We start from the raw sequence: 121896 nt of genomic DNA, 5'->3' as shown, positions 1-121896 counted from the left end.
ATTGGATAACATTTATAGAAGACGAGTTGTATATTCAAAGCAGGAGTGACGCCAGGATATTTTGATATTGTTATTAGAGGGGGGAGGGGCAAGACGTCCGATTTTTCTTTATTCTCTTAATTGAATCACTGTGGAATCATAATAGAGTTACATAACCCATACCTCTATGTTTGTTACTAATTTTTTTCTCTCTCTTCTTTTTCCTAGCTCTAGATCCTTTCCCCCGTTTATTATCCCCTTCTTCTACTTGAAAAAAAATCATGGGGGCGTCCATGCCGCATGTATATAGCACCTCCCATGAACCATGAATTAGATTAGAACGAAGACTTGAGAGGAGATGGCGTAAGAATGGGAAACCTGCGCTCAACGAGATCAAGTGATCTATCTTGTTTCCAGGGCTAAACGGTTTTATCACATCAAACTCGTCGAAGACTGTGGAGCAGACAAAAAGAAGCTCTTCAATGTGGCCAACATACTTTTGAACCGCAAACAAATCTCTCCTTTACCTAAGCAAACTGATGGTAAAGCAATGGCTGAATAAATTATTGGTTATTTTGGTTTGAAAGTTCAGAATATTCTTCATAGTCCTAATATTGTTTACCCGAAACACGAGACTGTCACCACTTCCCCACGCGATGCTTTTGAACATACCTCTGTGGATGAGAACCTTCACCTTCTTCGTAAACTACCTCCAAAATCTTAATTGCCCATTAGATCCATTCCTTCGATTCGCTCCAATTATTTCTGTTATAAAAAAAAAGTTCAGGCCACTGTCCCACTAGCTTTGAAAACGGCCCTTATTCGTCCTTTATTGAAACCAAAAAAATCTTTAGATTGTGAATCACTAAAAAAAAAATACCGATCAGTTAAAAATCTTCTTTTCCTGTTCAAGATTCTTGAGAGGGTTGTCTTATCAAGACTCACATATTATTTGTTAGAACAAATATGACCCGTTCAAGTCTGGCTATAAACCGACCTCATCACAGTGTCGAGACGACACTCATCACTAATGTTTTTAGTTTTATTTTAAAGAAAAGGGAGTAGACCAGTCGCAGAAATGGTACTCCTAGATCTGTCGGCCACGTTTGACACATAAGACCACACCTTACTTATTAACACTTTGACTAGTTTAGGTGTTCAGGGTAAGGCCCTACAATGGCTGAAATCTTATATTTCATTATATTCACAGTTATTCCTCGTAAATGATGTTACCTCTTCATCCAGGCCACTGGTCTGCGGCATCCCCCAGGACTCTGTTGGAGGGCCCACTGTGTTTTCCATTTGTTTAGTAGGGCTGCAAGATATTTTCATACATCACTCTGTTCACTATCATTTTTTTTATGCATGTGATATTAAGATTTTTTTTTATTTTTACCCAATCAAACTGGTGCCACATAAACCCTATATAATCTAGAAAGGTTTGTAATGGACAATGTCACATGGCCTGAAGTCAAACTCGTTAAATTTGAACCATAGTAAATGTGAGTTTTTAGTTTTTGGCTCAACGTGTCTTAGGCAAGGACGCACACCACTAATAGGATCCGGCAATTTTGGGAATCCCCTTTAGACCCGTACCTAAAATGACGTAATGGTTGGAAAAATATTCATATAAAATCAACGGTGCATATCTCAGCAATTTTTTTCATATGGGCATAGAGAGGGATTACTACTGGACCTGTTCAGCAGTAATTTGTCAATGCTGGATTTTATGGGACCTTAATTAGTTGCCCAAGAAACCCTGTGAGCACCGTGACTGCAACCAAGTTTGCATGTAGTCTTGGTTCGAGCCACTGTAGCGCGAAAAAATGTTGAAAAATACCTTTTCATAATTATCTTTAGCGTTTGAAGGATTTGGATGAACTACCAAATGATGAAGGTGTGGATGATGTCGTTATCAAGACTGATTATTTGGCGATTTTTTCAAATCTCATTATTAACACATGAGTCTATCATGTCTATGGGGAAATAATTAGTGGTGTGTGCCCGCAAGGACATCCTCTTGCCACAATTATGTCGCCATCTTAGAGCTATTTTTTTATTCTCACATGTCCATGTCCAACCAAATTACAAGCATTAGTAGATCAGTTTGTTATCAGTTGCTCAACATTGGCTTTATCATGTTTATAAGAAAATATCTCACTTGCTCAGCAACAGAGAAAATGATACATTCCCTAATTTGTTCATGATTCGATTTCGGTAATAGCCTTCTTTACAACTTACCAGATTCTCAACTAGGGAAATTGCAGAACTTGCAAAATGCAGCTGCGCGGATCGTAACCCTATCTAGGGAGCGCAACCACACCACCTCTATATTGAAAACTCTTCAGTGGTTGCCCCTCAGCAAATGCATAGTCTTAATCCTTATTTTGAACTTTCACGCAGTCATTGGAACAATTACCAAACCTCAAGAACCTTACAATCCTCATCATCTATACATCTCTTACAAATTCTAGTTGGAATCTAAGAAATCATGGGGGCGGGCCTTCGCACATGCCGGGCCATACCTGTGGAATTTTCTTCCAGAGAGTTTGAAAACCCAGACTTCAGTGACCACCTTCAGGGACAACCCGAAAACATACCTGTATAAGAGTGTTTTTTTTACAGACCTCGACATTATTGTTCAAACATGTATTATATGTAATTTGTTTTTGTTTTGTTCTGCCCTGAAGCGCCTTGAGCATCTATTCAAGATGGAAAGTGCGCTATACAAGTCCCATGAATTATTATTATTATTATTACTTACCTAATTTAACTAAAACCCCAAACCAATCCTTGAAATTACTTACATTTGTCATAATATATATTGAGGTGAATGTACGTTCGCTCATTTTTTGTATCATAACTAAATGGTGCATTAATGTGTTTTTCGACCCAAATTAATAGACCCTATACTACCAAAATAAAATCCCTTTATCGTAATTTGTCCACTGTGTTGAATAACTTGAATGCTTACAATGATATGTGACAGTCCTAATTTTCATTGTTGCATTAGCGCTCTTTACAAATTTAAGTCGTCACAACTGCGTTATTTCATTATGTACGCAAAGCTACTAATAAATATTTCATGTGACAGGATTATAATCTAGCTTAGCCATTGAAAAGTTAACGCACTGCAAAGGTGAAAACAATTAAATCGAATCTTGTCAATATTTCTTTTATTTCAGTAATTCATCGAGAAAATAATATTTCGAATATGGTTGCAGATACCGTCGTCCTCTTGTTTGGGTGGGTTTGAGGGGGTGCTCGACCCTTGAATATATTGCAATTAACGATTTTATATTACGATGTCAACAAATAACTGTTGTATGGCCTGTGTTCGCTGTTTCTCTTTGCCTTCCTGTGGAGTAGCAACGGGAGTATATATACGACCTTTTTTAATTAATTACTTATTCATTCAGTGTTATTTTACTGAGCAATATGATATTGAAGTGACTTGTGCAAAATTTCAATACATTAACAATTTATGCCGTGCTTACTTTTTTGTTTGATATAAATAATCATCTTGTGCATATTAAGTACAATCATCTGCCCTAATCATGTTAATGGATTAAAGTTTTAGTTCATAATGTTACATCTTTTAATTGTATTGTGTTTTGTATAATTTGAACTGAATGAATTTAATGAACATTATTACACAAACATACTGCAATTCAAATCACACATTTTTAAATAAATTCTCTTATAGTTTTTTCAGCCATTAATAAAAGCGCATCATAATGTGACCAGCCACCCCGAAACCAGCAATAAGTCACTCAAAATGAATTTGAGATTTTTATTGAGTTTTGTACAAGCACATCCTAAGCTTTAAAATGATCTCATGGTCATATTTCGAATCCCGATTTAGAGCTAGCCCAGTTTTGTCGGATTAAAAGAAATGAAAATGTTGGGGCGACTCCTACATCGTGACCAAGATGAATAATACATGCAATACATTTATATACCTTTGCCTGAAGTATGTAAAGAGTTACAAAGTGATGAATAATACAGTAAGCAAATTATAGGATTATAGGTCTATATGGTCGTCTTGTCTGCGCCCATGATACCCTCTATCGCAGAATTGGAATATTATCTTCAAAAGCAGGTGGATTATTGATAGGATATTAATAAAACATGGCCTTGGGATTAACCTTAATCATGCTAGTATAAACAACGAGTTGAAAAATATAGTTGTTAAAGTTCCCACTAAGCGGGAAACGCATGCAAAATGATTACGAAAAATGCGCTATTGATGGAAAGAGTGTTGTTGAATGTACTTGCACATGGATCATTCACCTATTATTACGTCATGTTTTCCGGCTTAATCCTAATTTTAGTCCCATTTTTATATATAATTCATAGTAACATTCATGTTTTCAGCTTATTTTTTATCACCGCTTATACGGTCTCGTCTTTCTTGCACCGTTAATTGCCATTCTATTCCATATATTATACCATATACAGGAACTTTTAATTCAACTCTAATTCTCTCAAATCAATATCGTTTACCAATGGATTTTGAAATACAAGAAATATGCCCTGGGGTTGCGGTGTGCATAAAAGTAAACTTCCTATAGTTCATGAAGTCCTATTCATATCAACGTGACTAATATAACGAATCTTACTTCATGTCCATATTAGCGATCCTTCAGAATTTCACCCGCGCTTGGTTGTCGTCGACCGTTCAGAATTTTCTTTAAGGAATGATGAGTTTGCGAAATACCAAACGTATACTGTATATTTTACCTCATGTTATTGATTTACGAAATAGGCATTATCCTTCATGTACAATTTTTCTTTGGTCCAATCTTACCAGAATCACGATTTAATTGGTTTAAAATTTGTGTCTGTGAGGGTGTGAAGGTGTGTTTTATTATTATCAATTTTATTGAAACTGGTGATGGTGGCGTTAAAAATTTTGAAATATAAAAGGCGTTACACTCTAAAAATTCGAATGTTAAATCAACATTTGAAAGGTTAGAAGAGTAACAACCTTTTCCAAATGTTACATCCAACCTTGTATAAAGCTGAATCCAACATTTTAAGTGTTGGGTAGAACCATTTAAAGTGGTAAATTATGCAACATTTAGAAAATGTTGTCACTCCTCCAACCATTCAAATGTTAAGTTCACATATCTTGTTTTTAGAGTGTACCATAATAATAATAATATATAGCATTTATGAGGCGCCGATCTATCTAGTTGCCTATTCAGTGGCGCACTATAATTACCCCGGCTGTAGCTCCAGCTGCTAAAGGCGCTTGGTGCATTCAAGGAATTAATCCTACCGGGTACCCATTCACCTCACCTGGGTCGAGTGCAGCACAGTGTGGATAAATTTCTTGCTGAAGGAAAACACGCCATGGCTAAGATTCGAACCCACGACCCTCTGTTTGAAAGGCGAGAGTCAGAACCACGAGACCACGACGCGCCATTGTTCATTGCTCTTTCCTTATTATCAAAAACAACAACACGTTTATGCTTGAAATCAATATATTATTCTGAAGGGTCGACAATCTGGCGCGAATGAAATTCAGCTTAATCTATTCGTAGACAAGCCCTTGCAGAGTGTCCATAAATGATAAAGGAGTCAATGAAGATTCAAAACAGTTTGGATATGTACACAATCAAATCAAATCATTGCATTATTATTTTTTATCATTATTATTATTTATATTGCAATGAATCAATTGAAATGATAATTGCTGATTGATCCATGTTACATTTGTTTCATAACATTATATAAATGTAATTTATGTATTTTGAAATGCCGAATAAATAATAATAATAATAATAATGATTCAAACGAAACAATTTGGAATTGATGCAAACATCGCTTGCCTCAGAATGATTTATTGAGGTTTAAGCCCGATTTTCACTTGCTACGATCATCATGCAATTGATTATGCCTACGATTTTAATTTCGCATCGTAAGTGATTTAGACAACGATTTTACCGTTTACGATACTTGTGGCGATCGTACCATTTCTTGTGTTAGGCATTTATAGTTCATAGAGCGCCATAGACAAAGCCACAGGTGATCGTATAAAATATCCAACGATGCACCTGAGCTGATCATATACTGTCTGCATAATGTGATGCCCGTATACTTTATGTTATATTCCTGTACCGATCGCACGATGATTGTATAACTTCGCGAAAATCGTAAACCCCGCGCACAATGATCATGAACCGTCGTTCCATGCACTGACAACAATTTCTTGTAACCAAAACGTGACCTATTTCGCGGACTGACTTAGTCATGTAGAACTGCTTTCTCAGTGCATTGATGTACGTACGTGCAATGGAGACAAGTGCTCCTAGAAAGAGGACAATTTATTCGACTATACGTTGACCTTTCTAACACTAAACCTACTTTTGTCAATAATTATAGGGTTCCATATATACGCGATTCCTAGCATTTCTTTTTGCAATATTGATGAAACGATGACGTGAAAATATGAATAATTGAGAAATCCGTGCCATGAAGGAAAAACGAACAGAGCGGCTTAAAAATTACGATTGCTTGTTCTATATCTCATTGTATAAAGTGAAATAAACGAGAATATTTTGAAAAGAGTCTGTTAATATCTTCAAATCTATTGATCTCTATCACCGGCCCTCATGTCTCCCCTCTTTTCTTATTTACCTAATTACTCTATATGACCCCAATGTGCAATTAAACCGTAGTCTGTTCTGCGATTCGAGTGTAGTTTGTTCTTTTCAATAATAACTAATATGGCTGATAAATTGTTATTTCCTGGAGTACTGATGAATCTAAATACACTTCATTTAATTATTTTGTCTGTGTGAAATATTTCTGTTTTTTAGTCTTGTTTTCTAGACTACAAGTACTGGTGTATAGATCGGGGTTGCGGGGAATGCACTATGTTTTCTGAAAATTTTGTTCATATCTTAAAAAAAATATATTCTTTAAAAGTAAAGATTGTCCCCCTCTCGTCTCACTCGCTCGTAATTTTCATTTCCCCATACACACATGATCGCCTCCCCTTATTTTTTTTTGCCCATTGCGCCACTGTTTCGGTCTCTTCATCACACCGTCAACTTTGTCTTCACAATATGGAAATTAGTAGGCCTAAACTTAAACAAAAAATGAACCCCTCCCGTAAATAAGTGACGATAGCGAATGAGGGAGGAGAGAGGAGAAGAGAAGAGAGCCAACAGCGAAAGATGGGGTGGTAGGTAGAGAGGGGTGAAAGGAGAGAAAGGGAGAGAGGGGAGAGAGAGGGGGAGAGCAGGTCACGTCATCCTACAGTTCGTTGCGCCTGTCGACAGCTCGAGATAATATGGAGGTACATTCCGACAGCGTCCTGCATCTTGCTCGCTATAGATCCTCCACCTCACCGATGAACTTCCCAGCTCCTCACACCATCGCGCGAAAGGTATCCATTGGGAGTGAGAAAAAGGAGGGTCGACTGCCCACCTCTTATGACCTTCGATTCCTCAAATTATTCCCAAAACACAAATAATTCAGCAACAGTGTCAAGAAATCGTTGGAGATGAAAAGCGTTCGGTCTTGAGTATTTTTTTCGTGAAAATCACACCCTATGCGGGGACGGAGTTGGTCTGCATTATTCCATGTTCCATAATTTAAAGGGGGTATCAGGTGCAGAATCTAGTGTTCATTTTGCAGTTTAGAATTGTAGTTATAGGCCTCCAATATAAATCTACAATGAAGTTGCGTTTGTTATCGTGAAAATACCAGTCGTCGATCAGGATTAAGTATTAGGGTGTAGGGACGATTTTTTAAAGAGATAGTGCTGGTTTGAAAAAAACAACAAGTGAAAATAAATAAATACAATAAAATAATTATGATTTTGGTCTAATTTCTATTTTAAGCCTACCATCCTGATCCAGGGAAAGCTACATATGGAGTATAACGCAGCATCTCATTCATTTCTCTTTTTTTTTTGGGGGGGGGGCGCTCCAGCATCCCTCGCACCTCCGCTTCCCAGACCCATGCTATTAAGCTTCCACTTTCGGTCATAATCTTATCAAGTGTCTTGCTCCAAAGAAATCCTGGTCCATGTACTGTTAGAAATTATTGAATTTCCTTAGTTAAAAGTGGGTTGCTGGAAATTGCGTCAAAATAAATCTGTATTTTCCGACAAGTTACAATTTTCTATCTGGAAACCGGGGCGGCTACATGGTATTTTGATTAGGGGTGTGAAACTGTAACAACGACGACTTCGTCATTTTGACTAACATACCGATAATATAGAATTGCCTGACCCAGGCCTGTATGATGCTAATATCTCTTCGTTCTTCCCTGTCGCCCCTCTTTTCTTCTTCTTTTTTAACTTTTACACATTTATATAAACTAAAAAGGGCGGTCGACGACCTGTCCCAATGCAGCACCACCCCTATACATAAAAAACATGATGTGAAAAATTCCAGGAATGTTGCACCAACATTTTTTTACATGTTTTATGTATGTAAATAGATGTTTGTGTTTTGTTTAAAAAAATCGATAAACATACTCCTATCAAATTATTTTATCATTTAATTACCTATTTTATTTATTTTTTGTTGGGGAAGGGTGGGGGATAGCTGCATAACGTACAATTGGATAAAGTTCTACGAAAAAACGTCTCTGTAAATGTGCTCGAAATTTAAATAGACCTTATCACGAATACATGCCCACACTTTGCACTTTATTCGTCATCTAATATCTAACGTAGATCTTAAATCATTACTCTTATTGTACCGCGTGAATCAGTATCAATGTCTTCATTTCTTCTTCCTCTTCTTTTTTTCCTTCTTATTCTTCATCTTGGCCCAACAATAACACGGTTTGGGCGCTAGATCATTTTTTTTCAATCATTTTGATTTCAATGCGTTCACGTATGATGTTTGAACCCATGCTCTTGCCCTTACACCATGGCAGTCGCTTTTATCCGTCACTAGACCAAGCCAACTCGCCCATAACACTAAAATCAGTCGACACACCGGCACGACCCCCTATGTCATTTACCACCTCGTTCAGCGGTCCACAGAGATTGACACGTCGATGATTTCATATCATCACCACCATGGTCGTCGTCGTATACAGGACATTAATTTTTCAGTACGATTTCGGCATCGGAAAGAGCCCCTAGTGAGCTGTTGCATTTATTTTGCAGGAATGGAGCGCGGATGGATATAATGCGAAGAGGTGGAGTGGAAGGGGGTAAATCATCCCAAATGAGGCGACGTTGATAGAGGAATGATGGCAGGCAAATTCTAAGGAAAGAGACAGGCCTCGGTAAAGAAGGGAAGGGAAGGGAAAGACACACATAAATACAGAGGAAGAGAGATCGAGATGGTTTGGCCTCCTATGTTTCATTTTTCACATTTATTTTTATTCCAAAAACTTAAAATGCTGGGCAACATACTGTCCACTCTGTTGGGTAATGTATGATGATAAAAAACATGATTGGCAATCACAGACTGGATTGTACATGTTTACACAAGATCAATATATAAAAAACAATCAAAATTATTAAGATTAACAATAAAATGTACAAATCAAAATTACACATGCGCAGTTAAAAATGGAGTTGAAATATATAGAAAATATGATAGATAAAACAATGTTGCACATTCATTTAATACAATGCAAAATTATTGACCCTAGTACTTATTTAATAATCTTGTCAGACTTGGAAGAGCACTGTTCTGAACTCTTTTACGTGGAATCTCCTTATATTTATTCATATCTTGTTAATAATTATACTTGCTTATATAGCGCTTAATACTTACTTTGTCAGAAGTCTCTAAGCGCTCTACAGTATATGCAGCATAATTACCCTGGCTTTAGCAGTGCAGCTGTTACGCGCGCTGCGTTTCAAGGAATAAATTCCTGCCAGGTACCCATTTACCTCACCTGGGTTTAGTGCAGCACATTGTGGATCAATTTCTTGCTAAAGGAAATTACACCATGGCTGGGATTCGAACCCACCACTTTCTGTTTCAGAATCCGTAGACTAATCCACTGGGCCACAACGCTCCACTTGTTAATATAAAGCATTTGTTTTCAGTGTAGGTTTTTGTACAATTGATAGATTTCTAATTTTAATGCAAACTCGGTAATAAGTTTTTCTCTTCGACTTCAAGGGATGTCGAATTTAAGGTCATATGATAATGCTTTGTTTCTAATATTATCTTGCATGCTCTTTTCTAGTCTAGGTCTGGTCTTACATACCCTATAAAGATACTGGTCTTACAAACCGTATATACACTGTTGACAAATCACATTCTGGTAGATTGCTTTTATAACTTTTCTATTAATACCAAATTGGACAGTTTTTAACCAATAGTTGCGTGGACACTATGTTGCCCAATGATGGTTAAAAATTGAGCTTCTTTTGCCCAACTTTTTAAGAGTGCATTAATGTTTCCATCGTGGTTTCCATCTTTATTCTACTCTTGGTCCCCGACTCCCTCCCCCATCCCCTTTCTTCTTCCCCTGGTTTGACGATTGAAATCTCTCCTCATGTCTTCTTTCTCTTCCGCCTTCGAAAATCTCATCTTGTCTTCATCTCCTACAGGGTATTTTGTACTTCGTACAAACCATCTCGTTATGTTTCATTTTTTTTTAATTATTTTCTTTCTTATCTTAAATATCAATTTCCTGAGCTTTCACGTCAAGTTGGTTCGCGGGCAGAATTGGCGGGGTTGGTGACCTTCAAACCTACCGATGCCTCTACGAAACCAAATACGTTGATCGTTCCACCTTACAACAGTACAACCAATCACCACACTTACATCCAAGTTCTCATTCTCTTTATGATCTTAAGGATACATTTCCCTTTGGAGGATACCATTTCAATTCTTGAGAATTTTCTCCGCCCTACGTCACGGTACAAATCCAATTTATCAATTGTCAAGATTTTCTTCGGTTACACTCAAAGGAGTGGCGAGGCTATCGAACCAGCGTTCCCCTCATCAAGCCCAATCATGACCAATTCTTGCTTTATAGAAACGTTTTATAGCGAGTATATACCCCCCCCCTTCGTTCATTATTGAATCGTTGTTCTCTTGGAATTTGCAATTTTTTTTCAAAATATGCATATTGATAACTACCCAGAACGGAATAAATGTTTAACCAATTGTTGTGTGGACAGTATGCTGCCCAAAGATTTGAGAGTGCAATCAGGTGCAAGTATTTCAATAGCTGATAATAATATTTGCCGGTGGAAATCACATACTGATTGCTTCATGGAATCTCTCTCCAACCCCCCCCCCCCCCAATTTCTCTGCTGCGCCACCTTTGTTTTGCGCTGTTTCGTTTAGTAAGTCATAATCTGTTGAGTTGACATTGCTGGGTTTTCGTGATTTAATCATTTAAATTTTGAAAAAGACCATTATTCTGAAAGTATGAGGAGAGGGGAGTCCGGATAATCATTATACATTAGAGTTGGCATAGTAAATACACATGATGTAGAAACACATGATATAAAACTTTAGCTAGTGTATTGGGATAACGATAAATGTAAACTCGTAGCACAAAAAAATTGTGATGTGTTTTCTTTCTTAAAATTTAGAATGAATATTTACTCGTTTTGTTAAATTATTTTACAGTCGATCACACGTAAAAAAAATGGATGGCAAAGAAACGAAATCGAGAAAGAGAAAAAGAGGAAGAGAGAAAGTAGAAGAAGAAGAAGAAAACAAGAAGAGAAAGAAGAAGAAAAAAAGAAGAAGAAGAAAAGAAAAAGTAGAAGAAGGGGAGGAAGAGGAAGGAGAAGAAGATGATGAGAAAGAAGAGTAATAAGAAGAAGAAAGAAAAAAGAAGAAGAAGACGACAAATAAGGAGAAGAAGAAAATATGAATAAGAAAATAAGAAGACGAAAGAAGAGGAATCTTCTTCTTCTTTAAGGAAACGAAGAAAATAAGGGAAAGAAGAAGAAAAGGGAAAGAGAAATTAAGAAAGAAGAGCGAAGTAAGAACGAGGAGAAGATAAGTGATTAATGATTGACATTTCAACGTTTCTTATAAATTTACATGATAAACGTGTGTTAATTTATCAATAAGGTATGTTATTCGTGCTATTGGAAGGGATTTGCCAAAGGCGTGTGTCAGGAGAGTGCAAAACCAATCTCTTTTTTTATTTTAGAATGGCGTAAAAGATAAGGTCTTAGAACGAAGATAGTGTGTTGCTCTCTGGATCTGATATAGTTAGGAATAAGTTGATGGTAATGGTAATGGTGATGGTGGTGGTGGAAGATGATCGAGATGGTGGTGATGATGGTCATGATGAAGATGGACGATACGGTGATGGAGGATATGGAGGTGTTGGTGATTATGATGATGTGGTTCAAGAAGATGACGATGACGATGCTTGTAGTGGCGGTGATTTTGTTGATACCCTCTTTCGATATATTTTCCCTTCATTACAACATTCGAATTATTTCCCAGGTGCGCTCCACGCTTATCAGCATTCAGAGCCAGAGTTATTTCCTTACTGTTTTTTTTTCTGTTTGTCAGAGTTAATAACCAAGGCAATCATTGACATGGACGTCGTGGCAGAGTGGTGGGCGGGATTATGACAAGCAAAAAAAGAAATATTATTTTAAATGGCCCGCAAGAAAAGTATCTAATCTTGGTGACTCTCCTTGATTTTCATAAAATAAACCTCACCCACTGACACACTGTAAAAAAATGAAGTGCTAATTTAGCACTTACAGTGCCTGTATAGTGACTGCACTACGAGTGCTGATTTTCTAGTTCAAATTTAAACTAGAAAATCAGCACTCGTAGTGCAGTCACTATACAGGCACTGTAAGTGCTAAATTAGCACTTCATTTTTTACAGTGCACATACGAGTACACCCTCCCCCATTCACACCCACAAACACTCCCGCACAATCATCCACTCGTACACACCCTCACAGTATTATATCCCATACATTCCCCTCGTTTCTCCTTCCCCCACATAGGCAAACGCCGCAAAAATTGGCTTATTTTCGCACTGAAATGATACGTAATATTGATATTGGTCCAATTTTAAGACTAGAATACCCCCCCCCCCTCAAAAAGTTGGGAGTATTCTGGTTGGGCCAATATTGAGATTACGTAATATAGGTTTTCCCGCTCAATTTCGCACTTAGTGCATGCAAGAGTATCAATAGTTTATTCAATTTCGCTAAAGAGCAACCCAAAAATCAAACTAGTCATTCAAAATCGCCATAGGGCCGCCAAAAATTCACAATGGGCATTCAGTTTGGCTACAGAGCAATCAAAAATGTAAAAACATCATTCAGATTCGCCACGTGACTGAAGACAGAGCGTTCAATTTCGCTATTGGGTATCCATGTTCAAAACTAGTGCATTCAATTTAGCACTGTATTTACATGACTTGTAATACATATTCAAACATTCTTCGCTTTTTTTCCCAACCTGCAGTATGTGTGCCACCGGTGACTGCACTGGACAATTTACATTATTCTTTACAGATGCTTGTAAAAAATCATGTAAATTAAATAGAAGCAGTGGCCTGCTTATTTTAGAAGTTATATACCATCTGCAATTGCGATATCATATTAAGTATGTACATTTAGTTATATATTATGTTTTTTAAAGAATATAAAAGGTTCAAAAAGAATTATATAAGGGAAGAAAATCGTAGTCAATGTCTTAAGTTTTGATGAAAAAATTATTGTTTTAAATGATTAAAGGCATATGAAAACAGATACAAGATTAAAAGAAAACAAAAGTATGTTATGAAAGAAGAAAATCATGATATTGTATACATGCTAAAGTAATCAATGGCTGAAAAAAGGCCGAGTTTTGTTCTTTGAACTTTAACATGAAAATTTCATACCAAAGATCTGTAAAATATAACCATCTGCAATTACGATATCATATAAAGTATACATTCAGTTATTATGTTTTTTAAAGAATATAAAAGGTTAAAAAATAATTATATAAGGGAAGAAAACCGTAGTCAATGTCTTAAGTTTTGATGAAAAGATTATTGTTTTAAATGATTAAAGTCATATGAAAACAGATGCAAGATAAAAAGAACATTAAACGTAAATATGAAAGAAGAAAATCATGATATTGTATACATGCTATGATTATGTCTCTAGTCAATGCATATATCGAAGAGATGGTGCAAATGACAAGAAAATATACAGTGCGTCCCAGAATAAACGAAACCGAGATTTAGCGATCATTTATCATAACTTAATCATAAATAGAATAGACAAATGACCTACCAATTTAAAGCTTAGAATCTCCTCTTTCATCTGATATTACTTAGGTTATTTCTTATTCACGCATGAGTGAGCAAAAACAATTTGAAGAAAGGATACCAAAACTCATTTGGCGGGGGGTATCTGGGTTTCAAAACGAAAACCACATTTCTGAAAAGTTCAATATCCGCTCTTTAATTTGGTACCTAAATTACAGAAAATGGTCAAGAAATAAAAAAGTTCTGGTCATTTGAAATAAGGCTTGTATTTCCATAATTTTATGAGATAAACGTGTTTTCACTGGTTTCCCACAGAAGCTTTCGCATGGTGAACAACAGATTTAATGCATGGCTGATCGTCAACAAAACAGAGTGTCGAGTGAGTTTGAAAGCCAGCCTGGAGAACCTCTTTATTTTATGAAATTATTGAAATTCAAGCCTTATTTCAAATGACCAGAACTTTGTTATTTCATGACCATTTTCTGTAATTTAGGTATCAAATTAAAGAGGAGATATTGAACTTTTCAAAAATGTGGTTTTCTTTTTGAAACCCAGATACCCCCCGAAAAATGAATTTCTGATATCCTTTCTTCAAATTGTATTTGCTCACTCATGCGTGAATGAAAAATAATCTAAGTAATATCAGATGAAAGAGGAGATTCTAAGCTTTAAATTGGTAGGTTATTTGTCTATTTTATGTATGATTAAGTAATGATAAATGATCGCTAAATCTCGGTTTCGTTTTTTCTGGGACGCACTGTACATGAAGAACAAAAAGAATTACAAAGATAAAAAAAGACATATGAATTAACACAGGAAAATGTCAGGAAATTGTTCCTCTGTTAATTCATATGCCTTTAGCCATCCGATATTTATTTTTTTCGGTGAATTAATATGGACATAGTAAGCCCATGAAATGGAAGAAAATATAAACATGAGAAAGTTTTAAAAAAATAGAAAAAAATTATGTTATTTATTTTTTATTTATTTATTTATTTCAAAATATTTATTCAGGATAAAAACATGTATCAGCACAAAGGCTGTTTTACATCATGGTCCTGAAGGACAAAATACAATCAGTAAAAATAATAACTCAATATTCATAAGATTAATATACAAGCAACAAAATGGATATAAAACAAACAAAATAGCAAAACTTAAGAGTACGGCAAAAAAATTGAATCAAGAGAAATGTGACAAGACAAGATTTGGAAGTAACAACAATTGTTAGAATGTCAGAGAAATAGAAACGACGGAGGATTGAGCAATAGTCGATTCCAGGGATGGAGCGAAAATATAGAGGATGGGAGTCAGAAAGAAATGAAAAAAAAAGAAATTCAGGAATAATGAGAAGAGGAATAGTAAGAAGGAGAATATTGAACCAAATTGCATGCACAAATTGTATAATTGGATGCATAATGGCGAAAAAGAATGCTCTAACATAGCTCGAGGGGGTTGCACGGGCGAACTTGGATGCACTATGTACAAATTCGTATTCCGAGTGGCGGATTTGGTTGCTCTAAAGAAATTATGAATACCAAATGGCTATTTTGTTTACACTATAGCGAATCTGAATGCCGACTGGTGATTTTGGCTGCCCTATCTAATAAATTGAATGACCTATTTATACTTTGTCATGCACTATGTGTGAAATTCAATGACCTATCTTTACTTTTGCATGCACTAAGTGCGAAATTGGACGGGAAAACCTATATTAATATTACCCCCTCCCCCCTAAAAAAAAATTGGGCTCTAAAAAGCTCATGAATACAACGCGCCAGGATTTGAGAATACCATCATAGTTTCGACAATGGGCAGGTTCTTCGTGCTACATACATTGGCGTAATTGACACCATTCGCCAATTAAAGGGATGGTCCGGGCTTGAGATATTTGTATCTCAATAAATAGGGTAAAATTCACAGAGCAAAATGCTGAAAGCTTGATGAAAATCGGATAACAAATAACGAAGTTTTATTGAGTTTCAAATATTTGCATTATTCCGGTGAAACAGTTCTAGGCGCGTCTTCATGAATATTCATTAGATGGGCCAATAATGTCATACCCCCACTTGTTCTTTTGTATTATCAAACTAGGTTTATTCAACATATTTCACCAAGAACTAAAACACTTGGATTGACAACTGATTAAGTGCATTGGTTATTTATTGCCGCAACTTAGCTCATCATAATAGAGACACATCATTTACACATGTATGAAAAATGAAACAATTATGATTTCATGTACTAACATAAGAAAAAGGGAAGTGGGGATATGACATCATCAGCCCTCCAAATGAATATTCATGACTATATGCATATAACTGTTTTCTCAAAATATTGATTCAATTCGTTATTTGTTATCTGATTTTGATGAAATTTTCAGCATTTCGCTTTGTGAATTTTACTCTATTCATTTAGATATAAATAATTTCAGCCCGGACCATCCCTTTAAGGGGGTAGTATGGGGAGGGGTTTTAAATATGTGAATTTTTTTGTTAAATCATCGTTGTTATCTTAAAGCGTGGTATTTCATATCTATTCTTGTAATCATTTATTCAATGTAATTCGCTGATTGTGCTATTATGCTGGAAACAGTCTCTTGCCATCATTTTCTTGTCAACAGGACTCCACCCCCATGATTCGGCTCATTAAACCTCACACAGCCAACAAGGACACATCGTCAAAATGACGTCATTGTCTTTTCAGTTTCACTATAGTATTGTATTGATGCGACAATCGGATAGGCCATCATAATTCAGACTTTAATATATTATTTAAAAAGTTCAAGCGTGAAGGAAGCTATTAATAGATATCCATCTCTACTTTAAGCACGCCAGCATTCTCCCATTCTAATGATGAGCCAAGCTACAAACTGTGATGACTTTTCATTGGGAAGCGTAGTTTCCTAAGTTGTGGGTAGTAATTTGAATGTGGAGATGCTTTTGGTAACACTTTTCCTCTCGCTTGTTTCCTTGTCAAGATCAGCATGTTTTAGAGTGTCAAATGTAAATGTAAAACTTAAATCTCTTTTCTATTGTGCAATGTAAAATTGTTGTTGTTTCGTTTTTATCAAAATTAAGGTACAGTGGTGCTCAAAAGTTATACCCCACCAGAAATTATTTGAAATGTTTACGTTCTGACAATGTTTTAGCTATTTATTGTCAGGTCAGATGATAAAACATCTCAGACTTTGTTTCTCTGGGCTCGCCGAACATTGTATTGCTGTCGTCCACACTCAACACTCAGTACGATGGAGTATATTTTGTGGTGAGGTTCACTAACCTTTAAGCACAATTGTAAATTAATCACACGCTGAAGTTCACTTGTAAAAATTCGAACATAGACGATAAAAAAACACTGCAAAAACATCGATTAATAATATACAGTAATTTATTAATTGTTCCGAGCTCTTTTTATTTGTCTTTGCATTAAAAGGGATAATTTATTGTTGACCAAAATATCAAAGAAAATTCTCAATTGTCATTTTTTTTACAGTAGGCACTCTTATATCATTTTAACTTAACAGCCTCCATCTATTCAATATGCTTCTATCACGCAAAAAATGCTTTATTTGTTTTGATAATGAAATGAAAGTACTGACATATAATAACGTTCGGCGCACTGGCCTATCACAAGACTTATAAATGTTCACAGAGTATGAAAAATAAAACCATGTGTAACATTTGTCAATTTAATCGGTTAACTTCAGGATCCTTAATTTAGGATCTTTCTGTTATAGTTGCATTATTTTATGTTTCATGTTTGATATAACACTGCTATTGATTGAACATCAATTCGATGAGAAAGTAAAGATCTTCAAAAATTTTGTTTTGGTGTATTTATTATTATATTATTGTTATTTCCAAACATAGAACATGAGATTAAGACAAGTGAGGAAAACCTAGAATAGCAACATATTATATCATCATAGCAAATCTGTGTTATTGAAAGGGACCATACCTCTAGCAAAGGTTTATTAGATTTATGTACCAAATTGTCAGACTAATTACACTTTTTTAAACTTCATGTTATATTCACAAATAGCAATCTTTCATATACAGCTTATTTGCATTTGAATATATACATACCATCTAGTACTTATTCATTAATATAAACATTCGGGGTGCCTGCCTCTAGAATAATTATGTATAATTGTGTGAATTCCATACGGTTGTCTAAAATGTCTATAAAAGTAACATGTTTGTCCGAACGAAGCAAACATACCCTTATCTTTCATCGATCTATCCCAGGACGGTATGTATCTGTTAAATATTATTACAATCAGAGTAAGCCAACAGAGATGATGCAGCTTTTATTAAAAATAAAAATCACCTAGATTACAAATATTCTACTTTCTAGTATTCAGTTATTTTGTTTCATTTCATACAATGAAGAAAAAGGACAAAAAAGTATCAAAACTGCAGCTAAATTGTGCACTTAGACTCCTATCAACTGAAGCCGTTGAATATTCAAAAAATATTCTATGAAAACTATAAAAGTATACTTCTACATTATTTTGAGAAATTCAAACATGCTTTGTATCGTGCTATGCTGGAATAATTGATTCAGTCGTAGGCGTTAGCTGCTCACTGTAAGTCATTAGTATGAACATCACCTCTTCCTTATATCCGGATGATTTTTCCACCGTGGATCATTAAATATAATGGATAATGGAATTGGGAGGGAAGAGGAATAATTTCGAAGCCAGGGATCTAATGAAATATGGCAGACGGATCGAACGAAAAGGTCAGGAATGTATTTAGTCTTTGCTGTAAAAAGGTGTCGATGGTGTAGCGATCTGCAAGATATAATGACAAGAAAAGAAACAAAGAGAATGAGGAAATACATCTGAAAAAATGAAAAGGAAAGAAAGGTAAAATTCACAAGCGGAAAGTAAAAAAATAGTAATCAATTGAAAAAAAGATCAAAAGACACATTTCTCTTCAGATTTCTTAGGTATGATAGGAAATAAGTATATTTTGCTGATCCCTATGTTGTTAGAATAAATGACAGTCAATGCGAAAAGTTATATCAGTGGAGCCAGCGAATGAAGGAAAAGTCTTCAGCCTGGGGTCCTTTCGGTCATTGATATTTTTTTTTGTGGGGCGGGCACGGATCCAGGAAGGGGGGAAGATGGGGAAAAAAAGCAAGAACTTTATTTTTTGAAAGGCTCTAGCCACTCATAGCACACTTTCATCAAATTTGAAACACTTTAAAAGCTTTTGTAAGAATCATAAATAGATAGTGGACAATTTTTCACTGCTGACAGAACACTGCTTTCACAGCGGGCCATGAAAAACCAAATGTTATTATTTATCTTCTCCATTCTAAAATGTCAAGCGTCTGACAATTCTTCAGAACAACAATGTCCGGTTGAAATCGGTGGTAAAATAATTTCGATCAAATTATTGACATTATTTTCTCAAAGCGTTATCTCAGGTAATGTTAATGGCATGGAAACTAATTAGCAGATTTTAAACCCCCTCCCCCTTCCCTCTCTCTCGCAGTGTCCTTGTAATTCTTGATAAGCACTGTCTTGTTCAAAGCAGAGACGGTAAAGGGAATGGACAGTAAAGGACGCCCTCTCGGCCATCTTTGATTGGATCAATCCTCAAAGCACCCACCTGCTTTATTAGGACTCCATCTGCTGGTCTGATCGCTTGCCACTGTTCAGGAGATTCCTCAGCCTGTTAACATTCTTCATCATTCTCCAGTTGTCAACATTAGCAAGGCCAAGATGTTTTACTGATCCTCTTTTTGACATAGCTGTAGACAAATGAAATAAACGGGTTCATTTTTAGACATAGTTTACTTTCAAGATCCCAGCTGGTTTTACAAGAATTCTAAGTTTATAACTATTTCTGGAATAATTATAAGGCACTTATAAGAGATCTAAAAAAAACGTGTATCCAGTTCCAATAAATTCATAAAACTAAACTGGAAAAATAAAGTAGAAGGTACATATTTATAGGGGAAATACGAAATGGCGACACCCTCTTGAAATATACACTTCTGATCCTTTGGGGATCAATTCGATTTGTCATCGGTGAAATATTTTAGCACATTGTAAATAATACCTCATCTTATGAGAACCTTAAAGAAAAGTCATTATTTCATACTCCTTTTTCTGTGAATGTCGTCAAAATTGCCAAGAGTGTTTATCCATTCGGTCAACTTTAGTAGTGACAAAGACATGTACATTCTATTTTGCCAGGAGTGTTTATCCATGGCTTTGGTTTATCGAAGTTGTGGTTTGTTATTTTGTCCTTTGGCAGCATCTTTAGATATATCTGGGAATGATTTCTGACAGATTTGAAGTTATTAAACGTGTATCAATGTGAACCATCCCAGCCTGTCAAATACACATTAATGGCCATTTAATCTCTCGCAATTCTAACGGCGTTACGTTAATAATTTGCGTCAATGAAGAATACACAACATAAAGTTGAAGGTGTTTTTTTTTCTCGGGGGTCAGACTTAAAAGTTTGTTAAACGGCTCTTTCTTGGCAACTTAAAGAAAAAATACAAATGTAAGACTATCGAATGCTTGCTTATACCGCCTGAGGGCGAGAGAATAATGAGCTTTTTCTATTTTCTGTCTGAGTTCCCTATCGTAAAGCTTCGCCAATGACCTTAGCGTTGTTTTTTTTATTTATTCAGCTTTTACGATTGATTTCACGTAGTTATTACATGTATTTACAAGCAATCGTGCAAATCACTGAATTTGCTATCAATGGCACCAGTAGCTGACCGTGACCCGGAGGAGACAAAGCATGGGGGCACTGCATTGTCTGTGAACAATGCTGTGCCCCCCCCCCAATGCTTTGTCTCCTCCAGGTAACGGTCCGCCACTGAATGGCACGTTGCAACCTTCTGTTGTAACATTCTAACCCATCATAACGTAATTGGCCGAGGGGTATATGTCCTAGATCTAGACAAGGAGTAGCACCGACTAAAAAATGAAAAAAAAACATGATTTTCATGACTGATTGCAGATTTTGATCTTTATTTTGATCACTTTCGGAAACAAACATAATTATGTTCCTTAAGATAGCTGTATACCACAAACGGATGATTATCATATTTTCATGAATCTATATGACTTGTGAATAACACTTCGTTGTTTTTTTTTCAAAGTTTTTTTCCAAGATTAAACGAGCCTCTCTTCATGCAGTTATTAAATTTGGTCAAACAGCTTCGTTTTTCCTATAACCTTGGAGTTATTACGGCATAATATTTCCATCATGTGCCTCGTGGTTGGAAATCATTATGCATAATGAGGCATTGTGTACAAGATTATTCATCGTATTGTATTGTAGTAGATTATGATAAAGGAATGTTCGGATTTATAATGTGTCGAATCGACCATGGTGATTGGTCAAGTCAGGTCAGGTTTTTCTGCTACTGGTAACCATGTAACCCAGTACTACCTGTTTCATGGCCGGATGGTCCTAAACCTAATAACTGGTGAGTAGGTAAACACCTAAAACAGGATTTGGGACTTACATTTAAACCTGTCAAACTGTGGATGAGTAGCGGGTCAGGCAATGGCTACCCAAGGCAGACAAAAACTGAGAATCGTACTGCTTTGTTCAAGACCAATTTGATCAAAATTTGTCCAGACAGATTTCAGAATTCGATAAACAGTACTGTGAAAAACACTAGAGCGTGGATATGAACGACAGATAGAGTCAGCAAGGTAGTGGCCTAGGTATGGCCAGTTGTGATGCTACAAACGTTGTAATCCATCGGAATCCCCACTTTCATGCTTTGAATGTCAAGAAACACACTGAATACGGAACAATAAGACAATGAACATGACTGGAAGCTGGAGAATCAATGAAGACGGATTGGAAGGTACAATAACGGAAAGCATCGAAATTTTTTCAAACCAACTGGCTTGGGATTGGAGAGATCACTGAACATACCACTTTGAAGACCTATCTATTTTCAGAATAAAGCAGAAAGGGGTAGTATTGGTCCTTTCAATAATGCACACGCAGTAAATGTTGCGACTTCTAGCATTTCTGACAGATTGATTGTGATAAACCTACATGCCTAATCAACAAGAGATACTCTTCCAACTAGCCAATGTCAAGAAGAAGAACACGGAATTCTCTTATACTCGACAGAAAGAATAGAGATGACATATTCCAAAGTGTAAGGAAAAAGTCAAAATGAAAAACAGATCTCCAAAAGATGACCAGCCAATAAACTGACGGCAAATCTGCAAACAGATTGACAGATGTGTCAAACATTGAATCAGATTGGAGAACAAAAGTATCACTTTAATACTGAAATATGCATGGCAAAGATGCATAAGCAGATAATGCAAATAGAATAATGGAGAGATGGCATATCAGCATGAGACGAGCTCACCTTGAAATTCCAGCTCTGAACATTGTAAGGACAATAAGTATAGAAAGAAATCAAGATTAGATGCCTAACCAACAGTACTTCTAAAGAAGTTATAAGGGGAAGGGGAAGTGTAAACCTATTGGTGAGATTATGTGTAAATATGGATTTACGAACTGATGTTAATGATCTCATTACCAAGGAGAATTATGCAACAAACATGACCAAATACTCTTCTAAACTTTAGCATGTTTAGAGAGGATTTGCCATACAAATTTTAGGTAAAATAAAGATGGAGAAAGGTTAAAGTTTACTAGGGTCTGATTAATTTAGATTTGAAGCTAGACCTCTATAGGCCAAGACCGCAGAGTATAGATGAGAAAACGTTTGAACAAGTGAACTCTGTCAAGCTATTTGGGAATGTATAAATATCTTGGAGTAAGTTGGAAGAATAAATGCCCCCGGAATCTGGAGAGGTAAGGACAGAAAATGTAACATCAAACCTGTACGAAAGAAAGGGGTTAGTTAAGGATGTCTACTTGCTCCTATCGTCTTCAATGCATATCGGCAGATGTCATTATACAGGGAACGCTTGGTCTCTGGACGGAATCGTCATCGGGATCAGAATCGGTTCTGAGATTACATCAGTCTAATGTTAGTGACAACATATAAATTCACCAGTGGCTGAGCTGATGCTAATGAGTTGTGGCTGTGGAGAAGAATGAGAAGTATCTTAACGAAGAGTGAGAGACGGGTAGAATTAAAACTGAGATGTATTTGAAAATTAACGCAGCGATAGGTAGATAACTAAAAAGAGATACAAATAGAATAAAAAAAGAATAAACAAGCAGATAAACGTATAGCATTGTCATGATTTTGGATCAGGTTAGGTGAGTCTGCTATGCAAGCCCTAAAGCCATGGTCACACCACCAGAATTTTGTTGGAGCGTTCCGTCAGCGGTGGCCGAGCGTATACAGTGTTGCCTTAACCATGTTAACGGTGGACAACTTTTGTTAAACCAAGGAGATATGAAAAAAATGAAAATGAAAATCCATAATCATCTCCTTGGTTAAACGCTGGTGAACGGTAACGAGCGGTGATTTTTTCACCGCTCCAGGACCGCTCAAGCAATGTTCTGGCGGTGTGACCACAACTTTAACTCAAGTTAAGAGTCTGAATGTGCAGGCTACCCATGCCTCGTGTACTGATATGAAACAGGAAGTTTTGTATGTGCTAGCCTTTGCGTGGAGGCACACTTGTTGATCAAATTTTCAATCAGGGTCTTTACCTGCAGACTAAGTTATGCCTGTTTAAGGCTACAACTCTTCAAAGTCTAATATAAAAATTACAACCTCATTTCAAAATTTGTTTATGATACCTCCCGGACAATGGAAAGTAAATGAAAGATTCATTAAACTGTCAGTCTGTGATTACGCCACCCAGTTCAAGGTTAGGAGGGAGAGAGCGAGAGAGTATAATAATGGAATGCTCCTTCGGTCAGAATTTCAGGGCAAGCACAGCCTAAAGGACGCCCCCGTTCTATTCTTCGACTGAAAAGACTAATATAAACAGCCACTTGAAAGAGAGGGTGCCTTCAGGTCACATGACTTCTGACGTGTCGATATTGGCGCCACGAATACATTTCCTAGCCCATGGCCGTGCCAACTGTATCTTTTTATCAAGTGTTTCGTAATTAAGCTGTGCCGTTATCATATTCCACGTCCATTCGATTGAAGGACACTGACAAACGTTTCCTCAAAAAAGAAATATTAATCAACATGTTCGTCAGAAGAAACCAAGGCGCTGTAAAGATCACTTTTTCTTGAAATACATAAAATATAAAAGACGTATCAACTTTGACCGCGGGAAAACATTGATAAGACAAACCGATATGCCATTTTTTTTCCTGTTGATAGAATTGATTAAAGGGTGATCTCTTGTTGGACACATGGATATGCATGTGTCCATTGGCATAACAGCCAAGTTTTCCCGTTAATAGTTCTCATGTATTTCAAGAAAACGTGATCTATACTGCCCCCTTGTTTCAACTTTTGTCCGAAAGAGTAGGCGTATACATTGAACTGCAAAGATAAATGAAGTGAGACAAAAACAAACTCTAATTCGTAGGAACGTCATTGGAAAAGTGGAAAAAGAATGAGAAACAAACGGCAAGAAAGAAAATCATCGGATCTTCTGAGATGCTAAGAATTGAAAACAGCATTGAAAATGGATTTATGGATTTGACGAGGAGAGACACAAAATATTGATGTTTGCTGGTTAGATCACACAGGCAGGGAGGAGACAGGTATCGTATTTTCGAAAGTTGATGACGCATGACAGTTCACATGATTGGCCAGGGCTCCCCGGGAGACTGGAACTGGTCACCAGCTTTCCCTCGCTGTGACGCAGTTTAAACAATCACAAATCTATTTTCCAAATCATTGTATATTTCAAACTACACACAAATGTAAACTTCGAAAGTTGCAGTAAATAATATGGTCTTATGTTTGCCTTGATCTGAAAATATATATCAAGCCTAGCTTCAGTCCTTTGCTTTAAGGAGGGGGGGGGGTGTGATGTCAAACCGCTTCCTGGTCATTACCCTTTTCGTCAAAAAAAAGAGAAGAAGATTCAACGAAGTTTTCGATGTACTTCATATTCAACAATAATGTCCTGATAGAAATAACAACTGTTTAACCATTTTCATATCATATTGTAAAAAGGAAAAAAGAGAAAATAATATAATATAGACATTTCATTACACACGTACAGTTTATATTGATAGATCCAATGATTCATAACATTTGTAACTCGTAAATCATCATGAACCACTAGCGTAATTGCGGGGAGGGGGGGGGGGCAGGGGGCAATCTGCCCCCCCCCCCCCCGATGAGTCACAACCCATGCAAAGGACGTATCCTTGTCCCCCCTGACGAGCCTGAAAACCTATTTTGCTCCCCCTGACGAGCTTGAAAACCCATTTTGCCCCCCCCCCTGACGAGCTTGAAGACCATTTTTTTTTTTTTTGCTTGTCAAATTTTTCGGCGGACGAATTTGCCCCCCTGTGGAAAATCCTAGGTTGGCTACTGTCATGAACGTGCCTACTTCATCTGATATTTTTTAAAATTATAATCTCTTTTGTAGAGATTGGTTATATTAAAGACAATATTAACATATCATTTTTTAAGATATACACTGTACATGTAATTGATAATTAATTACTAAGTGTACACACTATGCAGCTGCACAAGTGTCACAAACGAGTATACAGGACCTCACGAAAACATAATGGCATTAAAAACATGAAAGCAAAACTAACATTTGCTGTTTTTTATCACTATTATATTCATTCAAAATTGTCTGTGTTTCCAGTTGAGGATATTTTTAGTTTTGCTGAATGTTACATTCATCGGTAAAACATTTCGGCAGTCATCTGTTTTTTTTATATTTCAGTGCCATCATCTTCACCCGTCAAAATTCAAAGTCATAACCATGGTTGATTGCTTCCCCTTCCCGACGCCAATGTTGGATTGTGATCTACCCTTCCCAACAGATCCTCAGGGGGTTTGCCTTTTGTATTAATCCAAACACAAGATCATGCATCAATCTTCTACAATACTCCTGGTATTTATTTTCGCTTAATACTACATCTCCTCGATCTTCTTTCTCTCTCTTTTTTTGATTGCTACGACTATATGGATAACTCGGACGGACTTCGCCCTGAGCGTCCAGAGGAAATTCCAAGTTTTTCCTGTATTCACCTGCGAAAAACTGCATTGTTTCCGTTTTCCCCGTTCCTTTCAAATTTGCATCACCTGGTCTCATAGGAGGCCGATAAATTTAGGTGAAGTCGAGGGTAGTTAGGCTAAACGTCAGAAGTTCAAATATTTCTTTTCTCTATTTCAAACTTTCCTCATCCATTTTGGATGCCTTGAACGTTTCCCCGGGTTGTATCTGTTTTCTTTGCCTGCTTATCAATCACTGTCGCACCATAATTCGCAGGTCTCTTTTTTTTGGTTTCATTTCTCATTTTTATCAGTTTTATTTCTCCCTCCTCATAATTTTGCCTGTTTCATGTCGATCGATATTTTTTATTTCCTACTCAGCATCTGTTCTTGAAGCTAATTCACTTACACAAAGTTTTTTCTTAAATCTTGTGCAAAAACGAATGTAGTAAACAGGCATCATTCATTCATACAATGGTGGAAAAATGTCACTGGGCAGTTAAGTTACCCCCCCCCCCCATTCAGACACCTGGAGATGATTTTTGAAGAGGGGATGCTGGTTTGGGGACCCCCCCCCCCAAAAAAAAAAAAAAAAGAAAAAAGAGAACGTTTTGAGTCCAAAATGAAGGTTCTTTCGTTTCAAATTTCATACATTTCATCATACCAACCGAGTTTTAAGGTTTTGCTGCCTATGGTATATCATACGCAGCCACCCCCCCCAAAAAAAAAAAATATGATATTGTATGACGTAAACACTCATCTGTAATAGTTTATGATATTGTGAGCAAGAGTTGTCAGAGTTTTGATATATATCATTTTGTCAATTTGTTGTTATTCCTCCATGGTTGAAATGTCGTGCGTTGACTTTGTGGTAGTAAATTTGCACTCCTATTGGGTGATCTTTACGCATGAGAATTACCAGAGGTAGACATAAAATAACACAAGTTTCTTAATAAATTCGGACATTGGAGAACGAAGTAATGTTTGAATGATGGAATGTTAAGACGAATTTTGTCGAAATCTTTACAATTTATTTGTTACGAAGATTAGCATTTCGTTTTGTAATCCATAGTACATAAAGCATCCGAAGTTTCTAAGTGGGTAGGTTTCGAATCATGCATTCCACTTTGTTAATTTTGTGTATTCTGCGATCATTTTTTCCAGCTCTTATAGAATTGTTTTCATTTTAGTGTATTTCGTGATTATTCCAAGGTTTCAAATTTGAAATTATGATGAGGGGTTAATGGACGGTGAACAAGAGAATGCCCAAGAGCAAAATATGTTGCAATCAGCAAAGTTTTGGTTTCTAATAGGATATCCATGTGGACGTATTCCGATCATCCAGGCTCGGGACATGATGAGAGCCAATTCCAAATCCTCAGATTACCAGAAGATTCCTATCTTGTTTGTGGTTTATATTTCGACCCTCTTTGGAATTCAAAAGAATATCCAGAAATTAGCATCGATCACAAATCATTTATGGACATAGCAGTGTTCTTGCAGATGTAAGGTAATCAGGGGACGCCAGAGATTGGTGTTGCAACCGTGTAAGAGATGGTTGAACATGTGGTCATTGACTTGGATCTTGTCGTTATTTCTGAGATCACATGCTACTGTATATCTCCCTCCCACCCATGGCCACTATCCCTTTTCTTTCTCTCCTATCCCCCTCCCCTCTCTCTCCCCCTCTCTTTCTTTCTCTCTCTCTCTCTCACTCTAAACAAATATTGGGTAAAAGTGTTCTATGCGGGTAATTGTGTCCAACCAAAATTGGGCATTTCTATTTATCCAGTGTGATGAAAATTTTGCCCATTCTGAAGTAAATGCTGCTTATGTTTTTTAACCTTACTGGACAATATGCTCCCCGCGTTGGGTAAAATACTGCTCCAAATTGGTTGGACGAATGATTACCCTCGTGCTGGTTAAAATTTTACACAATATTTCTTACAGTGTATACTCGATTTCCTTCCTATACCTTCCCTACCTCCCAGCCACTTTCCTTTAATTCTCTCCTCATTTCACTACAATCTACCACTATTGATACGACGGTGAATAATCATTGATCAAAAGAAATTCTTTAAATCGATATTTTGGGGTGGTGTAATTTGTTTTCAAGTTATGTGTATAAAGTATATCTCCGTATCCCCGTTAATTGAATAGTGATATACTAAAGGGCTGTTCCCCCATAATATCATCCAATTTTGTTTAGCATTGCTCTACGGAATGGAAATCAGCAACTTTTTCTCCCATGTCCTATAGGCCTACTTTCTTATTCCAATCATTATACTTTGAAATGAAGTCAAATCTAATGTCAAGGTTTCAAAATGTCCTCCCTGTGGCCTCATCATGCTCATGGGCTGTCTTTCTTACAGGAGGTATTTGATGCTTTAAGGTGCCCTCTGTACGGTGTGTGTATTTGGGTTTTGTCAGACGTGTATCAATCAGATATGATTATTTTTTACGTCTGGGACCGATCTTTAACGTCATCATCCAAAAGACGTGACCAAGGCTCGAACCTCTGCATCAATTTGTAACTTCCCCACAGCTTGGATTACAGGCGCACGCCACAACGCCCAGTACGCGCTCTGTACGGTAACCATGAAGCTTGCCCATAATATACTCCTACAGACATTTTTTTTCTAATTTTGAGAGTGTTCTTGTGCCTGTCTGTTAAAGACGTCTTCCTATCAACACTGGCAGTTTGTTAAATTTAGATGCTAGGATAAGAGGTCTCTGAAGTCAGCCGAGAATATAAATGCACATCAAGAATAATTTTCGACATTAGATTATCAGGATTTGTCATCCTTAATAAATAATTCTTTCCTCGAGGGGGCTCACCCCTGAGGGGCCTACATTTCCTCTTCATCGATGAATACCTTTCCTTACATTAATTTTGGATCAGGGGAGCGTTTCATAAAAAGACTTTACCCGATGAGTCCCATTTTATCCGACATTAAGCGTAGTAACTGTGCTTCTCAGCCATTCAAACTCATGGAAAGATGTCAGATCTGACAACTTGTCGGACAAAAATGTTGATGATTGCTCCCCAGATCATCTAGGAATCTTTGTACGTGTCACATCTGTCAAATACTTCAAAATTCAAATGGCTTATGTGTTTACTGCCGGACAATGGGAAAATACCCTTTTGAGGAAAAAAAATGGTCCGAGTACATCCCCTTGTGGAACTAAAGTTAATAGTGAAGACTTTACGACTGTTTCATTGAAGTTAGTACTGTGCATTGTCCCTTTCCCACTTAACAGTGTCCGTTCATGGATCTACCATTGGGGTGGCAAAATGAGTTGGCATTCTGCAGTAGACCAAAAATTCTAGTGGGATATACCGAATATTTTTTTTTGATCAATGGCATCCGAGAAGATTGCATGAATATATAGCTTGGGATGCATACATATGAAATATACGATAACATTTCACCCCATTTATGGTCAACCCATCTGCCAACAAAATATGCTGAAAGTATCAAAGTGTTCACTTTCGAAGGAAAGTTAATTCCATATTATTAATTCGCAATAATTCAATTCACAGGCATGTAGCTGTAATAACTTTGTATCATAATACTACACATCTGAAACTAAGGCAACAATCTTAAACAGTTTGTGCCGACTTGAACTAAAATTTTGTTAGAAACGAAAAATTAGTATGCATTGAATGGTTTTCATTCCGCAGAGAGGTAATGTTTTAGTGAGAAAACTTATCAATGCCTACTAAACATTTTTAAAGTAGATTTATGACTTCAATAAGAACCTAGTTTCTTCCCAATATGACTCTTAAGTTGAATATGGTTTCAAGATTGGTGAATGATTCAACAGAAAGCTAATAAAGGCATGAAACGTAGATTTTGAGAAAACATAATTAAGACATACGTCCCTTTGGGGATATGTCGGAATTACCGAATTCCGTTAGCTTTGGAATTTCCCCTCAGGTAATAAATACTAAGACGTGCTTTTTTGTAATAGACTGAATGGAATACTGTCTAAGGGATACAAGAACATTTAAAAATGCAATATGGATTGAGTCTATGCTCTATTGTTTCTGTTTCTTTATGTCAACTCCAGAAATTGAGAAGATCGTGACAAAACCAAATAAACCACGATTTCTTTACATTCAAACGATAATATATCATATTCAAATTAAAAATGAAGTATTATATTGTATCATGATTCAAAAGCAAATCAATTCCGTAAATATACATGTAGATCGTTTGAGAGGTTACACAGATCTGTTCGATCGACTGGAATATGGAAGTCAAAGAATATCAAAATACGATTCTCAATTAATTTCAATTTCATTAGCTACCATAGCTCACATTCTTAAAATGTTGGGCATCATACTGTCCACACAACAGATGGTTGAAAATTCATCCAACTCTGGAATTATAAGCACACATTATTGGTTTAAAACTACCCAGCATTGGATATAGTTTTAACCAATTATTGTTGTGTGGACGGTATGTTGCCTAACATTTTTAAGAGTGTAATGCCTGCATCTTACATTGATATCTAAAAAAGTATGTATCAATTTGGATGCATGTTCTTTTATAAATCATCCTTATCCCCAAACCATGACCGGTTATAATATTTACTTATGACCGCTCAGCACCGGTCAGAAACAGTTTTACTAAAACTTCGTTTCGCGCATGATATCCCAGTCTATCGTAAGTCATGCGCAGCTTTACCAACATCATTCCTAATGAGTCCCATGCCAAACAGTACTTACGGTCCCTTGCCAAATAGTTCTGACGTTTATGGGTACAAACATAAAACAAAGTGCAAGCATAATTTTGTTCAGTATTATGGAACTATCGAACTTCCATAATTTCTTATGCAAAAATAACATTACAACCGAAATGCTAAATATATCCTTCAAGATTGTTTTCTCAAATATATACTTTAAATTTATACTGTTCATGATATTAGAGATTATTGTTTTTTTATTTCTAGCTACGTCTTTTTACATAACTGTACAGTTGTGTTTATTTCATTGAATTGCTTAGATCACATTTCCTTACTTTATACTATGACGATAACAGCAATCGAGGTTTGAGTTCCCTAATTCATGCAAATCATGACATTATTTTCCCGTTGGATAATTTTCTTGTCTATTTATGATGAATCGCTGATTAAAAAGAAGAGAAAGATTTGTTTTAAGTCTTGATTGATGACTGGAAAGCATTTTCCATGTTTTCCCCTCGGGTGATCAAAAGAAAAGGCAAACGCAAACAATTTTTCGTATAATGCGAGTTAAAAGAAAACGAATCCTTCAGTTCGTGAACAATAATCGTGCATTTTAAAAGATTAGCTATACTATACTTTCAGATTCACTGAATATTTTAAGAGTGTAATTCGAACTGTTTTATTCTTCCTGAAGTTTGGGTAATGAAACGATGAGAAGATGGATGGATTGGAATTTCAAATTTGGACATGATGCAACTGCATGGAAATAGAGATAAATATAGCAAGAAAGGCATGCAGACGGAGATGTTTATGAGAAGAAAGATCAGTAGAAAAAATGTAGAAGTCGAAGTTCTAAAAGAGATGTTAACCAGGTGAAAGTGAAAAAGAATGCACAAGATTGGTACCGATCCCCTAATCCAAAAGTATTATCTTGTACGATTTTTGTTTGATAATGAAAATTTAATTCTGTGGGAAATGAATAACAACAACGAAAATTAGACCATTTCAAATTACAATTTCCTCTGTAAAGATTTATGGGCTTATCTTCAATTTCTGGCAATCTTTCCGTTCGTTTTATGATTTCATTATTCGTACATTAGTTAGGGGATTATGTGAAGACGTTTCATGCATATGAATTTGATTGTATGATTGAATCAAGAGGTCTATATCATTTGGGAATTGTGAAAGAAGTGATGGTTTAGGAAATAGGGGAACGAAATATGCATGCAGGGGGTGACGTTATGGCGGAGGCACTAGCGGATCCGGGGGGGGGGGGGGCACAGCCGGCCCGTGCCCCCCCCCCCCCCCCCCGCTCCTGGGAAGCAAAATTAAAATTTGTAATGTAAAAATGCCATTAAAACAGGGGTGTGCCCCCTCTTTTGAAAGTGAAGACCTTTGGAAAATCCTGGATCCGCCCCTCGGCGGAGGAGTATAACGGAGCTTGGTTGAGTAGCGCTGTCGTATTCTGTAAGATCTTCTTTGGGAATTATGCAATATTTATCTTGATCATTGTCTGCTTCCTTGAAATACTTTTGATCCATGGAGGAATGCCATCTTCAAGGGATGAGGTAATAGAAAGTATGTTCACTTTCTTTTTTTTATTTCTTCTGATGATATGCCAGACGATCCACATCTTTTCCAGTGCATATTCAACGATAAATGAACAATGTCCCCTTCAAATGCTCAAGGACGGATAATAAAATAATTTTTTTAATACACGTTGCTGCCGTCTTATCTATTTCGCTCCCTTGTGATATACAAAAATGCACATCCCTCCATGCATTCAAAAACACTGTTAATCATTAAAATTCTGACCGCCATACATGTTTTACTCTGAATGATTCCATGATATTTCTTAATTCACTCTACATGTATTATGTTTTACTTAATTATAATTTATGTTACATAGTACATTGAATTGCTGTTGAGTTACTTTGTTAAACTGCAGGGCGCCCTTGGCATGTTTGGAAAGGCTGAACAGGCATACCGTGCAGTATAAAATAAAGCAAACAAATAAATAATAAATAAATGAATGATCGAGAGTTTGAGACCAAATAGAAGTATTAAGCAACCTAAAAAGCGATAAAAGGCTTGGGGTTCGACGTATAATGTGATAGGGTAGCCAATAGGGCATGCGCTTGATGGTCAGAGTAGTAGCGTCAGACACACGAAGAACTGTACCTTCCAGAAAACCTATATAACTGGCACGGTGGTATGAAATATGAATTTCGTATCTTGATATGTTAATCTCATGAAATATCATTCGGCCAAACCTGAATCCTAACAAAATTTATGTTCTTTTCCTATTAAGTATAATTACAGTCGAGTACTCTGTGCTCCATATCTGGGATCAATGATTTCACCACTTTGTATTCAGTGAATTATCCCGTTTTTTCGGATTATTAATACTATAAATGAAGCCTTTTATCAGAAAATATCAAACACGGTATATTATTACTAAATCAGTATTAAAACACCGTTGATTGTTAATACAAAAAAATTACCACCTGCTTGTAAGCGCAGGCAAAACTGCCCACAATTGATTTACTAAACATTGAGTATAAAAAATATAATTCGTAACATGACTTATATAGAGATCTCGTATAGGGAAAATGCCATACCAAGGCTTGGAACATTTTCAATCAATTCCATAAAACTGATTATGCTCATGTACTCCTTTAAATCATACATCCGGAAAATCGCAAACATAAACCTTTACCAGGCTTGAGCCCCGTAATTCGGAGAGAGTAATTTTGTTCTCGCATTCAATTCTCTATACTGGATCTATTTTCAGTAAGCTATGATAGGCATTGTTACTCATGGGGAATCAGACGTATCGCGTGGTATACGCATAGCAAATTATAATACAGAGAAGAATATAGTAATATCATGATTAGAAAAATGAGAATAATGGGCGGAAATTAGAGGCGTTCAAAAGCGATTTTAATTACTACCGCTGCATCACCTATTCACGATAATGTTAACGCATAATCTTGTTGATTATGAACTATACATGAACCAAAGAGATAAAATAGTAATATATCTCTATGACATGAACTGCCTTGCTCTCTCGAATGTTGCTAAATAATCCAATGTCACACCACACATGATGAAAGAGGGGAAAGGGAATACCAAAAGTGCAATCGTTATCGTTAACTTGATTAGGAAAATAATGTTTAACGTTTATGTAGATATTACAACCCCCATTGGTGTTTTTTAATTGAATTCATTTTTACATAGCAAACTGATTTTAGGTGTACATCCTGTTACAATGATAAATAAATATATAAAAAAAAATCTAAAGGCCACCATAAACGATGGTCAACTTTGTTAAATTTTCGATGTTACAATGACAGCCCAATATGATAAATATCATCGAATCTTTACCAAGACTATATATACAGATCATGTGATGATTTATGTTATTCTTTATGATTTCATCAGGTCATTGATGAAAAACAGATTTATACTGATCTTTTGTACCTGATTAAATATGTTCTAATAAATAAATAAATAATAAATAAGCTTAAAAAAGACAATACGATGTTAAATAAAACAGTTTATTGATAAGATTCGTTTGAAATATGTGCAGTGCAAACAGTGTTCAGATTGCATTCAGTAACAAAGGACTTAGACTGGGCAGCGTACTTCCTTTGACCATAGGAATTGACATGCTGCTGCATTCCACCTGATAATCATCATTATTAAAACTAATTCATTGATCATTCCATGAAAAATGTACATCGGATGATTTTTTAACGTAAAATATGGTACCAGTAAACCCAAAGTTATTCTGTTTTTTCATATTTTTTTTATTGAATTAGATCCAGGTTCGCTGCAAGTGACATCATTATTCATCTTGTAGTGACTAACCCAGCAAGATCTTTCAGATGCTTCAATGATGTTTCCAAAATGGAATTGGCTTTCATTAACTCGTATGAAAAAAATAAAAGATAAAAAAATAATAAAACATGATTAATGGCATATACGCTGCCACCCCTATGGCCCGTTTCATAAAGAGTTACAACTGTTGTAACTTTGTCATTACATATAACCTTGGTTTTGATTGGCTGCTGAGCCTGTTGCCATGGCAGTTGACATAATGACAAAGTTACAACAGTTGTAACTCTTTACGAAAAGGGCCCTGGTGGGTGATTCATAAAACTGTTCGTAAGATACCAATAAACTTATGCACGACTGAAGATTCGTTCTTGTGCTGAATGATATATCCATATGTAGCTGACTAATATCTAAGAACAGGTCCCAGTTGTGAGTGAAGTCATGCGTAACTTTAGGAACAGCTTTATGAAACACTCACCCGGGGACCCTAACGCAAACCTTGGGCATTTTCCTACAACATTGATTGCACTGACTACAATGTACATGTGCAATCAATCGTGAAAATCAAGCGTAAGATTAATCACTAACTTTTGTGTTAAGGACCCCTGGGCCCCGTCTTACAAAGGGTTATGATTGATCCAATCAATCATAACTCTATGGAAATCCATCAGTGTCATAATTTTTTTCTACAGGAAATGTGCAAAAGGTCCTTTGTAAAGAAAGGAGCACACACCGAACTGTCAAGAAATCAATGAATTTATGGATATACATTCATATCTAGACAAAAAAAATTGAGCAAACATGCATTTTATATGTTGACTTTGCTGGCTTTCCATAGTTGCGATTGATCGGATCAATCGCAAGTCTTTTTAAGACGGGCCTTGGTCTTCGTAACACAAAGGTTTGCAATCAGTCGCTAAATACCAATGACCAATCAAGATTTTCGTTGCATGCGGCGCACTGACTAAAATATTGACCGGAAACCAATCAGTGCGGTTCTTTCATACTTGCAATTTATCGAAAACCTTTGTGTTACGGACCGGTGGACGTTTTAGCCAGCGCAGGCTGATGATTGTGGCAAGTCGTTTTCTGATTTAATTCCATTTCTTCATTTAAAGAATTGCATTTTGTTAAACAAAATAAATTGATTTAGAAAATGATTCCTTGCTGTCTTGTATATAGAAAATAAATCCTCGACAAAGAATATTTAAAAAAATCATATCAAGAAATCGGATTAAACATGATTGTTGTTAAATGAGAAAGGCTTGCTCTACGCACGTCGGTATAGGCTTCCTGAAACCATGGGTGTATAAGAGACATCCTTGTTTGAGAGCCTCGTTACTTAATGGCCCTATGTTGAAAGAAGGGGAGGGGGAGAAGGATGTTGCATGTGTTTGGATGGTCCGTCTGCACAGTATTCATCTCTTATGGGTTGCTTAACTGATCCAGACATGTTTTTTTAACGACAAACAGTAAAGGCGTTTCACCTCTACGAGTTATTGCCGTGAAAATATTACTTGGCATTACAGTGGCGTAACAAACGGGATGCAGGGGTCGGGAACGTTTTATTTCGAGGAAATGTATTGGAATCTAACCAAAACAATATATTCTTGTACATGGTATTGTATTATTTGGTTAATCATGTCTCGTAATTAAATATCCAGGCTAGCGCTGCCTGGGTCTGGAGACTTTGAGGGGAATGGGTAATTTTAAACAAGAAACAAAAGATTTGAAAAGTCGAAAGATCCATCATGAAGATGGGAAGAAACTGTAATTAACGGGCAAGTTTTCATATGAAATAATGTTTTCGAGGGTAAGTTCCGACCCACTTTAATACCAACCCAGAAAAATCGGGGGTTTTACCCTTAGTCCCCAGCCCTAAGGCGAGCCTCTAGACCTCACTATGGACTTTGCGAAAAGCTACTTGAGGTGTGGGCTTAATCAAGTTAGCACAATGTGGACGAAGTTACATGAATTTTGTAACCTCCCCCCCTTCATCAGAATAACAGGCACCTGTTACGCCCCTGCTTGGTAATTTACTATGTCTATTGCATGACTAAGCTACCAAGAAGCGAAGAAAGATGAAGAGAGATGAACCGTTTCTTCCCACGCTACTTTAAAGAAGTAATGCCAAGAAAATATCACTCTAGTCGTAAAATACCGTTCTAGTCATAAAATCACATCCTACCACGCCTGGCACGAGGTTAGTTGACGATCCGTTCAAACACTCGCCACAATTCATATCATATTTGTTATTGCATTCTTTTATCACTTTGCTATGATTGAATATTTCTTCTGTCGAACTGATGTTTACATTGAAGACGGCATGGGGCTGGAATGTTGTAAAGATGACATCTTTGAGGATTTCTTATGTTTCGTGGTGGTTGTTTTACCCAATTAAGAATGAATGTTTTACCACGATTTAGTAATAGCAAGCAATCATACCATCGATGGCTTTAGATCCTCTCTGAGGGACGAGAGAATAGAAATTCAAGCCCACCTGAAAAGTTTTGGCGCATAGCTGGATTCAAACCCTAACTGGACTCTGTTTAGTCCATAATGCCAACTGAAATTCGTTCATCCAGAATAATTTGTAATTTTCAAGTTTTTGGACTGTACTTCACATAATAGTTACATTCCTGTGCACTATCACGTGTAACGTAACCCCCACCCCCCCCCACACACACACACACATACACACCCTCACACACACACGCGCACGAATGGTTTACCGACATGAAATACGAGGATAAATCTTTAAAAAGTATTTTCATATCTAATGAAGATAGCATCCATGCTTATTCCCTTCACAGGAAGTAACATAATGCCATACAGTGTGTTCTCATAGCAGACTATTTATAGGTGTGATTAACACTGATCAATGTTCAAATCTAACAGTGTGAAGATAATTCCACACTGTGAACACACTGTGGAATGACGTGTTCATTCCAGCCGGGTTTCTTTTACAAGCCTCTTTCAATCGCCATCAGGCTTGGGCAATATAACTTGCATGTTTAAGTGATTGAACAATTGAGTCAGTTCTAGAAGTATTAAAATGCTATTCAGTTGGGAGTGAATCATTGGTGAAAATAGTTAAATTGTAAGAAAGGGTACAATTTAATACAATGTGTTCCTAAGGCATTTTCTCCGGTCTTAATATCTCAGAGGACATAGGGTTAAATATAGGATTGTAATATTTTTTGGGGGTTCTGAATAATTTTAAGATTGGAATTAGGGTTTATTTATTTTTGGAGATTAGGTTTTATGTTTTGCTTAACGTGCGGATTTTCCATCCAGTTACCTGAGCAAATATCATGGAACCGTTTTAAAGTTTATCATCGTTCCATCGAACAAGTTTGAAAGTAAATGTTAAGTGGCTCGGAATTTATAATGGAATGCTGATTTTGCTATAAACCCCATCACACTTATTCCGAATCAAGCAGAATTGGCCGGAATGAAAGGACTATTGTTCGACCACCAGTTGGTCATTTAAATCTACTTCGAACACCTTTCGAAAATACCCCTCGAATGTTTTGAACATGACCAAAACCTTCGGGACGGCCAAAAGAAATGACAAAAATATTTCGAATGCACTCAGAATGCAGTCATAATATTTAGAATGCGCCTAGAATGTCCAAGAATGTAGCACGAATTATCAATCTGACTCCATTGTGGTTCATTTTGACTAGCCATGATTCACCTGGTCAATTTACTGAATTTCAACTCCAATTTGGTGAATCCTCCCAAAAATTTCTAGATTTTTTTAATATTTTTTTTGTTCCAGCTTCTGCTTGATTCCTGCTGATTCCGAATAAGTGTGATGGGGGCTTATAAGGGCAAGATAAGTTAATAGAAAAGTGGTGAAGGACATTGGGTAGGTGGACTCACCATGTTCTAGACTTTCAATGATTTCGTATATCTCCTGTTCATCGAGTGCATTCTGTGCCGCCACGCCTCTCCTGTACTCGTCCTGGTCGAGTCCGTAGGCTTGACACGTCCACGCCACGCATACGAGGACGGCCAGGAAAGCTAACACAGCCTGGTAGATACACTTCATCTTCTTCGATATGTGTTAATCACTGCGATGACGCTGGCGATGGGAGTGTGAGGGATTGGGGAAACTTGCGGCGGAGCTTGTGGCGATGGGACCTGACGTTGGGGGTCAAACGAACTTCTACGTCTGCGGGTGAAAGACTTCAGATGTAGCTAGCGAGCGTAGGTATAAATGACAGCCTCTCGTGATCTTAACCTTCTGTGTTGACGAGAAAGAGAGAGAGAGATATACTTTTTTTTTACTAAAGTAGCAAAGACATTCACAATGTAGTTTAAATATAAATTGCGACGTATAGGAAGCAAGTTATTAGTATCATCTTGTTTTTACCACGTTTACTTCACCCTGGTATCCTATCACACCTTGAAATAACACACCCTCACACCTAATTACACCTCACACCTAATTACACCCCACACATATGCACACACTCACAACAATTCAAACTATACCATGAGTTCTCTCTCCCTTTCCATCTATCTTTCTCACCCTCTTTCTCAATCTTTCTTTCCCCTTAAATACTGAATGTTTCTCACTGGCGCGTGTCTCAAACCTACACTTTTCGCTGTCCAAAGAAGGGCTGTTGAAAACTCGAAAACGAAATCGCCCGGGTATAATGGTATACAACGCACGAACTTCAGAAGGTGGTTCGTCCAAAATCCCATTCGCGAGAAAGAAAATCCTTTAGATTATCCCAGCTCTTTCTCCGATTTCTTCGACAAGTGGCAGCGAGAATCTAAGACATGTGTAAGCCCTCCGTGATGCTGTGAAAAATAATGCCACCATCACCACCTCCTCTGTAACTCTTAAACAATGAATGTTGGATGCCATGGGTATTTGTAAAAGGAGGGGGAGGGGTATGGTTGGGTTAATGACGTGGGCTTGAAGCTAGCTGCTGATTGGTGATAGGATGAATGGCGATGGCTAATGGACCTCGACAGGTTCTGATCAGTCAGATGAACCGTGTAGGAGCGTTGTTAAGTAAGTGTTCTTTAAGGGTGTAGAATAGGATCGACGTAAAGGGCTAAGAGATGGGGGTTATGACGAGAACCTTCATTTAAAGAAACTTTCACTTACTTCCGTAAAAAAGTTTGTCCGTTTTTAGCGTTATTTTTGGCACGTAACACTTGCATTTTTCATTATTGATATTAGTCAAATTGAATACAGGAAAAGTGGCCTTTTGAAAGTAAACAATAACATTTTACGGAAACAGTACTTTTGTACACTTGCTGTAATTTGGATTATCATATCACTCTTTGGTCACATGCGGCTAAAATGCATAAAGTGGTTTCAACACACAGTACAAAGCATGAGTTTATATATTTAGCCCAGGATATGGCGAAAAAAAAATCTTTTACGTTCACCGATTCTCAGGACGTCATCAGAATAGCGTGTAAAATATGACTCATTCCTCGTCAATATGACCATAATATTAGTCAGATTATTACACGACCTCTATAAAGAAAAGGGCCGTATATTTCTCACTGTAAATTACCAGATTCTTATTCTTGCTTGATTTTCTTTTAAAAAAATGATAGTTTGATTTTATCGAAATCAGGAAGGCGAAAGAACAAAAAGGGGGCGGAAATATTGTCATTTTTACTGAAATCTAATTAATTTGTCGTTGCCGCGTGCCTCTGGGAATAAATAATTCAGTCATTTTGTTCCAGCCATCTCCGTGAATTTCATTAATTTGACTTCAAAAACAAGATAAGGGAATAGTTTGTATCATAAAACTTTTCTATCGTGAAATATTAGGAGGGGGCTATTATGAAGGTGGGATGTCAAATTGACAAGCTGAACATTTAAACAAAACAAAAGGAGGTGCGATAGCTCAGTCGGTAGAGCGGGGGTCTCTGATTTCGGTGGCCCGGTTTCGATTCCCACTTGGTGCGCTCGTGCCTTTTGGTTAGGCATTAATCCTCATTACCAGTTCCCTCGTAGAGGACCTTGAGCCGTCGGTCCTCTGGTTGCTTGCTTACAAGCATTCATGCTTTCTCAGCAATCAGGTAAAAAAAAAATCACCACCATAGAAACATCTCCTTGGAACGTGGAAACAAATGATTTGAACATTTCTCATTCATCAAAACCATTACACAATGCCCTAAAATAATCTACAAGTATGAATACATCTAGGCAAGATTGCAACATTATCTTTCACCGAAAGATGAAAATTACTGAACGGGGGAGATTACTCTTTAAATAGAAGGAGTGCACTGTATTCTGAGTCTATATTTAGCGCAGAATAGTTAAAGATTCATGAAAAGAATATTATTCCAGAAAATAATGCAATACCCTTTCCCAGGGGATATAATGGAAATAATCTATAGAAGATCCATGAACGATACAATAACAGGCGTTAAATATGCATATAATATATCAAGCAAATGAATACAATAATTTACTCATAGGCCTAATCCCTAATGCTCTGGTTTTACTTCAACTCGGCGACCATGAATCTGGATTATCCTACATGAGATTCGTGTACGAATTATCGTGCCTAGGAATCGATGCAGCAAGATCTTTTAGAAATCATTGGGGGAAATAGTTCGATATATCGTCTTCATGAGGAAAGTCTACCCATGACGCATGAAGTAACTAATTTCACAAACCAGCAAACATACTTAGGACCTACTGTTACTATAGTGTTATAATTATGATGATGATAATAATAGAGACAATTTATATGCCTCTTTAAGAAATGTTTATTATCTTTAGTAATCAATTATAACAATGATAGTAGTACTACTACCATTAATACTTCTATTACTACTACTTCTACTACTACTACTACTACTATTACTACTACTGCTACTACTACTACTACCACTACTACTATTTCTACTATACTACCACTACTACTACTAATACTTTTACTATACACTGTAAAATGAAGTGCTAATTTAGCACTTACAGTGCTTGTATAGTGACTGCACTACGAGTGCTGATTTTCTGGTTTAAATTTCAACTAAAAATCAGCACTCGGAGTGCAGTCACTATGCAAGCACTGTAAGTGCTAAATTAGCACTTCATTTTTTATAGTGTAGTACTATTTCTTCTTCTACTGCTGCTGCTTCTGATACTGATAGAAATAATGCTACTGCTGCTGATGATGATGATAATGATGGTTATGATGATAATGATAATAATAACAATAATAATAATATAGGATATTTATATTGCGCACATTTCCACCTTGTTAGGTGCTCAAGGCGCTCCTATATTACCCGGCTAAGCTAGGCGTTCATAGCGCACACAGCTATAATGATAATAGTAATAAAAAATAATAACAATTAATAACAATAAGGAATATACGACCTACATGTATAAAGAGCAAAGTCCACTATGTAGAGTGTTCAAGATGCAATGAAAGAAAGAAGAGGAAAGTTTGTATACAACAAGAAATAAAAGACAAGACTTGAGGACAATTAAGACAATTAAAAATAGGAGGCATGAAGTCGAATTCAAATGTGTAGACGGAGTTGCAGTGTCGTATAATTAAAGGGAGTTCATTCCATTCGAAATGGGTAATCTTCTGTAATTGGATTTCTTTTCATTGAATTACTTGAATCTAGTAATTTTTTCATTCTACAGATCAGAAAGTGAAATGTGACTACAATTGTAAGTTTCTGTTGTAGAACTTTAGGCTTATTTGCACACACCCACACGTATGTGTGTGACGCACAGGTTAATTTGTGAAATTCTATCCTGCTTTTAAGGAGCTATCTGTGGCAACGCTGTTGTTTGTTTCACACCTACCGAAATCCCTGATGATTAATGATAACTTACTCAGCTATTGCCATTTCTAATATAGTAAGATTTTGTTTTTATGTTAGCATTGGATCAATAGTGACATTACTTTAGCCGGACTGGGATTACAAGAATGATAAATTGTGAAAACGATGATACCCAATAAATTATGCGCATTATACTCCGATGTTTAACCACATCTTTGATATTCAACAAAGTAATTTCCAACATAAAAAAGAATATGTATGACGGCTCTAGGACATCGATTGGGAATATTTCGAGGAAAAAGGGATGAAATATTTCCTATCTGAAACGAGGTCTGCATAGCAAGTTCAAGTAATACAGTATTAACTGTGGGATTCAAATAGTACAAGGTTTCCAAGAAATATAGAAAACAAATGTATTATCATGCATGAGTATCATTTTAAATTTGAAGGCCTGTGTTTTTCCTTCCATAAAATAGAAGGGAGAAATTTTTACAAGGTTTAAGAAGAACCTAACAATTTTTTCTTCCACAAGAAAAAAGTTTGATTGCATTTATTTTCCATAAATCTATTGAGCATTTTCCATTCGGTTCTTTAGTCCACTTCTCCAACCACATATTTGTCCTCAAAGCTCACAACAAACGTGACAAACCCAGATAAATATGAAATTGCATCTTTTACATCAGCTGATACAGGAAGTTTAATCTTTTGTCGGCCCGGTGGATATCGTTCTACTGTGTACGGATTAACTTTGAAAAGAAATCAAGGTAAAGAGCGGCACGTGTGAAAGTCGAATATTAAGGATAACAGTCCACGAGATTTACAAATAATTAAAACAAACCTAGGGAGATCTCGAAAATTAGATAAATAGGCGTACGTGTGCGTGGGGCGAACCGCGTTACTATAAGCAAAGGGGAATAGATATATACCCATTGCAAACGTTTTGGAAATGTGGTTGCATTTTACAAAAGAAAACAAATCAATGCCTCTCTCTAATAATAATAACAAAATGAATAAATACATGTATAAAAATGATGTATCAAATATTAATAAATTAATTCATTACTGAACAAATGAACGAATAAACAAAGAGTGGAAAAAGAAAAAAAACACAATAAAATTAGATGATAGGGATTACATAAAATTAAGGTAAGTAGATTTTATTCTATGTTTGTGAATCACCCACATAAATTTTGACATGGATAAATACAAACATTAACAAAATAAAAATAACATGAATGAGTTGGTGAGTTCACACAAGAGTAAATGAGAAAACGAATTTATGTGATTGATTATTAAGTGCATAAGTGGATTCAAGGAAAAGAAAAGCAATTGCAAGTAGTGTGGAAAATATATTTTTATTTTGATGATTATCTGTTGCATTTTTCAAACAATATTATCACCTGTCAATTCTTCATCAAAAGCTATTATCAAAATTATTAGAATACACGCTTTAAAGGGTTGGAAAAAAGGACAAACTTTTAACTATTACTGGGCAACATACTGTCTACACAACTATTGGTTAAAATCGGGTAATGAAAAACAATAATTGGGTAATGAATATGCTCAATTGGATAATGATCGCACAGAATATGTATACATATATATACATATATTTTTTTACCAATATGCATTACCCTACGCAGTGGACAGTATGTTTTCCAAAATTTTAAGTGTGTATGATAACGTGGGTGCATAATAACAGAAATGGAACACAGATTTTAAACTCCTCACCGTCCGAAGTTAAACATATTACTTTGATATCGTACATGGATGATTTTTCACAATCCCCGTTTATTGGAAATTCCGCCCCCTCAAAAAGCATAAGAACTGCTAATACCAATGCAACCGATTTCTTCAAGGCATATATCTTTTGTGGTTTCATTCATAATTGCATTTTTTATTTCCCATTCATGAGATTAGTATTATATGCCCCGCGGCCCGAACACGCGAGATGCCATTTAGCAAAGTTATATTTTGACGTTGTTATGAGTAATGAGAGTCGATGAGATGTCACGTGGCCAGGATAATATCATCGTTGAATACGTTTATTTCTCATTTTAATCCCTTACCTACCATACCTACTATAGACTGAATGGAATGAAGCATATATATATATATATATATATATATCTTAAAGTTTCACGTATTGGCTTCTCTAATACTATAGTAACAAAATATGCTGAAGATAAATGGTAATGCTTTCAAAGCCAATATAGTTTTTATTTTATAAAAACTATATTGGCTTTGAAAGCATTACCATTTATCTTCAGCATATTTTGTTACTATATATATATATATATATATATATTTATTTATATACATGGTAGCAGTGAATGTGGTTGGTGCTGGTAGTATTGCGAGAGGAAGAGAGAGAGGAAGTGAGTAGCACAGTCACACACTATTCTTTGTTTGACTGCTCAAGAAAAATCACCATGAATTTAAGAAAATAGAAAAGGATAATTAAATTGGCTATTTTGTGATTAATTTTTAATGTCCGATGACACTTGTTGATAACAGATACTCTTGATACTGATAATTTAATTGACAATTTGTGAGGTTTTTGGAATGGACAATTTATAATTTAATATGAATATTTTGCAATTACTAAATTGACGAAAACAACCAAATGACCATGAACAAAATGCTAAGATCAATTAATTAATTTATGAATTATAGAATTCAACGGGATAATTCATTTTTTCGATGACTTTGTGAATATGGTACATGCAATAAAAGAGCAGCAGTAGCCGTAGCAGCATATATTGAAGTAGTAACATAAGTAGTAAAGGCCTATACTATTATTTCAGGTAGTAGTAGTAGTAGTAGTAGAAGTAGCCGCACCAGTAGTAGAAGTAGTAGTAGTAATAGCAGTAGTAGTAGTAGTAGTAGTAGTAGTAGTAGTAGTAGTAGTAGTAGCACTAGCAGCAGTATAGTAGTAGACTAGTAGTAGTAGTAGTAGTAGTAGTAGTAGTAGTAGTAGTAGTAGTAGTAGTAGTAGTAGTAGTAGTAGTAGCAGTGGTGGTGGTGGTGGTATAGTAGTAGTAGTAGTAGTAGTAGTAGTAGTAGTAGTAGTAGTAGTAGTAGTAGTAGTAGTAGTAGTAATAGTAGTAGTGGTGTAGTTGTAGTAGTAGCAGCAGCAGTGGTGGTGGTGGTAGTATAGCAGTAATAGTAGAAATAGTAGTAGTAGTAGAAGTAGCCGCACCAGTAGTAGAAGTAGTAGTAGTAGTAGTAGTAGTAGTAGTAGTAGTAGTAGTAGTAGTAGTAGTAGTAGTAGTAGTAGTAGTAGTAGTAGTAGTAATAGTAGTAGTAGTAGTAGTAGTAGTAGTAGTAGCACTAGCAGCAGTATAGTAGTAGACTAGTAGTAGTAGTAGTAGTAGTAGTAGAATAGTAGTAGTAGTAGTAGTAGTAGTAGTAGTAGTAGTAGTAGTAGTAGTAGTAGTAGTAGTAGTAGTAGTAGTAGTAGTAGTAGTAGTAGTAGTAGTAGTAGTAGTAGTAGTAGTAGTAGTAGTAGCAGTGGTGGTGGTGGTGGTGGTATAGTAGTAGTAGAAGTAGTAGTAGTAGTAGTAGTAGTAGTAGTAGTAGTAGTAGTAGTAGTAGTAGTAGTAGTAGTAGTAGTAGTAGTAGTAGTAGTAGTTGTAGTAGTAGTAGCAGCAGTGGTGGTGGTGGTAGTATAGCAGTAATAGTAGAAGTAGTAGTAGTAATTAGCTGAGTTTTTTTGTATACACGAGGTATTTTTCATTTTGTTTCTTATTTTTACGTAAGCATAGTGATCTTGACGCACACAAATAAATCACATTCATCAATGTTATTTGCTATAGTTTGATCAATTTTTGAAGCAACCTTAAATCATAAATTCGTAAATGATCTCAGATTGCACGTGGTCAAACCATTACAAATAATTGCATCATTATAAAATCATTGGCGGAAAAGGGCGCGCTCCTGATCTTCAGAAGCCAACTCTCATTACGGGTTCCGATGTCCGGTTCTCTCTTTCCCTTCCTCCTACTATTGGCAAATCAAGCAGACTCGTTCCTTCGAAATGGATGCACACGCCTTCTAAATAGGTCAAGTGTAATAGCTTCCACAATGATCGGTGTTGAAGTAAGGTTTACAAAGCTTCATAATACATCGGTGGATATTATTGTTGAATTAATTCTTACGATAAGCATTTAATCATCTAGACTAAAGTTCATTACAATATGCACTAATATACACTGCGGACGTAAAGTCAATAACGGAATCAACTTCCATTATTTCTATATTTTCCCCCCTACTTTCTAGTTAGCCGTCAAGATCTAAGGGTCAAGTCAATATTGGAGGCAATGCGTGTAGCAAGAAATTAGTACTTAGAATGTGACCTCATTTATTTATTACTTTTCAACTTGAGATCCGTATGTCGTGTCGGTAATGTTATTGGTCATGTAATTCCTTATTTGTATTTAATCTATTCTTTGTGACCTACATGTGACATCAGATGACAAAACTGCATATTTGGACCAGATAAGTGTCGAGATGTAAGAGTACTCTTTAAGCCTGAAATGGCGTGTACCTCTTCAAAGGAAACACGCTCATAGTTTCCGACTCAAAAAGTATAAGAGTATAAGTATATGTATAAGAAGGGCAATTAGACGTTAAGAAAATATATGATTTCTTCGCTTTTCAAGTACTATGTGCAGATTGAAAGTTCTACCTGTCAAGAGTCCCTATCCGCTCAAATCACCCTCTTCCGACCGAAACCAACCTTTTTCTATTAAAAGAATCCGTTATTAAGGTGCTTCGTGGTCTTATAAGATATGATGATTAAAATGATAATGCAATAAAGGTATTAACATAAGGAACATTATTTTAACTTATCAGGTGCACATTATATAATCAATTAAGTGTGAAAGTTGAGGTATCTTTATGTTTCAGTTTTCATTTTTAATATGTTAATACAGTTTTAAAGCTTTAATGATCATGGTTTTGGTCTTGCTTTCTGTCCAACAGTTTTCAAGCAGGTTATACCAATCCCTTTATCTTCGTATTTTGTTCACTTATAAATATGTTTTTGACTTCTAACTGTTTGCATAAATTGCTTTTTATGTCCTCTGGTGTGTTTTTATCATTAATATTACCAGAATATTGTCACCTGGTTTTATATGCAGATCAATCAAATGACCAGGGATATTTTTTTTAACTTGGCAGTCATTAAAGTGTCTCCAGAAGTTGGTTTGATTCATTACGCACGGATGGCAGAAACAATGTTAATGTACAACTTCTTTCAAATTTAGGTGATATAATTAAAGGCCACCGCAAATTTTAAGACTGTTTGCGATCCGATTTTGGAACAAATCGATTTTTGCTCATTTTCTGAAAATGTGAATGGAACATATAATTTCATTTGAGGTTAAAATTAATTGAAAGAATACTAATATACCCATTTTGAAAGATTGTAAGCCTTTATTTTAGAGTAAAGGCCAAATTAGTTTCAAATCGTAGCCAATCTTACGACTGCTATGACGTCATTATGACTAGATATTAACTTTGCTTTTATTCTAAGAAGGATGATATCATAGTCACAAATTTGAACATAGGTATTCGTGGGATGATTTCGAACACTACACAGTGAGATATTCCAAGTCTCAATATTAGCATCACATTCTACTGCGTTTCATTCCAAAATTGAGTCGCAGACGAATCGTAAGGTGTTCGGTCGCCTTAAAATGATCCTTGTTTACCGCATTACAAATGCTGGAAGCACTGTCCATGTTACATTAATCAACCCGGATAATAGTACGAAACGGTTGTAAGGGAAGCCGTCTTTAACTACTTGGGATTTTTTGTTATAGGTATTGGGATGCGAAAAACACCCTTTTAAAATCTCGTAAATTTTGACTGCCTTAACCTCTGCTACTTAAAAAGTAATTCAGCACTTTTCACGCCTTTGCACCGGATTTCCCCCTGGTAATTATTGTCGATCTATAAGACCCGTCATATTCCACTTGATTTGATCGAAATAAGCATGGGTTATTTGAGGGAGCCCAGAAAAAAAGATAAAGTGTTTAAAGTGCTTCGATTATGCTATTATGCTTTCACCCATTCACGGAAAGAACAAAGTGCGCGAACGAAAAATATATTAGCGCAGACACGTCGAGCACCCTTTTCCCCCTCTTCCTTTGAACACTATACTCAAGATAAAGAATAAAGACAGACATATACAGTTACATGATCAGAAGTGCTTCAAAAATAGTATAAATAGCGTCAGAAAGATTTATTTTTTTTTTTCAAAATCGTCAGATCATTATAAATATTGTCCAAAAATTATGAAGGCATTTTTTTTTTCAACACAAGAGAAACACTGAAAAGGGTTATGTTTTGCTGAATGTTTTGTGTTTCTTTAACCGACTTTCCGTCAGGAAATGACTTTGACCGTTTATGTCTTTATCGCAGCGTGTGCATGTATATAAAACAAGGCTATGAAAATTTACCAATGAAAGGACGAGTTTATACGAGAGAATTTACTCGTCGTCTCCCTAGCCGTGACGTAATATGCGGTGATAAATCAAGTCTATTGCTAGTAGCATTTAATAGACCCTAAGCACCTCATGAAGCCTGCGATTAACACACGACAAGTGTGTCGAAATGGTACAGCTTAAGTGCAACCCTTGGAGTACGCCCTTCAAACTATCCATCTGGCTCTTAACGCATCCAACCGGGTTAAACATTAGCCATTCTAGTCATTGATTGGACGTAATGATTGATCACGTGGTTTAAGAAGACCACAGTACGCCAATTTTGCAAGTTGGTATATAGGATAAACGAATGTGGACATCCTATGAAGTATAGCAAAATACTAACGAGAGGATAAGGCAAGAAAAACGGCAATGGAACTTTACAATTCACATAGTACAAAGCAGACACTCTATGATATTAAAGTATGGTTTAAGCTACATATAGGACTTAAAAATGGGGTAATTAATCTATTGAAAACGATAAAACAAATGGATGGTCAAAATTGTAGATATCATGCACAGTTCATTAAGGTTCGACCTTCTTCCACCAAAATGAGGGTAATTAGGGGTTTTGAAAATCAGAAAAGAGGTTGAGAGTATCTGTTATGATAATTTATTAATATTTTTTTCGCATTACCGATTATTATGCTATTGTTATAATTTAGGAAAATATACTTTCAACGTATACTAAAAGGACCGACCATTGAAGGAATCAGAGGGTTGAAATGTTCGAGTGTTATATCATAACTATATGCCATTGAAAGAAAAAAAATGACGAGCTAATGGCCTCTCGATTATTACTTTAGAAAGTTAAGAATATTGAACCTGCCATGAAATCCCCAGCAGAAATAGGTCTCCTACCTTCTTACAGTTATGATATTGAGTCCAATAACACTCAGGGCGAATTGACAGGAAGTTTATTCAGCGATAGATTTTAAAACATCATGAGTTAATTGGATGCATCAACGTACGCAAGGGAACTTACCTGAGTGGCATTTATTCAAAGGTTTCAACTTGCCTTAGTGTCTACAGTCGTGTTAAAGGTTATTTGAGTTTATATGAAGGCGCGAAGCTCTAGAGGAGGTGCGATAGCTCAGTCGGCAGAGCGGGGATTCGTATTCCGCTGACATGGGTTCGATTCCCACTTGGTGCGCTAGTGCCCTTTGGCAAGGCATTAATCCTCAGTACCAGGTCCTTCGGAGAGGACCTTAAGCCGTCGGTCCTCTGGTTGCTTGCTTACAAGCATTCATGCTTTCTTAGCAATCAGGTAAAAAAAATCACCACCAATATCACAAGCTAACTGTGCAGCTTGCCATGTTGACTATCGTTAGCCTTTTAGTGACGGTCATGATGCCTGCATGATATCATAATTAATAAGTCACAGGTCATCATCATCGTCATTAACACTATCATGCAGGTATATCATCACGATGACGACCAGGATAGCGTGATGTTGAAAATGTAAATAACAGATTGATTTTCATGGACATGTCGTTGTTTCATCATGATTTCATGATGACGATGATGGTGGAGATGATGATGATGATGACGACGATGATCATGATGATGATGCTAGCTTTATTTAAATAGCACTTATTTGCCAGAGTATACGAAGTGTAACTTTTATTACCCCGAAAGTGTAACTTGATTTGGTGCATTGCCGAATTTATGTTACAAAACTACAATATGTGTAATAAAGGATAAACTAAAATGAAAGACATGGAATAACATAAATAAATATTCCCACAAAATAATGACACATGTGATATATGGGTTTTCGCAACAATGTAAACAAAATTTCTCTCCAGACGTCGAACATTTATTAGAAAATAATCAGAGCTTTTCAACAGAGAATTAATATAATTCAAACCAGAATGGCGCTATAAAGAGCTGGCGAAAAACGGGGCTGGTCACGGCGGTTTGTTTTCGCGCGCGAAGAGAAAGAGAAAGGGGAACTATTTGCTGATCGTGCCACAAAATGCATAATGATCTTTCTCTTCGCGAGATAAAGGAAGAAGTTGGGATATGGATCCAGGAAAGGACAGGTGGGACAGCAAAAATGCGACGTTCGGTCGAACATTAAACAATTTTAACATTCCGCCGCTCCGCTTCCGTGCAAGAGGATTGCAATTCGGGAGAGATGGGATTAGGATGGGATCGTTCTCTGATATCGATGTCTGACTGGCGATCGTCTGCGGACCGGGGCGCATTTAGCGGTTCCCTCGTCAACTGTCGAAATGTCTTTTAACTAGACAAAGTAGAGCATGAGCGAATATCTTCTTACCAAGAGCGGTGAGGAGCGTTGGGAAGTGAATTTAACGAGAAGTTCGGAACAGGTGTGATATCGAGCAATATTTTCCTCCCCCACCTCGCCTTCAACATTATCTCGCTTGATAGTATCATTGCCATTCAAGTCACGAGGGCGCGATACACGCCAGATGTTGTGCCCCTATTCCATACATTATACCATCCTACATGTTGATTCAGGCATTAGTCGAACAGTAAAGTAGACTTCGGTGACAACCGTCTGAATTTTCCGTTTTGACAAATCGAAATCCCTTGTCATTCCATATCTTTTTAAGTTCTCTGCTGGAAACATAACGAAACGAGGCAAAATGTGCTGCTCAATAAAAGATAATTTCACATCTACCACTGAAATTCAGTAATCAATGGCATGTTCACATCTACCACTGAAAGTAAGTAATCATTGGTATGTTCACATCTACCACTGAAAGTAAGTAATCATTGGCATGTTCTTATCTACCACTGAAAGTAAGTAATCATTGGCATGTTCACATCTACCACTGAAAGTAAGTAATCAATGGCATGTTCACATCTACCACTGAAAGTAAGTAATCATTGGTATGTTCACATCTACCACTGAAAGTAAGGAATGGCATGTTCACATCTACCTCTGAAAATAAGTAAGAAATGGCATGTTTCCATCTACCACGAAAAGAAAGCAAGGAATAGCATGTTCGCTACCCACTGAAAGTAAGTACAGGATGGCATGTTCATATTTGGGGCTGAAAATACGAAATTAATGGCATGTTCACCTCTACAACAGAAAATAGGTAAGCGATGGCATTATCACATCTACCGCAGAAAGTAGGTAAGGAATGGCATGATCATATCTACAACTGAAAGTAAATAATGGATGGCATGTTCACATCTACCTCTGAAAGTAAGAAATGACATGTTCACATCTACAATTGGAAGCAATAATTGATGACATGCTCACATCTACCACTGAAAGTATGTAAATGACACACTTACTTCCCCACTGGAAGTAAACGTGCAAATTCCATGTTTCATATATGAATAAAAGATATTTCCTTAAGAATGGCATATAATTTATCTATCAGCGATAGCAAGTATGGAATCGAGAAAATTCCCTCTACCTTTGAAAGTAAAAAAAATGATTTGAAAATGTACTATCGAGTTAAAAAAAATGGCAATGACATGTTCATATCTAACTTACACCAATAATAGGAACTCGTGTTCATATCTTTCTTGGAAAGGTTTCTGTTCTTTCTCGTAATAATCCAACAGTGAGCAAGTAAATTTACCAAGTGAATATACGGTATAAGAACAAAAGTCACGATGGGACATAGATCATCCCATTTTTTAAGACCTTTCCCATTTTGTTATGTAATGTGAGCAGTGAGTAATGAGCCAAACTTTTGTGGGTGCTAGATAAGGCGACTTACGTTAAATTTATAAAAAGTAAAAAATTCGATTTTTTATTCTCAAAAAAATCCAGTTTTGTGACAGATTTTCACATAGTATTCAAAAAATAATTTCATATTGCAACCTTCTCTCTTTCCTTTTCTCTGTTTTGTTCTTGGTCTTTTTTTTTTGGGTGGGGGACAAGAGCCCCTAAGCGCCCCCTCCCCATCTGTATGTCACTGATGGTGGGAGACATGCGCGTTATCTTATCATGATTATATTATCGGAAATGTAGTTCCCTATCATGATTACAAGTTGACATCTTTCTTAAATGATAATGAAAGAGTAACGAAATTTATCTGAATCGTATGAAGCGATGAAAATACACTTACATGCTTTGATACTTTGCATACTATGCGTGCCACGTAATGATTACAAATGTGTGTTTCGGTAGACGTTAAAAGTGGTAAAGTCTTTAGATTATATCCTCTGACAGCTTATTTTGTATTTACTATAAATCGCTTTTACCAGGATAATATTGAAATATGTTGTAACCAGCTAAACGTGTTTAGAATAAGGTCAGTGGTATTCTGAGGGTATTCTCTGGTGGATTCATCCCATTACTATTGTATAGCTCTTAATTCTGTTTACTCACTCTCGTTTATATGGACTGTCACTAACAATGACATTTCCCGCGGCATTGCACATTACTCGGAAAATCATCCTTTTCTCGTATTATCATCAGGCTTTGGAGTAAAGATTGTGACATGCTCGAATTACTAGAAAATAATTTCCAAACAGTATAGGGCTATTCAATTCGACGCCACTGCAGGGACCTTGCACCGCCGTGCCAAAGCCGTTAGGGACTCTCGACTTTAGCTTGGAAATCCGCAGTTTGTATTAGTACTCCGATTCATCAGTAAGGGTAGTCTACCTTGCATCTCATTTCAACCCTGAAGATTGTTTTTATAGCCGCGCAACTTTATAATCAGTTCAATTTCTCGGATTCCTTTATGCCTGCCTGACTGTCAATAGCCGCACCAAGGTCGTCAATTATTCAGTGGTAACCATCGACCGATCACGGTCAAGAAAATGGCTTAACCTTAAATGCCATGGATATACTTTTATCCATATATATCAAACAAACACACTCTTTGAAATATTCACAAGTGAAATGTGATTTTGATTCCATTGGCTTATCACATTTTGTTAAATGATACCAAGTCATCATCTAATGGTCACAATAATTATAATATTACAGTCTTTCATCCTGAGCGTTACAGCGACAATAGTTCTTTGGGGGCGAAAGAGAATTCATTTATTCTTAAGTAATTACTGCATCTTAAAAAAAAACACGCGTTTTATTATTTGACATAGTCAAAAACATTGCTTTCAACAAATATATACTAACCATTACTATATAGATTTTTTTTTCAAAATGGGCGAAACGGGTGGGTAAATATAAATATTTTGTTTTGCCAAAATAATAGAATGACAACTTTTGCTTTTTGAGGGAGCGGACTTGGGAGTTATGTTATCAAACACTTTTTTTCATAAAATATGATAAATCCAAAAATGTTACATTCCCTCTTAAAATCGACAAAGAGTTAAGTTTATATGAAAAGTATACAAAGTCGTAGATGTATCGATAAAATTATATTGCAGGTGATTTTTTTTTAAATGTAACAAATGTCCTTGAATTTTATGTGCTTTTTTAAGCTCTTCAATTCTTTATAGTTTACCACACTTCACACTTTTCATTTTACCCACTATGTGGCGGATCCAATAGAGGGTATATAGGGGGACATCCAACCCGTGCAAACCCGTTTTTTTAAGCGAGGACGTTTTTCATTTTCTTTTTTTTTAGCTTTTCAAATTTTCCTCGGGAAAATGTGCACCCGTTTTTTTTTCAACCTGGATCCGCCCCTTATCCACTTAAGGAAACCACTTTCTTGTTCGCCATTATTAAATGGAAACATTTGCCCAAGGTCGATGCATACTGTGATTTATCACCCACCTCTGGGGTTGACAAAAATACGCATAGAAAAAAGACTATGACACGATTATATCAACGATGAATCAGGTTAATTAAATGTATACTGATGGAGATATACCCTCGGGCTATTGAGCAGCAGACTGTACCAGATATTAAAGGAATCCCTCCCCTCAGAATCTGATTTTTTTTAACATATGCTGAGCAATGTTTGAGTTTATACAAACTAACTTCTGAAGGTGAATAAGAAGAGTGTGGTGGTTTCACGGTACATCGTTGGTGGGCCTGAAAACCAACATATGCCCGAGAAAGAATATAATGATGTACCATGGAACCTCTTAACTCAATTTATAAAACTTTATGGACCACCCTTTTGATCCAACCTGTTATACAATTTCGTATAATGGCGGAACTTGAACATAATTATCTTCACTTTCATATTTTTAGTTGAATTCATAAGAATCTATCAGTATTTGTTTTTATAAGCCTTCTGATTTATTTTTTATTTGAGCACAAGTGTGGACAAGGATCAGGATCCAATGACTGCGGTAATAATAGTAGTGATATGAAGCGCTGAGTACCATAATCCATGTATAACGTGGATAATGTATTACGGGAGGGTATCATATTTCGTCAAACAACGCAGACAGGAAAAGAAGCATAGTAAATACCCCATATCTATTTTAAAAAAATTACCAAAGTTTCCACGTTATACAATTTCACATTAATGTGTTAATTGAAAGTCAGTAGTTGCCGCCAGCAGCTGGGTCGTTGGGTTTTTTTAGTCTAAAAGGGTGTGGGTGTGTTGAATAGCTCGTGACGTCACTGTTCCCCTGGCTTTCCTTTTGTATGTCTTAAGAACAAGATGATGAAAATGGATCCGGTATACATGTAGGAGTTTCATGAAGCTGTTCGAGCTCCGAGTGACTGTACGAACGACTGGTGATCCTTTCTTTGGCGCTTAATCACCGCCATGAAAATTTGATGTGCGATACATCATTTACAAGAAAGGATCACCATTCGTTCGTAACTTAACCAGAGCAGCTTTATGAAACATCCACTATATAGGACTGAAAAAGCCATGGACACTACTTTTAATAAAGGAGCTATTTATTATCTTGTTAAAGTATGTCCCGGATAAACCCCAATGTTTGATTGCATTAGGCTTCCCTCTTAACCAATATCCTTGTACTTCTTCCGTTCACTTCATGGTAAATATGTGACATAGATTTCGGACATGTATTACAGACATTCATATATACAGAGCAGAGGAAGAGGGATGATCAATACCTACTAACATTTTCGATTCGTCTGTCGGCATCTCTGAGAGTATAGCGGTATACATGAAAATGTATCGGTACATGAACATATTTTCACACTTTCTACGATCACTTCATATTTTTAAAAATAGTAACCAACTTTCCCCCATCTATGATTCATAAGGGGAAAAACATGTTTTTGACACTGAAACATTGAAGGATGTGCCCTTTGAATTGATTAGGTATGATATGACTGAAATTGAAGAAAAATACGCTGATACATAGCTCAACGTCATTTTCATACTGAGGCTAAAATTGAAAAGGTGGGATGCAAAAGCCGGGGTAGAAAGGGGAAATGGGAAGTGAAACGTCAAAATAAAGGATCGTAGACGTGTTATGAGACTGGTAAACGGGGCAGCGGCGGCGGAGGAGGAGGAGGGGGGTATGGGGAGAAGAGATGGCAAAGGAAAATAGTATACGCGTATATAAATATTATTAAAAACAGAAGGCAGTGATAAGACAGAGTGAAAGAGAGTGAGAGCAAGTATGAGACAGAGTGAGGAAAGAGGAAGAGGAGATCAAACAGAAATGAGTGTGGAAAGGTTAATTGAGAAGGATCCACAGAATTAGAATAGCACCATGCGAGCCTATTATAGTGATATCTCTATTCCCAAACTGTACAAATTGATATACGCTCCACCTCCATTTTTATTCATGGTGCCAAGGAGAGATTAAGGATGATAAATAATGGGACTAGGTCTCGAAGGGGGGACGTATGATAAAGACGTATGTGGATAGAATGGAGGGGATATTGGGAAAATAGAGACATTGAGAGACCTACACACGTGAGTGTTTTGTATTATAATAATGAGGGGGGTTTAAAAAGGGAGGAATGATAAACCAAATACGGATAAGTAAAAAGCTGAGAGAGAGGGAGAAATAAATGGATGGTGAAAAAAAGGGAGCCAGAGAGATAGGGTGAGAATATAGTTGTACAGACTGATGCACCCTATGGTTCATAAGCAACTATATATATATATATATATATATATATATATATATATATATATATATATATATATATATATATATTATTATAATTGATATCCTATCAGTTAGCAAATTTTCCGAGGATATACATGCATATAAACATGATCAAATTGGGAAAAAAGTAATGAAGGAAGAGAGTGAGTGACGCAGAGATGCATTATGATCGCGATAATAAATTGGAAAACTATAATTTTGTATACATGGCACTATAATGGCAGCCCATCCTAATGAAAGGCAAGAAAAAACAAGTTTAATAATAATTTCCAAAATCCAAACCAACTAATTAGGCGGGATCAGACATGCATGCAATTTGCCGTAATGCGGGGCTCATCCATCTTCCCATTTGCTAAAGAAATCTGCTATGTCATCATTTCAAGATGCGTAAGGTTTGGTTTTTGTATAAAATTAATTGGTTCCGTTCAACCGTTAAAAAGACAAATATTATTTTTCATATAGCCAACTGTAGACAAATTTGGACGACTGTCCCAAATTCAAAACACATGTAAAGTTACTAAAGTCTCACAAAATCATTTCAATTTTCTTACAGAACCTTTCCTTATTTTTTATGATTTTTTCATAAATTATTATCTTTAACACACCCTAAAACGCACGCTTTCGAAATGAAAAAAAATACTACCTAATGACAGGGCATGAATTCACTTTTCACAACGTCAATGGCTTAGTTGCGAGTATCAACATTGGTTGTAAGTTAATTTGATAAAAACTGGGACTTATCGATGTAATTGGAACGAAACCAAATACAGCCATAATTTTCATCGGTACCTCGTGAAAAATAAATAAGTCGTCATTCAAGTCATTGCATCCTTAAAAATTTTCCTTATTGAAAAAAATAGGCAATAAATTTGATGAAGCGCGGGAGTCATGTAGCCTAAATGATAATTGGAGCATTTTTAATAAAAAAAAAGTTACGAGGAAACTGCGTGTTTGGAAAGATTCATCATGTATCAACCGTGGATATGAATAAGAAATATTCTTAATGACTGGAAGCGATATATTTGCTAACATCATCGACTTGCCATTTATTTTCTGAACCAGAAGTAGTAATTAATAATATTCCTATAATGACAGGAAGTGATGCATTTGCTAACATCTTCGTTTTTTGCGATTCGTTATCTGAACCAGAAGTAGTGATTTGTATTTATTTTATCAGATCATGGCTCCATGTTAAAGACACATACATTGTATCTTCATCTTGCTGTTGAAATCACCCTCTTTTTAAAGCAAATATCGCAGGTTATAGATATCATACATGGGGTACGGAACGGTTTTGAAAGTGGGTTGGGGGTGATCGTGCCCAATAAATCATGTGGTAATTTTACGTTTTTACACGTTTGTAGTAAAAAAAAATGGTGGCTGAAACACCCACCCCTCCGAATTCCCTTGGCCCTTTCATTAACTAACAAGTGTGATAATGGAAGGCAAATTTCATCGCCATCAACACGATCAATAAAACAATTTTGATAAAACGCTGGATAGCCATTTACTAAATGTTCAATCGATCTATTAAATGAAAAATCCGCTCATATTTATCTAAATGCGAGTAAATATTCCAAACTACCTATAGGACCGATTGATCCCTTTGGAATGTTACGAGTAACAACGATTGCTTGTAAGCTAATCAGACACAAACATTTCAGTATATAGCATATTTAAATGAATGAGAAATCGATTCACGAAAGGGCCCCGATGACGAGGGTTAAGGCACTGGGGACCGTTTCATAAAGCTGTTCATATTTTAAGAGCGACTTTAAGAACGACTGTGGTTAATGGTTAACACCAAAAATGTTCATTGGCGAAAGTTTAGCGCGTAAGAAAATTCATCAGTCGTTCTTAAAGTTGCTCTTAACTTACGAACAGCTCTACGAAACACCCGACAGGGATGAATGTCCTGACGAACGGCACAAGTACATTGATTCGGTTTCGTACCGAAGTCATTGGATTACGAAATCATTGCTCTTTAGATTGATCCTTAAGTAGGGGCATATGAGAAGAAGCTTATTCTTTGCTATAGCAAAATCGAACCGAAACTTCGACAGCCAAGAAAGTTTGCTTGGTTCGACCTGTAAACTAAGGATGCCCGTTATCATGGTTATATGGCTGGGGTATCATTTTAAAGCAATCTAGACACATCGACCTATCACGTCTCTCCCCAAGGTGGAATCACTTTCCACTTTGTCAATCAAACAACATTTAATGCTAATACCAAGTTCTAAAGTGGTTTGTTTTTAATTTATCAAAGATACATAATATCATAATGCGAAACTGACTTCCAGTTATGCTGGTGACGACTATAAAATACATCCGTACACAATTATAGAAAATGACCACCCAAATGTTTGAATGGATGAATAAAACACAAATTTACGGAATGATCCTAAAATATGAGAAATCCTCCGGTTATTACCGGAATAGGTGTGACATCCCGATTTCTTAAAAAGTCTTTGCCAAATCAATTATCAATACATGTGCCCACATGTGCTCATTTGTTTTGCGATTTTCAGGAGTCTAGCCTTTCAGCTAGTGTTGCATTAAAAAATGCTTTGTATAATGATGTGGACCGAGAACGAAACCACTACCTAAGAGTTCGCGACCTCTGGCACTTCCTCGATTAAAAACAATTTTACTTTAAGGAGTGCCATCGGTTAATGATTTGCTATTCATGGAATTCTTAAATATGCTTCATCAACTTAAACTAGATTAAATTAGTTTGTAGCAGACGCTTTCTACTTAAAACACCATAAAATTAAAGTACAGGTCAAATTTAATGGGAGAAATTAAGCTCCTGTCAGATAGAATGGAAGTGCAATGTACATCTTCCATTCAAAGACAAATCAATGCAGAACGAAGAGGGAAAAAGGTTCAAGATAAGGTCAAGTCTTTGAAAAAATAAGCATAAAAACAAAGGTGTAAAACAAAATGATCAACATTAACACAAATTATATGAAGAATAAAATGTTTCTGTGTGAGTATATAAGACAGAGATTGCGCGTTTGTGTGGGGGAGGTGTTTGAGCTCGAAAGAGGGGGTGAAATCGAATATGGTACACTTGTAGACAAAATACAAAGAAACTGAACAAAAAAGGAGCGATGAATGTTAAGTAAGTATAAATGAAAGAGAGCGCGAGATGAACTCGAGAAAAAAAGAGACGCAGAGATAAAGGCTAGGAAGAAATTGGTTGTCAGATGCAGAGAGGATGGGCATATAGAAGAGAAGACATGATGAGAAAGTTGGAGAAAGAGAAGGTGAGAGTAAGGGGTGTATCCTAGAGGTAATCGAAGTCGCACCTACTATAGGTGGAGACTAGGAGAAGGTCAAGCCTACTCCAGGACACATCGCCATGGGTGTGATGAATAAAAGAAGATTTCATCCTCGGGGTTAAATGATCTCCATGGCAACACCTTCCCCTTTCATCTCTCAAGATCCACTCAAAACTAACAAGAACCATCTTGATTCTATGTCTTTTTTCCAAAGGAATTTAAAATAAATCTCCCCTATCTATGGTCTACGGACATAGATTCCCACGCATTCGTCCTACGCCTCTTTCTTCCTCGAAGCTATTTCTTTTCTTTTTTACAAAAACAGAAAAAAATCTTTAAATCATATATAGGAATGACAGTCTGTAAACATTATTATGATGATATTTTTACTCTTTTCTCACTTCCTTTATTTTATTTCTTTATACAATTATTTAGTTGTAAATGATTGATTTCATGAATGCCCTTCTACTTTTCTTTAATACTTATAATGAAATATGTGTGTTCTTGAAGTAAAGTGAATGGTTCTTTCGAGTTGACAGTCCATCGATACATTAAGAAAATGTTCTTCCATTACTCTCACATTCAATTGTATTTCTTTTATTTTAAAAATCATTAGTAATAATTGACATATTGATTGGATTAATATTCTTCCATATCCATAATTCTAAGAATGCTATTAATATAATTTTTACTTCCGAAACACATACTTTGTTACGAATTTAAGAAGAAGAATCAATCTATTTTGTACATTTAATTACCTATTCATAAACACATTTATAAGTCTTATTCTTCTTAAAATGTGCATGGTGTTAGCGGTGTTTGAAAATACGGATACTGCTTTGGGGAAAGCATTTCCACCCCGCCCCTCAACTGCTCTTTATTTCCGGCGTCTTGCTCGAGACGATGACGAAAATAATCAATGGAATAATTAATGTATCATTTTCACACATCAGCAGAGGAAAGCAGAGAGGCAAAATAATTACCAAAGGTTAAGACAACAATCTCCTTGCGAATGTTGTTCTTTGGCACCCCTGGCTTGAAAACGATCGAGGGGAAACGTCTCTGAATTATTTTTTCATGGTCTATAAAATAACCGTTCCGCCTGAGATGTGACCACCGCTGCTATGCTATGAAAACGGAATAAGAAAACCCGCGTTCATTCTGCTTCCTGATGCAATCGATATTATTTTAATTTTATACTATACATGTATAATATTTATAGTGAGATTCGGATAAATAAATGACTAGATAAATGACAATTCCTATTACTGCATTCCTTATTATTTTTCTTTTATCAAAAGAACAACTCATTAAGTAGATTAATCACAAATATCAATGTTTATATGTTTAACATACAATCAATTATTTCGATTTTTCAAGTTGTATACATAATTAATCATAAAAGGAGGTTTATTATTATTATTATTTATCAAAATTTTCATCCCAGGCTCGGGACAGTGCCTATAGCAATAATTTTAGACCCCGAATCGGCATGAAATGAATGCCTCAAAACACAATTTTTACGGTTCAAACGAGTAATCGAAGCCGTCTGAGATAACATGGCGACGACGAGTCAATTTCCTTATTATATGCATTAGAAACAATGTGATGAATGCGCTGTAACATAACGTCTCTCACGAAAAGAATCATTAACTCCACTTCAGTTGATAGTTGGTGAAAATATTTCTTTAGGAAATAAGCGTTCGAGTGGCATTACCTCGTGCAAATAGGGATAAAGGAAACACGAGGTGAGATATGGGATGATCAAGGGTATAAGTATTATGGGCACTTAATAGTCTCTATGTGATAGCAGTAGGTTTCAAGTCATGACTGAACATCTAAATTAAAGGATAACCTGTCAGATGTATTCCGTTTCACATATTGACGTGTCTCTGTCTGAGGAGAACTATTCTTTCAAAGAAATACTGCTCCCCATTCATCATTCTACATCAACCTCGATTACTTTGAATGAAGACCACTTACTTGAAATGGACAAAAAACGATGCAGAGAGCCTCATTGAAGAAGAACGGAGAAAAAAATGGACAGTCGATGGTGAAACTTTCAATTTTTTAATGTTAACATAATTTATAATATGGGATTTAAGCTCAACAATATACAAAACTATACTTTAGTTTTAGATATGAGATACATCAAATTGCACCGTCTCCATTCTTTAACAATTAGGAACTCTGTTTGTGAACAAACATTGAAATTATAGTGCACGACCTTGCAGCTTAACTAAGAGAAAGGCAGGTCATATGACGCCGATGAATACCTTTACCTACTCTCAAAAATCCAGAAATGCAATGAATGAAAAAAGTTGTACTCTGGTGAAAAAGTTAGACCAATCACGTTGCTAATGCTTTGACTCCACTCGGTCGGTGCCAGTTCGCGCCAATGCAAAGCGGCTGAGGCGCCTAGTGTCGTCAATGAGGTGCCTATAGTGGCGTGCAGTGGCTCAAAAAAGCCTCCCAACTGACGCGATGTGGCACGTAACGACGCAAAAAAAAAGATTTTGGCGCCAAATTCAGTTGGTAGGCAGTTTGAGTCACTGCTCGCCACTTGACGCCACAGCCACTTTGCATTGGCGCCAACTGGCGCCCACTGAGTGGACTCTTAGCATGTTATGCATTTTTTTTTCTTTAAAAAATCCAAAAATGATGACGAATTTCCTATGCAGTGCAAAATATGGCCCACCGGACAACCTGTCAGTTACACGAGAGTGAAATAATATTACCTATTAACTCGTTTTGGGAGTGATATTCGGCTCTCTTTTCGAGGAATTGGAAATGCTGATATCATGGGTTAAGCCCCCTTCACAATTGACGTACGACCTGTTTACGACCGCCTGTAACAATTTTTTCTTGTTGTTGCACGATCGAATCCCTTGATGTCTTGCGAGCACTCGCAGTCGTTGTAGACGATCGCCCGAACTCGAGGTGGTCGTGACTAGTCGCATCTGAACTTTGAACATGTTCAAAATCCAAACGCGATCAAATACGATTGATTCACTCGCATCAGGTCGTACCATCGGTCGGGCGATCATCGTGTGAGTGTTGTTCAACGTTGTTCGACTTGGTGCGAGAGGTGGCACAACTAAGGATAGTCGCATTTAGTCGACTGGAGGTCGTACAACACTTGCATATGTGCTAGAGACCTACAGAGACAAGTCTTGCGACTGGGTGCGATAATATAAGACTGTTGCAAGACCGATCGATATTACGGCTTACAACATTCCACTACCGTTGCATTCGCACGTATGCGACCGTTCAGCCCCTTTCACAATTGACTTCCGACCAGTTTACGACCGTCTGCAACAGTTTTTTCTTGTTGTTGCACGATCGATCTCTTGGTGTCTTGCAAACACTCGCAGTCGTTGTAGACGGTCGCACGAACTCGAGGTGGTCGTGACTGGTCACATCTGAACTTCGAACATGTTCAAAATCCGAACGCGATCAAATACGATCGATTCATTCGCATCAAGCCGTACCCGGGGTCGTACCATCGGTCGAGCGATCATCGTGCGAGTGTTGTTCAACGTTGTACGACTTGGTGCGAGAGGTGGCACAACTAAGTAGTCGCATTTACTTGACTGGATGTCGCCCAACACTTGCACATGTGCAAGCGACCTACATGTACAGAGACCTGTCTTGCGACTGTTGCAAGACCGATCGCGACGGCTTACAACATTGCACTACCGTTTCATTTGCATGTATGCGACCGTTCCACTCGCAATCCCTCGTTCAACACTCGCACGTGATCGAACGAGCACAATAAGCATATGCGACTAACTCGTGCAACGAGGTTTATTGGTTGTTCTTGTTGTACGACAGCTGGTTCAACTGTGAAAGCTCTAGAAGACTAGCGATTGCTGCCTGTTGCAGCCTGTCGCACGACCAAAAGGTCGCAAATGGTCGTACGTCAATTGTGAAAGGGGCTTTAATTAACATTACAAATCAGTCGTGCGAGCATAGGAAATGTCACGTCATTTCCCATTGCATTACATTATCAACATAATGATAGGCTTGACTTGGATTTTATCGACTAAAGTAACACATCGAGAACGACACAACTTTATCTAAAATGAAGAAGAAATAAGTACCAAATGAGTTTAGTTGAATTTGGATGAACAAAGGTTTATAAGATGCAAATTGTTCTCTTCAAAATGTATGCGCACGTGTACGTACGGCTCAGCTCGTTTTGACGCTTCAATTCCGTCCGTTATACTGACTGTGAAATATATGCGTCTGTGTTAAATCATTTAGACTGTTGTACATTTAACATTGAAAGGATCAACGTTTAGGATCCATTGCGATGTAGTTGATATTCCGCAATTATTTAGTGCAGTGATCATCAGCTCCGCTCTACGATCACGACATGACTTATTCAACGCAAACATACGCACCGAGTCGTCTTGATGAAAAACTTTATGAACATTATTAGAAACATTGCTCACTTTGGCGTTAGCTCGAATCCCTGAGACAAGCGAATGAGGCAATGACGACTGTTGATAGTCGACCAGGAAATAAGGAATTAAGTTTAGGTATTTTCATTCGTTTACATCGGGTTTTATTTTGGTTGATTTGGTTCCTTATCATTATTGCATATCGTCGTGGCGCGGTGGAATAATTCTCTACACGCAAAGAAAGGCGTCAAGAGTGAGGTGTTGTGGCATTGAGTTCGCAGAAAGATGAACCCGCATTAGCATATGAAGACAAGATGACTCCCTGCAACTCTTCCTGGCTGGTGTTTCATAAAACTGTTCGTAAGTTAAGAGCGACTTAAAGAACGACTGGTGATCCTTTCTTGTTGTAAATGGTACATTCATTGGCGATGGTTAAGCGCATAAGAAAGGCTCACCGGTCGTTCTGAAAGTCGGTCTTAACTTACGAACAGGTTTATGAAACGCCCCCACTCCCGATACGGACAAAAAAATACTGTGAGAAAATAGAGAAACGGGAGAAATTACATATCACGGAAGAAAGGGGAAAATCGAAAGAGATGCATTTGTAGAAGAGTTGGGGAGAGAGAGAAAGGGATGCCAATAAAAGTGCAGTATCAACATGCCTCTGACTTTGTACATTATTTCCTTGGGACGCAAAAGTACCTCTGACAAATGGCAAGGATGGTTCCGAGTAGGTAAAACGAGTATGACGGACAGGAAAGAAATGCATTCATGAGAAAGAAAATGGAAATTTTATAATAAATAATTTAAAGGAAAATAAATGATGAAGTATGTGGCATAAAAGTGAACTGCAATGAGCGGTATGATAGTTGTGGGCGACACGAACTGTATAGGAGGCAGATAAAGCGGGGGAGGGGCTGGTAGCTTATCGAAAGAAGGGGTAAATGGACTAAAAGTGCAGGAGACACAATTTCGTCTGTGTTCTTGTTTTGGTCGTGATGGGACGTGACATAGAGAGTCGTTTCAGCAGTAGACGATGATGACAGAATGTTGACGTATCAAAGTTGCAAGGAGTGTAAGGGAAGATCGGCTATAGCCGGAAGAAACATTGTGAGGTATAAATATGATCTGATGTGGTTGATGCTGAATAACTTCCCCTAGGATTCCTACATATCGGTGGATACAAGTCATTGTTATAAGATTCCTGGGAAGAAAAAAAAAGAGTCATGTTGGTTAAGGATAATGTTTTCTTAAGATTGATTCTGGGAATATTATAAAGCTGAATGTTTAGGGATACATTTCCTCTGCGGATGTCATGTCGTTGACCCAAGCAAGCCGTGTGCAATGAGACCCGTACTTTGATATTCAGCTCAGCTGAAACAAAAACCTCTTCGGTCTAAATCAAATTTAATATACTGTAGATAGACAGATTTGACAACTAAAGAGTTCCTTTTCTCAAAAAGTATTTTTTTTAAACAAACTCAATCTAGTTAATTCTTTTAACACCCCCTTTTTCAGGATTCAATGTTAGCGTGTGAATACCGTTGTTAGGACTATTTCTTTGACATGTTTCGTTTTCTTTTCGATGTTTTATAGGGAGGTACCCATTTCAGTTATTCCAGGATGTTCAAGAGCAAGATAAATGATCACATCTCAATTGACCATGATTACATCACAATGTTTCCTTATTGCAAGCTCTCGGGGTTACCATTAATACCAACAGTATCATCACGTCTCTATCAGCGGACAAAATGAAAATTAATTTGAAATTGAAACTCGTTTACCTGCTGCGTGTATATTATGTACGGCGAAATAAAGACGAAATACAAGGTTGTTATTTTTCACACTCTCTGGGTGAAATAGAAGGAACGTTTCTTTCTGAAAGTGGCTGAGATGAAATACCCGTCTGCGAAGGAGAAGTGATGAAAAATATGAAATATGAGGAGGAATGGAGAGATTGAAACGCGTATGAGTTTCGTCTGGCAATATGAAAGTATTGTCTGTAATATTGCTTTGTAATTTTTGTTGTTGACAATGATAGGCAACATGGACAACGTAATTGAAATTAATATATCGAAAAAATCACTAATCTTTCTTAGTTTGTTTGAATAACGAAATAAAAGTGAATGTTAAAGTCTGTGGTAGAAAATTCGGGAACTAGGCGTTTAATTAAACCAAATTAGTGTTTATACCTAGTTGATGCAATTCCACAAATGTCGAGTGGCATCAAGTTTCATTTGAAAACAAAGTGGCACCGAACATGTGCGTTGTTTATCCTTTCATTGTGTTTTTGACATCACGATTTTCATCCAGTCTCCTTTATATATTGTCAACCATGTCAACTACGGGGTTCATTTTATTTTTTTATTTTTTTTTATTTTTTACTGTTCTGTGTATTTCAGAATAGATAATATATTATTGAAAAATGAAGTGAAGATTTGTTTCTCGCTCGGTTCACCTCAATAGGCGTGTTGGCTCAATGATGGAGCACCCGCTTCTTGAACTGCAGGCCATGGATTCGATCCCTGACAAAGTCACACCAAATTAAATACTCTAAAAAATTGAACCTTCTGCAATGTAGCAGTGGGTTCAGCATATAGATTGCAAAAAAAGTAATAATGTCAAGACAATGGGGTCCGCTATTATAGCAGTTTTGTACTAAAGTGGCAACCATGGGAAGCAGACATTTTGAAAGAACATGACTTGTTATTGCCAGATTCAAATAAACAATCTATTCCCAACGGATACAAAGTCACCTTTTGTGAAAACTATGTCTCTGATATTATTACACGTTTTTAAAAGAGTTTGAATAAATAACCTCTTTTTTAGAACAATTATGAAAACAAAACGCACTCTAACATGTCTAATACCACTTTTCCCTAGCGTATTATAACATTTGGTAAACAAAATGTTGTAGCGTTTGGGTGAGTATCCTGAATAATTAGCCTAACTTTTGCGGATTTCCGTTTTCCTTTTGTTTTTTAGAGAAGAAAGTGAATTTGAAATTGAAAACGAATTAGGTAAAATTGTAGCTTCACTATTTCACATAGTTCATGACTTTCATTCTCTAAATGCAAGGCCCTTTGAGGACAGACATACATCAGTATTCTAATTCTCAAGTATACCATCCAATCCCAGTTCTAGATGGACAGTGGCAAATCTAATACTAGTGGCTGAGAAAGTGCTGCCGCAGCGGTAAACATTTGCAAAGTTCTATACTTACATGTAATTATATTTAGTAAAGCAACGATATTCTACACGCATCAATACTTTCATGTTTCCAAACAGACATCAATATCTGGAATAATACCTTATTTTTTGACAGATTATTCCTTAAGATTGGAATTGGACTGGAGATATTCACCAATAATTTGATAAAAATAGTGACAGACTATACTTCCGTTGTCAATGAATACAGTCACTCTGAAGACATGGCAGATAAAAGAAGTCCTTGTAATAGGATATGTAATCGATCGTCTCCACTAGTGTGATTTGCTTGCTTATTGCTCTAAATTGTTTCTTCAAAGACCCGTCACACTACACGAATAAAAATTGAACATTACCGATATTCAGACATTCCACATAGCATAATAGTGGAGCGTTGTGGCCCAGTGGATTAGTCTCCGGACTCTGAAACAGAGGGTCGTGGGTTCGAATCCCAACCATGGCGTAATTTCCTTCAGCAAGAAATTGATCCACAATGTGCTGCACTCCACCCAGGTGAGGTAAATGGGTACCTGGCAGGAATTTATTCCTTGAAACGCAGCGCGTGTAACAGCTGCACTGCTAAAGCCAGGGTAATTATGCTGCATATACTGTAGAGCGCTTAGAGACTTCTGACAAAGTAAGTATTAAGCGCTATATAAGCAAGTATAATTATTATAATCAACTTGTTCGATTTTAGGTTGCCTGAACACTGGGGTATCTGCTTATATACATCCGGACAAATAGTTTAGCAATTATTTCAATCCAGTCAGGTTAGTTCAGATTGTCAAACCTGTCTCTGTTGAGGTAAGGTATCCACTTCAATCTAATTTAAAAGATTTCAATTATGATGCATTCAATACTTTTTTTCTTTTTATAATTTCACTGCCCCTGTACCGAGTACCGCAAACTTTTTTTTCACTGAAGGGATTTCAGTTCTAATGATTTTCGCTTACGTTTCTGAATTACTACCTTTTTTCGGCGATTAGAAAAATACTAATACAAAGTTTTCGAAACTGAAATCTATTTTTTAATTCAGTTCGTGCCAAAAGGTTATGATTTGCGAGATTTGCCTTTTAACCCAACATGTGGTCTTTTATAATCTATTATATTGTTTTCCATCAGGGAGTAATAACAAAAGAATGTTTCTATTAATTCACTCGCCAAAAGGAATTCACGAGGTAAAATTGCTTGACAGATTACACTTTGAATAGGCACTCCATTTCAAGAACATGTATGTGATGAAATTCTTCTATCTCTGTGGATTTTTAAGTGAATTTCTTGTCCCGAGGGTTTGAATATTTTTGAATACATTTGCGTATGGGATGGCTTTATCGTTGTTCTGGTTTCGATGTCGAATGCATCACTGGGAGTTTTCATTTCTCGATCGGGGAAGTATTTGCCCGCGCCCTTTTTCAGTGTTGATTGAGTACACCCAAGACACGGGATCACGGAGCATTGGTTCAGTATACCATTGGCCTGTCTTCAATCCATCGCCTGGTCAGTAATCCGTCAATGTCGGCAAGAACCAAGAGTCTTCATAGACTATCATCCAACCTATATCCTCGAGGTGTAGAGACTAAATGAACGATCACTCTGTAAGCCTTCAGTGGAAATTAGGCATCTTTTCCATCGACTCAGTTCACGGGTTCCCTACGGTCATATTTGCTCAGACGTATGTTTCTTTCTACTTTTTTCAGAGACTTGGGGTTCGTGGTACCAATAACCGATGACTTTGAAGAAGTGAACTACAATGAAAAAGGTCGTCTCAACTGAAAATTGTTTGATGTTAAATCAACTCGACTCTTTGGGAATTAAACGTGTAAACCTTGGGGTACTTTTAACATTATGTTACACGCTGCAAGCAGTAAGCGTCTTAAAGACCTCATTAATGTACCTGACATTAACCCGGGAGATAAATTCCTTCGTCATATTTTTTGTAAAGCCCTATATCGATGATGAAATATAATATGTGAAGTATTTGAATAACGTGAAATTGGCAATTGGACGAATTAGCATTGGAGGAATTTAAAATAAACCGCCTTTCAATACTCACCCTATGAATCAAAATCAACCCTTCTAACTTTGAAAGTAAATATTGCTGATAAAAATAGGGTCTTGCCTGTCAGAGAGGCAAAAAAAAGTAATGCGATTAACTTTTCTAGCCAAAGCACAAAACACAATCGCTTTTTAAGGATACATTCACCATGTTTGGATTGATGTGCACTTCCTGTTTTTCTTGTCAAGCTTGACAGGATGCCTCAAAGATCAACAGTGCATATGCGGGTAGGGCATGTTCATATCTTAATTAGATTCCAGAATAATTTAGATCAACAAACAATAGGAATGTAAGCATGGTGAGTCGACTTACATGAGTAATTTTCCTGCATTTCCATGCCAACGTCAACAATATCATTATTAGTGCCTTAATGTCTCGTATCCTAGCGATCAACTTAATGCAGTCTACGATCGATTAGTCGAAGTTAAAGGAGTTCATTTCAAGCTTTCATCAGTATAGCCTTTTGCCATTTTTATTGACTGTCGCTTGATTTGAGTGATGATCCTCTCCGTCGATTATATTGTCAATTTGAGAGGCATAGAATGAAGTACGGTGCAATGCAAAAGAGAAAATATAATAGCGATAAACAACAGAGTAAAAACTGTAGAATTACGTCATCACCTCAAATGCAACGAGAGGAATTGTAGGAGAAGCCGGCATGGTTGTGATGGGCACGCGCTCGTGATACATGTAGGCGAGGTTTGGTGGGGGCAATACGTCACTGTCAAACCCTGTGGAAATTGAGATGGCAAGGATGAGGAGTGTATGTGGTTTTGTTTACTCATTTCATATGTGAGAGATGGGTTATAGACTGCAAGATTGGTGAGGTCTCCACGGGGTCAACAACCGATTCGTGTATGATATCGGGTTGGGGTAAGGATGGCGACGGACGACCAGTGCTACAACCACAGAACCACTTTATACACAAAGTAGTTAGATATCGTCCACCAATTGCTCTCGTTTTCATTGCCTGGTTTATCAATTCAAGTTCAGATCCTTAATATCCCGTCTTAAAAAGAATGATAATAAAAAATGCCGCATTTTGCAGACATGTATCTCGATGGAAAACAAATGGTGTTTTTTTTATATATATCTACGAGCATACTTTTGCAACAAACGTATTGGATGGAAAAAAGTGGTCTGGGACTACATCTTATTCATATTTTGATATGTCTCTCTTTATATTGGTTAAGAAATGATTTCAAAACCTTGAGGTTACGATAGAAGGCTGAAAATGAAAATATAAGACCGTAGAACACCTCTCGACCTCTTAGAAGAACCATGAACATGACGAACGGCCATCTAGGCAAAAGAGATTTTATGGAATTGACAGGGAAGACAAGGCCTAATGCAAAACAAAAGTGTGATTAAAAATGGAAAGTTTAATACATGTCACATCCAACATGGCTGGTTAATGATATTTGGTAAAAAAAAAAAAAACAGAGATCAGTCTGTTACACACATCGTTAACAAAAATGGAGCGAATGGAGAAAAAGAGGTCGAACGTGTCAAAAGCTCTCATTGGATGTTTTTACCATCTGCCCTAAAAGAGAAATGCCAGTAGTTGCAGTAAACACTGATTTCATGAGAAAGTCTGTAAAACCAGGCTTAATTGTCAGTATATCATCGAGGATCTAGATCTGGTACAATCACATAAACTGAACTTTGTGAAATCTTGAAATCTACGCTGAAAAATATTCACACTGAAGATCACTAGCACAGATAAGCGCACGTTGGACAGTGTATTATTATTGCTTTGAATGTCGTGCCCGACGCTTGACCCGAATCCTGTGCTTATTTGCATAATTTCCCAGCAATTACACAATTTCTTCCAGAATCCTTTGGCACATATTCTTTATTTATACAAACAGACACTTTGGTGGTCATTTCATTGGATTCTGTACGAACTCATTTCGATATCGTTACCAAAACTGGCATTTACCTTTAAACATGTACTAACTCTGATTAAATGCTTCTAAGGTCCTGACAACTTCAGACAAGGTTCCGAGAGATTCTCTCTCGTATCCCACTTTTGTACTTCTTACGTTTCACATCATGTAAAATTCGCTAATCTATTGGCGCTCGAATTTCTCGGGAGTGGAAATCCTCCATTATAATCACCACTAATTAGTATTGTTGGAATCCGTGTTCCCACTTTAACAGACAAAACCACGGTCTGGCATCTCCTTCAAGATCATAATGAGGACTGAGTCCCTCAGGTGTGTCGGATTTCATTTGTTGATCCCCGCAAGGCAAAGGGACTAGCAGCAAAACATGTGCTACTTTAAGCCAGTCTCAGTATCCTCTCACGATCAGAGCTAAATTCTGATCGTAGGTTCATGCAAGATACGTGAAGAGCATTTTTTTTTTATCATGTCCTCATTTTTCATCGCCGCCATATTTTTATTTCTGCGTTGCACTTCGGTTTTCCTTGAGACAACAAGGATCAGCACCGGTTATTATGTTTAAGCAGGCCAGGGAGACGGTTCACAAAGCTGTTCGTAAGTTAGGAATGACTTTAAGAACGACTGGTGATCCTTTCTTTTGGTGAATGATAATGACCATTAAACTTGGTGATTACAGCGCGTAAGAAAGGTTCACCAGTCGCTCTTAAATTACGAACAGCTATATGATACACCCATCAGAAGAAAGAGCTTGATTTCTATCATTTACTTTGTTCGTTGTTCTTTTTGATTAAAATGTTTTAGACAGGATTGATGAAAGTGGAAGAGATGCACAAAAAAGGTTATACATTTTTTGAATTACTTAAATAAGACAAAAGGTTCTATAAGACACAGATAGAGATGACGGGCGGATGGGTACATGAAGAAGCTATAGAAATTGCGAAAGAGAGGCAGATGAAGGCATGAAGCATGAACATTCGGAGGCGTTTAATGAATAAATTGGTCACGGATAGCTGTTTTAAATCTCTTCACCCGATTGGCTGAAATATTTTCTTCAGTGAAAAGCGCTGACAGGCAGTTTCATGAAATGCTACTTTAACTCGTTCTTTTGCTGCATCAACCTAATGACGAGAAGAGGAGAGTGGCGAAGATTTAATCTCTCTCCTATGAAATGTTAATCAGTAAGAAATATAGTTGTTTTGAAGTGCATTGTATGTTAATGAACCGGAAAATTGGGAACAACACAAATAAAACATAAATTAGAAGTGCCCGCCAAATAACCTCTAGCTAGAGACAAACAAGTAGAAAAAATAGAATTGACGTTAGAAAAAGGAGACATTAAAGATGAAAGGCATATATATGTGCTTGGTAAGGAAATGTGTCTTGCTTAGAATTGTTGACAAGTTATGTTTTCGAAGTGGATTTACAAGATGGTATTTAGGAAACATTTATCAAGTTCTATTAAGATCAAAGTATCGAGGAAAGGGAGGAGAGAATCTGATTAAGACAGAATGAAGTGGTGAAAGAAGTGATGATAAAGAATTGCATGAAAAATAGAATGTGATTATTTGTGTTGGTTTTCCCCCAATCCGAATACTGGGGATGGATATACTCTCTCTTGACAGTATATGTTTTGAGCATGTTAACCTTTCAAAATTCTTTGTCAAAATTCAGTTTTCTGTTATTCAAAATATAATTGGAATTCCCTTTCGATTCATTCTCATTGATACTTATCCTTGAAAATAATTTTATCTTGGTTTTATATTGCGTGCACGGAATAAGAGTTAATCTGATTTTAACGTAGGGTATCTTTTAAAATCATAAATAAACAGTCCGAGTGTATGTCCCTTGACAATGATGTCCAAGATTTAAAAAAAATGTTTAATGATCCTAACATTCTTAGCGGAAAGTGAAAGTTGATACGACCGTGTTCGAATATGTTTAAAATTTGTTTTCTGAATTAGAAATAAAATACACACGACTTTTCACGAACACATTTTGTTTAATATGTATCAGTCTATGATCTATGGAAACAGCTAAGTAAACTTTGATGTTGTTGGAGCCAATATCAAACCTGCAATACTCTTTAAAACGTATATAAACGTTTGAATACCCTTTATACAGTGCGTATTAGAAAAAGTTTACACTTACAAAAAATCCTGTAAAATTTTACATTTGTAATATCCTGAACATTTTTGCACATTTCAACATTGGTACAGATCCATTTAAGCAAATGACGATACAACTGTCGAAAAAAATTTCCGCTTGAGTGAGCACCACTTACTTCTGAAAAAATAGAGAAAAACGATTTGCGCAGAACTTTGAAATAGTTATGCGAATAAAAGTAGACCTTACTCATGAAAAACGCATTGGATTTAGCTTGTAAAATTGATTTAAAGACATCTTTTACCTTTTTTAGCTTGTAACCTTGCCCAAAACACTTAGAAGAGTGCATTGCGCCCCAGCCCACTCCCCCCCCCTCAAACCGAGGCCATCGTGCCAATATTTGCTTTACACTTTTATTTTGTAAATCATTATACGAGTTGGGAAAAGTGTGGAGAAACAAGTATTAATGAAATATGAAATGTAAACCCACTTCAAATGATAAAAACTTAGTGAAAAAATGCTGGAGATGTCTGACATAAACTTTTGTTCAGATTCAGGTATGTCCTCGGATCCAGCTGGCACAAAAAGGGTAAAGGTTGTGCTTACTAATAAATGTTGAAATTTCCATATGGGTGGCAAATTTGTAACAAAATGCTTGAATGAATCCGTTTTATTTCAATTGACCAAAAGTGCAAGGGAAATGTATGAGAAATGTTTCGCAGGGTAAGTTTAATTTTGCCCTTTCCCCTTGACACAGCGTGAAAACGAGCATTTCTGCGCAAACAAATTTTTGTAAGCTTTTCAAAAATGGACAGTGCTCACTGAAGTGTAACATTCTGTCAAAACTTTTACTTTCATTGGATGGATGAGACCCAAACCCAAGATTATATGTGATAAAATTACCCTCATGTTGTATATTTTTGAATTCCCAGGGCTTTTTCAAAGTGTAAACTTTTTTTGATACGCACTGTATAAATCCATTAGTCTCATTCTTCCTTATCATATCATATCAAACCAATATGATTTTACTGGAATGTCCTTTTTTTAATGCTTTATTGATTAGAATTTCTCAATCAAGCTACATATAAACAATCAATTAGAAATCTCTGCGATCAAATTAATAGCAGTTCATTTGTTAAAGAAATGAAACGTAGTGCAACCTTAATCCGATCTAAGAACGGACAAGTTTTAGTTTATTTTTGTTGTTGTTAGGGGGAGGGGCTCCTTTATCTACGGTATTGTACCGTGTATATTTGGATTCCTAAAATAACATAAGACAACTGTGAACGACAGACAGAGAGCTTTCAGTGATCTCTAATACCTTCCTTATTATAGGTGTAGCGCATAGCATTCCAAATCGATGTAATTCAGCCAGTGTGTGGCATTATCAAGAGAGTGGTCAGGGGAAGCTCGTTGGTAATACCAGCCTGAACTTGATGGTCACAGCGGTGTGGGTGAGCTAAAGAGGGCTCGTATTAAGGGAAGGTGAGAAGCATATAAAGTGAATGTGTGGAAGAGAAGGACACTAAGCAGACCCAATGGGGAGGTAGAGGCAGACGCCCCCCCCCCCCCTCTTATGTGAAAAAGACCCCCCCAAAAAAAAAGGAGTGATAAAGGATACACACACCCACACCCCTAAAAATATAGAAAATGGGTAAGAAAATGAATAAATCATTACTTTGTCTGCATTAGCGAACTCTGAAACTGCACTGTCTTAACGATGTAAATGGGGGAGAGGAGTTCCCTGGGCGTATTCCCCTACGAAAAGTTGACGGCCTTGCCCCTTTTTGTTAACTTGCGCAGACCCTCTTTTCGAGGACCTCTTCCCTTGCATTCACGTTGCGATATTTCGTTGCCCTCGAACACTTTCATTATGCTAGAGGGACGGATAGAGTTAAGTAGGGCTAATTCAATGAATTTGTCCCTTAATTCAAGGCGGAAAGCTAGAGGGTATTAAGCTAATCCTCATGAAGGGTACATGTTGGGTCTCCCACATTTAATTCAGGAAATATGTCTGGCAGACAAGCTACTTCCCTAAGAGACTTGGCATTCAATATTTCTTAATTGTTCACTCGATATTAAGGTATATTTAATTCATATGCAGTGAACTCACCGCGAGTGCGTTGTTACAGTTTGAACATACTTGCAGGTTTGAAGACTTGTCTATGGTCGAGATGAGTCTGTCGCAATATGGTATCAATCGGTAATCGTGACCAACAAATGACTATTAAACTTTCAATATCACATTAAAACATATATTTATAACACTGGGATTTTCCATCTCTCTTCCGCAAGAAAATGCAAATTATCAATAGAACAACTTTCGCATTCGTTATGTACTTGTACGGCTATTTCGCATAGAATGGTAGTTTTATTCCATTTCAAACAGGGAAAAACACTAGTCTCAGAAGACCTCATTCATATAATTCTGTGGGGTGGAATCTTGCAAAATGGTAGAAATGATACAGTTTATTTAGCTTGGAAAAATTTGCCATATATCATTTTCGAAAACATCGGTATATTTTGAATTGTCACGTATTGGATGATAGCACATTATACTGATCGTCAAGATACATGTACCTGACCTTAGGAACGACTTCAATAGAAGATACCAATAATCGTGTATCAACAGTTTTCCCAGGCTTTTCGACAAAACGTGACTGAATTTCAAAATTGTTTGTCCTAAAGTGTAGCATAAAATACATAATTTGCATGATTGATAAATTGTTAAGCTGCTGCCTTCCGGAGCCAGTAGGCCCCTGCTCAAAATCCACGTAACATACAAAGTTCTTGTCTGTAGCTAAACCCATCAACTCTTTGAGAAATCCATTCGATTTGCCTGTTTTCGTCGTTCGTGATGTCATGCATTGCTTTACAAACAGTTCTATGAAACATGATTCTGCGCTTCTATGGGACAATGATGAGTACGTCAACACGTCAATGTCAAAGTGTAATATTTCCATCGATCTTTCTATTCCAATTCAGAGGGCATTGTTTTCCTTCTATTCCGCGCCGTCCGTGATCGCTCGTCCCAAATCAAAGAGATCCGACATCGACGATTAGCGCCAAAGCTTTGATGGGTACTCCGATGACAGTATCGTTGTCCTGATCCATACGCTTCCAGGAAGATTTATATCTCTGTATCAAGAGTTCCCTGAAATGCATCCTTTCTGGATGGACGTGTTTATACCGTGCAAGTGAGGTTGATTCTCTAATTGCAGTGTGCAATGATGCCAAAGGCTCAGCATGCTCTATGATCTTTTGTCAATCACTGAAGTTACGTCAGAGATGATGGATTAAAAATAAGGATATTTTGGTAAGCTCTAAGGCCGTATAGCAAAACTTCTTTACGATCATACATCCTTGATGACAAATATAAGAACATATCCTCAACCTCCATACAATTGATTTAGTGCATATATTTTATCAGGGTATCTTAGAACAGGCATTGGTGCCACAACGATTACTTTTTTACTGTAGAGCAATCAAGCCAGGAATACACATTGGGATATTTCTCTTTGATTCACGCCTTTTACCATGTTTACAGAAATTCATCGTCATTAACTTTGATGATCATATATCGTTGGTTTTAACTGATAAAAATACAATAACCTAATTATTTATAAAAGGCTAAAATAAAATCTTACCTTTTAAACATCCGTACATCCTTTACTTTGACCGATGTGAATTCTTTATTCGAAAAGGTCATAAGATTTTAAAACATAGTAGTATCGATGTCAATTCATGCAAAGTATCCATGATCTATTTCCTAGTTGACAACTCAATGAACGTACACCGCCTTAAATGCCCATGACATTTACACTAATTGAGGGTAATGACTGTTTGATAGGAAATGTAGTTAAAGAGATCATCCTTAATGTGGACAATAATTACACTGATACCATGGCAACGATGACTGTATTTATCTATATCTAAAAAGACACAATTTTAACATCTTTATTTAGAGCGAGGAGTGAACATCGGTCTATACATATTTGTCACTTAAAAAGGTCGTTACGTTTATGGCAATTGTAAACAGGGCGAGGGTCTATGTTGTAAGTGTAAGTTGTTTTGACTACATTAAGAAATAGAAGTGAAACTAGGGAGCTGGTCGAAGGAAGAAAGACAAAGGGACAAATGTCTGCTCTCTGGCAGAGAGAGAGAGAGTTTGTCTGACAGGCCTGGTTGTATGTATACCTACATTCATGTTGGTGAGACATACTCTTTAAAACCAATGTAGATGCCCGGGGTAGATGTCCGCATAACGTTCAGTCCATAACACGTGTCTGAGGTTACACGACCAAAATACGGTTAACAAAATATCTTCTCTTTGTTTCATTCAAAGCACCGATCCCGTAATTAACCTTTCTTATCTGCAAGGTACGTGATTACCATTAACCCACTTCTTTTATCTTTATAAAGAGATGATAAATTTACTTTGTGGTGTATTTATTATCAAATTTTTGTTGGAGGCAGAATATAACCGTTTTAAAACGTGGTTGGGGAGTCCTTTACTGCTTTTATAGACATGCTATAATTCTGCATCGCAGATCATATTCAACGAAATTCGCATTTCAGATAGAAGTTCACTGTATCTTTTGTGCTTTCAAATGCGCTTATCTAGTCGTTTTCTCGACTTTTCTCGACATTATTGTCATACTTATTATTTACTAATAAATGATATGAATGCCCTGACTTCTGTTTGAAGTTTTGGCATTTTGCAAGGTGTTGATGATGACGATGATTATTATAATTGATTGATTGATTGATTGATTGATTGATTTTATTCGTCAAGAATATCACAAGAGATTACAATGAAATTGAGGAATACTTTGACAGGATAGCCCATGAAAGCCCACAGGCTTATTTCCAATGATGATGATGAGTTATTATGCCTTTTCTAATTTTTCGTCTAGCCTCACGAGTTGTGTCTGAGATCATGAGATTTGACAAAGCTAATAAATCCTTTCAAACTACGGTCATGGGAAAAAAACGGCCGAGCACCCGGCCAAGCACGCACTCCTGACCTCATACTCGCATTAACACACGCATATTCCCTGCACGCAACATACTCTTGGGTTGGATCACGGAGCCCTGTTCATAGGACCATGGACCTGAATTGCTGCGATGAAAGTCCCTAGTATGCAATTATGATAACAGTAAATATAAGTTCTGCTTCTTTTGCGAAATTTTGATGAACGCGATCGTATGCATTATGGGTTCGTCCACAGGATGTGACATCGTTGTAAGTGAAACGTTCTTTTAAATTTTCAATATAATGGACCATCGGGTCTGTTCTTACTGTATAACCAAATGGACAAGTCTAGATGAGCACTCTTTACAAGGTTTGCAATCCTGATAATATACTTATGGTGATTTCTCTTTTTGTTTTGTGAGCGTTCATTGTATTACACGGTCCGATAAAATCCACTATATTGAAACGCCTGCAGAGTGAACTTGATTGCCTGTGGGGAGTACCAACACAAAGCAATTTACATTTGCAAATGCATAATGATAATGCCATTCTCCTTTCCGATGGAAGGAATTGGCAAATGGAGATAAGCCTACAGCGCACGTAGAAATTACTTTCCTATACCCAAACCTACAACCTTCAAAATGGCCAAACTTTTTGACACATCCTTGCATTCCGCAAATAAGGCGTGGGGCCGTCTCATCTTCAATCATAAACCTATACCACTCTAAATGAAAATATAGATAAATTAATGTGGGCTTGATAACTTAATTAAATGCTTAGTAACGCTTGAAGCAAAAGAGTCCGGTTTTATCGTCCATTTGGTGACGAAATTCCGTAAATTCTCGTACCTTGTGACAATTGATTAAGGGCACTCTTTTAGGGTTTACACGTACTTCATAAGGATCTGACAGTGTCATTGGATATCTGCTTCTGACCGTTTGTCGTCACCGAACGTAAGAAGTCTTTTTCAGCCAAAGGTAAAATAAAGACCGGGAACAAGTGAATATTAGATGGGGAGAGAGAAGAGGAAAGACATAGTGAGAAGTGAGAAACAGGGGGAGGGGACGTTGAACGGAGGCGGGCTACGGGAAGGATGAGATATGAACTTTTTTTTCACTCGACTTTCTTCCCGAAGACTCGGGCACAGCGGAGTTAAATTACCAAGTGGGACCACTTGAATTTTTAACAAGCGCTTAAGGGGTCTGGCGCAGACGCGAGCGATACGTTCAGCGTGGAACGAGTAGGTCGCGTATCAAGTGGACCCACTTAAGTTGCTGGAAATAATGTTCAGTTGGGGTTATAATAGGGGTCTAGCGCCGCCAGGGGGGAAATATGGGAGGAGCGTTGGGATCAGAGAAATGTAACTGTAAATTCAAATCTTGTAAGCTTCTCTTCCTTGTTCTTATTTTGTTCATCAAAACAAGTAAATCAACTGTTATTGGAAAGGGGGAATTGACATTGAGTGGGGATGGTTTTATCGCCGGAGGCGTATTGTACCCAAATGTGGGAAGACTGCTTGGCATGTGCTTCAAACTGTGAGTTTATGAATTCCAGATAGACGTTCGAGTTCGTGTTGTGATGTTGAGGGGAATATATAATAGGGTTGACGTGCGTAGCTTGCGGTGCCAGACAAGATTGGCCGAATCTCCTCTGATTTGGATTTGATACCGAATCTCACACATCCAAGTATCGCGATCGCACGCGTGACAGGCATTTTCATCTTCAAATCCATCCCTTATTTTTCAAACGGCTCTAGTACTGCCCTATCCCGTAATACACTCAGTATTACTCCCGAAATCAGATTCACAGTATTTGTTCTCTTCATCGAAACTATAAACCAAGCTTTTTCAGAGAGTGATATCAATAACTTTCAAATACTGATTCAAAATGATCTCTTCTTTTAAAACGGTTTTGTTTTTGTGTGTGAGAGACTCAAAATTTACATTCAATCTGATTGAATTGACTTTATTTTGTAGTTTGCTACCTTGTTTCAGGCTTGTCGTTTGTTTCGATGGAGACAGTTTCGAACGATTTTATTTCGATGGTTGACCGTTTTGTCGAACATAAAGAAGTTTTGTTTTTACAAAGCACCACCCCGCTCCCCAAGAAGACCTTACCATATTGTTCGAATTGATTGTGCAGCAATATCTTCTTTAGATATGAACCTACTAACCTCCCTGCGCAGACTCGAACCCCCCCCCCCCCCACCCCCTCTCTCCCTCTGCCCTCTCCTTTCCCTTTTTTCCTCCCTCTCTCTTTTCCTTTCTATTACTTACACTATCCATTACCTTGATAAATTCAATCCAGAATTACATGTATTTTAATGTAACAAATGTTGGGCATGTTCTTAAAAACGTTTTGATCGATATAGAGTGCTTATATCTTTGAACACTTAAACCTCAACAAATCAAATTCCATTATTCAAAAAGTAAATAGCAGTGTTATTGATGTATATGATAAAAGCCAAAAATAAATGGGTTTTTCAACTAATATGTCGTTTAAAAATGATTAGGTTCTGGTTACAGCGCTCTCACTTCTAAGAATATTTCCTTCGTGTTCTTAGCAATGAATAAAACGCCCCGTCAGTTTTTCCGTCACTCGATCTATCAAGTCGCCCCGTTCATTGAGAATGATTGCGTGCTTGGACTACAACAATGAGATTCATTAATATCAATGCATTCATCGGAATGAGCCTTCCTTGGGGCCTTAATTGTCGTAAGCATTAATTGTCTCATTATTGTCTACATAAAGTAGCGAAATTGGTTGGAACTAGAAGAGAAGAAAAAGCAGGAACAGGTGTGGGGAGAGGGAGGAAGAGTGTACATTTCGATCATTATGGTCATGATTTTTCACCGGGGAGACATTCGGCATGCTCTGACAGCACATTGATGAATCTTGATTAATGACTTGAAAACTTTTTTTTCAATTCATCTATGCGGATCCTTTGAGCACGTAAAGCACATTAGCGGGGAGGTTGGAACATCCCACTTTAGTCAGCAAGGAAACCGTTGATGGAGGTGATGGGAGCCAAGTGACTAATTCTCGTTCTTGATGTGATCATGGTCCTTCATTAGAGTGTTTTCGCATGCGACGCAGTAAGAATTCAAGAACACACAGTGTATGTATTGAAAATGCATGTCAAATCACAGTAAACAGCTGAGAGGTCTTTGTTGACAGTTGGTGAACTGGAAGAGCAGTTTTGTTCTTCATCAGAACAAAAATTGCAGATATGTCGTTTGTTCAGAGGCTAGGACGGAACTGTTGTTTTCATTCCCCATATTTCGACAAATACTTCTTGGTTGATCTTTGTCACGAAGGACGTTTGACAATACATTTTTTATGTTCTTGAAAGCGTTTCGGTTCGGAAACTCCCTAATTGCCGTATTTCAACGGAAATTCCAAGCTATCATGAATTTCCAATACACAGAGCAGCCTAACAGTCGAATTTCAATTCTTCAGTTTCCTTCGTTTCCTGAAAGTACCGGTCGCACGCCTTATCCGACAAAGTTTAATCCAATTTCGGTTACCATAATAGCAACGCTTCTCAGTCAATCAAAACCAAGGAAAGTTTTCAAATCTGACAGATTGTCTAAATACAAACTGTTGATAAAATGCTCACAATAACAGACTCCCCTTAAACACCGCCATGTAAAAGTTTAAAAAAATAATGATAAAACAACAAAAAATTGGTATAGTATCATAATGCTCAGCATGGGCATTTTAGGAGCAACGGTTATTAAAGAGTTATTTGACTGATTTTATGAAGATGGTGAATGGAATAAAAATCAAAGACAATTTTTGTCGTCAGATAGGCGGTGGGTCTTGTGAGCAAACAATGCATTCTCTACATGCATGTGATGATATAAGAAGACTTGGAATTGGGGATAGAGGAGGATGGGGTGGGGAGCGATGAATATGCAGGAGAATTTTAAAAAATATGTTTTTATTTCCTCTTTTCTTTATTTTTATAAAACATAAAGGAAAGGAAAGCAGAAAGAGACAGACATGACATGCAATTCAAATGAATTTCTGGAGTCGTGGACAATGAAATAAACGAATTATTTTAGTTTGGACGACGTCATGGGTCGATTGTCTACCGAAACTTCGCAACCTTACACCTTAAATTATATCACTGGCAAAATCTCAGCGATAGGGTGTCCCTTGTCATGTGAGGAAGTGCAAGAATATTTCATCTCAACACTAATCCTTTGAGACACCATTGACGCCGGACGAATGCACCAATTACTCGTTCCACCTCTTTCCCTTTGTTCCTTCTCATTGTTCGATCTGACTATCATGGTGTCTTCAAAGTTTCACGAGGCTCTTTAAAACCCCTTTTCCACTAGGGCCAGGACAGCGTCAGGACAATGCGCGGAATGTAATAATTACAATCCGCGACCCTTCGGCAACCTGTCCGGACATTCCTAGGAGTGTCCGCACGTTGTCCTAAACCCTTCCTGGTGTTCGGGAAATCAAAATTTGTCCGCATCCAAATTTTGGTCGAGACCAAAATTTGGACGCGGATATTGAATTCCTGACACCTTCGGGACCCTGTCCTGACGATGTCTTGATGATGTCCTGCCATTCCTAACCCTTCCGCGTCTTCCGGAAACCATCCGCAATCAGGTCAGCTTCAAGAAGGAAAGAAGAAGCCATGCGGATTTTATCAGGAACATGCGGATTGGAATAAGAAGGAAAGCGGACAGTTTCAGGAACGTGCGGACAGGAATAAGAAGGCAAGCGGACTGTTTCAGGAACGTTCGGACTGGAATAGGAAGGCAAGCGGAGTGATTCAGGAATGTGTGGATCCAATGCTAATAATGTATGGAACGAGTACACAAGTATCAAAAACCATTTGCAAAAGCACTAGATGGGGCAACGGGATAATACAAGACAAGAAAATTACAAAAATTAAAGAAATACGGGGTCAAGGGGCCTAATTAGTATATACTGAACAAACCTGAGAACCTAGTATTTCAAGCAGTGTTTTAAACATAATTACGCGAGCGCAAAGCACGAGTTTATTTCTTTTTTTTTTGGGGGGGGGTTACAGACTTAAAGAAGGAATATTTCAAGCATTTTCTACTGATCTGAAAAGTGGACTTTTCAAATATTTCTTGCAATAATTAAACTGGCAATTATGCGAGCAGATTATTTTATTCTGTACTGAACATAAAAAGATGTTTCATGCAACGTTTGATTATGAACTAGATTATTTTAATGTACTCGACTGAAAAAAAGGACCGTATAGGCAGCGCTTGACTCTACAAATAGGATAAATATCATAACAAAATTAATAATACAAGTAAAGATTCCAAACTGAAATTCAAGTTTATATTCCTATTACATTTTAAGCACTTTGTTTGATCATGAATGAGGTGTCATTAATGAGAAATAATAAAAAATGGTAGCAAGTTTATAAATATAAAATAAATTTATAAAATATAAAAAAATATAATTTTTCTCAGAACGGCTCAAAACGATTTACAGCAGGGGCAAAACGAATTACCCCAGGATTCATTTCTATCCCGCATGAAAAGTACACAATTTCCATACCCTGGGAAGCATTCCTTGCATTTATCCCGGTCTAAAAATTGCGCTGGCAAATTCTAACATACAATAACTTTCGCTTCCAACGGGTACCCATTTAGCACCTGGGTGGAGAGTGGCAAGATATGCAATACGTCTTGCCAAAGGACGGTTTAGACCGCGGTGAGAATCGAACACACGACTCTCCGTTAATACAAGGCGGGAGTCAGAACCACTACACCACGACTCTTTACAAAAAATAGGCCTTCCTGAAAAAAAGTCGTGCACAGAGCAGGTTTCACATAAACATAAAATATGAGCGCGAAGCGCGAACTTACTTCTTTCAAACATCAAGGACGAAAAGAAAAGACCTAAGTATTTTTCGTAAAAAATGAACAGCGTGCACAATCTTCTTATGATTAAACTATTGAAAGTATGAAGCGTTAAATGGATCATTATTTTCAATAAATTGAACTAGCTGAAACGCAGATATCTCCCGTCTGCAGGTCTGTCAATTTCTTCACTCTTCTTCCTTTTTCCCCTCTTCTTTGTTTACTCCATTTTTCCTATTTTTACGCAGTCAATAGGGCGTAGCGATCGCATTCGGCCTCCTGGAATAGCCCATTTACATTTTTCTTACTTAGTCTATTTCAATTGGTACAAGAGGAGACAAAGGCGATTAGACACTGGATTCACATTTTCGTCTAAAAATTAAAACTGGTATTTCTAATCTTACACTTTCATAATCTCGGCCAATTATTTTCTGTTCATTATCGCGATTTTTTTACCTCGATTCTATTTCACCTTATTTCATTCATCTCCTTCGTTTATTCCTATTTCTTTTTGCGCTGTTTGTATATCTCTTTAATACTGGGAGGGGTAAGCCAGCAGCAGGGAGAAGAGGGCCGCATCAGCACGGCACCCCCTTTATCTTTTCCACCATATCATTTTTTGAAGTTTCCCTTTCCATTTCACTTGTTTTTCTTCTGTTTGTATTTTTTAAAGAGGGAGCAAGACCACCTCACCCCTTGATCCGCATGTGCCTGTCGAATGCAATTTGCATCCTAACTTCCTGTTTTTTTCCTCTGTTGTAATATATGATTATGTATTAATTTGTAGAAAAATTATAAGAAAGTCATGTTATAAAGAGAGCCCCGACTTTGCTATGAACATATGCAGTCTTCTTAAAGTTACCTTAGTTGAAAAAAATCAAGATCCGAGATAATTTATTGTTATGTATAAAAATGCACAAAATCTGCTTTCAAAAAGTGAATACTATACATTACACCGCTAACACACTTTCCTTTATCCTCCATATTTCAACTATCAAATAATGCGAGCGCGAAACGCGAGCTGAACATTTTTTACATTCCTACCTAAATACTGGGCATTCTAAGCACCTTTTAAAAGCATGAACAGGAAAGGAGTATGACTATACACTTGATGCAAGCGCGAAGCGCGAGCCGAAAGGAAATTCGACATATCGCGTTTTGTAAATCAGGAAAAGGATGGATAATTGGATAGATGGATAATATTCCTACATGAATAATAATATTTGGTAATCTGATCTGAAACTTGCACAAGATTCGTATCTAAATAAACATGCGTGCGTGTGATCCAGACCTAGAATCTGGACATTCTAATTACATTCTTTATTATAATATCAATTATAAGAGCGCGATGAGCGAGCTAAAGATATTTGATTTTCAGATCTAAAAAAAAGAATTTAAGCGCAGTTACGAATTGGATATTGATCTCGCTTAATAAATGATGCGAGTGCGAAGCTCAAGTTTATATTTTTATCATTACATATATTTTGAGTTGCGACCGGGACATTTTAAGGACATTTTTTGTCTTCAACTGACTATGATGACTATCTTCCTAAGCGAGAGATGAAACTTGTCGATATTCCATTCTGAAAAAAAAAAAACGGACAATGATTATTAGGAAATCATGAAAATATTGTTACATTACTTGTTAATCAAATGAGGGTGCGAAATTGATATCAAGGTCCGATAACTGGACATTTTGTAATCATGAATAGGATACATGGGTTGATATATTTTTAACAAAAATAATGTGAGCGCAAACTGTGAGCCGAAAATTTTAATAAACTGTCATAAAAGAGGAATATAAAATAATTTGTTACAATTGATACATGTATACACAACTCCCCAATCAAAATGCAAGCGAGCAGCTTTAGCTGATACTTTTCACAATCAGACCATCCTAAAAATATGGAATACACGAAGAGAATAGTTATTTGACAAATCAAATAATGCTAGCGCGCAGCGAGAGCGGAAAATGTTCATATTTAGACCATAAAATATAGTCATCTTACAGAAAACTATAAAATCTATTTGTAAATCAAACAAATATGAATACTTAATTTCCGAGAATATTTTTGTATATTTACTTCAAAACTTGATCTTTTAAGCTCAATATAAGTCTATTGAGCAAGTTATACATCTCATAGATTAGGCAATGCGAGCACAAAGCGTGAACAAAAATTTAAAATAGTGACAGGAAATCCCCCCCCCCCCTCATCTTAGAGAATTCACTCGTCTTTCTCCTCTTGTTTTTGCTCTTCGTTTACTCTTCTCTTTTCCCTTCTGGTTCTTTTCCCTCTCTTTCAATTTTTTCTTTTTTGCTCGTTCCAACTATTGGGGAGGGGGGCATTTGATATCCCCCTTCCAAAAAGTGAGGGGACGCGTCGCCCCTGTCCCCCTGGGATGTCCACCAATGTATGCAATTTGATTTGAAATAAAAGAAAATCCTATATAGTCTTTGTAGTCGAAGAAAACCAAAATAACACTCCTAAATTCATTATGAAAAAAATATATGGATGATAATTTTCATGGAGTATTCGCAAGTTGTCCGATTGTCCTAGTCCTTGAATTTACCACTCGTGACGTTGTCCTAAATGTCTCCGGTTCTGTCCTAATGCGATCTGCATGCTGTCCGCACCGAACGCCGACAAATTTATTTAGTTAATCTTGTCCTAGGACAGTCCCAGGAGTGTCCTACGACAATACACAGACAGTCCTGGTTGTGTCCTAGGACAAGATCATTTGCATAATCTTTTACGGAATTTGGTTGCGGACAGCATGCCGAAAAGACAAAAGTAGCTTCCGCAACCCTTCCTGGTCTTGTCCGCGCCCTAGTGGAAAACCGCCTTAAAATGCATGTAATCGCCAGAAGCATGACCACATTTAGATGCAACATGAACATGATACTTATAGGTGTCACTCCCTCCGGGGTTCTATGTATTTACTCGTAAACCAATTTTTATATCCGTCTATCCGTTCGTTTCTTTAGTTAAGATTCTCAAAAGAGGAACGATTTTCTCTGTCTCTCCAAAATATTCCATGCATTAATATGTTTCAGAAAATTTTGGATATATTGTCTTCTATAATGAATGGCGAAGATAATATACCATTTCAGAATAACATTTCATAAGTTTTTCAATCGTGTGCTTGCTACTATAACTGTTTTTGCAGTTGTGTTTTGGTAGAAATTTAAAAATATAAGGACTCAATTTACAGGTCAAGAGTAAATTATCGAAGTGCAAGAAAAGTAAATTCACGATTAATAAATTGGATTAAGTTTGATAGGGCGAGGAATAGAATTACATTAAGCATTGTCTATTTCAAACTGTGTAATAAAGAATCATTATTATTGGCACAAATCTAAACCAACTTTGGCGACTTCGTTGAAACAGCTAACGGCAAGAGTATACAAAGGGACACTAGATTACAAAGACTCGACACCCATGTCCCACTTTTCGATAATTTTTATGTTTTATGGCTTTCGGCTCCTATCTTGTGTTATTTTGATTTTTTTTATCCCTTGATTATATTTTAAAGAGGCCAGTTGCTCTCTGCGCCCCACCCACTTTGCTTGTTGTCTAAATAAATTCAATTTGTGTCACTTTTTTTTTTATCTTGCGACAAATAATTAGGCCTTGTAAACTCTACAAAAAAATATGGCTTTTGACTGAGATTAGAGCGCCCTCTGAGTTCATAACGAATCAAGAACACCACGAATAAGAAGGACGAGTAATATGTATGTGATTTCACATTTGAATTGTTATTTGACGAAGATTTTAAGAAAATCTATAAATATATATGCAATAACTAGTAGCCGATTGGTTAGCTGGTGTGCCCTTTTCCACGAACAATCATTTAGCACGCGCGATATTGAATTTCTCTATTTGTATCAAAGTGTTATTCAACGAAGATGTTTAATTTTGCAGGACCTACTAATATAATAGGTGGATGGGTGACTGATCTATCAATATGTAATATAATCGTCACCAATGGTTTGACAGCTGCTTTTATTATGTTTCATAATACAAAATTTTATCATGTTTCATAATACAAAATTTTATCATGTTTCATAATACCAAATTTTATCATGTTTCATGATTCTTGGTACTGCAGTTAAGCATTTCATTTAAGTAGAAATTGAAGGATGTACAGACTTATACTTCCATCTAAAGTACAATGTTTCCCATGACATGTTTTGCACCTAGGAACATTAATCCAAGGATGATCTATTGTCTTCGTTAATGCGTTTAAGGAGTTCGTGGCAACATGGTGAATGTTTGATTGATCGCTCCTGTATGAGACTTCTTAACCATCAAGACTCGATCTTTAACATAAAAAAATTGCGTACAGGCTTCCGACCTGACCGAATACTTCGCCCTGCCATTCTCCCCTTTCCCCGGCGGACGAAAAACTAATTTAGCGACGAGTTAAATATTCATGGATTCGAGCGAGAAACATTAATTTGGATGGAATGCGAGTTCGGGGACCCTAACCTTCCACCAGAGAAATAATTTAAGAAGAGAGTTTTAGGATGGATATCGGTCACGTTTCATGGAGAACTATGAGAAACAAATCAAAACAAATAAACTTTGGAATACGGATGCCTGGGAACAAACTGCTATCGGATAAAGAACGACGACAGGGAATATTATAAACATTTTCTTTGATAGAAAAGTTGCCTTTCCGTCCGATAATTTTTCATGGCAAAGAAGAAATTGAGTGCACGAAATAAAGACTTAACCAAGTATGTGTTTTGGGTTTTTTTTTTTCGTTTCGGAAAACGTAAGGGCGATAAAGTCGTTTTAGTTCCTTCTACCCCCTCCTTTCTTCCTTTCTTCTTTCTTTCTTTCTTGGAGCGTTGTGGCCCAGTGGATTAGTCTTCGGACTTTGAAACAGAGGGTCGTGGGTTCAAATCCCAGCCATGGCGTAATTTCCTTCAGCAAGAAACTGATCTACAGTGTGCTGCACTCAACCCAGGTGAGGTAAATGGGTACCGGTAAGAAGTACTTCCTCAAGAAGCTGTGTGCGCTATGAACGCCTAGCTTAGCCGGGTAATTTAGGAGCGCCTTGAGCACCTAACAAGGTGGATATGTGCGCAATATAAATACCCTATGTTATTATTATTATTTCTTTCTCTTTCTTTCTTTCTTCATTTCTTTCTTTCTCTCCTTCTTTCTTTCTTTCTCTATCTCTCAATATTTCCCTGTCTCGTTTTAACAGCAACATTATCAAATGTAATTTCTTCTTTTCTTTTTAATTCCTTATGTCAATAGAAAATGCATTTTTCTTTTAGTTTTTTTTCCAACATGAGAAAATATTAGATTGGTGATAGGCTTGTAACATTTTATTACGCTTTTCATGCTTCGACGCCTTCCGAAAAATAACTTTGTCATATTTTTTTTGTCTTTCAGGAATTATAATATGAAGGCATTTCCAAGACAAGAACAGAATTTAATGTAGTGGATTAACGACTTACAAAGCTTTTAAAAGTCGTTTCCATTTGCATTTTCAGTGGGGATTGCACTACCATTAGTGTTAATTATCAATTGATACAGTTGTCACTCTATAAACATTTGCTGATTTAAGAAATAAATGTATGGCAATGGGAACCTTCCTTGTAAATCTAACGATATACGAGACAATCCAAATATAATGTCCGTAGGCCTGATTCCAGATTAATGTGATGGATGAACTGTCATATCTCCACACAATACAACAATAAAAAGATTGGCTTATCGAATATTATCACATCCTTCAGAAATATGCTTTTAAATTCTACTTAATCTTAATTCCATTAAAGAATCCGATGTAGGGTAAAGAGTTTTGTTAGCTCACTTTATCGTGGAGATAAACTTTCATTTAGAAAGCAATAAGCAACAACAAATTTAAATAGAAGTTCATAAACTCTTTATTTTCTCAATATTTTCTACCCAGAATGCAACATTCTCAGCACAACTTGCCATTACCTTACAATGTATCTCGATTAATAGTGTAGCATTGTCATTTTAATGTCATTTTATTATATTGTGTAATGATATACATGGACATGTTTGTACTTTGTAAATATGATATTATGAGTCTTGGGACTTTTGTCATGTAACCATTCACAATAAAACCAGAATTAAATGTTGGTTGGACACATTATTACCCCCATGGAGTATATTTACCCAATATCTTTTTAGAGTATAACATTCCAAGATAGTTACCAATTATTTGACGTAAGTGTGGCTATAATGTATTTTGAGTGTCAAATGATTATTCAAAATATTTGACGATCTGTTATTGTTCCTAATGAAATCCATTTCATTAGCACCACAAAAACATAATCAACCTGAGCCTAAATAACAGAAAAATCATTACGGAATAGTCATATATATAACAATTGGCAAATCAAAATGTCATATTCAACGAATTCTCAACCTGAAGAAAGACAGAAAACGATCGATTACGTTTTAAGTTTCCAGACTGACCATAAACAAACAGTTTCTTTTTGATTGGGGGAAATGTCGATATTATATCTCCCAGGAAAGAAAGAGACAACTGAAGAAAGATGCAAAAGCTTTGCCATCGATAAGAGGGTGAAAATGTCACAGGAAAATTGAAGCAAATTGAGGAAGGAACGTCACAATCAAAAGTTGAATCAAAATTTGATATCCTAGAAATGGGTAGAAATAACCACCGAGTAATCTTTTCGTCTACCTCTCCAGGTCCATTGAGATGATTCGGAAGTATCTAACATTGTCATTTAATCAGGTCATCTCATTTTCTTTTTCTTTTACTTCATTTTCACTGTAAATGTGAACGTACTCTTCTTTAGTGGACCGAACCTTTTTTTAGGTTTACAGCGTTGATACTCTTTTTTTTTCATTTGGTTGAATTCTGACATACTTCACTCAACCCTCCCCTTCTCTCTTGTCGTTTGCATTCATGTTTTGTCGGAATAGAGTACATCAGTTCTTTTGTGCGACAATTTTCGCTAACACTTTCATTACAATTTTCAGTTTAAATACGTTCTTGCAATATATCTTCATAATATTTATAACTGAATAGAATATATAGTATTATACTACATGAACTTCGAACAACTAAGGCGTCGAGATGACAATGTTGATCGTATTGATAAACTGTTTCATAATTTGCGTTAGTTCTATAGCGCTTGGCTTCGTTCTGAATTAGAATGGCATCTAAAATTGCATCAGAGGGCACGTTTGCCCCCCCCCCCCCCACGAGGACCATACCCAAATTATGATTATACATAATGGAAAACGTCGGCCATACGCAAGTAACGATTTTTGTGTGTGTTGTTTTTCAGATCAAAAATTTCCCTTTGGATCCGCCCCCAAACTCCATCCTAAGAAAATATCGATCTTTCCTGCCATTTCGCAAAATTACTTTACACCAAAATTGATTATTTTGTAGCAGATCAGTGATTGACATAGGTTCGGTACATTATACAGCCAAATCTGACTTACTTTCGGTCATCTTCCGGAAAGGGGCGCCAAGATGCAATAATCGTAGATTTCTGGTAAATTTGTAAAGGGAATTTTTTGTGAAAGTATCATCAAAAGTTATGATTCATAACACCAACACCTATATTTTCTAAAATTTCAAAGAACTTCTTTAATCAATGTTTTTAATTCAATTGCTAAATTATGATAATTCGGGCCCGGAATGTGAATTGCCACATGTATACCAAACAAACATACAAAAATACCAGACAATTAGGTTATTTGTTCGGTGACTTCATTCTTTATCATTAACTTATCTATTCTTAAGTTAATTCATTTTGATTGAATTTTATATTTCAAAATTATCATTCCTCCATTTGTTTTCTTATCCAATTCACTTCTTTACTTACTTCAAGCTACATTCCCGTATGTGGGAGGGGGTGCATAACGGATGGGCCAAGTACCTTTTGATGTCCCGCTGGGTAATGGTATCTTCTACTATCTACCAGGGGCCTGTTGCATAAAACTTTTAACCTGGGGAAAACTCTGGTAAAAACTGAAAACTAAGGTTAGTCTGATTTCTGCCATTGACTTTAACACAGGGTACAAACTCCGGTAAAAACAACCTGAGTTTTCTCAGGTAAAAAGTTTTATGCAACGGGCCCCAGGAGCGACGACCTCCAATCTAGTCACGAACTGTATCTTTCAACAATTAATGTAATGCAAAGGCTACACTTTCGAGCGGAAAATCGTTTTCATTATAAAATAATAATCACGGGCAGGAAGAAAAAAAAGAACACCCCCATTTTCTTGATTATACCGATTGACGATGGCAGACCAGACCTGAAGGCGTTTAAAGAGAAAAGAGCCATCTTTCTGCGACTAATGGCAAGGTCGAACACTCATTCATTGATCTCAGCGCTACAGTCATACCAACGAAACCGACTCTAGACCGATCACAATTATTGCGTTTTAAGCATGGTATATCGTCCAGCAGTTTGAGGTCGGTTTCGGTGACGTGACTGTCGCTTAAGATATGCCACACTCATTCTATCGGAGAATGGCTCTGACGAGAAAGTATAAAGTAATCTATTTAGATCGAAACGTTATCACGTTTTCAGCATTTGATATTTTTATTCCCGTGTGTCCTATTCATGATATTCATGGTCATTGGTCCTGTGCTATGATTATGATAGTGAAGATTCTCTTTTTACGACGTACATGTATAATGCGATTATTAAAAAAATGAAGTAACCATTAAGATTGCTGTTATCATGGTTATGCAAACCTCTCACTGGCTCATAAGGATACTTTTAAATGGAACAGGAAGAAACTTTTTTTTCTACAACGGATTTGAGAAAATGGAAATTGACCTTGTACCTTACCAAACGCAATCCATACATGTATGAAACGAAAATAGTTACGTTACAGCAGGAAATTGTTACAAAGTCTGCCTGGTTACAAAACTGTAATCCCTATGTGTTTAATGATTATAAAGATGGTAGTCACACCGTTCTTTATTCCAGTAATGTAACACATAGAAATGAAAAAAGACAACACATATTTTGTTGTTCGTAATAGAAATCTGAAAATATTTTTTTTTCGAAAAATTTATTTTGCCTAAAGGCCCGACAGCCACTGTACTGCGCTAGATCGACGAATCTTTGTCCATTAAAGGGATGGTCCGCGGGCTGGATAAATATCTATCTCAATAAATAGAGTAAACGTCACAGAGCAAAATGCTGAAAATTTGATAAAAATCGGGTAACAAATAACAAAGTTATTGAATTTTAAAAACTTGCATTATTCCAGTGAAACAGTTCTATATAGGCATGTCTTTATGAATATTCATTAGGCGGGTTGATGATGTCATATCCCCAATTGTTCTTCTGTATTTTATTATATGAAATTAGGTTTATTCAAAAGTTTTCTACCAAAAACTAAATCAATTGGATTGAAAACTGATTAAAGGCATTGTGCTTTATAATTGCCGCAACTTATTTCCTCATAATGGAGACACATCATTTACAGAAGTATGAAAAAATGAAACATTTATGATTTCATGTAATGTTATAAGAAAAATGAAAGTGGGAATGTAACATCATCAGCCCGCCAAATGAATATTCATGACGATGTGCATATAGATATTTTCACAAAATATCGATCAACTTTAAAATTCAATAACCTTAATATTTGTTATCAGATTTTAATGAAGTTTTCATCATTTTGCTCTGTGAATTTCACTCTATTTATTTAGATACAAATATTTTCAGCCCGGACCATCCCTTTAAATGTTAAACGCCAAACATAGTAGCAGCGACGCCCATCTTCTAACGTATCTTGGTCTGACGCGGCCGGGGTTTGAACTCCCGACCTCCCTGTTGTGAGACGGACTCTCTACCAACTGAGCCAACGCACATGGGCTTTATAAGATTTGATGAAGAATCATCTTCTGGATTATTTTCCTCTCGTAACATGATGAAATTCGTGTACCATAAAATCGTTATGAATATAAATGACACATTAACACCGTTCTTTATTGCATGATGGAAATCACGTGGGGTATAAACTTGATCGATTCTAGCTATTAAAGGCCAAGTCCCCCGGCCGATGGACACAAAACGTATGCATGAGGGACGAATGGACGAGCAAAATTTCGGGGGCGATGCCATCCGTTTTCATCCGCTCCAGAAATGGACAAAATTGGCGAAAATCACAGTGAACGGATGCTCGATGGATAGGGCGTATAATGGAACGAGTGTGCAATGATTACACAACTGATGCACTGCGTTTCCAACGGATGAAAAGATTTTTTTTAAACGTTTTACGCCCTCTTTGCATCCGTATATAAGCGCAGTGGGACCGTGCCTTATAATTAGCGAACTCGAACCCCCGAAGTCTGGCAGTGTCCACACCGTTTACTCTATCAGAGCAGCTCTAAAACACGAGATATACCTTCCATGGCCTTTGGCAGTCAGTGCATGCATCAGTATGCAATGCCACATTCACAGCAGAGAAACCGATCCAAGCCCAATCAAACTGTGACGTAATTTCACATCGTCATGCCATCGGTCGGTTTGGAGTCGGTTTCGTGTGAGTGACCGTAGCATTGCGCGTTTCATTCCAAGGAATACATCTTCGGTCCTCTATCCTCTTGACCTGACTTGGATGAATCTGAGTGCCAAGAACTACTTTGCGATACAGAAGTGGGATATAATCATTATTAACAACAGGATTGAGACAACTGATTGGTTGAAATAGATTTTGCAGGGTAATGAATAATAATATATACATATATATTTTACAGTTCATCTTAAATAAAAGAATCGGACAAGTCAACCCCAACATAAAGTTGATTTGAATAAAAAAGAGAAAGAACACAACACTAAAAAATTCATCACAATGGGACAAAAAAAAGAAAGTTATGACACTTTGAAGTTTTGCCTAATATCACAAAACAGCTATAATTTTGCACATCCTGGTTGGTATGCAAATGAGGGGACTGATGAGGTCACCCACTCACTATTTCTGTTTCATAATCTAAAATATGAAATATTTTGATTTACACCTTATTGTCCTTTGAAACAAAGTTTTATGTCTCCTGAATATGTGGAACTAATATTGTTATAACATTTTATGATTCGGTAAAGTTGGTCCTGAATGTCAAATCTGTAGAAAAAAAAGAAGAAAATATTGTACATGTATAATTGAAACGATAAAAAAACAAAAGAAATAATGAGTGAGGGACATCATGGACTCTCGAGTTTGCAGATCACAGAGTTGTGCATGTAACTCTTTTGTGAAAAATAAGCAAAACTTTGAAATGTCGGAACTCTCTTATTTTACATCCGATTTTGATGACATTGTTAGCGTTTTTGTTCATTTCATTTTTTTCTCTATTGATTCAAATCAACATTTTCATGGGGCGGTGTTGACCTTTAAATCTAATGTTTCTAAAGAACGAAGGGAATTTATTCTGCAAAATGTGTCAAGGTTTCACGATATCGAGAAGTGATGTTACTGATCTGTTCTGCAATAGACAACATAATGGAGCATAAAAGGTCGAGGGAACACACTAATTCTTGCAAAAACGGGCTTCTCTGAATAAAATAGGTTAAGGTATGAAACGGCAAAAAAAAGCACTTTAAATGCAAATTTTGCAATGTGATCCAAAGTCATGCCAGACAGGGTGTTATGTTTCTAACTATAAATGACTAAATCCAAGGTCTTACAGACCCCTTTATCTTCATATCTAGCTAGTGGGTAAGCGTGCTGGCTCGTGAGTCCCACGGCCTTGCGTGGTGGAATCCCATTTTAGGCAAAGAATACCTCTGACTTTCCATCTCTCATTTTCGAGTTTCAATTTTTCGTGGAGGTAGATATATCCTTACTAAAATAACAATTTAGAATCTGGTACTTTCGTGTGTGTTTTTTGTAACAGATTTGAAAATGCGATTTCTTTGATTAACAACCTTTCGCCTCATAATTACATACCCTTACCCTCCCCATCAATCATAAGTAATAAGTTAAAGTGAAGTTTGTAATGTTCATGGATTTAAGAGTCAATAAACTATCAGATTTTTAAGAAGTACGTATTATTTTCAGCTTCAAAATACACTGCCATCTATCCATTGATCGGATAAAAAGAGAGGGATACCTGAAATTTCAGGCATGTTGGTACAAAATGGTAAAGAATGCCACTTTTTTGTACGAAACGCTTTCAAAGGCCTTCCGTCTCCCTTTTCACACGGCCACCGTCAAGAACTCCACTCGACACCGATCGAAGGCTCTTCCTTTATTTCAAATGGTATAATGTTGGTCGGTTTTGCTAATGTGTCAGCTGCATGATGCTGATGTTAACTTTTTTAAAAGCTGAAACATATTTCCACTGCAATTACGTTGTGATCTACTTTCAAAGATCAAAATTATAAGAGGGGGTGGGGGAACATGTCATCAAAATATATCATGAAATCCTACCATTCATCTAAACTTTGATTCGTAGGTGTACCATTCTGATATGACCATTGGATCAGAGCAAACCAGGACCCTATTGCATAAAAGCTACCGTTATGATATCTTTGCCATCCAATGGTAACTTGCATGTGATCCTTGATTCTTATTGGCGATTGATCAGTGTTACCATGGTAGTTATTATTGGATGGCAAAGTTACCATGATAGTAGCTTTTATGCAACAGGGTCCAGATCGTCGAAGTCATCAACGAAATCGGTGGGCTAGGCAAGTCTCGAATCGCAATTGGCTCGGTAAAACTGTATTCTTCAAAGTAGCTGGATTAAGCACCATTCAAAGTTGATCCTGCAACTATATGATTGCACGACAGGCTCTTTTTTTTTAATCTCTGGTCGCAACCGATTTCTTCAGGTCCAAAAAAGACAGTCACAATATTCATTTGTTTATTAGAAGTGCCGACCAACGCGTCTAAGTTCGTTTGATTATCCGTGTGTTCACATGCCCATGTTGCACAAATGGCTTGGCGCCAATCGTAGCCCATGGCATGTTCGTAGGAGGGGACGTATGACCGAGCGATCGGTCTCGCGATTTGATGGGACTAGTCTTTACGACTTGTATTACGAACCTAAATACCTAGTTCTCATTGTCACGATTTACGCCACGATTTAAACGGCGTACTTAATCGTGGAGAAATCGTATCAGATCGTATCGAATCAGTCGTGGCAATCGTATTGATAGAAAAAAATCTAATGTTTCAAACATTTTCGCGATCAGTTACGAAGGCCTAGCGGGCCTTTCGCAAGATTGCACGATAGTGATTATGCGCGGGGTATAAACCAATTTCACAATTGGTCTGCGACTACTTGCGACCTTTTGGTCGCACGACAGGCTGCAACAGGCGTCAATCGTTTTCTTTCTCATAAGATCCCAGTAAGGCTTTAACAAAATAAACAGCTGTCGTACAACAAACGTGATCAGTAAATACTGTTACATGAGTAAGTCGCAAATAAAAAAAACATACGTGCGAATGTTTCACAACCACCATCCACACCAATGCGACCATTCAATCATGCGAACATTCGCATCAAGTTACGAAAGGTTGTGCAACACTAATATACATCATACGACTGGTCGAACGACTTGCAGCGTGCTAATTGATCATAATTAGTTTCCTCAGGATTTTGAATATCTTTACAGTTCACATGAACCATTCGCATCCACTTCAAGTTCGCAGGACTTCTTGCAAACACCCGCACTCACATTACGGACACCAACGATGTGTCGAAAACAACTTCAGAAAAAAACTGTTGCAGACGGTTGTTATATGGTTGCGCATCAAACCGTAACGGCCTCTGTGCATGCGGATGTCGCAGCATTTTGCTTTTTCTTTTATGATTTTTTTCACGGGCAAACTATAATGATAGTCTACAGTAGTGGTCCTCAATTCGGGAGCGTTGGCATTATCATAACAAGGCGCAGACTCTTCGGTTTGCTACCGATATCTTTGTGCCAATGTGAATAGTGGATTGGAGTATTGATATAGAAAATTCATGTCAAAGACTTAGGCCCGTATTCTGAACTCTGGTTTAAAGTTGTGGTTTAACTAAGGAGAGCCAATAGGAGCATAAATCATTAAGAGTACACATTTAATTTATTAACTAATTATGACACCCGAATTGTTCATAAATTGTGTGGGAATGATAACTGAAGTATTTTTCTCCGTTATAAAAGCAAATAAAAGGAAACAAAATAGTAAAAATAAGAAATATACAATATGAACAGATTTTTCAATTTTTGGCTCCCCATAATTTTAGCACAAAGTTAGACCGTGGTCTAGGTTAAACCTGATTTCAGAATGCGGGCCTCAATGTCTTACTTCTTTATAATAATAATAATGATATAGGGTATTTATATTGCGCACATATCCACCTTGTTATGTGCTCAAGGTGCTCCTATATTACCTGGCTATAAGCTAGGCGTTTATAGCGCACACAGCTTTATCCTTGATCCTTGATCATGAATGAGAATGAATTAAAGACTCGAACTAATCAATCCTTTACCCATTATTAATAAAATGATGCATTCCAAAGTTAAGCTCGACAATATCCCATCTTTGCAGTCTCCATATCAAAGTTCTGCATTTCCGATTGATTTTTAAGAGTTCTTTCCAATGGAAGAGACCTGTTCCCCACTTCAAAATCATGTGAAATGCATTTTAGTTGTTAACCTTCTTTCAAATAGGCGTTAAAATGCCATGTTGCATTGGGGAAAAAATTATAAAAACGATGTGCTGATGATACAGAAATTAGAGTCCTGAATCTGACTCGCCATCTCAAACGTCATTGTGAGCGTTTCATAAAAGGACTCGTCAGACGTTTTATCTGACAAGTCCCGTTTTATCCGGCAGTTTCCATAGTGACAGTGTTTGTTAGCCAATCAGAATCAAGGGAAGTTGTCGGATCTGACGACATATCAGACGAAAATATTGATGAAACGCTCCCCAGATTCTTGCCCCAGTCACGACAGCGAAATCGTATCCAGACCGACTGAAGCACTAACGTAATTATAGCAATGACATAACACCTGTCGGTTTTGTGTCGGACTCGATGGTGTGACTGTAACATAACACTTATCCACATTATCAACAACACATGCCCTTAAACTCACACGATGTGGCACAAAATCATCATTAAAAAATATATTTATATAAATACTGCATGTGCGATGCACTTTCGTGAGATAAATTGAAATCGCTTCAAACAAGTAGTTACTCTTTGCCTACTCTTCCATCATCTTAGAGATGAAATATATTGACGGTATAATTCGAATTTCTAAGTACCTGAACGCCGTCTTACAAAGAGTTACGATTGATCCGATCAGCCTCAAGTATATGGAAATCCATCAATGTCATTTTTTTTCTTCAGGAAAGTTGTACAATATCCTTTGTAAACAAAGAGAGGCACACTGGATTATCAAGTAAAATGTGAATATAATATACATAATACATACATTGTATTTTAGATGTTTTACGTTGTTGGCTTTCCATAGATACGGTTGATTGGATCAATCGTAACTCTTTGTAAGACGGGGCCGGATGGATTTTCTGATATTCCAACACAGCAGTGCGTGGATATATAGAAAAGGGCAATGTTATTCATAGGCTGAATAATTATGACATGATGTGAAGGAAAAAAAAAACCTGCGAACGGTAGAATGTCGTTTTAATATTTAATGTCTGGCTATAAGTAAATGATTGCTGAGTACGTTAGCTACATGAACCATGCACGCATAAAGAAGAACCGCCGGTAACTTACCTTCCACTGCTTCGGTTTTCCTGGCAGACCTCTGTTCCGAGTTTGGGCAGAATCCTTTTCTTTTTAAGAAAGTAATTTCACAAAATTTACCTAAAGGGAGAAGACTCTTTTCAAGATGAGTTGTTCCTGGGATGATGACTTGGGAACGAAAGAATGCTGACGGTGATGCAGAATTACGTGGGTTAGATACGGTAGCAGAAAGGATGGATGGATTTCTTATCCCCTAATTCTCTGTCTTCAATGGACATCCGTGGATTAACTAAAGTGACGGCTCACCAATCCAAGCTTGGGGTATTTATGCCCGCCCCACTAACTCCTTCGCCTTCAAAGTGACGTAGCTGCGCAGACAACTCGAAGATGATTCATTTACCATCCTCATCTTATAACCTCTTTCTTATCTCTCTCTCTCTCTACCCCTCTCTCAGTCACTCGATCTCCCTTACCACATGTTTTTAGTATGTAATAAATTACTAGTATTTCATTTATTTGTTGAATTCTGTATTTAGACGTGTATTACCTTGTATTCATTTTTACAAGGAAAAGAAGAAAAGAAAAATGATTGTCAGTAATAATTATCATCATCCTTCACTTTGTCTTTTTGTCTGTTCGTCTGTCTCTGTCTGCGTCTCTTTCTAAAATGACTCTCTCTCTCTCTCTCTCTTTCTGCCCTTCTCTCTCCCCATCTCCGTCTATCTTTCCATCAAGCTCAACAGTGCCCCCCTCTCCCCCATTCTCTCCATGTCCGCGCCTTTCTCACTCCTATATAATTATGTTTCTCTTTACCCCCCCCCCACCTCCCCTTTCTTACATTCTCTGCCTGTGTATGCGAGATGCGAGGATAGCCATCTTTCAGAGTGCGTGGGTGAGAGATGTGTTTGTGGGTGACTTTTGGTCCCCTCCTTTTATCTCCCCTAATATCAGTCGCATCCAATTTACATTCATCCCCTATCTTTATCTTTCGCTTTTCTCTATTTCCCTCTATATTCAAATCTCGTTTGTGTTTTTTTCTCGTTGTACACCTCTACCTCACTCCTCTTCCTTCATTGCTCTATAGCTTGGTCTATCTTCTTAGCTTTCCTCATAATTCAAAATAAAAATAATACAGGATTTGAATAACGCGTGTATCCACTTTGCTAGATGCTCAAGGTACTCCAATTTTAGTCCGGCTAAGCTATAGTGTACTAATTCCGGTGCGCACAGATTTTTGAGGAGTTAATTCCTGCCGGTACCCATTTGAATGTGTGTAATATTTTTGCTGAAGGAAACAGTCCATGGCTTTGAAACGAACTCACGTCCTTCAGATTGGAAGAAGGGAGTCTTATACCACTAGACCATATACTAAATTTGTTTTTACATTTCCGGATGAGACGATATAATGACCTTATGTAAGATTTGTCGAACTAATTTATACGCGATATATTTGAGACATCGTTGTTCGTTTACAATATGGTTAATGGTGTATTGATACATTTTGATGAAGTTTACATGAATGATCATGATGTCGAGATATAAGGCCGATCAACGTTTAAGATTTGTTTTTTTATTACATGTAGGGTTTAAGATATATGATTCAGAATAATGACTTTTTTAAGATCTTTTATCTTTGCCATGGAATCTTCCGGGAGACCCCCATGTCATGTGATTAACTTATTACATTAATCCTTAATTACACCGAAAAGAAATTACCCGACTTGGCGTACCATACCTCTCAAATTGCAAGTTGCCCGGTGGTCATGCTCCAATTAAAACAAAAAGACAGGGTAATTTAGGACAAAATAAATTTTGCTCGTATGACATAAAGGCATTTTTCATATTAATTTGTACACTTTCTTCTTCTTTGCTTCCATATTAACATTGACAAAATCCTCGTGCTTTCTCTTCTTTCTCTCACAATTCGATATATAGATTTGTATCTCTTCAAGTCCCGGGGGTGTCAAAGTATTAGTTTCAAAGGAGTATAACTTCATGCATCTCCGTCTTTAATCGTTTCCACTTTCTGTTTCTGCTGATAGTGAGACAAGCTGACAGAGTGTTCCATAATGCAAATTCCTCTCTTATATACACTGCTGAAACATGACACCAGAAAGTTTGTGGCTGAATATCATTAAATGGAATTGTGAAACATGACTACGAGTTGTATAAACATAATTCAAGATGTGTTTTGAGAGATCTCCAACATTAGTTTTAAACATTTGAAAGGTTTTATTAAAAGATCCTTATCTTACCTTTGCAAATGTCGTCACCATTTGCGAACTCTCTTATCCCCGTGAGGAATAATTATGGAAAACGGAAATTTGATTTATGTGACAAAATTGTGAGACGAATAACTTTTTTTATCAATATGAGTAATAATACACAATACACATGGGTTTTGAAGGCACTGGAAATGCACTACGTCTGTAAAAGACCGCCTCAAGAAAATTTCAAAGATATCTTGAGCTCGTGTTAGAAATCTAAACTTGAAATAATTACTCCATCTCTCTTCTTTTTTATCTATTAAATGATGCATTACATTCTCATGATTCAGCATCAATCAACGTCATACGCCATTCAATTAGTGTCATTCTGACAAGAATCCTTCGAGTATAAAATTATGTTCAAGAAAATGTAACAATATTCATCTTTATTGCGAACGTGTCAACGAGGAAGTTGAAAATAAAAACGTTCATTTTTCCCCCTCATTTATTCATATTTACTGTTTCTTCACTGTAGCTTCCCCTGTTAAATAAATTACCACCCTCGAGCGCCCCATTACTAGAACGCATATATCGTATTATTGCATAATCATGGAAAGCTCCTTTTTCTTTTGTTTTTCATGAGAAGAAATGCACTCACACAGGTATGAATATGCTAATCATCATTTAGTTATTCAATAGAGTAAAGCTCTGCTAGAGGGCATTACGCTTTCCACTCAGCATTTAACTAATAAGAGATATCCTGATTGTTATTATGATTCAAAGGAGTCCACTTACTTTAATTTTTTGCAATATGTTTGGTTTTCGTAGAATGGTTGGCATGTCTTTCTTTATAGATGAAGGTGTGGATTACCAATAACACTTTTCATTTCTGTTTCTGCTATTAGGAACTCGGTCGGACAATTTTTTGCTGGTTTAACGCCAAGCTGGTATATAACTAATAACATAGGTAACATTTTACGTCTAAGTTAATCAGGCATAGGTTCTTATTCAGCTCCTTTTTTTATCTAAGTGGAGAAAATTTCAGAGAAGGGATTCGAGTTTACAACCTTGCGATTATCAGCCCAATGCTCTAACCACTAGACCACACTTTTAATATCAGATCGTGAAATATTTTATCGATATCATTCATCGGAAATGTTAAACTTTATTCTTCAAATCAGAACAAGCAAGATTCATATTCTATTTGAAATTAATTACAGTAAACTGCAATCTCATTATTCCATAACAGTTTAAGCCTTCCAATGAGGAATGAGGCTTTGGAGTAGGGATGGGGTTACTGTTCCTATAGATTGGATGGAAAATGGAAGAAAAGAGAAACAGTGGCGGATCCAGAGGGGGGCGCCCCCCCCCCCTATTCGCCGGATTTTTTTTTTTTTGATGGTTATATTTACTGGATTGGTACAATGTAGTCAATTTCAAGGGCTAGATCTAGTCAAAACTATATTTTAACTTACGCTCATGGCCTTTGTGTTCGCACAAATGCACTGTATTGCAATATATAAATTCCGGAATTCCAGGGCGCGCAAGTCGATTGGTTGGAAAGTTGCACCACTTGTAATCGGGAGTTGCAGTGCAGTGACCAGTGTGAAGATGTTGGATTGGATATCATTTTTTCCCGAAATTTTGTGTTTTTTGTAACATGCGTTTGTCCGTCTTTATGGCAAATACATGTAAATTGTAAGTAACAGATCGCGAGAGAAAGTGTCAACGATGCGAATGATAATGTCTATCCCCGAGATTATTCTTCACTCAAAGATGAAGCCCTATATCGGGCGCCACGTGCGCAGCATTATCATTCTGCCTTGGTCATGTACGTTTTCACTGAAATGTATAGGTCAGACATATTTGTATTTAATGTAAACTAACTTTTACACTTTCTGGTAGATTCAGAGGCATATTATCCAGGGCCCCCAACTAAGTTTCGCCGAAGCAATCATTCCAACGAATTATCAAGGAGCAAAATTGTATATTCTCAATCACCAGTCGACCCCACTCCGCGTTTGCTGTGTATAGGCAGCTATATGTCAGCGTAAGGAGCGAAGATTTTATGTGACGGGGGGGGGAGAATAAAAATACTTTCGTGCTGGGGAAAAACGTCCCGAGGACACATTGTGTATTGTTAAAAAGTAGAAATTGTGACATTAACCCCCCCCCCCCTTACCCCATTTTTAATGTTTGATAATCTATACGGCTTGCTGATTACAATATATCTTTAAAAAAAATTGCCAGCAAAATCGAAACGTAAACAATAAAAATGATGGGAATCCCCTTAAGAAGCATTACTTTGAGGTTGTGCAGAATGACTGGATTATTGAAGATGATTTGAAAATAATACGAGGGAAAAGGTTGATTACCAGAAGATGATGTCGTTTTTTCTGTAGTTTGTAACAATTTACTGTGCATTTTGGGGAAAAAAGAACCAAATTTTATGCATGTTGCCATACGACTAAACAATTCTTGTTTGAAACACACAATGTAAATACACAAATGACAATAAACAGAATGGATTATTCGGAACTTATCGATTACAAGTCTCAATTTCGTATCATTTAAATGTTACGTTTCAATCACACGATGCAAGCAAGTGAAGAGCCTTTGCCAAATGTATGTTTTATACGGTGTGTGACTGGAAACCAGCTCCTAAATGAGTCAGTATGTGTCTTTTATTCATGAAGTTACAGTGATTTAAGTGTGCATTTTTCTTCTAAAGGTGCTCTCAAAATACGACTTTTGGACATGATTTTTTGAAAAAGTCCTTGCCGTGGGAGGGGGGTATCCCCCCTCCCACACCCTCCACCCGCTCTTAACCCCTCGCCGCTGGCGCTCCCCCTATTTCAAAATCCTGGATCCGCCCCTGAGCAATATTGATGAAATTAAATACGAGGACGATTCGGTGGTAAATACAATAACCCCATTTTGTCATTTCAAAATTAACTGAAATCAGCGCTGGGTTATCTATAGTCTTCCCCTCTTAAAACGCATTGCATCTTCTTGTTTTTTGTGTTTTTGTTTGTTTGTTTGTTTGTTTTTTTTTTTGGGGGGGACGCATTTGACATCGAGCTGATATTCAATTCATTGAATCATTAATGCATTGAGCCAATTCAGCAGAACTTAATCAAAAAGAGAAAGCGATTCATAAAATAAAGATAGTTACGATGGACTTCTTCCCTTGCTAAGAGCGGCAGTCAGTGACGCCGATTATTGTCAGACAACGTTTTGGAGGGGTGATAAATGTTAACACAATCGTTCGATCCTCTAAAGTTTGTCTGTTCGAGTTTTCCGGAAACAATTAAGTTATGAATTGGAATATAATTTCAATTCGTGGCATATATTGTGGTCTCACGATGTAATCAAACTTTCACAATCTTCCCGGCAGTGGCGTAACTACAGGGGCACGTTCCCCCCCCCCCCCCCCAAAAAAAAAAAAAAAAAAAAAAACGGGGAAAATTTAAAAAAAAGAGGGAGAACGAAATAGAAACGTAGTGGGAAAAGAAATAATTAATTAATTTATACTATATTACGTTATATTATATACATTACATTACATATGAAATATTTCTTTTCATAACTAATTACGTGAATAATTTGATTAGGGCCTATATGTTAATCATTCCTGGTGCTCGTATTGTCTGTTTAATGAAATATATCATGTCGTAATAAACATTCCGTTTTCATGTCATTATACACGTAATACACTTCCTCGCACTTCGAGTTATCATTGTTTTGTGAAGTGACATTTGCTTCTTTTTCATGACTACCATAAGTGATAGCCCCCTTTTAAGATATGAATATAAAACACTTCTATTCCGTAATTATGCCCGTATTAGTAGATAGGTGAGATATGTTTGCTCTTCATGAATACAAAAGATCTGTCCTTGAAATGTCCCTTTTTCTTGTCTGAATATAAAAAAAACTCAGCTCGCACTTCGCACTCGAAATACGTATGGTCTTAAGCCCCTTTTACACCTTCACGGAAGCAACACGGATCATCCCGGATTGTCAATCCGGGATCATCCGTGTACAGTCCGGGACTACCGTGTACACTCCGGCTACTCATCCGGCGCCATCCTTGATGTACCGGCATGTCCGGGAGAAAAATTGAACATGTTCAATTTTTCATCCCGGAGTACACGGACTGATAATCATCCGTGTTCATCCTTGTAGCCTCCTTGTACATCCGTGTAGCTACCGAATGCATCCGGGAGGCTCCTTGTAAGAACCGGGTGATCCTTGTTGATACCGGCTTTATCCGGGGTCAAATGTTTGTATTGTTTGCGTACATGAACAATAGTCCGTATTCATAACCAAGCACGAGCATGCTCCAGATGTTGCAAAAAGGGACGAAACTTCATTCTAGCAAGATGCCGGCGACAAGAAGTGGTAAGGTCCGTGTAAAGACCCAGTAACATCCGTGATCATCCGGGTATTCCGTGTTGGCTCCGGGGGCATATCAAACAGGATCCCTATTGCTACCTTGCCTATCCTTGTAGACCCCGTACTTTTCCGCATATATCCGTGTTAATAACCAGTTAACTCCGTACTCACTCCGGGAATGCTAGGAAAATACAAATTTGGCACCCCGGATCATCACGGACTGAGATCCGTGATGATCCGTGTTGCATCCGTGAAGGTGTAAAAGGGGCTTTAGTGAATTCGTGCAAACAAGCCTTAGAATGCCTCTCTTCGGGTCTGAATTTCCCAAATTGTTAGCTTGCGTTCGCACTTTTGCTTAGTGAGAAACGTATCATATTCATGATTACAATTATTACTACAAAAAATGATTCATGTGTTTAGGTGCAATATTAACAAAATCAGCATTAGATGACTATGGTGAGATATTTACGCTCTTTATGATTTCCTAAAAACTAGTCCCTAAAATTTTCGTTTGGGGTCAATATATACAAATATTTCTGCTCGCGCTTCGCGCTTGCATATTTTCTTTATTAAGACAGGTACGTATCATGATCACAAAATTTTGCTGTCCTTTTTAGGTCTTAATATCAAACATTTTCAGTTCGCACTTCGCGCTTGCATTATTTGATCAGCGAGATACATATCCGTTTAATCCATACTTAAAATGTTTATATTAAGGTCAGTGCACCTGGCAATTGAGGGCGCTTCGCGCGCCAACTAAGTGACACAACATTTTAGCTGGTACCCTTCTCCCCAATGCCGTGACCCAAGGTACGCCACTGCTTCCTTGGAATAAAATGCGTCACATTTGACTATCTATAGTTAAACCGTGAGTTTAACTGCAATACCTACTGCCCCTTTCTGAACACTTGGATAACTGACTTAGTCATCGAGTGTATTATCGGAAATGTTGCTTTAATGGCGGTAGTTTAAACGAATACAGTACCCTAAAAAAACTTCATGTGCTCCACTGCCCAATAATCGGCAAAATCCCCTCACTCATTTCACGCTTGGATTTAAGCTGCCACACCGTATCTAATCAAAGCATGAACACGTGAATAGCCAACAAACTTCGTCGAGCACACCTTGAATACAGACCAATCAATGATGACAGCACATCATTTCGCTCTTACCCCCAAGCATCGAACACTATAATCATTCTTATCTACTTTCATCATGTTCACCATCATAAATGGAATGTAATTTTGGACGAAACATCCCCAGGTAAATCGGAGAATGATAATTATAAAGACTTGCATTATGAGATCCCTCATATCCCGCCCGGAGCGTGAAAAACGGATTGATCCGCGTTGCAACTAAGGCATACTCTGTCCATTGTCGAACTTTAAATTAGATTTTGCAGCTATAGCAGGTAATAGCTTTCATGTTGTTTCACATGTGTTACCTGTATAAACCCCATAATTATGAGGTAACTGGATAAAATGCCATCGACAGAGGAGGACTTTTATCTGGGCTGATTATCCATCTGATTATTATGTCCAATAAAGATTCAAAACAGGGTAAGGCTTCATGAAAGGATTTGTCGGACGTTTTATCCGACAGTTACCATGGTAACAATGCCTCTCAGCCAATCAGAATCAAGGAAAGATATCAGATCTGACTGCCTGTCGAACGTAATTGTTGATGAAACGCTCCCCATGACACTTTTACTGGGTACAGCAGAGACTGATATCAAATGTTTGATATTACTTACAAACCAGTTAGGGAGCGACAACGTGTGAATATGATTAAAAACAGAAAATATCTATCCTCATTGCTGATATATTCCTTTATTGATGCTTGGTGTTCTTAATATCTATAATCAGTTCTAATCAAACCAAAACAAATTTAAAAGAATTCATGCGAAGTATCCAGATATCATGATATAAACCCCTTTGGCCATTAATTTCTCCCAACTCCCAATGTTACAAAGTGCATATTTTATATCATTCAAAGGATCATTTATTGCTCTTCGAAATGGTATCATACTTGTTATGATCATGCCATCATGAAAAGAGCAGGATTCAAAAGTGTTGGATGAGGTCTGAATTGAAAAGCTGCAAAACGAGCAGAAATAGTCATGAAGGGTCAATACAGAATGATTCTTTTGTCTGTGTCAATAGAGATGAAAATCCATTCAAATCAAGCCCCTGCTTCTGTAGTGATGGTTCTGTGAGATAACATGGTTTTAGTCGTGGTTTGCTATACCCATGCGTGTTTGTTTATTTGTTATGTGTTTGCTTGTGCAGAGGTGAGTTTGATACTTTGATTCCATATCAATGTTGATGTTAAGGTGCATGAAAATAATAAAAAAAACAAACCGCTGAGAAACTCACTCATCATCACTGAAAAAAGAATAGTGACTTTCAATCTTGTGTCATTTTGCAACTTTTGAATTTTGACCTTGCCCCACATTTCAAGGCACTGCACCTCCATATGAACGATAATCACCGTGTGGCCAGTTACATTGACGAGTGGATACCATGCGCGACCAAAAAAACACGTAAAAAGGATGTCCTTTTCACGATAGGGCACGTTACGTACGTAACGTGATAAGGGTGTCAAAAACACCAAAATAATGAAAAAAGGGTATCTATTTCGCTAGGAAAATTACGTGTTTAGGGTCGAATTTGCTGGGATGATAAAACAAAATTAAAATGTTTTATAAAGGATGTCCTTTTTGCCCCAACACTACGTGTTTAGAGTCCTATTTGCGCGAGGGGTAGACGGTGGGGTCGTACTAAACCAAATAAGGCAAAGCCGACGACCGAAAGACCCGTAACAATAAAACATTCCTGTACTTGTTTAGGGGTTCATTTCAGGGAATATTTGCCAAGAGTATCGTTTTGTTTCCAATACTTATTAAGGGTATAGGGTTTCACACGCCAATACTTGTTAAGGGGTGCATTTTCAGAATATGGAAATTACGTGTTTAGGGTGCTTTTCGAGACCCCATGGTCGCGCATGGTATCCACTCGTGAATGGAAGTGGCCCCCCCCCCCCGGGCGATAATCACAACATGTAGGGTATCATTGTAAGGAAAATTAAATGATCTATTCATTGATATTAATTACACATTGATATTTACTAAAAACCCATGAGGAACTATCGATCAAAGTAAAAAGAAACCGCTGAGAAACTCACTCATCACCACTGAAAAAAGAACAGTGACTTTCAATATTGTGTCATTTTGCAGCTTTTGAATTTTGACCTTGCCCCACATTTCAGGGCACTGCACCTCCATGTGAACCATAAATATATCATGTAGTGCATCATTTTAAAGACAATTAAATGTCCTATTCATTGATATTAATTACACATTGATATTTACTAAAACCGAGGAAGAATTATCTTTTTTGAGGAGTTTATATGATATGAAAAAATATCAGAGATATATACATCTTAAGTAGATATGAAAATCGTGCAGCAATTTTAACAACGACTACACCAAGACGTTAATTTGATTGTCAACTATTGGCTCTCTGAACCTATGCAGGTGAGGCTTTTCACATGCACGCCCTTTGTGGTTGTCACTGACGAAGTTGTTTTCGACCAATTAGATGTAAGGATTTTATTAGGTCTTTTATGTCAGCTACAACACCGCACAGCAAAAACTGTGGTGTTAACCGGTGTACATAGAGGACCACACCAGTTACTTTACACCGGTGTTAAATTGGTGGTGTTAGTTTTACACCTATAGGTGTTATTACAACACCTTTAGTTGTTACATTTACACTCTTTGGTGTCATGTTCAATCTTTAGGGTGTAATTTTAACACCTCAGGGTATGGTCCTCTATTAACACAAATTGGTGTCAGTTTTAAAGAGAAATTCCAGTAGTTGCAGTGAACACTGATTTCATGAGAAAGTCTGTAAAACAAGGCTTAATTTTCAGTATATCATCGAGGATCTAGATCTGGTACAGTTACATAAACTGAACTTTGTGAAATCTTGAAATCTACGCTGAAAAATGTTCAGACTGAAGATTCCCAACACAGATAAGCGCACGTGGGACAGTGTATAATTATTGCTTTGAATGTCGGGCCCGACGCTTGACCCGAATCCTGTGCTTATTTGCTAATTTCTCAGCAATTACACAATTTTTTCCAGAATCCTTTGGCACGTACTTTTCATTTATACAAACAGACACTTTGATGGTCATTTCATTGGATTCTGTAAGAACTCATTTTCACATCGTTACCAATACTAGCATTTACCTTTAACACCACAGTTTTCACAGTGCAACAACACGTTTCACATAACGCTTCTAATGTGTTGCTTAGGCAATTAATGGTACTATACATGAAAAAAAGTAGATCTATGAGTACTTATAATGGGAAAGGCTGAATAAGAAGCAGTGAAGAAAAAGAAGAAGATTCTTCCTTTTCTTTTTCTTCTTCTGTTTCATTTTCTTCTTCTTTTTCCTTTTCTTCTTCTTCTTTTCCTTGATCATTTCTCTTCTTCTTCTCCTCCTCCTCCTCCTTCTTATTTTTCTTCTTCTTCTTCTTCAGAAGAAGAAGAAGATGATTATGATGATGATGATGATGATTATGCTATAATCGAATAATCCACAGTCCTCTATATATTTTACACCATGTAACTTGTGTAAGAAGAAAGTAGTCAGAGCCATATGACGAAACAGATCAGATTGAAAAAAATAGAAAATAAATAAATACGGTACACTTGATACCAAGCTTGAAAATGTCAGATATAAGGTCTGTGAGACCAAGGAGATATCACCTCTCCTTGGTGAGACCGTACTCCCAGTAGACCGAGTATATTAAAAAAAATCACTCGATTTTAAGAACGCTTTTAACAATACACGTTTAACCCCGATATATGCATTCATGTTTTTTATGGAACAGAACATCTTTTAACGATTTGTATATTACTTCACACTTTTATCCCAGAATATTGAAAATTATGTTCCCCCTATACAGACGAAAAAATGGCATCACATTTTGCATACTCCAATCGTCCTTAAAGCCATGCGTTAATTTAACGGACAGCTTTTCGAAGAACCCTTGAGCACCATAGTCATTATTCCTTTGAAAAATATTTTTACAAACATGCACGGTTGGCCTTGGGAGGCACTTAATAGGTGGTTACATTCTGAATTGTCAAAACATATTGATTCTCCGGTAAATAACTAAAAATAGATTCTTTTCATGAAGAGTTTGATCGCAACACCGATAAAATTACATTTCATAAATGTTAAATCACGTCAACAACGCCATGTATTCAAGGATAGGGGGAGGAATATTTGTTTTTGCAAAATTCTATTTGTGTTTCATATTTGAGAATTATTTAATGATAGATAATAAGAAGAAAAAGAATTAAAAGAGAAAAATTTAATAGATTTTTTTTCAATACTCGAACACAACGATATTTTTTTTCATAGACGGATTCGGATGCTCATTATTTGATAAGTCACTCACATCTAATGTCATGATGTGTCATAATGTCAATCAACAGGCATTATTATAACTACATAACAGGCATAATTTATGCCCCTTCATTAATCTGTACGCTGTCAACCATTCGTTGATATCCAATCCGACACCTTAAATCGAACCTCGTTATCGTTATCATACCCTACATGTATCCATGGAGCTAGTAGATCCATGATGTATCTATCAAAACAAGGCTAGCTCTATGGCTGAACAAATTTTCGTCTGCCAGTCTACGAGCATTTTTTAACGCATTTAACATAACAAAGTTAGTTATGTCTAAAGGTTCATTTTGATTGACACAATCTTGAATGCTCACTTCCATTGCGCAAGAGTAATTTAAAACATTGCATTTTTAATGGACATTTTCTGTTTTGCAACGCATTTGTTTTCTTTTATTTCTAAACACCGAAGCACAAGGTATTGGAAGAATTAAATATTCTTACCTCGAATTTGTGCCTGAAAACAGTATTTTCTGATGAACGATGCTTTCTATCTACACTGTAAAAAAATAGTGGAAATTACTCCAACAAAATTGTTTCAACAAATTGCCTTAATTTTTTCAAGTATTTATGAGTTTGGCAGTTTTAGGTCAACTTTACTTATTTTCTTTGCATCCATTTCACTCAAGAAAATTAAGTTACAATAACGTAATTCAATTTAGTAAAACAATCACTAAAATGTTTGAAAAAAATTAAAAAGAGGAGTTGACTTTCGTTATTCGAAAGTCCGCTCCCCCTCGTCCCGCTTTTACTTTAGTGGCATCACTTTCATCTCAGACATCTTTTATCCAAATAATAGACTTTGTGCATTTTCACTTACCTGTTACATGTATAGGTACTTACATTGATATTTTTACGCGATCGTTTCATTCTTACAAATAAAACATAAAATCATTTTCCGAAAACCTAAAAAGACATCTGCTGAATGACTATTTAATGTTGCTCTTTCTTTGATTCAACAAAAAAAAACATAGTAAGCACACCCTTATCCGAAAAAATTCAAACACAAAGAGATATGACAGTTATGTAATAAAAACAAGCGGAATGCCTCTGGCCGTCTCACCTGCATCACGCGATTCAACATAGCAGCAGTGCTGACTTTGAAAACTACTATAACTCGCACAAGATGTTCAGTGATACTTGGTTACTCTTATTTCCACATTTTATGAACTAGACCAATACACTTTACAAGAGATAGGATGGTAATTCAACAAATACCCCCAATGTGGCCAAAGTTCATTGACCTCACATGACCTTTGACCTTGATCATGTGACCTGAAACTTGCACAGGATATTCAGTGATACTTGATTACTCTTATGTCCAAGTTTCAAAAGTCAGATCAATAAACTTGCGAAGTTATGATGGTCATTTAACAGATACCCCCATTATGGCCAAAGTTCATTGACCTTTGACCTTGGTCATGTGACCTAAAATGCGCAAAGGATGTTCAGTGATACTTGATTACTCTTATGTCCAAGTTTTATGAACTAGACCAACATACTTTCAAAGTTATGATGGTAATTCAACAAATACCCCCAATTCGGCCAAAGTTTATTGACCCTAAATGACCTTTGACCTTGATCATGTGACGTGAAACTCATGCAAGATGTTTGGTGATACTTGATTACTATTATATCCAAGTTTCATGAATCAGATCCAAAAACTTTTAAAGTTTTGATTGTAATTCAACAGATACCCCCAAATCGGCCAAAGTTCATTGACCCTAAATGACCTTTGACCTTGGTCACGTGACGTGAAACTCATGCAGGATGTTTGGTGATACTTGATTAACCTTATGTCCAAGTTTAATGAACTAGGTCCCTATATTTTCTAGGATATGATGACATTTCAAAAACTTAACCTCAGGTTAAGATTTTGATGTTGATTCCCCCAACATGGTCTAAGTTCATTGACCCTAAATGACCTTTGACCTTGGTCATGTGACATGAAACTCTAATAGGATGTTTAGTAATACTTGATTAACCTTATGGCCAAGTTTCATGAACTAGGCCCATATACTTTCTAAGTTATGATGTCATTTCAAAAACTTAACCTCAGGTTAAGATTTGATGTTGACGCCGCCGCCGCCGCTGCCGTCGCCGTCGCCGTCGGAAAAGCGGCGCCTATAGTCTCACTCTGCTATGCAGGTGAGACAAAAACCCAAATATTTACTTGCTCTAACATGTCTAATTAATATTCATGCATTATTTAAATAAGGCGTTAATTGAAAAATATAAGTACACTCAACAAGAATTTATAAGTAATAATCATCTTTGCCTAATTGAGTTAGATTTACTCAATCAAAGCAAGCCAGCAATACGTGAATTTTCTTAAATGTATATTGAACCCAAATAAATCAAATAATTAAAAGACAAGTTAAAACTACTTAAAAAATGAAAAATAATTACAAATTATAAATTTTGCTTATATTCATTAAGTATTGACTACTGATTCATAATTTTTTTACAGTGTATAATATATGGTTATTACCACCAATTTATTTCAAATCTCTAGCAAACCACCTGTTTGTATCAGGGGTAGAATTGATTTTGCCAAAGAGCTATTATATATTTATCTTTAAACTTCCATCGAGAGCAATTATGCTTTGAAACTTTACAAAAATATAGAGTTCATGTTGCTTGAAAATACATATTTTTTTATATATGATATGAATTTCAAAAATCACCCATTTCCTTTTTTGTTCACATATTACTTTTATATATTTTACCATCAGTTAGACAGGTCATGTACCTCAATATTACACTAATCTGTGTGACCTACTGATTGAAATGAAGACTGAAAACGGAATTAGCACTCGATAAGTTTTGCTACAAAGTTTACTGACGTGTAAGCGATTAAAACATCTTAACATAGCATGATTGTCCAGAAGTCAAGTTCATACTATCGAGTCCATCTGCTGCCGCCAGCGTCATCATCCCTGGCAGAATTAGAAGTATGGCACTCGTTGTCCGGATACAGTTACCTGCGGAGCGTAACACGAAGGTTGGCGATCGATCGCTAAATAAACTGACCAATCAAGGTCATTGTAACACGCGCATTTGGCTCAAAATATTTACCAGTAACCAATCAGAAGCGTTCTTTCATATTTGCTACTAACCGCAAAGCTTTGTGTTACGGGGCCCAGATCAGAGGTTCATGACAAATGGTACAAATTAGAGGCAAGATTTCTATTTCAGCACTGCTCACAATTCAAAGACGGCCTCCATACAGAATTTTCTTCAAATTCGAACACGAAGCTTTGGTATTTGGTTATCATTGTGGTGGATCCAGGAGGAAGGGGGGTCCCTTCCATTGGATGATCAGCAGATTGGACAGAATATTGTGCCCCCCCCCCCCGGTCTTGATGGACTAAACCCGTTTGGTAGCTTAAACAGGAAGTTATACTGGGATGATTATAACTTCGTTTTGCCGACGTTTACGAGTTTGCAAAGTTTAACGACACCTTCTTCTACAGAGGTGGTCGAATAACACTTCCAATCCCCCCCCCTCCTCTTCCCCTTAAGAAAATCTTATATCCGATACTACCGGTATTTACAGAGAAAAGTAGACATGCTAGCAGCACAGGCATATAGCCCTAACCCTGACTCCGTCACGGAACCAATTATGGAACTATTTCTTTCCCGATAATAAGGCTCTGTAACGTAGTTCATGCACTTGATTTTAACCAATTGTTCGAGTCGCTCTTCATCTACAGTGGCTTTACTTATCTGCCAACATGGAATGGTAATTGTAAAAGTGCTCATTTTGGCTACTGTAAGGAACTCAACAATTATTATTTTGTCTCAGATTTTCTTTTTTACTCCTGTGGACAATCATGTTTCTACATTTGCCTTCTCGACTTTTCCCCACGTATAAAGCATGAAATAGATAATTGTTTAAATTTTCTGTACATCATTGTTAAAGTTTTAAGGACAAACGACTTGAATCGTATTGTTAATCCTCACGAAGAAACAATTTGAGCTAAAATATCAGTTTGCCACAACAAACAACTATCGTTAAATCTAATCAAATTTTAATTTGGCATTGACATAGGAAAGTTAACGGCGGTGACTCTTTTTACCCAAACTCCATGTTGCAAACAATAGAGTCTCCGGAGATAAAGGCTTTTCACCAGATTGATGAAGGATGTCATGCAGGGTATTATTTACAGAACTATTTGTTATTGTGAGTTCTATTTTATCATTTACCTAAAATTTACAGTACAAGTCAGTGGCGTAACTACGGGGGCACGTGCCCCCCCCCCCTCCATCGGCTGGCACCCCCCCAAAAAAAAAATATAATAATAATAAATAAATAAATAATAATTAAATAAATTAAAAAAACGGAGGAAAGGAGAAAAAGAGGAAGAAGGGAAAAGAAACTTAGTGGGAAAAGAAGAAATTATTGTTCATCATAATGTTATATAATATAATGTTATTTTACATAAGAAGCATTTTTTTCATAACTTTATCAAATATTATTTGCTCAGGGCCTATGTCTTTATTCTTCCTGGTGCTCGCATAGTCTGTTTAACGAGATATATAATCCTGTTGTAACAAAACCTCCCGTTTTAAAATCAATATCCTGTGCACCAAATATATTTCCTCGCAATTCGAGTTATTATTGTTTCATGTAGTGACATTTGCTTCTTTTTCATAACTCCTTAAAGTGATTGCCCTATTTTAAGGTCTAAATATAAAACATTTCCTGTCCGTGCTAAAGTTCGCATTAGTTGATTGGTGAGAAGTTTGCTCTTTATGGATTCCTAATATCAGTCCTTAAAATGTCAATTTTTCTGATCGCAATGTCATAAATTTTCAGCTCGCGCTTCGCGCTCGCATCGTTTGGTTAGTGAAATACGTAAGGTCTTAGTGAATTCCTGCAAACAAGCCTTAGAATGCCCCTCTTCAGGTCTGAATTTCTTAAATTTTCATCTCGCGCTCGCAGTATTTGATTAGTGAGATGCATATGATAATCATGATTACCATGTCTACAAAAAGTGCTACATGTAAATGTGTTATGATTTAATTCTAACAAAATCAGCAAAGAATGGCACTAACATTAGATTACTATGCTGAGATATGTATACTCTTAATGGATTTCTAAAATATAGTCCTTAAAATGTCCCTGTTTGGGGTCAATATATACAAAACTTTCAGCTCGCGCTTCGCGCTCGCATTGTTGTTTAGCGAGACAGGTACGTATCATGATTACAAAAATTTGTCCCTTTTTTAGGTCTTGATATAAAAAATGTTCAGCTCGCGCTTCGCGATCGCATTATTTAATCAGCGAGATACATGTCCATTTAATGGCACTGCATGTCCTTAAAATGTCTCTATTAGGTCAGTATTCATGATATACCTGGCGACTGAGCGCGCTTCGCGCGCTCCCTAAGTGACTCGATTTTTTTTTTCTGGTGCCCCCCCATGCCGTGACCCACGGTACACCACTGGTACAAGTAATTGTTATGTCATGCTCGTTGGTTGTTGTACTTTACCCAATTCGTATCGGGAGGAATCTTGTTTTTGTGATTGACCATCCAAATATATGACCTTTTCCGTTCAAAGGACCATTTTACAGTTATTTCTGAGGTTCATTACCTTTAAAACAAAGATGAATCATAAAAAATGAAGATTAGTCCAATAATAATACATGAAGTTGAGGTAATGGTAATGAAACAAGGACCATATAATTAACAATATATACACACTGTAAAAACTGCGGTGTTAAAACGGACACCAATTGTTGTTAATAGAGGACCACACCCTGAGGTGTTAAAATTACACCCTAGAGATTAAACATAACACCAAAGATTGTAAATGGAACAACAAAAGGTGTTGTAATAACACCTATAGGTGTAAAACTAACACCACCAATTTAACACCGGTGTAAAATAACTGGCGTGGTCCTCTATGTGCATCGGTTAACACCACAGTTTTTGCTGTGCATGATGACAAATGATGGCAAATGATGTCTCACCCGTTCTTTTTGTCTGTCTCTGCATATCTGTCTGTCATTTCTATCTACCCACCCCTCCCCCCTCTCTATAAAGAAGACACAACACTTTTATTTTGAATAAATCCTTTACATTTTAGTATACGTTACATTACTGCAGGCTTCAGGGAAGATGGCATCACATTGATGACGTCATATTGATGACGTCCTATCTAAACAAGATATGAAGTAAGCATTTCTCTTGATGATCTCCTGTACAAGCCCGGAATATTTTAACCAGGTATGAAGAGGAGGAGAAAAACCGAGCAAAGTTCCACAGATCATTGGTGTTGATTTCACGTGAGATGTGAGATTATATCACAAGTGTTTTAACTTCCGACAACTCGAACAAATTACTTTCAAAGTTGAGTAGCAACTTCCACATGACGTGTGTACTTAGTACGTGGCATAAACACATCAATGTACCAAATCCTTTTCTCTCTTCCCATCTCTCCCCTCCCTCTCTCTTTCTCTCTCACTCACTCACCCCCCCCCCCCCTCCTCTCTCCCTCACACACTTTCTTTCCTTCTCTCCCTCTCTCTCACTCTTTCTTTCCTTCTCTCTCTCTCTTCCATTATCTTTCTCTATCCCATTATGATGATTGTTGTTGAAAAGACACTATGTACAAGATAACACTGGAGGAGGTCAATCCCTCCCCCTCAAAATGCGATTATAGTAGTGCCAAAATTCTGGGGCGGCCACCCCCTATGATTTTGTTCAAGAAGTAACGAAAAATATATTTTTAAAGGAGCGGAGAGATAAAAAAAATAGGAGAGAAAATTAGAAGAGAGGTAACAGGGAAGAAAAAACGAAATAGTATAAAAGGAGAGATCGAGGCCGCGTAGCTATGCATGTATATTAACCCTATTCAATACCCCCCCCCCCCCGTCAAACCCTACAGAAAAGATACAATGTGCTTCTTCATAGATGTGCCACAGTGTGGAACACTTTGTGAAATCCCTTTTCACACTGTCAATATAGATCATTTCATCAGTATGAAACACATACTTTATTCACATGGTGGACCATGTGAAGACGTTGGGAACAGTCACACTGTCGAGGTATCCACAGTGTGAAAATATATTCACACTGTTGAAATTTGAACATTTTAACAGTGTGAATCATAATCACAATAAGTCCACTGTATGAACACACTTTGATCACATAGTGTGACACTGACTTCTTAACAGCAAGGAAATAACCCGGTATACGCCTGTTACAACCGATAATGTCGCACCAACGCATAATGTCGCAGCAACGCATAATGTAGATTGTGACATAATGCCAAGAGCGTCCGACGCATAATGTCGCAGTCAACGCATAATGCCCAGGCGATTCACCAAACGACTCAGTAAATTTATGTTAGAAATTACGATTTTGTTTCTGTAGAATACAGAGGAATTATTTAATTCCTAATCTAAATTACGCTTTTGCTCATTGTTTTACAGAGCAATTTTATAATCTGAATAAATTATGATTTTGATAGCTGATACTGAAATGGAAGATAATTCGACAGTTCCTTAGCAATGAAGGGGAAATATGTTTTACACAGTCGAGTACTAAACCAAATTATAATTTCAATTCGATGTAGAATATTATATACATTAATGCAGTATACTAAACATAATTTACACAGAGGGAAATTATATCCTGCAAAGTAATGTTATTTACAATACCAGAATTTGTATGAAATCGATAATGCAATAATGAAAATTATGTTTTGTGTAGCAAAGCAATTCATACTGAAAGAAATAATATGCGATCGATGGGCGACTGTTCTCGCTGAGTGATTTATACTGAAACAAGTAATATCATGATACGAAAAGTAAACGGGCCATTTGCATACATAATTTGGACTATAGGAAATTATGTGTTATATACCAATGTAATTCATACTGAGAAAAATTATATGCGATTGATAATAATGCACTGTTCTCACCTAGTAATTCGTACTGACACAAATTATATTAACATACGAGAACTGACGAGCCTTATGCATACATAATTTGCATTAAGGAGAATTATAATCTATAGGAAAGTAATTCACACTGTAGGAAATTATATGAGATCGATTATGCGTTGTTCCATCTGAGTAATTTGTACTGACACAAATTATATTAAGATAGAAGTGAACAAGCCTTATGCATACATAATTTGCACTATTAGAAATTATGTGTTATATACCAATGTAATTCATACTGAATAAAATTATATGCGATCAATAATAATGCACTGTTCTCACTGAGTAATTCGTACTGACACAAATTATATTAAGATACGAAAAGTGAACGAGCCTTATGCATACATAATTTGAACTGAGGAAAATTATGTTATATAGCAAAGTAATTCACACTGTAGGAAATTACATGCGATCGTTTGTGCGTTGTTCCATCTGAGTAATTTGAACTGACACAAATTATATTAAGATACAAAAATGAACGAGCCTTATGCATACATAATTTGAACTGAGGAAAATTATGTTATATAGCAAAGTAATTCACACTGTAGGAAATTACATGCGATCGTTTGTGCGTTGTTCCATCTGAGTAATTTGAACTGACACAAATTATATTAAGATACGAAAAGTGAACGAGCCTTATGCATACATAATTTGAACTGAGGAAAATTATGTTATATAGCAAAGTAATTCACACTGTAGAAAATTATATGAGATCGATTATGCGTTGTTCCATCTGAGTATTTTGTACTGACACAAATTATATTAAGATACGAGAAGTGAACAAGCCTTATGCATACATAATTTGAACTGAGGAAAATTATGTTATATAGCAAAGTAATTCACACTGTAGGAAATTACATGCGATCGTTTGTGCGTTGTTCCATCTGAGTAATTTGAACTGACACAAATTATATTAAGATACGAAAAGTGAACGAGCCTTATGCATACATAATTTGAACTGAGGAAAATTATGTTACATAGCAAAGTAATTTACACTGTAGGAAATTACATGCGATCGATTATGCGTTGTTCCATCTGAGTAATTTGTACTGACACAAATTATATTAAGATACGAGAAGTTAACGAGCCTTATTCATACATACATGTAATTTGCATTAAGGAGAAAGGAAAGTAATTCACACTGTAGGAAATTATATGTGATCGATAATGTTCTGTTCTCACTGAGTAATTCGTACAGACACAAATTATATTAAGATACAAGAAGATTAGAGCCTTATGCATACATAATTTGCACTTATTGAAATTATGTGTTACATAGCAAGGTAATTCATACTGAAAGAAATTATATGCGCTCAATAATA

The 121896-nt window shown here is 36.8% G+C and overlaps 1 long non-coding RNA gene across 1 annotated transcript; it reads right to left on the bottom strand.

Moving 5' to 3' along the window:
• Window positions 1-17543: 17543 nt before the first annotated feature.
• LOC121422134 lies at window positions 17544-39643 on the bottom strand. The gene is made up of 4 exons (XR_005971122.1): window positions 39393-39643; window positions 38673-39036; window positions 19796-19937; window positions 17544-18969 (listed from the first exon to the last, which is right to left on the bottom strand). It is a non-coding gene; the product is annotated as an uncharacterized LOC121422134 (long non-coding RNA).
• Between the last annotated feature and the right edge of the window lie 82253 nt (window positions 39644-121896).

Source organism: Lytechinus variegatus, chromosome 1 (assembly GCF_018143015.1).
Source record: "Lytechinus variegatus isolate NC3 chromosome 1, Lvar_3.0, whole genome shotgun sequence".
In the NCBI taxonomy this organism is placed as follows: domain Eukaryota; kingdom Metazoa; phylum Echinodermata; class Echinoidea; order Temnopleuroida; family Toxopneustidae; genus Lytechinus; species Lytechinus variegatus.
This window is presented reverse-complemented; position numbering and strand designations above follow the sequence as displayed.